The 144,179-nt window shown below is 43.0% G+C and overlaps 2 protein-coding genes across 2 annotated transcripts; both read left to right on the top strand.

Moving 5' to 3' along the window:
* Window positions 1–35,699: 35,699 nt before the first annotated feature.
* Window positions 35,700–111,791, top strand: LOC121865078 (tektin-3-like). The gene is made up of 9 exons (XM_042364412.1): window positions 35,700–36,910; window positions 37,227–37,366; window positions 53,893–53,974; window positions 54,109–54,341; window positions 55,049–55,158; window positions 60,245–60,393; window positions 61,467–61,689; window positions 100,519–100,673; window positions 111,209–111,791. Exons 1-9 carry the CDS (start codon window positions 36,816–36,818, stop codon window positions 111,432–111,434), a joined length of 1,413 nt encoding a protein of 470 aa, XP_042220346.1. The 5' UTR covers window positions 35,700–36,815; the 3' UTR covers window positions 111,435–111,791.
* Window positions 111,792–115,289: 3,498 nt separating this feature from the next.
* Window positions 115,290–116,868, top strand: LOC121865133 (merozoite surface protein CMZ-8-like). Its single transcript, XM_042364458.1, has 2 exons — window positions 115,290–115,315; window positions 116,391–116,868. Exons 1-2 carry the CDS (start codon window positions 115,290–115,292, stop codon window positions 116,866–116,868), a joined length of 504 nt encoding a protein of 167 aa, XP_042220392.1.
* Window positions 116,869–144,179: the final 27,311 nt, after the last annotated feature.

The following is a 144,179-nucleotide window of genomic DNA, read 5'->3' as shown; positions in this document are numbered from 1 at the left end:
CATGGAGCTGGCGGATGCTCGCCCACAAGGGTCACAGCTCAAGATTGAGCCACAAGTCCAGAAAACTGTGATGCAAACTTTTTCGGAGTGTGAGTTATGAACTCTTGGACCAATCTACCAGAAAGTGTTGTGACGGCACCGTGTGTAGCTCTTTCAAGACCAGACACTGGAGCAGGTTCAGGTACATTCAGGAGCCAGTGCATGCCCAATGCTTGCCAACAGTCATAACAAGACATGACCGATCCCTCAAGCGGCTAACTACCATACTGTACTGAACTGTGCTGCACTCCTATTGTACTGTTCTGAACTGTGCTGTACTATGCTGTACTGTACTGCTGTTCTGCTATACTGAACTCTTCTGTACTGTACTGTACTGTACTCGTGGCGACCTCTTGTGTAATGGTCAGCATGCTCGCCTTGCAAGCAGGTGGACCGCAGGGTTCAATCCCCAGGCAGGGTCGAAACTATAGCAAATTTCTTTTACATTTGCCTCTGTCTACATAGCAGTGGGAACCTGGATGTTTATCGATTTGCAGGTTGTGTTCCGGTGATAGTTAGCCAGTGCAGTTGGCAGTTGTCGGTCTTCATGGACTATTCCTTGACACTGGGTCACGCAATTCGTTATCTTAGAGATTGTGGTTGTTGTTGGCAACAACTACTATAAACGCTAGGTCATGCAGCTTGTTAACCAAGGGTGTGGTTGTTGTGTTGGCGACAGGTTCTACACCTTAAACACGGTCATGCAGCTCGTTAACTTAGGGTGTGGCTGCTGTGTTGGTGACAGTTTCTACGCCTTAAACACTGGGTCATGCAGCTCGTTAACTTAGGGTGTGGTTGATGTGTTGGCGACTGCTTTACATAAACACTGGGTCATGCAACTCGTTAACTTAGGGTGTGGTTGTTGTGTTGGTGACAGCCTCTACACTTAAACACTAGGTCATGCAGCTCGTTAACTAAAAGGTGTGGTTGTTGTATTGACGACAGCTTCTACCCTTAAACACTGGGTCATGCAGCTCGTTAACTAGGGTTTGGCTGTTGTGTTGTGTCTAGGTGGCCCTTGGGCGACCACCCTCTACGAGGGTTTACATTACTGCACTGTGTACTGTACTGTACTATACCCATACACCTCGGCCAACAGATTTTCGTTTAACGGACATGAAAAAATATTAATTTGACAAATAGTGTATAATAGTGTATAATGGTGTATAATAGTGTATAATGGTGTATAATAGTGTATAATAGTGTATAATAGTGTATAATGGTGTATAATAGTGTATAATAGTGTATAATAGTAAGTATAGTACAGTGGTGTATAATGGTGTATAATAGTGTATAATAGTAAGTATAATATAGTGTATAATAATTATTATGATAGTAAGAGTATAGTATAGTGTATAATAGTGTATAATCGTAAGTATAGTATAGTGTATAATAGTAAGTATAGTATAGTGTATAATACTGTAGAATAATAAGTATAGTATAGTGTATAATAGTGTATGATAGTGTATAAAAGTGTAAAATAGTGGAGAATAGGAAGTATAGTATAGTGTATAATAGTGTATAATAGTGTATAATGGTGTATAATAGTTCGTATAGTATAGTGTAGAATAGTGTATAAGAGGATGCACCTGGGGCGTACCAACGGTAGGGAGGCGTTTCGTATGTCCCAACAGGATGAAAAACTGCCCTATTGACTTAAGATGAGAAGGACCTAGGTGTGTATGTTGACAATGAGCTGAAGTTCTCGGGCCATTGCGAGAGAGGTAAATCAGGCAAAATAAATTATTGGGTCTTATAAAAAGGTCGTTCAGATATCTAGACGGTCCGCCCTCGTAACGATCTGCAGAGTGAAGTGCTTCCCCATATGGATACTATCACCCCGTCTGGTCCCGGGTATGCTAGGGACTGCCAGTTGGTTGAAAATGTTCAAGGAGGCCACAGACTGGTGCCTGCACTTCAGCACCTCAGCTACCCTGAGAGATTGGAGCGCCTGAACTTGTCTAGCTTATACTACAGACGGGCAGGGGTGACCTAATTGAGGTGTATAAGCATCTCAAGGGGCACTACTAAATCGAGTGTCCTTACTTGGAGCTGGCGGATGCTCGCCCCACAAGGGGTCACAGCTCAAGATTGGAAAAGCCGCAAGTCCAAGCTGTGATGGCAAATTTTTTCAGGTGTGAGTTGTGAACTCTTGGACCAATCTACCAGAAAGTGTTGTGACGGCACCAAATGTGAGCTCTTTCAAGACCAGACTTGACCAACACTGGAGCAGGTTCAGGTACATTCAGGGAGCCGGTGCATACCCAGTACTTGCTAACAGTGCGTAACAGGGCAGTGACCGATCGCCTAAGCGGCTAACGAGCCGATCAGTGGAAGAGGATAAAACACAAAAAACAAAAAACACAAAAGTGTAGTATAGTGTATAATAGTGTATAATAATGTATAATAGTTTATAATAGAGTAAAATAGTGTATAATAATGCATAATAGTGTATAATAGTGTGTAATAGTGTATATTAGTATATAATAGGGTATAATAGTTTATAATAGTGTATAATAGTGTATAATTGTGTATAACAGTTTATAAAAGTTATAATAGTGTATAATAAGTTAAATAGTGTATAATAGTTTTTAATAGTCTATAATAGCGTATAATATTGTATAATAGTTTATAAGAGTGTATAATAGTGTATAATAGTAAGCATAGTGTATAATAGTGTATAATGGTGCATAATGGTGTGTAATAGTGCATAACAGTGTATAATGGTGTATAATAGTGCATAATAGTGTATAATAGTGCATAATAATGTATAATAGTTTATAATAGTGTATAATAGTGTATAATAGTGCATAATAGTAAGCATAGTGTATAATAGTATATAATAGTGTATAATACTGTTTAATGGTGTATAATAGTTTATAATAGTTTATAACAGTGTATAATGGTTTTACAATGGTGTATAATTGTGTATGATAGTGTATAATTGTGTATAGCAGTGTATAATAGTGTATAATTGTGTATAACAGTGTATAATTGTGTTTAATGGTGTATAGTAGTTTATATTAGTGTATAATGGTGTATAATGGTGTATAATAGTGTAAATAATTGTACAATAGTAAGTGTAATTGTATAATAGTGTATAATGGTGTATGATAGTTTATAATAGTGCATAATAGTGTATTAATATAAATGGCGTGATGCCTCACAAAAATATCGGTGCATACTGTAGTGTGAACATTTTGAGACCAGTAGTAAGTATTGGGAAAGTGGGAAGGCGAGTTGTTCCAGCCGTATGTTGCAGCCCTGGTCAAGTGAAACAAACCGTTATAAATAAGGTCAGGAAGTGATAAATAGACAGTATGAAATATGAGAGCTCCCCGTTAACAAAATTATTTGTGATACTTGTGAATATTGCCACATAAATTTATGCTACCAAATAAACCACTCAACCTGGTCGTCCTGAGGGGTGGTGCAGTGTGGACGGCCGCTCGAGATCTGTTGTCTGTAGCACCAGTTTCGAGGTATCGCCGAATCCATCGTGCAGCGGTGTTCCTGTGGACACCAACCCGCCGGCTAATATCTGTGACGCCGAACCCTTCGTTATGAAGGGAAATAGAGCTCCTCGTGTTCCTTTGAGGGTTTCCATGTCGTCTGGCATGTGGAGATCTACTGCTTCATATTGCCTCTGTTTTAAACCCACGTTCACCGAGACCGAACCGTCGCTCATCATTCAGTCGACACCAACAATCCGAAAGCAAACACATTGATTGTCAGCCATATGGCAACACCCTAGTGGAGGGAGCTTATGAGGATCACTTACAACCTTCGACATATCACGGTGTATCGTATCGTTTCGGAAGTCGTCGATCTCCCCTGCACTGATACTTTTTTGGTGCGAGTAGTACATTGGTGCGATCGTTGTGCATATTGAAATATTTTAGGCATGTTACCACAAGTTATGTAAATATAATTTCATTGAATGATGTGTGAGCAGGGCTGGTATTTGATACCTAAAATATTTTTCTGTATGTATGTAGGTATTTTTGAAGCTAATGTGGGAGTTTCTTAATATTAGTTATAGGTTGGTAGTTACCTGGAGTATGGACTCTATGTAGTGATCTCAGTTACTGGCTGGCCTTGGAACAGGAGGAAGTCTCAGTTTGTCAGTGGTGGATACCTTTTTAAATAGAGTTTAGTTGAGTATTATCTATTCAGAGCTGCTCTATAATTATTTATTTAGTGTAAAGTGTAATCAATGGTTATTACAAAGTAGTTCATGGTTATTTACTGTGCATATATTAGTGGTTTATTAAGGATTATGTTTATTCTTTAGTCTCTTGAATTAATTTATCCTATGGAACCTACACACTTATTATAGTAATTTTTTTATTAAATTTTATTTAAATCTTTTGTAATGTGTATAATTCAAACCTTCCTCCTGAACTGTTAGGGTATAGAAGGGCTGTGATTGAACCTTGGACTAAGTTGTGCTGAGTTGCCAACTTGTTTTGTTTTGTTTTTGTTGTGCCATATTTGCCCTCATTTGTATATTAATCCATAACGTAATTCAAGTTGATAAGTAATGGCATAACAAAATGGGACCTGTGTCTGGAAACTTTGGTTAAAATTAAGTGAAATTAAGTTAAACAGTTAATATCATCACGAGTGAAGTTTGCGAATTAATTTTTTGGTACAAGTTTTCTCCGCTAGTAGGTAAGTTGCCATATAATATTTAAAATGAAGCCTTTTGTCTTAGCTAAGTTCATTGCTGAACCCTCAATGTTAAGTTTGGAGCGTAGTACCATTCGTAAAGATGATTGGGTTAAGTCAAACTGGAAAAAAGGCAACTGTCAAAATGCTGTAATTAGAAGTTTGGTGGAAAAAGTCAATTTTGGAGGAGTCTGCAGTCCAACTGGGTGAGATGGAGGAAGATCCGTCAGTAAAGTTAATAGAGTTGAAGTTAGAAAAAGAAGCTGGAGTGGAAATGAAGTTAAGGTTATAGGAAAAAGATAGGGAGGACAGAGAACGGGTATTCAGTTAGAGTTGTATAATGATGTGTGAGCAGGGCTGGTATTTGATACATAAAATATTTTTGTATATATGTAAGTATTTTTGCAACGAAATGTGGGAGTTCATTAATATTAGTTAAAATTGGTAGTTCCTGGGTATGGAGCACAGTGGCGTCAATGTATACCATTTTCGTCTGCCAGGTGAACTAAAAAAGCATGCGAAGTTCGAAGGGGCAACTTCGAATTCACAGTTCTTAGCGAGTGCAAAAAAAGTTCACACATGTTTAAAGAGGAAAATACAAAATAAATGAAGAATAGAAGATGTATTTATTAATGTTTAAATAAAATTGTAACTTCTATGTTCGAAAATGACGTACAAAGTCTCTTCATTGATATACAGTATATAGCATACATTCGTAATATTCCTTATCACATGGCAGGTTGCGAGGCTGATAGGGCAATGGGTACCTTTTGAGGTTATGTATCTAAGCTACTGTGCCGACCCAGGTAGCATCTATGTATGTGATGCAGCAACAATGCACGTGATATGTGGCAACATTGCCCCAAGGCACATAACAGCAATACAGCCTCAGTCTGGCTCCATGGATGATGCATAGCACGTTAGTCACTACTTGTATTTCTCCTATCCGTTAATAAATGGATGGTATTCCCCGGTGCTTCCCTACCATCTTTCTGCACCCCTTCTTCAGAACTTGCTTGAACCTTCCATGGAGCAAGTGGAGCCAAGAAGTTTGTGCACTTACAAGTGTCATCAAACAGCTCACCGACAGTTACGTCACGCCAGTGATGTGCGTCATTTCCTGAGAATCGTGTTGTCTTGTGTTTCTCCGCGCGACGTGCGGTGATTGCGCGCCGTCGAAGTCGTTTAGTGACAGTGGCAGTGTTGGAGTCGGTGTATTAGTGTGTCTAGGCTGAGAGTTGAGCATTGGCTGTTTTTGTGTGGTACCCTCACGAACGCGCCCAGGCGTACGCCCTTCTGAGTGTGACATCCGGGGAACGCAGCAGTTCTCACCTCCGCGACGGCTCCTGGCTACCGCGGTAAGGCCACTACGATTTGCTCTCTCCAGACACACACACACACTACCGCCGCGCACGCCACGCACTCACAGACCAAGAACGAGGTGGATTCTATGCGTTATTTCTGCGCTCTTCGTCATATATATGGTTCGAGCTGATGAGGAGCCACTGTATACTAAACAGCGCAGTTCAAGCATACTAAATTGGGCGGTAGAAGGGACAACGCGTCAAGATGGGAGACACGACTCCCCCACCTTCTACCCGGGCGCCAGATGGGCTTCTAAGCCTGCCTCATCCTCCACCTCCAGCATTGTGGGTTACAATTCACAAGGGTGGATGGACGACAGGACAGACGCAGAGATGGAATTCCAGAGGGAGGAGAATACGAAGAGGAAGGAGGAAAAGGCTGTGCTTTGATGCAATGCATCTGGCGACCACAGCGCTAACCCCTAACTCACTCTGCCAGTGGCCGGTAATAAGGCGCCAGCCCTCCTTCTCCCACCACACAGCATCCTCAGGCACTCCTTTCCTCAACAGTTCCCAAGGCATCTATTTCAACCCCCCACCGCCCTCTCACCAGACGTCCATTTCCAGCTTTTCGTGAGTGGAGGAGGCGGTGGACAGTTACCGATGGTGGATGTGATAGCATGCCTCCCTAAACGACAAGCGCTCCATCCAAATGCGGATGTATTTTGTCGCTAAGAACCCAGAAGGTTTTGGACCACATGTTGCAAGTGCCTCGCGATTCTCGTCTTCAGTGGCGGATGTGCTCGACCTTTTACAGGAACAGGTCGGAATAACGAGAACTTGCTAATGCCCAGCGCCTTCACCAGCTGCAAGCAGGCGGAGAATGGGTCCCTTGACGAGCTTTTTTGCGTTTAAAGAAGTTTGTCAGGAGATCGACGTCTGCAAAGGCTTTAACCAGGAATGTGAGGAAGGCCTGGATCAAGCACAAGATCTTGACAGAGTGTCAGGCAAGAAGGGGGATTGGTGCAGCCGGCTCTGTCCCCTCGGGCAGCTTCATCCACACACTCCAGGTGGTACAGTGACTGAATGTCGGTCATCACGAGGCCACCAAGCCCGCCACCTCTGCCTTACGGGCCCACACTGTGAGAGCTATCTCACAGTACAACAAAGATAAGAAGGCGGCCAACAACTGACAGAAGACTGCCGCACGTTCTTCCGCGCCTCCGCCCTAGTGCTTCCTGTGGCAGCGAAAACATGGCCCCAAGACATATGACCGCCGACGCACTGTGTCGTGGATGTGACCGTAAGGGCCACTGGTCTAACGAAGCGAATTTGCCCTGCACGAGGTCACAGTGTCAGGCCGGCGGTCGCTATGGACACTACGACAAGTGCTGCATGGCAACACACTTACAAGCGAGGGCGAGGGAGAAGCGAGCACTTTTCTCGGGGTGCTTCGCCGCGCCAGCCCCTTCAGATGGCCCACGCCCCAGCCCAAAGCAGCAGCTGAATTCGCATCCAGGAGGGGTGAAATCGACCACCGCCCCAGGGGCTACCCCTTCTCTTGCCATCTGCGTCGCCGTCACACCGTTATGTCCGAGGTCTGTCGAGGGTGATACCTGACACGGGCTGATGCTACATTGATAGGCCTGGGCCTCAGGGAAACTGGCCTCTGAAACGCGACCTGGGACCACCGCGCAGCTGCTGTAATACAATGCGAGACTGACTCCCCAGATGCGGATGCTGTGGCTCCTTTTCAAGCGAGGAGATCACCCTCACGGCGACAGGTCATGTCACGGATGGATGGGCGTGCAGCCTACTCTCCACTACACCCTTGTTGTCGTGGGAGCACTGCAGGGATTGGGCGTGGTGCCCAGAGACTTTCCTGAGCAGATCCCAGCTGCCGGTACACCGCCAGCAGGATCGTTAGTCAACGAAGCGACGTGCCTGGCGCTGCTACCTGAAACTGGCCAGAGCCGCATCACTCCCGCCCGCTTTCACCAAGTCAATGCTGGCTTCCACTCTTCACAGCGAGACGTCTCCTTCAGCAACCGCAAAGAGCCTACTTCTGAAGAGTACTCCGGTACTGGTGAAAATGGAGGCCCTACGGACAGCCCATTACGCGCCACTGAAGGCCATGGCGGGTCCGCCTATGAGGATACCTGCGGGGAAGATAACGACCGTTTTGCCATATACATTCCCCGGTTGATCCCTCGCCTTCAGGGATTCAGTCAAGAAGGAACTGGGATACCGCGGTGGCCAGGGGTGTCATCGTACCCGTTGAGCGACCCGTCCCCTTGGTGCCACCCTCTAGTCGCTGTGGCTAAGACTAACGGTGGTGTGCAGATTACTTCCGACTTATCTAAAGCTTAACAGCCAGGTGTCCCGTCCGCCCACCCTTCACCCACACCTTTTGCAGCTATACGGAGTGTGGACCCGAAGGTACAGCACTTTTCGACAATGGACGCCTCTGTGGTTACTGGCGAATCCACTGAAGAAGGAGGATCAGCCACTGACCTCTTTCATAAAGCGGACGCACCGCTACTGCAGAAATGGCCTTGCTGGGATTACGCTGCTAAGAGGGGCGCCTTCTGTCTCCGTGGTGACGCGGCGCTTCAAGGCGCTGACCAACTGCATGAAGAGTGATGGATTAGCGCGTCCTCCTCTGACGAGACTACCTGACGCATCTTCGCCGCAGCATCAGCGAAATTTTGACTGGGTATGGGACACACAGCATCACCTCTGAATGCCGAGAAGTTCGTCTTATCCGCACCTGCAGTGTCTTTCTCTGACTGCCGACTCTCAGGGATGGCATTGCTCGCGGACCCAGAAAGTTAGCGCTCGCCAGCGGACTTTACCACAAAACCTGCCAACCTTACACTGATCTCAGGTCTTTCATGGGCCTGGTGAACCAGCTGGCAGAATTTCTCCTGACGTCTCCAAGCTGCAGGCCCTCTCCGCCCCCTGATGAGCCCCAGAGGACTTTCACGTGGACCCCTGACACGACCTCGCCTTTCATAAGATGAAGGAGGCCCTGTCAGTCCACCTATCCTCGCTACTTTCGGCCCAGCGTTCCCCACCGTCCTCCAGACAGACGCCTCCCTTTACCTGTACAGGGTTAGTTACGCCCTTCTCCCAGGATCACGGTGGAGAAAGTACCAGCTCGTACAGTGTGGCTCTCGTTTCCTCACCGATGCTGAGTCTCACCACGCTACCATCAGCTGGAAGCTGCTGGCAGTGGTATGGGCGCTTATCGAAGTGCAAGTTTTACTTGATTGGCCTGCAGCACTTCGACCTCATCACAGACCACAGGCCCATGGTCCCCATTCTTAACCACTATTCGCTGGGCGCCAGCGAGAATCCGCCACCTCCAGCGCCTGAAGGAGAAGATTTTGGCCTTTGTCTTCACGCGGCAGCGCGCCGGTGGGGAGTTGTGCATCAGATGCCTCTCCGCCTGATCAGCGCCCAACACCTGAAGACAAGATGCTCAGCACCGGGCCGGTTTCTCCGTCGCAACATCGTCTTGCAGGCCCGCGCAGTCCCTCTCGCCAGCACCTGGGGCCTCCAGTGTCGCCACCCGACGTGATCGCGCCGAGACTACGGACCCGTGGCGACAGCCCCAACTACACTCTCAGCTCGCGAGTGTGAGGACTGGGTTCCCTCGCGACCGTTTTGACCTCCACAACGCCCTACGCGTGTTAGGAAGAAACATGAGGACCTCTCGCCAGATGGGGACCTCGTCCTCGGTGCCCATGTGGTTGTCCTGCAGCTCTCCGTCGTCGCGTTCGCCCTTGCGACAATATCGTGGATCAGAGGCCACCAAGCGCCGCGCAAGGCAGGCTGTGTACTTGCCCGGCATTGACGGCGGATATCGTCAATACGGTCCGTGCCTCTGGGCAAATGCCAGATCATGCAGCCCAGTCAACAGCAGGGAGCCCCTCTTGTGCGAAGACGAACCCACCAGGGCCGTCGAGGTCCGTGTCAGCTGATTTCTTCAGCAAAGCTGGGAGACATTTCCTGGTTGTCGCCGACCGACTCAAGGCTGGCCCTGTGGTGGTAATATGTAGCTCGGACGCGTCCGTGGCCACCATTCGCCACTTCGGCACCTTTTTCGTGACCTGGGGAGTCCCCGTACGTCTGCCCGGACGGACGGTGAGCCACAGTTCACCAGCCGGGACCTCACAGGATTCCTGGAGCGTTGGGGAGTCACGCCACATCGTGTCAACACCCCAATACCCACAGTCAAACGGCCACGCTGGGGCTGCGATCAAGACAGTCAAGCACCTCATCCTCAAAGTGGCCTTCGAGCAGCATAGACTGTGAGGATTTCGACCAAAGGACTCCTGGGTTACGTAATACTCTCACCCACACAGGACGCTCCCCTGCCCAGATCCTGTATGGTCACCCTCTCGCCTTGCCGTTCCTGCACCACGCCAAGGCCTTTGCGGAAAGGAGTGGCAGACCAGAGCGAGCTGCGACCGCCGTGCCGCTACACATACCCAGGACGCCAGGCTCCGGTGGCGACCGTGCCGCCCTCTTCAACCGCTGGAGATTGGTGCGCAGCCACGTCCAGGACCGACGACGACACGTTGGAACAAGGTGGGCATAGTGATGGGCGTTGGCCGGTCGCTTGAGACTACAAGGTCAGGATGCCGAGCGACCACGTCTGATAGAGGAACCACCGCTTCCTCCGGCAGTCCACCCCCTCTTTCTTTGGCCCCCTGACCGAGGGCGAGTCCCTACACCTCGCGAGGATCCACCCCGGTGCACCTCGACACCGGGCAACTTAGGACTTAGAAGTCTGCTCAAGACAAAGACTATGAGCGTGAGGGAGGAGGGAGATCGGGAGTTATGTATCTAAGCTACTGTGCCGAGTAGCATCTATGTATGTAATTACGTGGCAATAATGCACGTGTTATGTGGCAACATTGCCCCGAGGCTGCCATATGGCAATGCAGCCTCAGTCTGCCTCCGTGGGTCGTGCATGGCACTTCATAAGCACGCTGCTCACTACTTGTATCTCTCCTATCCGTTAATAAATGGACTTCAATGCTACCCGGTGTTTCCCTACCCATCACTGCCTTCTTCAGGGAACACCAGCATAAGTATGGAGGAAAAATTTCACACAATTTTATCTATTCTAGAAAGCTTAAATGATCCATCCATATGCCTATACTTCCATTTTCTCAACTATATTTTGCCAAAGTTTAATAACTTAAACCTTCTTTTCCAACGTCAAGAACCTTCAATACAAGTATTGCATAAAAGATGCAGTGATCTTTACCATGATGTATTGTGGAGTTACATGAAGAGAGATGGAGTGAACAGGATCTCAAATACAGCAAATATAGATCCTGAAGACAACACAGAATTCCTCCCCCTTAATCAGATATATCTTGGGATAGAAGTTCCTGGTCTCCTCCAGTCTGAAGAGTATAGGGACAGGAAAGACATGATAGAAGATGTGATGAATAGGTGCAGGCAATTTATGATTATATCTTGCAAAGAAATAAAAAAAAAGGTTTCCACTTGTTTACGAACCAATACAGATGTGTTCTGTATTTTCAGTAGAAAATTTTTTAAATAAGCAGTCGAGAGTGACAATGCCTTCAATGTTACCTTTAATGAACGCTTTCCCTAGAATATCTCCACTATTTACCGCCACAGTAAGATAAGCTAGAAGAGAGAGAAAGAGAGGGATAACCATAATAAGATAAACTAGGCGAGAGAGAGAGAGAGAGGGGATGAGATAAGAGATATGGTGTTGACAACGAATTTGCTGACCAATCTGCTGAGGTGTTTCAATACGAAAACATATGGCCCTCGCCTCCGGGCTGAGATTGCTCTCAAGGGTAGTCTACTGATTTCTACAGGACAGACAACACGTTGGTTCAGACCACTAGACCCTAAAACGTGAGTGATCGTGAAGTATTAGAATCTGCTAAGAAACTCTAAATAACTTTAATAAGTATATTTGTGTACTGCAATTTGATCATATTATACCAATTGTCTCCTGTATCAATAGTTATAACATGCGAGTTATATTTAAGATGTTAACAGGCTATGTACTGTATATTGATTGTATTTCATAATATGTGTCCTGAGATAACAGCATTTGTTATATGAGAAATGTTCTTTAACAGGTTTTGACCGAATTATATGGTACGCGTCAACGTTGAGGGTTTATTTCTCCAGCAACAAACCAATAACGCTCCTATGAGCGTTAACAGTCAAAACGTATACGGGAGGACTGTCGAAGGACCAACGCCGGAGTTCAGCGTGGGAGAGCATAGGCTCGTCGATCGCCCACCCACCCATAGTGGGTGGATCACCCACCCACCCACAGTGGGTGGATCACGTGCGTCGTCAGCAGCGAGGCAGTGATAGCGAGTGCTCTGTGTTTGAGTGAAGTGTCTTAAATACCTGGACAGTGTCGTAAAGCTTCGGTCTGCGCGTACGGGGCTGTGAGCGTTCATTTCCGAACAGGGAGGCCGGCACCTAGTGAGCTAAGGTTTCAGAACACCCGGACAGTGTCGTAATGTTTGGTCTGGGCGGACTGGTAGTTAGCGTTCGCTCGGACACGCACGCAAGTGATTATAACTAACAGCTGATCTTCCTATACCAGTGACACCATAGTATATCAAACAATGATGATAAGGAACCATGAAGAAATACATAAATGAAAGGGATTTGTGGGTTAAGTGTGTTCAACATTCAGGTTATATGTACATGTATGTATATATGTATATATAAGTATGTGTGTGTGTAATTAAGAAATAACAACGAAGGTTGTGACAAGCCGTAACGTTGTACAAGTAAGGGCGCCGCAGTAGTGTTTGTGACATCAGTTGTGTAACGAGTCCCTACATTGATTGTGGATCTCTGTGGTTGTGTTAGTGTGACATCGTAGCTGGTGTGTGACATCGCTGTAGTCGTGTTTGTGTGACATCACTCGTGCGTATTGCACATCACGTGTTTGAGGGACATCGCTCGTGTGTGACATCACTGTGGCCATGTTAGTGTGACATCGTCGCTCGTGCGTGACATCACTGTGGTCGTGTTTGTGTGACATCACTCGTGCGTATTGCACGTCACGTGTTTGAGGGACCGTGTGACATCACTGTGGTCGTGTTTGTGTGACATCACTCGTGCGTATTGCACATCACGTGTTTGAGGGACATCGCTCGTGTGTGACATCACTGTGGCCATGTTAGTGTGACATCGTCGCTCGTGCGTGACATCACTGTGGTCTTGTTTGTGTGACATCACTCGTGCGTATTGCACGTCACGTGTTTGAGGAACCGTGTGACATCACTGTGGTCGTGTTTGTGTGACATCACTCGTGCGTATTGCACGTCACGTGCTTGAGGGACCGTGTGACATCACTGTGGTCGTGTTTGTGTGACATCACTCGTGCGCATTGCTCGTCACGTGTTTAGAGGGACTTCGCTCGTGTGTGACATCACTCGTGCGCATGGCACGCGTCTGTGTGACATCAACTCCAATTGTGTGATATCTGCGATCGTGGGCACCTGATACTAAGCGTTACTGCATACACTTATCGAGCAAGACAGATTACGCTTGCTGTTCGGGCAGTCATGGACGGGAAAGAGAATAAGTCAGAAGTGGGGAGCGTGTCCGGCGTAGAACAAGGAGACACTGTGGACATAGAGACCGATGTCTCACCCACCTCGCCAAGGCAGCGTGAGATGAACCCGTCTACCGTAAACCTGTCTCCCGAGAAGAGAAAGGAACCACCTGTCAAAGGAATCGAAGGACAATTATGTGAGCAATTCCAACAAATGCAGCAAATGTTCGCTCACATGACAGCGATGATGCAAAACGTCACCGAAGGTATGAATCAACTACAAGGCAAGGGCAGCACAGAAGATCGCGGAAAGGTGTTATCACCACCAGAGACTAAACTTTCCTCTGTGATTGAAACTAACGAAGAAACGTTATATACTCCAAGAGGACTCCCGGCGCTCACCTTAACCGCAGAGCCGGGAACATCTCACCAGGGGGAGCGCGGAAGTACTTCCGAACATCAAGCTAGTTCGCCGAAACCACTACTTTTGATGAAAGACAAAAGGGACGACCCACCGAGGTCCGAGGTTTGGGTGAGAGAACTGCTAGAGAATATGAGGTTCTCCCAAAGGCCAACGCCGAAGTTCAGCGGAGGAACTTGTAGTGAATACTGGGAGTTCAAGCGAGTCTTTCAGCGACACGTTGGGATGGCGCAGATACCTGATACCTTGAAATTAGAGACACTTCTCGCTGCCTATGCTGGGGCCGCTAAGGATGCTTTGCGGGGATGTCTGCAAATGCAAGATCCCAAAGCCGGGTACAAGGAAGCTTTGGACATATTAGAGAAACGTCACGGCAATAAGCACACTTACGTTTGCCAGCTAATAAAGAAGGCCCTGCGAGGTCCAACTGTGAGACTAAGTGATGCAAAGGGCCTCCAACAGTTCTCAGACGAACTGGGGAATTGCGTGAGGAACTTGAAGGTCTTGGGAGAACTAAGTCAGATTGACACGTATGAATCAATAAGCACGTTAGCTGAGAGGTTCAAGGGAAAGATGAGGGACGACTACGTGAATAAGGCGCATAAATACAAAAGGAATGGGGAAAGCTTCCTGGGATCGAGTGGATGTTGGAATTCACAATGGATATGGTCGACAAGGCGGAGGAGGCCACAAAGGGACGAGGACAGGAAGAACCAAGCAGAATTTATGCAGACTCACGTCAATCCTCGTCGAGGAAGAGACTTGTGGGTCTGGTGACATCAGGAATAAAGACAACCAGAGAAATGGACGATGAACGCTGCTCGCTATGCCGTTGAGATCACCTTCTTCAGATGTGCCGGACATTCCTCAGCATGTCCACAGGAAAGCGAACTTCCCTTGTAAGGGAACAACGTCGCTGCTATGCCTGCCTGGGTCATAATCACCGGATAACAGAGTGCAGCCAGAAGATGGTATGTGGTATAGATGGCTGCTCTGGAGTACACTAGAGGCTCCTGCACTTCACGGGAGCTCTGACGAGCAATGACAAGGTGCAACGGGGCGAAGTTGAGAAGGGAGAACACCAGACTAGCCTCCAAAGGGTGAAGAGAGCTAACACAGGGGGCGCCTACCAAATAGACATAGCACCTGACCACAAGCGACCTAGAATGGGTCAACGTAAGGCTATTATGCCACCACCGGAATCGGCATTTAGTAGAGCTAAATCATGGAAGGTCGAAGCCGGTACAAGCACCATGGGGAAAAGAAATCCGCATAAATAGGTCAGGGAACCCATAACCAACAATGGAATTGATGATCGGCGTGAAGAACCCAACGATTGCGAGTTGTGACTACAAAGTTCCAGCAGAGTCGCACTTCCAATAGTGAAAGTCAGGGTGGAAGAAAAGAACCGAGAGGCGAAAGAAGCAGCAGTCACCGGAGCTCTCTTGGATTCAGGCAGCAACCGATCATATTGCACGCGTAGTCTAGCTTACCGGCTGCAGGCAGAGGGAAGGCCAGTTTCCCTCTCCATTGGCACAATCATGAAAGAAAGTAATAGTGTAAACACCGAAGAAATCAGTGTGAGAGTGGCTAGCGTAGGAGTCGGAAAGAGCAGATCCATCATTATCCCCAAGGTCATCATTGTTGAGAATCTACCGTCTTCCTTCAAATCGTCGGTCGCAGACACCCAAGATGTCATCATGTGGGAACACCTACGAGGTACTGCGCTACGCTAAGCACCGAAAAGAGTGGATCTCCTGATAGGTCCAGACGTACCACAAGCACTAGCACCATTAGAAGTAAGAACCGGGAAAGACGGAGAGCCGTTTGCAATACGCACCTTGCTAGGTTGGACTATAAATGGACCGCTTGGAGTGGCGAGCCGTGATTATGCCGTGATCAACCACTTTGTCAGAATGGCAACACTAAATTCGGAGACAAATCTGGAAAAACAAGTCAGGCGCTTCTGGGAATGCGACTCAGCCTACAGTAATGATGATCCCGTCTCTGTCGAAGACAAGAAAGTCCTGACGCAGTGGTCAACGTCAATTACTCAAGTGGACGGACACTACCAACTTCCCATCCCGTTTCGCCATGAAGAACCGGGACTCCCAGACAATAAGAAACTTGCCGAGCAGCGATTGGCAGGACTGAGAAAACGCCTCCTGAAGAACCCAGGGCTCTCTCAGAAGTATAAAGAAGAGATGAGACGTCTAATCGACGAGGGACTTGCTGAGCGAGTCCCACGTCAAGAACTCAGTGTTGCACCCGGGAAGACCTGGTATCTCCCACACCGCCCTGTGTTGAATCCCAACAAGCCAGAAAACGTGAGAATAGTGTTTGATTGTGCAGCCGAATATGAGTCGATGTCGTTGAACAGCCAGGTGATGCAAGGGCCAGACCTTAACAACAAATTGATGGGAGTCCTCATCAGATTCAGACAAGGAAAGGTGGCACTCATGGCTGATATCGAGGCAATGTTCCACCAAGTGCGAGTAGTACCCGAACATCGAAATGTCTTACGATTCTTATGGTGGACGGACGACAAGCTGTCAGGGGCCCCCACCACTTACCGAATGACGGTACATCTCTTTGGAGGAGTGTGGAGTCCTTCATGCACCGGGTATGCGCTGCAACGAACATTCCAAGACTACGGGGAAAGTCTTCATGACGACATCAAGAAAGCGAATCGTAACTTCTACGTCGACGATTTGCTTCTCTCAGTAGATTCGCCGGGAAAGGCAACGATAATTACCCATCGGCTGAGACAGCTGATGAAAAGGGGCGGATTCAGACTTACGAAGTGGATCTCTAATCACAAGGAGGTCCTCAAGGCAATTCCACAGACAGAGAAAGCTATGGGAGTAAAGGAAGTAATTTTGAAAGATGACAGGCTCCCCACTGAACGAGCGTTGGGAATCTTGTGGGACCTGGAAAAGGACGAACTAGCGGTCCGGGTCCGGGTCCAGATCCCTAAGAAACCGGAAACGAAAAGAGGCCTTCTGAGTATTGGTCAGCTCCATATATGACCCACTGGGACTCATCGCTCCGAGTGTCATAAGAGCCAAAATCATATTCCAAGATGAGTGTAGACGAGGTGTTGGATGGGATGAACAAATCACTGAACAAAACAGGGTCGCATGGCAAAGATGGCTGGGTGAACTACCTCACCTATCACGAGTTCACGTTCCACGGTGCTACCGACCAGAGGATATGAATCCAGTGACTACCGTGCAACTACATCTTTTCTGCGACGCCTCCCAACGAGCGTATGGAGCTGTATCGTATCTGAGAACCACGTGTAAAGATGGAACTCACCATATCTCCTTCGTGTGTGACAAAGCCAAGCTAGCCCCTCTGAAACAGCAGACCATACCTCGACTTGAGCTCTGCACGGCAGTACTGGCTGCTAAGGCAGACAAACAACTACGGCAAGAGCTTGAATTACATATAGACAGATCAGTGTTCTGGACAGACAGTACGGCAGTCCTTCAATACATACGAAACACCGAAAGACGCTTCCAGTCCTTCATGGCCAATCGAGTGGCAACGATACACGAGGACTCCAATGTAGAACAATGGCGCCACGTGACGTCGGCACTGAACCCGGCCGATGACGCTAGTCGTGGATTACATGGAGCAGAGCTCAACGAGGAGGGCAGGTGGATTCGGGGACCTGCTTTCCTCTTTTTGGAAGAAGATAGTTGGCCAAAGAGTCCATTGAGGATTCCAGCCCTCACAGACGGAGACTCAGAGGTGAAGAAGGAAACCACGGTGCTGACGGCGAACGTTGACCAGGGGGAGGGTATCCTCGATAAGCTATGGGCCAGGTACTCATCGTGGCATCGACTTCTGAAGAGCGTAGCGTGGATTAGAAGGTTTATAGAATGGCGGCTTGGGAAGCGAAAGAACAAATATCACCGGAAAAATCGGCTCCAGGTCAGCGAATTGGAAGAGGCGAAATTAGCTGTCTTAAGATTTATGCAAAGGAAAGGATTCCCTCGAGAACTAGGAATGTTACTACAGGGACAACCCGTGAGAGGTAGCGACATAAGGCGGCTGGAACCTCATCTAGACACAGACGGTCTGATCAGAGTAGGTGGCCGACTGAAGCACGCCGCTCTCCACCCAGACCAGGAGAATCCCATACTATTACCAAGGGACAACATGATCACGGGGCTCATCGTGAGAGAGGTACACTCAACTAGAGCTGGGCACTCACGACAAGAACACACTCTTGCCATAATACGTGAGACGTACTGGATACCTAAGTGCCGAAAATTACTCGACTGCACAATACAGACGTGTGTGACTTGTCGAAGAAGCAACTGGAGGCCTACCCATCAACGCCAAGCCGACCTGCCAGAAGATCGAGTGCGCCCAGGAGGCCGGCCGTTCACCTACACTGGAATTGATTGCTTCGGCCCTTTTTTGGTTAAACAAGGACGAGCCCGGGCGAAGAGATGGGGATGCTTATTCACCTGCCTGACCACCAGAGCCATACACCTAGAAGTCCTCACCTCACTAGACACCGACTCATTCCTCAATGCCCTAACAAGATTCACCTGCCGCAGGGGACCTCCCAAGCGTGTTCGGTCTGACAGGGGAACCAATATGATTGGAGCTAACCGAGAGTTACGAAAGGCGGTGAACGGCTGGAACAACAGTGACAAGTTCGGGAATGCCCTTCTACAGAAACAGATAGAATGGCAGTTCAACCCCCCGACAGCCTCTCACATGGGAGGAGTGTGGGAGCGACAAATCCGCACTGTAAGGAAGGTCCTCCAGGGAGTGGTGAGCACCCAGACACTAGAGGATGAACGCCTCAGCGCTGTGTTCTGTGCCGTAGAAGAGATCATCAACGGAAGGCCCATCACCCCAGTGTCTGACGACCCAAAGGATCTAGAAGCACTAACGCCGCTCCACATACTACGGATGAACCCGGAGACACTGTCCACCGGAGGCGATCGGTCCATGACAGAAGGGTACCGACGAAGATGGAAGCATGCCCAATTCATTGCGGACCAATTTTGGAAAAGGTGGGTAAAAGAATATCTCCCAACATTACGTCAGCGACAAAGGTTCTTCAAAACTCGCCGTAATCTCCACGCTGGGGATATCGCGATCATCTCTGGACAACCCCTTCCCAGGAGTCAGTGGATGCTTGGGAGAGTACTGGAAGCTCTACAGAGCAAAGATGGCCTGGTGCGAAGTGTTAAAGTGAAGACAAAGGACTCAGTGTTAATACGCCCAGTTGGAAGGGGTGGGAGAGTGAATCTAATAATATGCTGTGATTTCGTGCGAAGCTCGACAGGGGGAGTGTTACCGCCACAGTAAGATAAGCTAGACGAGAGAGAAAGAGAGGGATAACCATAATAAGATAAACTAGGCGAGAGAGAGAGAGAGAGAGGGGATGAGATAAGAGATATGGTGTTGACAACGAATTTGCTGACCAATCTGCTGAGGTGTTTCAATACGAAAACATATGGCCCTCGCCTCCGGGCTGAGATTGCTCTCAAGGGTAGTCTACTGATTTCTACAGGACAGACAACACGTTGGTTCAGACCACTAGACCCTAAAACGTGAGTGATCGTGAAGTATTAGAATCTGCTAAGAAACTCTAAATAACTTTAATAAGTATATTTGTGAACTGCAATTTGATCATATTATACCAATTGTCTCCTGTATCAATAGTTATAACATGCGAGTTATATTTAAGATGTTAACAGGCTATGTACTGTATATTGATTGTATTTCATAATATGTGTCCTGAGATAACAGCATTTGTTATATGAGAAATGTTCTTTAACAGGTTTTGACCGAATTATATGGTATGCGTCAACGTTGAGGGTTTATTTCTCCAGCAACAAACCAATAACGCTCCTATGAGCGTTAACACCCACGAACAAACAGCAGTTGGATAATGAGTGTAGAACCATTGACAAAATAAAATTTCCAGACTATATGAAAAATCAAAGAAATGCAGAGCTATTCTACAAGGAAATGTCAAGTATGAAAGATGATTTTGGTGAACCATATTTCCGTGAGCTGCCATACTTTGCTCTGAAGATATTGCCTTTGCCCACATCAAATGTTGATGTAGAAAGAATCTTTTCCAAAGTGAATCTGACCAAAACTAAGCAAAGAAATATTCTTTCTACGCAGAATTTAACATCTCTAATCATTCCATCTGAAATGGTTCACAAATGTGGAGGATGTGTCTCATACGAGCCATGTGAAAATTTGATTCGGATTTTAAAAATCCTAATGATTAATTGTAAATACCATGTATATGTATTATTACCTTTGTATTTCATTACAAATGGGGAAATATATGAACATTTTGTTAAAATAAATTTTTTTCTAATCCGTAATACTTCTTTTTTATTCCACACCAAAATAAAACGTATTTCTATATCAATAAATATCGTCTTTGTATATTTTCTATTTATTTCCTGTTTAATTCAGTTACTCAAAAATTTTACACGTTTTCTCTTATGTGACGTATGGCAACTGGCCGGTGTGAACTAAGAGGTAACACTGATGGAGCATTATTGGAGCGGTGTCATTCACTGGCTGGCCTTGGTAGTGGGAGGAAGTCTCAGTTTGTCAGTGGTGGATACCTTTTCAAATAGAGTTTAGTTGAGTATTATCGATTCAGTGCTGCTCTATTATTATTTATTTAGTGTAAAGTGCAATCAATGGTTATTACAAAGTAGTTCACGGCTATTCACTGTGCATATATTAGTGGTTTATTAAGGATTATTTTTATTCTTTATTCTCTTGATTTAATTTATCTTATGGAACCTACACACTTATCATGGTCAATTTTTTTTTATTGAATTTTATTTAAATCTTTTGTAATGTGTATTCCAAACCTTCACTCCTGAACTGTTGGGATAAAGAGAGGGCTGTGATTGAACCTTGGACTAAGTTGTGCTCAGTTACCAATTTGTTTATTGTTTATGTTTTTGTTGTGCCATATTTGCCCTCATTAGTATATTAATCTTTAACGTAATTCAAGTTGATAAGTTATGGCATAACAGTATAATGGTGTATAACAGTGTATAATAGTAAGTATAGTATAGCGTATAATAGTGTATAATTGTCACCGCCACGCACAATTGTGTGCGCCGGCCACATGTTAAGTGAAGAAACTGTTTACAACTCAGAATAGCTTACTAAGCGAGATGGAGTTGGTAGCAGCTGTGTGACTGCCTGAGAGACAGACTATCTCTTTCTACTGTAGAGGCAACTTCTTGATTCTCGTAAGCCAACATTTTCCTGCAGGACGTTATATTTGTTCTCGTTGGTCTAACCCTATATCCCAGAACGTGAGTGTGATTGTGAACTGTTGAATCCTCTGAGAACTCTAAATAACTCTAATAAGTGTAATTATGTGCTGTATATTGATTGTATTACTCAAACTGCTGGTACATCAAGACATGTACCAACAGTTGTTATATGTGAATTGTATTCAACAGGTTTTGACAGAATTATACCCATCGCATCAACGACAAGGGTATTATTGTCCTGCACAAACCAAAATAGCTCCTATGAGCGATTACAGTCAAAACGTGGGATAGGACCACCGTGGAGCTGCCGCTGGATCACGCCATCGCAGGGAGGAAGAGGAACCTAAGTCAGAAAGACTGGACTTCGTGTCAATATTGTTCGAAAGATCGCGCGAGAGTGTTAGTGTTCATTGCGAATAGCCGCACGGGCAACCGCGAGAACTGGTGTCAGAAGAGACTGGTCTCGGTGCCAAAATTGTTTGGACAAGCGCTCAGGAGTGTTACCGTTCATTACGCACAGGCCACGAGGACCCGTGTCAGATAGGAGCAGCCTCAGTGTCAATAATATTCATGCGAACACGCGAGAGAGATAGTGATCAAAGCGTACAGCCAGACTAGATCGCCAAGTCTAAAAAGGCTGGTGTGTGTGTGTAAATAAGAAATAAGAACGAGTGAGGTGCGCTTTCTGTTAGAAAATAAAGGGTTGTGACAGCTAGGTAATGTTGTGTAAGTAGGCAAGGGCGCCGCAGTAGTGTTTGTGACACCAGTTGTGTAATGAGTCCCTATATTAATTGTGGAGTCTCTGTGGTTGTGTTAAGTGTGATATCACTCGTGCGTATGGCACGCCACGTATTTGAGGGACATCGCTCGCGTGTATGACACGTGTTTGTGTAATATCACTCGTGCGTATGGCACGCGCTTGTGTGACGTCACTCGTGCATATAACACTATTTGTGTAACGTCACTCGTGCGTATGGCACTGTTTGTGTAAAGTCATTCATGTGTATGGCACTGTGTGACGTCACTTGTGCATATGGCACGCGTGAGTGTGTCACTCGTGTGTATGGCACTGTTTGCGTGACGTCACTCGTGCGTATTGCACTGTGTGACGTCACTCATGCTTATGAAACGCGTCAGTGTGACATCTCCAATTGTGTGATGTAGCCATCGTGGGGCATCACCATGAGTAGTAGCTGGTACTAAGCGTTACTGCATACATTTATCGAGCAAAACAGATCACGCTCATTGTTCTGGCAGTCATGGACATGGAAGGGAATAAGTAAAAAATGAGACACTGTTGCGTCACACCCACCCTGCCAAGGCAGCGTGAGATAAACCTGTGTCCCGAGAAGAGAAGGAACCACCAGACGGAGGGATTGAGGGACAATTATGTGAGCATTACCAACAGACACAGCAGATGTTCGCTCACATGACAGCGATAATGCAGAACGTCACCGAAGGTATGAATTGACTACAAAGTAAGGGCAGCACAAAACTAGGTGATAGCAAAGCCAACCTCCAGAAGGAGGACCTCAAAAGAATAATTCAGGAAACCATAGCCACTGAGACATCGGCTGATGCAGCATCATATTTTACAGACGGCCCGGTGGACCCAAAACATCATAGATTTGGAGTGGCCTTCTACACCCAAGGTCAAAGCCTCTTATGGAGACTTTCTAATGACTGCTCCACCATACAAACAGAGTTGGTAGTAATCTCAAAGGCCCAAACAAACAACATTCACCACCTTCTCCGGGTCATCACACGATACCCACCACCTAGATAGCTTAGGAAGTATCCTCCCCAGCAGGTGCGGACCCCAGTTCGGGGGGTGCGCCACTCCGAAACTGACCACGTCCAAGAGTGGGGGTTAGTGGTAAGCGTTCACTGACCGAGGGTCCGCTTACACTTGCAAACCTGCAGTAGCCTTTCATATCTGCAGGTAGGATAAACTCCATCCCCAATCCCAAATCCGGCCTGGCTGCTCCAAGAGCTCCAGCCGGAACCACCAAACGGGCCACCTACAGGCAAGGCCCGTGTCCGACTACGGTCCGACAATCTCAACAACAACAGAAGATCGCGGAAAGGTGTCATCACTACCAGACACAACCTTCCTTAAACCGAAACTGACGAAGAAACGCTATATACTCCAAGAGGACTCCCGGCGCTCAACTTAACAGCGGAGCCGGGAACATTTCACTAGTGGGAGAGCGGAAGTACTTCCGAGCATCAAGCTCGCTCACCGAAACCACTAACGTTGATGAAGGATCAAAATAATGACCCGCCGAGGTCCGAATGCTGGTTGCGAGAACTGTTAGAAAATATGAGGTTCCCCCAAAGGCTGACGCCAAAGTTCAGCGGAGGAACTTGTGGTGAATACTGGGAGGTCAAGGGCCCTTCCAGTGACACATTGGGATGCCACAGATACTTGATGCTTTGAAATTAGAGACACCTTTCGTCGCCTACGCCAGCTCCACTAAGGACGCTTTGCGAGGATGCCTGCAGATACAAGACTCCAAAGCATGGTACAAGGAAGCTTTGGACACATCAGAGAAACGTCATGGCAACACGCACACTTGCGTCTGTCAGCTAATAAAGTCCAACTGTGAGACTAAATGCCACGAAAGGCCCCCAACAGTTCTCAGACGAATTGGGGAATTGCATGAGGACCTTGAAGGTTCTGGGAGAACTACATCTGATTGACAAGTATGAATCAATACATACGTTAGCTGAGAGATTCAAGGGAAAGATAAGGGACAATATGTGGATAAGATGCATAAATACAAAATGAAGCAAGGGAAGCCTCCTGGGATCGAGTGAATGTTGGAATTGACTATGGATATTTGGTCGACAAGGCGGGGGAGGCCCCAAATGGACAGGGACTGAAGGAACCAAGCAGAATATATGCAGACTCACCCTCACGCCAATCATAGTCGAGGAAGAAACTTGTGGGTCTGGTGACATCAGGAATAAACACAACCAGAAAAACGGACGATGAACGCTGCTCGTTATGCCGCGGAGATCACCTTCTTCAGATGTGCCGGACATTCCTCAGCATATCCACTGGGAAGCAAACTTCCCTCGTAAGGGAAGAACGTCGCTGCTTCGCCTGCCTGTGTCGTAATCACCGGATAACGGAGTGCAGCCAGAAGATAGTATGTGGTATAGATGGCTGCTCTGGAGTACACCCGAGGCTTCTGCACTTCACGGGAGTTCTGACGAGCAGTGGCAAGGCGCAACAAGGCGAAGTTGAAAGAGGAGAACACCAGACCAGTTTCCAAAGGGTGAAGAGAGCAATCACTGGGGGCACTTACCAAATATACATATTACCTGACCACAAGCGACCATTATGCCACCACCGGAATCGGCAACTAGTGGAGCTAAATCATGGAAGACCGAAGCCGGTGCAAGCACCATGGGGAAAAGGACTGGGAGTACACAAAGCGTGCTGGTGACCACGAATAGAGGAAATCCGCATAGATGGGTCAGGGAAACCATAACCAACAACGGAATTGATGATCGGCGTGAAGAACCCAATGATTGCGAGTTGTGATTACAAAAGTCCAGCAGAGTCGCACTTCCAATAGTGAAAGTCAGGATGGCGGAGAAGAACCAAGAGGCGAAGGAGCAGTGGTCACCGGAGCTCTCTTGGTTAGGTTAGTCTAGCTAACCGGCTGCAGGCAGAGGGAAGGCCAGTTTTTTCCCTCTCCATTGGCACGATCATGACGGAAAGAAGGAGTGTAAACACCGAAGAGATCAGTGTAAAGGTGGTTAGCGTAGGAGAAAGAAAGAGCCGATCCCTCACTATCCCTAAGGACATTGTTGTTGAGAATCTACCGTCTTCTCTGAGAGTTTTCGGTCGAAGACACCCAAGACGTCACCATGTGGGAACACCTCCGAGGTACTACACCACGCCAAGCAATGAAAAGAGTGGATCTCCTGATAGGTCTGGGTGTACCACAAGTATTAGTGGCGTTAGAAGTAAGGCCCGGGAAGGACGGAGAGCCGTTTGCAACATGCACCCTTCTGGGCTGGACTATAAATGGACCGCTTGAAGTGGTGAGCCGTGATTATGCCGTGATCAACCACCTTGTCAGAAGGGCAACATTAAATTCGGAAACAAATCTGGAAAAATAAGTCAGAAACTTCTGGGAATGCGACTCAGCCTACAGTAACGATGATCCCGTCCCTGTCGAAGACAAGAGAGTCTTGATACAGTGGTCAACGTCAATTACTCAAGTGGACGGACACTACAAACTTCTCATCCTGTTTCACCAGAAAGAACCGGAACTCCCAGACAATAAGAAGCTTGCCGAACAGCGATTGGCGGGACTGAGAAAATGCCTCCTAAGGAACCTAGGGCTCTCTCAGAGGTATCAAGAAGAGATAAGACGTCCAGTCGACGAAGGACATGCTGAGCGAGTCCCACGTCAAGAACTCAGTGTTCCACCCCGTGTTGAATCCCAACAAGCCAGAAAGGGTGAGAATAATTTTTGATTGTGCAGCCGAATATGACTCGATTTCATTGAACAGCCAGGTGATGCAAGGGCCAGACCTTAACAACAATTTGATGGGATTCCTCATTAGATTCAGACAAGGAAACGTGGCACTCATGGCTGATATCGAAGCAATGTTCCACTAAGTACGAGTAGCACCCGAGTCTTATGGTGGATGGGCGACCAGCTGCCAGAGGCCCCCACCACTTGCCGAATTACAGTACATCTCTTTGTAGGTATTGCAGCCCTTCATTGTCCGGGTATGTGCTACAACGAACATTCCAAGATTACAGGGAAAGTCTCCATGACGACATCAAGAAAGCGAATCGTAACTTCTACATTGACGATCTGCTTCTCTCAGCAGATTCGCCGGGGAAGGCAACGATAATTACCCATTGACTGAGACAGCTGAGGAAGAAGGGTGGATTCAGACTTACGAAGAAGGTCTGTAATCACAAGGAAGTCCACAAGGCAATTACAGAGACAGAGAAAGCCGTGGGAGTGAAGGAAGTCATTTTGAAAGACGACAGGCTCCCCACTGAACGAGTGCTGGGAATCTTGTGGGACCTGAAAAGGACGAACTAGCGGTCCGGGTCCAGATCCCTAAGAAACCGGAGACGAAACGAGGCTTTCTGAGTATGGTCAGCTCCAAATATGACCCACTGGGACTCATCGCTCTGAGCGTCATAAGAGCCAAAATTATATTCCAAGATGAGTGTAGGCGAGGTGTTGGGTGGAATGAACGAATGGCTGAACAGAACAGGGTGGCTTGGCGAAGATGGCTGGATGAACTTCCTCACCTATCAAAGGTACTCGTTCCACGGTGCTACCCACCCGAGGATGCAAATCCAGTGGCTGCTGTGCAAATACACCACTTCTACGACGCCTCCCAATGAGCGTATGGAGCTGTATCGTATCTTAGGACCACGTGTGAAAATGGAACCCACCATATCTCCTTCGTGTGTGGCAAGGCCAAGCTAGCCCCTCTGAAATAGCAGATCATACCTTGACTCGAGCTCTGCGCGGCAGTACTGGCTGCCAAGGCAGGCAAACAACTACGACGAGAACTTGAATACAAATAGACAAATCAGTGTTCTGGCCAGACAGTACGACAGTCCTTCAGTACAACAAAACACCGAAAGACGCTTCCATTCCTTTGTGGCCAATCGAGTGGCAACGATACACGAGGACTCCAATGCAGAACAATGGCGCCACGTGAAGTCGGCACTGAACCGAGCCGACGACGCTAGTCATGGACTACATGGAGCAGAGCTCAACGAGGAGGGCAGGTGGATTCGGAGACATACTTTCCTATTGATGGAAGAAGACTGTTGGCCACAGAGTCCAATGAGGATTCCAGACCTCACAGACGGAGACCTAGAGGTGAAGAAGGAAACCTCGGTGCTGACGACGAACGCTGACCAGGGGGAGGGTATCCTCGATAAGCTATGGGCCAGGTACTCCTCGTGGCATTGACTTTTGAATAGCGTAGTGTGGATTAGAAGGTTTATAGAATGGCGGCTAGGGAAGCGAAAGAACAAACATCACCGAAAACATTAACTCAAGGTCAGCGAATTGGAAGATGCGAAATTAGTCGTCTTAAGATTTATGTAAAGGAAAAGGTTCCCTCGAGAACTCGGAATGATACAACAGGGACAACCAGTGGGAGGTAGAGACGTGAGTCGACTGGAACCTCAGCTAGACACTCACAGTTTGATCAGAGTAGGCGGCTGACTGAAACATACCGCTCTCCACCCAGACCAGAAGAAGCCCATACTGTTGCCGAGGGACAACAGGATCTCCTGTGGCTTATTGTGAGAGAGGTACACTCAACTAGAGCTGGACACTCAGGACGAGAACACACTCTTGCCATAATTCGTGAGACATACTGGATACCTAAGTGCTACAAATTACTCGACTGCACAATACAGACGTGTGTGACTTGTCGGAGAAGCAACTTGAGGCCCACCCACCAACTCCAAGCCGACCTGCCAGAAGATGGAAGCATGCCTAATTCATCGCGGACCAATTTTAGAAGAGGTGGGTAAAGGAATATCTCCCAACACTACATCAGCGACAAAGATTCTTCAAAACTCGCCGTAATCTCCACGCTGGGGATATCGTGATCATCTCTGAACAACCCTTCCCCAGGAGTCAGTGAATGCTAGAGAGAGTACTGGAGACATTACCGAGGGCAGATGGCCTGTTGCGAAGTGTTAAAGTGAAGACAAAGGACTCAGTGTTAATACGCCCAGTGACGAGACTGCCTGTTGGAAAGGGTAGGAGAGTGAATCTATTGGTAGGCCGTAATTTCGTGGGAAGCCCGACAGGGGGAGTGTAACACCTTGTTTGGTACGGCAACCGCCGAAGATGTGGCCAAACTAGGAAATAAAATGAGTGCAGTTTCAGACGCAGTTAGGAAACAAAATAGGGCCATTGCACAGTTGTTGCCGGTTCATCAACTAATTGCCGCGTTACATATATCTGAAACTAATTATCATCTAACTCCTATCTTTTAGGAGCATGAAGTGGAATATTTTTATCCCTTATTAGAAGCAACATGAACACACAGGGAAATACTAATACACATTCCACTAAAATCACAAAAAAAAATTTAATGCATGGCATTTGGAACCAGTTCCACTAAAAGCGAATGAGGGAATATTAATTCTGAACAAACAAACTGAACTAATAGTAGTATCAGAGGATTTTTCATTAGTTACTGTGGCTAAGCATGAAGTCCTAAATCATTGTAAATCAACATATTTGCATCTGCATGTGAATTAGCTCTGTTACAAACTAATGCCTCTATAGCTCTACAACATTGTGTATACACTCCAATACCACATAGGTTAGTGTTTCACCCACATGTCAATAATGTGCAATGTTTCTTTTTCCCGAATCAAACCAGTGTGATACTTATATGTCAGGATGTAGGCAAACATTTAATGGTAGAAGGTTTCATATAGCACCAGACTATTGTGAAATTAGCAGTAATGCTATCATAACCTTGCCTACTCGCCATCATCTTGCATTTCCCTAAAATATAAGTTTCAGAAATCTCCATATTGTTTCTGATAAGCTTAACCGCCTGTCTTATATTGATGAGACACAGTTTCCTGACTTACAGGATTCTCTTCCTTTATACTTATCTTCTTGTATAATCCTACCCGGTTTTATTATACCTACCATCATATTTATCAGTTCCTTGATTGTTATGATAATTTGTTATAGAAAGGTTTCTTCTAGGTACACAATAGTTTCTAAGAAAACTTTTCAGAAGGAATTGCAAAAGCATTTAAACGACGAAAAAGTTTAGCTAAGCACACCTTTTTGTAACAAGGTGAGGCACACCTAGGTATTAATCCGTGAGGTCATCGGTTGGGGATGATCGAGCGGTGTAACAGCACAATTCGTATTATATAAATATATACCCAATGTATTCACCAAGTCATTCATCCATGAGTATGAATCAATTGGTGAGTTGACATCTCCGCCATGGAGCGAGCGAGGTCAGCGCCTCTCAACAACAACAACCTGACTCATATCCTGTAAGGCGCCCGCCTGACAGGATGTGCGTGAGAGAGAGACTTTGATATCACCTGTTACCCAGTGAACAACTCAATTAAGTGTTCTCCCATATTAGTGCACTAAGACACTTCCCTTAGTGTAGAAGAGAAGGTACAATATACTCTCAACTAAATTCAGTACCTGTGAAACTATATTTTTCTACAATAAAATAAAACCAATAAAGTGTTTACTTCAGCCCTGCCACTTATCAAATCAAGAACTAATGTATATACAATTATATATATTGTGTGACCAACACACTCTTTGCCACCTTCATCTTCTTTAATTCTGAAGTTACCATCAGATGAACGGAGAGGGGGCTGCGCCACGAATGATTGACCCATAAAATGTTTTAATGGAATTGAAAAATTCATGCATCATGTGCTGATCTGTAATTTGTTTGTATTTCACATGCTTTACTTTTAAGCCAGTCGTTCTTTAGGTTGCCAAGTTCCCACTGGGCCGTCGCTATCTTCTTACGGAAGGTATCAGCTTTGGTTCGAGACTGAGTGTTGTTTTGTCCGTGAGTATTTTGATTGCCTGGTCATTTTCATGAAAACAGTCCTGGTGTATTCTTTTGATCTGGCTAAGGGTCTCTCTGCAGGTTTTGCCATAGCAGTGTCGAGAATGTCCCATTTGGGACTGAGATTCGCATTGTTTGCTGTTGGGTTGTTTATAAGCCCATGTTCGAGCTGCTCTTTGAAATCATTTGCCACAGCTGGATCCTCCAGACTCTCAGAGGCTTGCTGCTTTAACCGTCTTAGGGCGACGTGAAGTGAGGGCTTGGATCTGACAAGCCGATGATCAGTGTCACAGTGGTCTGAGCTACACATAGCAAGGGTGATGAGGACATCTCAGCGATCTCTTTCTCTGACAATGAGGTAGTCAATGAGATGCCAGTGTTTGGACCGTTGGTGTAGCCACGAACCCTTGAAATTGTCGGCCTGCCGAAACAAGGTATTGGTGATAGTGAGGTTGTGAGCAGCAAACTTGCTGACGAGGAGTAGGCCGTTGGGATTACACTTCCCTCGTCCGTTTCTCCCTTTGGTTCCATGCCAAATGTTAATGTCTCTGCCAACTATGGCATTGAAGTCACCAAGGAGAACAACCTTGTGTTCTCTGGGGATAGAGGTTAGCACTCTGTTGAGGTCGTCATAAAAAGCCTCCTTGATGTCATCCTCTGCATCCAGTGTTGGGGCGTATGCACTGATGAAAAAGGCATGACGTGAGTGATTTAGTGGCACTCGAAGTGTCATGAGGCACTCATTGATCCCAATAGGCATTTCAGTTAGCCTGTGGAGGATTCGTTGGTGAATGGCAAAGCCAACTCTATAAATGCTATTTCTCTCCGGAGCAGGCTTACTTTTCCAGAAGAAGGTATAGCCAGACCCCCGTTCTGCGAATTGGCCCTCATCTGGGAGCCAGGACTCACTAATGGCTGCTATGTTGATGTTATACCTAGCCAGCTCTTTTACCACAAGGGCAGTTATTATTTCAAGGACGATCATTTGTGCCAGTATCCAGTAGGGTCCTGACATTTCACGCAGCGACCATAAGAGGTTTTATGGTTTGTTTTTGTCTGGACCTGTGATTTTGATTGTGTTTTCGACAGCATAAGGATGGCCTTACAGGGTGCGGCTGCCCAGTCAGGTTGGGATTTTAGGCAAGCTCTGTTTAGCGCACCTTTTCTAGCTCCCTCCCCATGTGGGGTGAGCAGAGTCACTCCTCGAAAAGGGCTGCTCAGTCACACAAACAGGACCGGATTGCACTGCTGCCTTGATCCTAGAGCATAAACGACTATCTTACCTGTGCCGCCCATGTGCAGAGTTCTGACTTGAGACTCCCGGCAGTCATCTCTGCCTGTCCCCTTCGCCACTCGTCCATCGCCATAGGACTTTTGGGGGTATAGGCGATTTGATGATGATGAGAGGTATGATGAATTTGATGATGGCTAACCATGAGTTAATATATGTGGAGAGGCAGGAGCGCAGGCTGCAACCACACATCTTGGCTCTCCCTTTTCCTGATCCAGTGGTGCAAGTGTTGTGACGACTGGGGAGAAGGAGAGTTGTAATGGACTGCCGATAGCCCAGTTTGTTGGGCTTCGCCTTAGTTGCCTGTCCAACAGGCATTGCCTTCGTCCACCGGTGTAGTCATTGGGTTATCCATGGTGGTCACCTCTTCTGCTTACACCGCCGTTAGGTTCTTGTTGGAGCTCTGTAAGCATGTCTACCTGATGCGGGGCTCCACCGTAGATATTTCGTTTGGGGTTTACTCCCGTAGCCTTATACCTACCAAGGTTAATCCGCAAGGCAGCGGGACAATGGTTGGTAGGCGCCAGAACCTGTTCACATGCTAGTGGGCCTATGCGCCGTCCTTCTGGGGCCCATTGCTTCTCTGAGATCCATGCTGATCTAGCCTGGGCCCAGGAGGCCATCAAGCAGGAGTCTTGATAGTGAAGAGGCTGTGTACTGGCAGGGGAAGATTTATGCAAGTTGCTTCCCTGTTCACCACGAGGGCTAGCCAGCGGCGGCAGCTGAAAGAGAGAGGGAACAAGCATTTTTTGCATCTTAACACAATCATAATGCTATCTCTCTACACGCATTTCACCATCCTGTGTGCAACACACACACACACACACACACACAGCTATGTTACACTAACCGAACCATAATGAATCTCAACCTAACCTAACCTAATCTGTCCTGACCTAACCTAACCTAATCTAATCTAACCTTACTTTACTTTACTGTAACCTAATCTAAGATGGCCTTACTTAATCTAAACATAATCATTATCTAACGTAACCTCACCTAACCTAACCGTAACCATAATCTAACCTAACCAGGGTGTCCTACATAACATCTTGATTCAACAAATTACCAAAAATATGAGTTAAGCCTTTGGACAATTTGACCTAATTGTCTCCAGAACAAAAGGATCAATTATAACAAGGGTGATAATGATAATATAATAAAACTTAACATAAGTATTAGAGTAATAACAATTAATGATTATATTAACACAGAATAATAGAGTAATTGTTAAAATATTATATGTGATAATTTATAATAATTTCGTACTTTCTTTCTTTCCAGGTGTATGGAACAAGGTCCTGGAAACTGGTGTACACATGCTGCGCCATCAACAATGTACACCTCCTCCATACTATACCATCAACACTGTACATCTCCCCCATACCATACCACCATCAACATTGTACACCTCCCCGATACCATGCCATCAACACTGAACACCTCCCCCATACCATACCATCAACACTGTACACCTCTCCCATTACCACACCATCTACACTGTACACCTCCCCATATCATCAACGCTGTACACCTCCACCATACCATACCATCAACACTGTATACCTCCCGCAAACCATACCATCAACACTGTATACCTCCCCCATACCATACCATCAACACTGTATACCTCCCCCATACCATACCATCAACACTGTACACCTCCCCCAAACCATACCATCAACACTGTACACCTCCCCCATTATCAAGTCATCTAAACTGTACACCTCCCCATACCATCAACACTGTACACCTCCCCATACCATCATCACTGTACACCTCCCCATACCATCAACACTGTACACCTCCCCCATAACAAACCTTTTTCCACTGGCTGCACGTGCACTGTCCTTCCTCATTATGGCAGGATTCACTGTTTGGTATAGCAAGTTGTATCATGATGCATACATGTGGATCAGGCATTTACTTCGTATTAGGATGTATAAGTGTGGATCAGGCATTTACCTGGTATCAGGACTATTTCGGCCATGATAGGTGAATATTTGGGCGAAATAGATTTGCGATGGGAATATCGTTGACGAATATCTGTGTTGCCAGAAACCAAATAACTCCGAGAGGATCTCATGTGTGACCAAGGACAGTTCTGTTATAAAGGCATTCTTCCTTCACGAGTTTGCCAAAAAGTCACCTTTACAGAGTATCCCAGCAAGCGTCGCCAAGTCGAAGGAGAATGTTCACCTTCAACTTCCCGATTGTGCTCACTTCGCACTTGATGTCGGTCACTTCCTCAAAAGATCGCCCTGGCCTGCTGATATCGACTAATAGTCCACTACATCCTTTCTACTCGATCACTATGGGCTGCTAGAAGCTTGTCGGGTATGGCAACGCTTCATCGGCAAAACCCACAGAACAGCAACGACGAGCACAACAAAACGTATCTGCTGACAGTGTATTCGAGTTGGGAATGAAAACCCTTACACCACAGAAAGAACTTATGGAGCATGTACAAAGTAAGGGTCGATTAACACATTGGTGGAAACACATGGGGGCAAGGGTGTGGCTGTCAACTATTCTTGATTCTACAGCTTGACTAACTAGACTGTTCCATAGGTCTACCACTATGTGTGAAGAAATATTTCCTTATGCTCGTTGTGCATTATAACTTGACGAGCTTATTAGTTATGTCGGCTCGTGTTGGTGGTACGCGACATCACAAAATGTCCCAGGTTCACGTTTTACATCCAGGAGTTTGAATGGCAATGAGATTGTCCTATTGTGTCTTGTCTGAAGAGTTGTTAGTCCTAAGGCAACCAGTCTACTTGGTTAATCGAGCTGATAGTTCCGTGATCATCTGTGTTGTTCCCTTTCTACGGATGTTAGGTCTTTCTAGAAGTTGCTTTTCCATCCCTGTATATAGTAATCCAGAGTGAGACGCCCTTGTTATTTATGAAGGCGAAGGTATTATTTGTAATTCCTAAATCTCGGTTTGGCTTTTGTCATTGCTGCCCCCACTTGTTATACCGCCTTCAGTGACTGATCTATCACAACGCCTAGATTTTTTCCTTGTCAGTAGTATCCAGGAAACTGTTATTGACGGAATAGTTGTGATTAGGGTTGTATCTTATGAGTAAAATCTTATTTTTTTAATGTTAAAGAGCATTTGCCTGTCTTGAGATCTTTTTCCATCGTTGTTACATCGTCTCGACTTGATACTTTGTCAAATATCTTCGTGTCGTCCGCAAACTTGATAATGTGGCTCGATATATTTTCATCTTTGTCATTTATGTAGATCGCAAACAAGGTGGGTCCAAGGATAGAGCCATGAAGTACTCCATTTAGAACTTTTTCGTTCTATATGTACTACGCTTATGACCACCGTTTGTTACCTGTCTTTTACCTGCCTTCAAGCCAGTTGTTAATCCACTTCAAAATCATGTCTGTGATGCCATGTGCCTGGCTGGATCTTAAGAGGCTAGCCGTGCAAGTGGGACTTTGTCAAATGTCGTAGAAATATCCACTGGTAGACCTTGGTGCACGTAGTCTGTTATGGTTTCAAGGAAAGTCAGTGTGTCGAGCAGGTTTTTCGTCCCATGAATCCATATGATGCGTTGATAAGTCTGTGATCTGTCAGGTGTTGGTTGATGGTTTCCCTCAAAATTTTCTAAGAGTTTGCATGTTTGTGATGTTAGGCTGACCGGCCTGTAGTTTTCTGTTGCACTTTTACCACCCTTCTTGTATAGTGGGGTGACGTTCGTTGATTTCCAGTAGCAAAGCGTTTTAGCTTGATCCAAGGATTTCTTAGTGAGACGCAAAGCAGTTTTACCACCTCCTTCATCACCTTGGTCTGTGCTTTGTCCACTCCTGGGGGTTTTGATTTCTTTCAAGCTGGCTACTTTCCTTTTGATGTATTTCTTCTGTAATTGGTATCTCTCTTAATTCATTTTCCACCTGAGGTATACATTGTGCATACTGATACCAAATAATCACATACGGCTTTTGTCTGTCTGTCTGTCATCCTTCACTTCCAGATTGTTTCGTCCTTTAGAGGGCCAACAGTATCCTTGGTTTTATTTTGCTTCTGGCATCTTTCTTAATATTTTGAGCTTGCTTCGTCTGGAAGTGTCGTTAGGCAGATCTGATTTCCTGATTGGCCACATTTAGGAGCCTTTTGCACAATGTATATTCCACATGGTGACCTATGTTCTGGTATATCTCTAACAGCATTGTAAGAAAAAATTTTTGTTTTATTATTTATTTCTATTTATTTAATTTTACTCTTTCTTTATTCTCTAATTCTCTTTTCTTATTCTTAATCTTTCCTTCTTTGTTCTTTACTCTCTGATGGGAGGTGAGGGGTTCGCCTGTGATCACTCCTCCCACCTGAGGGTAATCTCATATGAGGGGAGAGGGAGAGAGGATATCTGAGGTGATAAGTTATGATATTTCTAATGACTCACTGGATCACTGCATAACACCAAAGACATGTATGGCAATGTTTTACTCAACACCAAACGGGGGGGGGCGGGGGGGAGGGATTTTAACACTTCTTACCGGTTACTTTGCTTATTGAACACCTACATTTCGAACGGATAAAACCTATATATTGAAATTAGTTAATTTTACCGCCACATCACCCCGTTAAGTACTGGACTGCGGTGTCCCTCAGGACCCATTTAGTTTAAAACTCGGGTTGAAACACGACGACCCTCTTCAAGGGAAGATATTGTTTAATAATACAGGCGAAAGGCTCTTGCACTGTTCGATGGTGCTGACAATTGGATTGTTTGAGTGTTTTCTCTCAACCCCACAGCAGACATGATGATATAGGAAGAGTGGGAAGAGTGCTTCTGCTCAAACTGTAAGGACGTGTTCGACCCCAAGTAACTGGACACTCTTCGCTATGTAATGTATTTCCGATATACCTGTAGAGCATCCTTATCCTCGCCTGGTTCAGTTTCAGTCACTCCCTCCAGCCAAGTTTATCAGTAGCCGAGTGGGCTGGCAGCGCAAGGATGGAGAGTTGGTTACCTGACAGGCCATTTGCTCCCGACATAAGTGCTGAAAATTATATCTTGTGCATGCAAGTGAGGGTTTGAAGACTGGTGTAGCTGTTGCAAGACAGGGCTGGAATGTACACATCCACAGACCTTCCCATGCCCTTGATTTACAGAATGATGTTAATGACTGACTAGACTTATCACAGACGTAATGGTATGCTGACTCCACCAGATTAGTGACTACAGTGTATGGTAGTCCTTATTGTTAGTTGAGGATTATTATTTGGACCTTAAAATTTTACATTGAAAATATATTTTTTTTTTGGAAATTTTTGATATGTTTGTATTGGAAAAAGAGTTACATCATCGTCACGTCGCCCTTGCCCAAAATCCTAGTCAGATGTAAAGATCATCATTTTATTACGTATATCTAAACTTATGCTAATTAGTTCAACGCACAATTAATTTTTTCGCTTCATTATATTCAGCACACCTCAAAATCAGGAAGTACACACGAAAATTCTTGTTCTTAGGCTCTGTCTGTCAGTCTGTCTGTCTGTCTGTCTGTCTTATTCAATATATTCAATATGCATAACGTATGTAAAACCCATTAAAAATCAGGTGTATAAACGAGGCGTGAGTAAGAAGCTCAGCATATCATTATGTCCGGGGTACCAGCGCTCTATCATCAGCCCCCAGCGGCGCTCAATAGCACTGTAGCCATGAAGACAGTTGATACCAAACCCTTCGAGCAGAGGTAAGAATTCACTCTTCATTAAATAAATAAAATACTTTTAGCACAAGTTATTCAGAGGCTAACAGTTAAACTTTACTCATTAAATTATCATAATTAGTAATTATTATAATTTTATCGTGTCTTCTTTCTATCCCATCTGAATATTGATATTTTTTTCTACATGATAATTACTGTGACGTTAATCTTTTTATATTGCTGTTTAGACCATATTATTATAACTATCGCTATTAATTCTATGCACCCCTGAGGTGTTAGTATTGCTATTTAGACTATATTATTATTACTATTGCTATTAATATTACGTAATACTCTTCAGCCTGTCGTTAGTGCCGCCGACTCTCAGCCGGTCTTACCCTACGGAGAGCCGAGTTTTGGATTCAGTGAGGTTCCCCAACATCTTTACATCGGCCACTGCTACCATGAAGACCCGATACACGCCTGCGGATTGGTCACAGAGTACCTTCATTTACTGTCTTGAGCACATATTGTAGAAGCGTTTACACCTCACTCTTATTGATTTAGGCCTACCACTACTACTGTTGGCCCACCACTGCTACTGTTGGCCCACCACTCATGCTGTAGTACCACCAATTATCTGTAAGATAGGATGGAATCAAAGGCATTTCGTCTTATTAACTCTCCTCCGTTAGTTGTTAATCTTTCTTCCCTTTCTATTCACCACAATTTTGCTTCACTCTCGCTCTTTTACAGGTACTTTAACGGGCAATATTTTGCATCCTGTATACCGTGGGCTGGTGTCTTGCCCACAGTTTGACTGTGGATGTCGGTCACACTATAATAACCCGTTATAGTACATCCTTCTTTCCTCACACAGCCAAGCTGTGTAATGCTCTGCCTTCTTCTGTGTTTCCATACTCATGCAATCTGTCTCACTTTAAAAAAATTATTTCCGGCATCCTCGCGCTGTAGATTAATATAACCTTTTTATTTTATATTTTTAATTACTTTTTACTCCTTCCCCCCCCACTCTCACCTAGGTCCCGTTGTGAGTCCATGACCAGTGCCCGGGTGGGCTATTTTTCGTAAAAACAAAAACAAAAACACTGTTGGCCCACCACTGTTACTATTGGTCAACCTCTCACACTGTTGGCCCACCACTGCTACTCGTGGTCAACCTCTCACACTGTTGGCCCACCACTCATACTGGTGGCTCACCACTCACACTGCTACTCTTGGCCTACTACTTACACTGTTGGTCATCCACTCACTCTATTGACACACCACTCATACTGTTGGCCTACCACTCACACTGTTGACCCACCACTCACACTGTTGATCCACCACTCACACTGTTGACCCACCACTTACACAGTTGGCCCACCATTCCCACTGCTACTGTTGGCCCACCACTTACACTGTTGGCCAACTACTCTCACTGCTACTGTTGGCCAACCACTCACACTGTTGGCCCACCACTCACACTGTTGGCCCACCACTCACACTGTTGACCCACCACTTACACTGTGGGCAAGTTTCTTTACGCCATTTGCCTAAGTCTACCCAGCAGTAATTGGGAACCTGAACTCCTTCAGGTAGGTGTCCTGCCTAGTAGGACACTTGCGAGGGAGGAACAGGTGTGGAGAGTGGTTGCTTCCAAGGGGAGTAGGGTCAGACTCAGGAAAGCTGACCAGGGTGTGGAGTGCAGTAACCCCTACCAAGTGCTGGAGGAAGCTGGCGAGAAAGAGAGGAGGCAGAACGAGGAAGAGAAGAGGCAGGACGATGTGGTGCCAGGGGTGAAAAGGGCAGTTATTCAGACCCAGCCTCGTGGTAAGGTCGTGGTAGTTGGGGACAGCCAGGTGAGGTTCTTAGATAGGACTTTTTGTGCAAGAGATAGGAAACGTAGGACTAGGGTGTGTTTTCCTGGGGCTGGGATAGGGCATGTAGCTGAGAAGATAGATAGGGCTTTGTAAGGGGAGGGTACCAATCCAGTACTGTGTCTTAGTCTTGGAGGTAACGACATAGGAAAGGTTAGGAGTGAGGAACTTTTCAAGAGGTATAGGGAGGCGCTTGGGAAGGTTAGAGATAGGGGAGGGATCCCAATAGTATGTGGCGTCTTGCCTAGAAGAGGAGTTGGTCGTGAGTGGCTGTCCAGGGCAATTGCTATAAATTGCCGATTGGAAAAATATTGTGCAAGCAATGGTTGGGCATTCATTGATAACTGGCAACCATTCTATGGCAACGACTACCTGTACAGTCGGGACGGAGTACACTTGTCTCGCGCGGGGGTAAAGACGTTGTCTGCATCCCTGGAGCGTGAAATTGTCACTCCAAAGGAGGGGGGGGGGTCACCAGTAGAGAGAGGTCGGGTAAAGTGGGAGTCAAAAAACAAGTGGGAGTAAAAAAACAAGCAGGTCCAGGGAAGTAAAATTGGTTACTCAGGATAAGGGGTAAAAAAGGACCAGGGAAGGGTATGTTTAAATATATAATATACAAACAGTAGAAATAAAATAGACTTGCTGAGAGCGGTTGTATGTACCGAGAATGCAGACGTCATAACAATCACCGAAACTTGGATAAATCTGGCGAGCAAGAACTTTTTATCAGAGTACCACATAGAAGGGTACAACCTTTTTCACAATGACAGGGAAGGTAGGAAGGGGGGAGGGGTCGCACTCTTCGTCAGGGATACATTAAAATTCTGTATTAATAATTCAATAAAGGGTGAAATTGGAACCGAGTCTGTATGGATAGAAATTGCGGAAGGAAGAGAAAAACTAATTATGGGAGTGATTTACAGGCCCCCACGTCTTGGGAAAATAGCAGCTCAGCCCATATGGCAGGAAATGCGAAGGGCAGCAAAATAAAACAACCTGTGCATTATGGGGGATTTCAACTTCAGAAATATTGACTGGGACAACATTGCAGGTGACTATGAATCTGAAGACTAATTACAGAACCTACTAGAGGTAACAATATATTAGACCTAGTATTAACAAATAAAGAAAATATTATCAGAGATATCATAATAGGGGAAGAACTAGGGAACAGTGATTTCAGAGAAATCAGGTTCACCCTAAATTGGGAAACGAAAAACAATGACAATATGGCCAGAGTCCCAAACTTTCGATTGGCGGATTATCAGGGGTTAAGAAGATACCTAGGTGAGGTCGATTGGGAACAGTCAGGTCAGTCCCCAGTAGGAATGGTTGAGGTCACAGATTACACAACAATTGATCAAGACTATAATATATTCACTAGTATACTACGTAAAGCACAAGGACAAAATATACCATACATAAAAATTAGGTCAAATAAGAATGAGCTAAGGTGGATGACCAGAACACTTAAACATGACATAGGAATAAAGAGAGGAATTCATAAGAAAATAAAGGGAGGGGAGGAGCAGCTCAGAAATAGGTATAATGAACTATCTAGGAATGTTAAGAAAGATGTAAGGAAAACGAAGTGGGACTACGAAATCAGGATAGCAAGAGAATCCAAGGCGAATCCCAAGGGATTTTTCCAGGTATATAGGACAAAGGTCAAGGACAAAGTTGGTGCCTTTAAAGTCAGGGAGGGGGGAAGTGATCGATGACAGTGAGGAAATAAGCAAAGCGTTAAATAGCTACTTTTTATCAGTTTTTACAGAAGAAATTCACCAGGAAATTCCAGAGGTGGAACTGAAATTTAGGGGAAATGAAGAAGAGAAACTAAAGGATATCACTATCAGAAAAAAGGATGTTCTTATGAAGATAAATAAATTAAAGAAGACAAAATCCCCAGGGACAGATGAAATTTTCCCTCGAGTTTTGAAAGAGTGTAAGAAATAGATTAGCGGACCCCTCGTAAATTTATTTACAAAATCGTTAGACACTGGAGTTGTACCAGACTTGTGGAAACAGGCAAATCTAGTACCCATATTCAAAAAGGGAGACAGAGCATCAGCGTCAAATTACCGGTCGATTAGTTTGATGTCAGTAATGGGGAAATTTCTTGAATCAATTATATTATAGCAAATAGCATCCGATCGCATTTAGAGAAAAGCAAATTAATCTACAACTCTCAACATGGGTTTACAAAGGGAAAATCTTGTCTAACAAAACTGCTGACGTTTTTTAGGAAAGTCTTCGAGGTAGTAGATAATGAAAAAAATTACGATGTTATTTATCTAGATTTTAGCAAAGCGTTTAACAGAGCACCGCATCAGAAGCTTCTGAGAAAAGTTAAGGCTCATGGTATCGAGGGGAAAGTTATTGGAAAAAATCATGGCTCACCGATAGAACAAAGAGGGTCAGCGTAGATGGTGTTAAATCTGAGTGGGGTTGTGTAACCAGTGGGGTTACCCAGGGGTCAGTACTGGGCTCACTCTTGTTCATAATCTACATAAACGATCTAGATACTGGGATCAGCAGTGACATAAGCAAGTTTGTGGATGACACCAAAATAGGGCGGCAGATTAATTCAGGGCAGGATGCAAATGCACTACAGGAGGATTTAAATAAACTGCAGGAGTGGTCAGAAAAATGGCAAATGAAATTCAACACCAGCAAGTGCAGCGAACTTAATATTGTGAAAGAGACTTAGGGGTACTTGTAATCCCGGACCTACGGCCTAGAAAACAGTGCGTTAATGTTCGAAATAAGGCAAACAGAGTATTAGGTTTAATATCTAGAAGTGCAGAGGTCTTATTGCAACTATATCTTGCGCTAGTCAGGCCGCACCTCGATTATGCCGTTCAGTTCTGGTGCCCTTATCACACTCCTACTGTTGGTCTACCAATCACTCTGTTAGCCTACCACTCACTGTTGTCCCAACACTCACATCTCCTACTGCTGGCCCATCAATCACGATGTTAGCCCACCACTCACACTTTTGGCCCATCACTCACAGTGTTGGCCCACCACTCAAACTTTTGGCCCACCACTTACACTGTTGGCCCACCACTCACACTGTTGGCACCACCACTCACACTGTTGGCCCACTACTCATACTCTTGGCCCACCACTCATATTCTTGGCCCACCACTCATACTACTAGTGTTAACCCACCACTCATAATGTGTGCCCACCATTCATACTTTTTGCCCGCCACTCACACTGTTGGCCCACCACTCATACTGTTGGCCCACCACTCACATTGTTGGCCAACCACTCATGCTGTTGGCCCACCACATACACTGTCGGAACGCCACTCACACTGTTGACCTACTACTCACACTTTTGACCCACCACTTACACTGTTGATCTACTACGCAAACTTTTGACCCACCACTCACACTTTTGACCCACCACTCACACTGTTGTCCCACACACTGTTGACCCACTACTCACACTTTTGACCCACCACTCACATTGTTGTCCCACCACTTATACAGTAACCTCGTAAAAGAATGTTGTTCCGAAATCAATTCAATGAAATTATTGTAACATGAGTCCAGGGAAATTTAGAAGCATAATAAGCATAATAAATTGTTAAAAATTCGTGTACACATTAATTATTAAAGTAATCTAATAGTTTAGTAATGCAACAGGTAACTTACTCCTGCAGCTGTCTTGTATAGTGAAAAAGTAGTGCTACAGTTCTTTAGATGAAGTACCCAGCGCATGACACCTAACTCTGGATGCTATTTCAATTAATTGGCGTTTTTTAAGCTATTTCAGTTAAATGTTTTTTTAAGCTATTTTTCTTAATTGGATTTTCTTTACTCTATTTCCATTAATTGGTTTCTCGTAAGTACGAAATTCGACAAAGGGAACATACAGGGGGTGAAACTCTTTCTTTTTCTCCCTCAAAATAAGGACAAGTGAGGAAGAAAAAATAGAGGTGAACTACAAGATAAAAGCTGTTGTGTTCGTATGATCACCCTTTTACTTTCTAAACCAATGGCTAAGACACTGTCCCAACTTAATAATTGTCCTTAAAGTCAGGTTTTGAGAGCCTAAAAAAAACCCAAGATGTCAGTTGGAGAAATCATTTGGACATGCGGGTATCCAATGGATTACGTTAGGATGATTGTTAAGTTTTGTTAATGTATTTAATAGTTGAGTTCATGTATTTATTAGTTGTTAGATACCATAACATCAGTGGTCTGGTGACCTTTTCACCTGAGGTTAGCTGCGTTTGCCGTCTGGTCAATATGTGAATTCGCAGCGAATTATCCCAGTCCTAGTATTAATTGTCTTATAAACTATAAATTATAATTTATTTTTATTTGGTAAACTTATTATTAAATTATGTAGTGAGTTTTCATTAAATATGGTATTTATATAAAGCAGTGGTTCTTAACCTTTTTTGAGTCACGGACCCCTTTGGGAATCTGGTGAAAGCTATGGACCCCCTCCCTAGAAAAATGCACATAAGCACATAAACACAACTTTGCCTGCAATGAATATACTTTATCATATTGAAAATTCATTGCCTCATAGAGTGTATGACATACACAAAGTATGAATAAAGTAAACAATCTTAACAAAGAATTATGTTTCAAATTTTTTTATGCAAACATTAATGGCCACTCCATACAAAAATGAAATACAATCATCTTGTGCAAATTAAACAAAACAAAACTTTAATTCTGCTCAAAAGTTCATTACAATGAGAAGGTTGTTGTTGTTTGGTTTGAAGATAAATGTTAAATTTTTATCTGACCTTCACGGTCCCCTGAAGCCCATCCATGGACCCCAGGTTAAGAACCCCTGATATAAAGAGTAGTTTTGAAAATATAAATTTCCACCTCCTTACAAAGTTCTCTATATATCATAGTTATTTCATAGTGAATGTATACAATCACTTTTTTGCCCGTCGGGGTAAATAGATTCATAGTATTTATATTACACTACTTAATATTTAAATACTTAATATAGACGATTATTTATAATTATATGTACACTCGCAAACCACAATTTCTAGCTTACCATTATACATAGCAAGATAAGTATAACATGACAGACTGATAGCAAAGCCTCAAGGGGTTCATAACTTGTGTGTGAACTGGCCCTTTAACCGTTGATTCTTGCTGGGTTAATGGGGCTGGAACATGTCAAACTATATAGGGTTTTAGTAGCGAAACCCAACTATCCTTTCTGTATTTATTAAGAAAATATATTAAATACTGTTCCAAGTGTATATCACCGTAACTTAATCACTGTAGCTATGAGTGTTAGAATGAGGACGGAGGCTATATTAATTAGCTCTTCTAAATATGTTCTCCTTGTGTGAGAGATTGAGTAAGAATGCTCAAGCAGCTGGCTTCTATATGCTGACCTAACACTGTTAGGGCCGCACCTCAAGGAACTTACCCATCACGTGATGTGACCATGTCACCTCATAGCCAGTGGAAAGTTACGGGGGGTGATATTATTATATAAACCCAATGTACTGCCCTGACATTTATATAAGAACTAAGGGGCTAATACATCGCTTGGTCACCACCTTCCGAGCTCCCACGGGGAATTAACTAGTCTTGTAGCATACATCCTATACAGAAACCTAACCTTGTTAAAAACAAATGTGTAGACACTAAGCTGGGCACTCTGGGACCATTGGTTCATTAACTACTGGGGTCCTAGACTTAAGTGTTTTATGGGAGAGTGTATTATGCACAATGTTCAACTTGGAAGATATTGACTTATAATAACAAAACAAAAATATCACTGCCAGAATTAGCACAATATTGGGATTAGTTAAACTCGGTATTGCAAATCCCTGTGCAAAATATAATTGCAAATGATCTTCTAAATTAGCAAACTGTGACTCTTTCAAGTAAGAAATAACTTTAAACTTTTCTGAGACAATATTGAGTTCACTAATAGTTAAATTAAGGACATGAAACAAAGGAATTTAATCTGAAGTAAGATTTAAATTCAATGCACTATGCTGATGAGAAGGCAAGGTCTTCAATGAACTACAAGTTATTTCACAGTAATCCGGAGCCTTATAATAATCTTTCACAACTAACTGTTTACCACCATCTTGGCACTTTAAAGTGACATTAGTTTCATCAGGAAAGAAAAAATATTGCACATTATGCAGATGCGCATGAAAAACAGTTTTCATAGAAATTGGCCTATAACTACATTGTGTTAGCGCTGTGCGTACGTTAGTTTGTATGACTACCAATTCACATACCCCTTCTGCAGCAGGAATAAATGCGAATACATAGGCTGGACATACGTGTAAATGTAAATATGACGATTTACACCGTGATAATACCCTAGGATCATTCAATCCTAGCAAGGTATATTCTTCATTAATTAGCAGAAGTTCTTTTGGTCTATCCAGAGTATACAGTGTGTCATTAACACACAAAGGGAAGGGTTCCAAATGTCATGCATTAAATTTATGTTGCCCTAGCATAGGTATGTGGACGAGAATAGCATTGTGCGTGAGAGTTGACTCCAACAGAGGGTAATTATATTCTACCTCATGATCAGGTAAAATTAGAGTTAAATGATAAGTCAACTTGGCTATTTGTAATGCTTCAAGAAAAGTCTTCACAGGCACAAGCTTTGCATCCACTTGTCCTAACCCTGCATCCACGATGCTTGCAATTAGTTCATTCTTGTTAGTAATTATATCTTGAACAAAACTTTTCGCAGCATACAAAAACTCAGAAAAATAAAGGAGCCACTCCAACGTAGGGACTGAATTCATTAACTTATAAACAACCCTAGATAAATGGTTAGACTCAGAAGTAATCTCATTAACTTTTGATTCTAAGGCACTAATTGCATGAAAAATTTGAGTAATAACACGATTTTGCTTAGAAACAGCTTGATCGACAATGTTCATGTGGTCTCCTAGTTTAGCTATAGAACATCCTCGGCAGTTGCTGTGCCAAATACAGTGCTCTGTATAAGACCAACAAAATTAAACAATCCTCGCTTTCTTCGTGTTTGGGAACGAACTTTCTTTGCAAGATCATTCTGAGACGCTGGAACAGTCTTTCCGACAGCAACGAGAATCTTGTGAAGGGTTCCAAGACGAAGTGGCTGAAGCTCAACAGTTTGTGAAACCATTGCCGAAGTGCTTGGAGTCGTACGGAGATCATCAAGGACAGTCAAAACTGTAGTTGAGCATTAATGGGTTCCATCTGGCGTGGAAGCTGGAGCAGTCCGTGCAATTCATATTTTATATTCACCACGTCTTCAACAATGAGAACGCGTCCAAGGTGTGCAACAAGCTTAAGGACATCTGTGGATATATCCGTCAACATAACGGTGCCACAAAGCAGTAGGAGCAGCACAATGATGATCCAAGCCATTCTGTAAGAGTTTCAATGAATTTTAATATATCTTTGCAGAACGAAGTTCAAACAATAATCATTAGGTACACTTTGTTTGTGTACTGTTTGAAAAGATGTGTCCGTGACATCATTAACATTCGTCTGAAAAGATGTGTCTATGACATCATTACCATTCTTGGGTAATAAATCTTTATAGCCCTTTTTAAGACGGTCCGCATGCACTACATCTGCGGTTTGTGCGTTCGGCTTCCAAATTTTAAACCTGTTGCCCGCTTCTTTGGCCATAATGCGGAATGGACCAGAAAATTTGGCTGAAAACTTAGAGTTCCTTTCAGGTTCTCTCACCATAACAGCATCGCCTGTTTCTAACATCACAGGCTTAGCTTGTTTATGTTGCTTAAAAATCATTTCAGCGCGTGACGCTGCTAAATGTTTCCGTACTTGGCCATGAATATCTGTAAAAACGCTGATCTGTTTTGTCTCGAAATCATCCATATTGTAAAGAGAGCATGGCTTGTCCGTAAGTACGTCATACGGCAGACGCTTGTCTATGCCATAAACAATATAGTAGGATGATTTGCCGCCAGAGCTATTAATCGAACCATGAATAGATGCTGCAACTTGCGGGCAAAGTATCTCTAGGATCTTGCGCTTGGCTCTCTCGACAAAGCCATTAGCCTATGGATGGTAGGCTGCAATTAAACTTTGTTGTATTCCATATTGTACAAAAATTTGTGCTACAAACTGATTTTTGAACTCTAATCCATTGTCGGAGAGAAGAACCTTGGGCGTAGTAAAAGGACATATAAGATTCATCACTAAGGCATAGGCCACAATCCATTGTCTGAGAGAAGAACCTTGGGCGTAGTAAAAGGACATATAAGATTCATAACTAAGGCATAGGCCACAGATTCGGATGATTTATCATTCAGTAGGACTAAAATCACAAATCTAGAAAAATGATCCACACACACTAGGACGTATGAGGATCCCTGATGACTCCTCGGAAGTTGTAACAAGTCTATTGCGAACTGTGTCAAATGGACGTTCTGGTGTAGGATATTGTAGAATTGGAGCTGGTGACTTTGTAGTAACCGTATGTTGAGCACATGACAAACACTTAGCAATATGCAATTCTGTCTTTCTTCATAGTTTTCCAAAAATATTTTTTTCTAATACCCGCAAGGCATTTGTCACGTTCTTAGTGAGCTATTTGATGAACATCGTGGAACAATTTTATAATCGTTTCACACAACGTGTCAGGTACGACGATTTGTGTAGCTGTACCGTGAGACGTCTTCTTGGATTGATGGAGTATGTTATGTCGTAATTCAAACTGACTGAGCGGAAGAAATAATTTTGGAGGCTTAACTTCCTCTCCCGACTCTACTGTAAAGCAAAAATGACTGCAGACCATAATGGATCGCCCCATTGTTCATCCTCTAATTGTGAAAGAGTGAATGTAGATACAGGCATCACTGGTGCAATATTTCTAGACAAAGCGTCGGCGACCACATTCGCTCTTCCCGGTAAATACCTAAACTCTGGGTTGAATTCTTGAATGGTCAAATACCAGCGTGCTAATCTGTCTGATAGATTTCTGTCATAGAACAGTTCTGTTACTGCCGCATGATCCGTACGGTTATTTTATAACCAAAAATGATATCTTTAAATTTTTTCAGTACCCAAACAACAGGTAACGTCTTTAAACGCATTACTGAATAACGTGTTTCGGCATCATTAAGATTACGATTTGCAAAAGCAATCACTCTAAATTTTCCTCTTGAGTCCAACTGCATGAGTACAGCTCCAAGTATTTGTCCTGAGGCGTCGGTACACAGAGTGAAATCTTGAGAGTAATCAGGAAATGCTAAAACATGGGCATTGGTAAGCGGTGTCTTCAATGCAACAAAACTATCTTCGTGTTAAGCATTCCATTCTATAATTGCATCTTTCTTCAGTAACTTAGTTAAGGGTGACGCTAATGTTGCATAGTTGTTAATATAAGAACGATAATATCCAGATAAACCAAGAAAACTACACACCTTATCAACAGATGTAGGACTTGGGAGCTGAGCTACAGCCTTAACTTTATCATCAACTGTATGAATGCCGTCAACTACATGACCAAGGAAATGGATTCTGGATTTTAAAAACTCACATTTAGAAAGCTTAATTTTAAGACCTGCTGTAGAAAGTTTTTGTAACACTTCACGCAGTTTTACAAGATGGATATCGACATCCTTACTGACTACTATGAGATCATCCAAGTAAGCACAGACTGTGGTACCTATCAATCTGGCAAACTGGGTGCTGATCATCCTTTGAAAAGCCAGTAGGGCATTTCTGAGACCAAAAGGCATCCTCAGAAATTCAAAATGGCCCAAAGGAGTACTAAAAGCACTAACCTTTCGGGATTTTTCATCGAGCGGTATTTGCCAATACCCGCTAAGCAAATCTAAATTGCTAAAAACAGAGCTATCCTTGCCTAAGGACTGTAAAATATCACCCAAGACAGGCATAGGGTAACTATCTGGGATAGTATTTTCATTTACACGCCTAAAATCAATAACTGGGCGCAAACCCAGAATGTGTGATAACCTTCTCATTCAACATAACCTGAACCATGTCCTGAACTACAGCGCGCTGGCTATGTGGGAGTAGGTAAGCTGGTATGTATATTGGATTCGTGTCCTCTTTTAAGGATATGTGATGTGAGTTTAAATCTGTGTGCTCCAACTGTTCCCCTGGTAAAGCTACAATGTTTCTGTAGTTGGCAAGCAGCTCTTAAGAGTCTAGTCTTGCCTTGAGGATGATCAATCACTCTAACATGTGGTGATATTTGATCTATCCTCTCCTGCCTAGTTTGTTCAGGTGGAGAAAAAGTACTACCAATTGGGAATTGCGTAGGCTGTGGTACAACATTGTTATGATAAACTAGAAAATCACACAAAAAACATCCCTCTTTCAATATTCTAAGAGCGCCTGTTCTGTTAAGAACTAGAACATCTGTTAAGCCACCAGGTCTAATCGTGCTCAGTGTCGATTCACACGATAAACCTTTAACCTCGCACGTTTCCGGTAAACATGCTACATCAGTTCCCGTGTACAGGTCAGGTAAAACAACAGTGGCTATGGTGATTTCCTCATTCTGATAGTGGAGAGTACCCGTTAACACTGCAGGTACAATCTTCCAACTTTTGCTGCTATAATCACGCTGGGAAAGTGAGTCTGTGAGGTCTTGATCTCGCTTTGACTCGTTATCCACCTTCCTCCTAATGGACATGATTGATAACACTTTCAACCTTACGGATGGCAACGGTGAAGAATTACGCATAGCATTGTAGGAAACACCATTAAATATAATAGAACTATTACGTGGACGAACATCTATAAAAAAATTCTAAGTGTCAGTAGACCTATCAACCCTTCAGCTGGACTACATAAAAATCTGTACACAGGGAAATACCACATCTAGAAAAGCGTAGCAGTAAAGTTACCATCCCTGCAATGTTCAGCTGCGTCCCGGAAACTCCTTCAAGATCGGTGTCAGTAGGTCGAAATGAAAAATCTCCGTGAGGGAATCTACGTTATAATTCTTGATATGAGGCCAAACCTAATACATTTGCGCACGCACCCGTATCAATATCCAGAGCCAACATGATAAACCCAACTCTCGCCGGAATCGACAACACTTCCGCTTTGTTGAGCGCCGCTATTAAAGAGGCTGCCACAGAAGTGCGGTCGGGCTTTGGTACTGATGTACCTATTCTTCTTCGTTCTGGCACCGGCGCTGGTCTTCCCCCGACTACTTGTAATGATAACGACGCGCTATATGCTGCTGTGTTACCTGGGGTCACCCTACGTCTACGCTCCTAGCTCTTTGCATCACGGCACAGTCATCTGTGTTGTGAGAGTCAAACTGATGGTACACACACCACATATCAGCTTTGTGGCCTGTCACAGACGTAGTCTTTGTAGACGCTGCATCTGTTTTGGGTGGTCCATGTCTTTGCCGTTGGGCCGGTGGTTGGATGTCTCTTTTCTTTCTTCTTGACACCACCACTCTGGAGTTGGTAATAAAAGTCCACTTTATGACCTTTCTTCTTACAATGGGTACATACTAAAGTTTGTCTAGGTTTGTTACCTGGATTGTTAGGAACTCGTTATTGCATTGGTGCTACAGGTGTAGTTGTCCTAGATGGTGTGAGTACGAGCTGACTTAGAAGCAAGTTTATTTGCGTAGTCTATGATCAAATCAGTTTGTACATACTCATTATCCTGTGCACGACAATATATAGGGTCGCGAACTGCCACAAGAAAACTAATATGTTCAATCAATTTTTCAACATTTTCTTTAGACATTTTGCCATCATCATCAAACCAGGGCGATCCACCAAAATTAGCACGAATGTCCTGACAGACATCACCAGCAATGGCGACACTCTTCATCGGAGTTTCTGCCCGAACCACACCTGTCAAACGGTCAAGCCACCTTAACAACCAATGTAAATGTCCTTGCTGTGTACCTGATTCAAAAATACCAATTAGAGCCTTTTTAAAATATTCATACCTCGGGTCAGCAAGAACACTGGCGTCTAAATGTTCACTTGCAAAACTACCTTGCGGGATATGAGAGCGAACAAATGACTTCTTCGCATCATCTCCTGTAATCTGAACATTTGTCATGGTATCCTCACATGCTCTTAGAAATGTAGTTACCCAGTATCCATCTTCCCCTATGAAATCGCAGACCAGATCGCCAAGCGGTAACACTTGAATAACGTTAGAGGAGTTAGTAGACATGCCGGCGTAGGAGTTAGTAGACATGCTATTTAACTTACTCCTAACTGAGGGATCTTTTGATGGAGGAGGTAATAAAAGGTTTTCTGACACACTATCTTTCTGTGGAGGAGAAAGGAGAACCTGCCCGGAATCAGGCAATGTATTATACTTATTACCTGACCTAAGGGTTCGACGGTTTATATCGTCAATGATTGGTCTATAAAATCTTCACTACTCCTGACAGAAGGGTCTAGCTTTGATTGCGCCTGTGTTTCGTGCGCATATACTGAATCAATTTTTTCAGTGGTAACCTTAACCTTATGAGCAATATCTGAATCGCTAGTATAATGCTCCGCCAATTTAGTAATGTCCCAAGACGATGACTTAGAAAGACGGTCCATTAATATGCAAATGAATCACATCAAAATTTATAAAAAAAAAATACTCTTGCCTTTCATTTACAGTAAAGAACTTTACTAGTAAAAATGAAGAAATTATCAATAAGTGAATAAGAGATAATTAATACTGGACTATACGTTCTTCTGTATCTATATATATTCATATAAAAAGTAAGCAAGACACTTATTAAATTAACATACCCTACACGATGTCTATTTATGTAGAGATATGCCGTCGAATATATTACTGTAGGTATATATATAATGTTCCTAAAAATACCTATGAATGTAGTCTTGAGTCGACGTACAAAACGGGAGCCGTAAGACGCAGTCCACTGTCACAGCTGACTCAAGGTCACGGTGAGTGGGTCGGTGAGTAGGTCAATGTCCTCCATGTTGATAGTAGAACAAGTGATGTCTCCGTTGCGTAGCAACTGATTGATGCTTCAAGATGGCGACGGTTGAGTCCACTTCAACGACAGGGAGTCCACTATCCACCAAAATGCTGACCAAGGGTTGTGGGTTCGCTGGGTTCGCTGGGCAGGTCCACCACGAATGAGAGTCAGGGGTTCTTCTGTGTGACAAACCTCTTGTAGCCCTGTATGTATCGGACTCGCTGGGGACACACACCTGCAGTCACGAACAGCCAAAACACTCTGTTTAAACAACTTGTGACGTCTAAATGATGTAAGGTCCACGTGTTGCCACGTAGGTATGTGGCATCACTGCAAGATCCAATGGTCTGTCACTGGGGGGTATCCGTGCACAGGATGTTGAAAGTTGACGCCACAAATTCTTCTCCACCATACCTTGTTGCCAGAAAGGGGTGTTCCCAACCTTCCACATTAGGTAAAAGTTATCAATAACTCATAAATAGTTATTGAGAAAAAGAAATTTGTACATCACTTTGGATGACAAAATAAAAATCACTCAACGTATAACGTCTCGCTACGGGATATTATAATACACTTTGAAAAAATATAACACGTCACTGCTTTATGTTTTTCCGGTTGTCGTAAAACACTTATGACTTGTTATGTAGAATGTATATATATAAACTGGAATGTTGTTATGCATTACCACTTTCGTGCCACCTATGAACTGGCCCTTTAACCGTTGATTCTTGCTGGGTTAATGGGGCTGGAACATGTCAAACTATATAGGGTTTTAGTAGCGAAGCCCAACTGTCCATTCTGTATTTATTAAGAAAATATATTATATACTATTGCAAGTGTATATCACCGTAAGTTAATCACTGTAGCTATGAGTGTTAAAATGAGGACGGAGGCTATATTAAATAGGTCTTCTAAATACGTTCTCCTTGTGTGAGAGAGTGAGTAAGAATGCTCAAGCAGCTGGCTTCTATATGCTGACCTAACACTGTTAGGGCCGTGCCTCAAGGAACTTACCCATCACGTGATGTGACCATGTCACCTCATAGCCAGTGGAAAGTTACAGGGGGTGATATGATTATATAAACCCAATGTACTGCCCTGACATTTATATAAGAATTAAGGGGCTAATACATGTTTTCATGCGCGTGTTGTCCCGTGATAGTTAGTGTGGCCAGCCGTTCAGAAAGGACTCGGTCCTCAACTTCGGCCCGACCTAGGTGGGCTAGAAATTGTGGTGCGTGTACATACTACGTACGTACAGGCAGTACATTTCAAGACAGATTGCATGTACTCATAGTTCCGTGTGGTGTCTTTTTTAAGTCGCTGTTTACCGAAAAAAAAAAATAATCAAGCGGATACATTTATCTCCTGAAATATTAAGCTATATCCTTTATATTTAATAATTTTATAAATCTACTATTAGGTAGTTGTTGATAACTTTTGGTAAATAAACAAATTATACTTTGAGAGACAGATTTTCTCACAAGGCGCCCAAATCAGGTTCTAAATAGACTAGTAACTCGAGTGCCTTGTTCAAATACATTTCTTTTGTCAACTCCTCGGACCTATTATGTACACATACACATTTAAGCTACTTAACAATCTAATACTTTGTAGAGTGTCTGTGTTTGTGAGTGTAGTGTATCCTCGGGCAGTGTGAAACAACGGGCAAGTTTCTTTACTCCATTTGCCCCTGTCTACCCAGCAGTAATTGGGAACCTGGATGTTAATCGATTTGCGGATCGTATTCCAGGGTAATGGTTAACCACTGCAGTTGGCGAATTGCCCGGTCTTCTCGGACTATTCCTTGACATGGGTTATGCAACTCGTTAACTTAGGGTGTGGTTGTAATGTTGCCGACAGCTTCTACACCTTCAACAAATTTACGCCTAGGTGGCCATAGGGCCGGCCATCCTTGTTACACGAGGGGCAACCATTATCCGTGTTTGAGTGAAGGGTTTGTGAGTGTAGTGTACTGTATCCGTGGATGTGAGTCTAGTTTATCTTTGCTTGTGAATGTAGTGTAACCGTGTTTATGAGTGTATTGAATCCATGTTTGTGAGTGTAGTGTAACCGTGTATATGGGTGTAGTGTATCCGTGTTTGTCTAGTGTATCCGTGTTTGTGTAGTGTAGTGAATCCGTGTTTGTGAGTATAGTGTAGTGTATATGTGTTTGTGAGTGTAATCTATCTTTCTCAGGCAACTTGGATCACTACAGTCATGCTGACAACACGCGCGGAATATCAGAACGAGTCAGAGATGATGCCGTCCGACTTGTAGGGTAAGTTTACTTATGACTGAGTGTTAACGTATGCCAAGTAATTTGTCTCTCTTTTAGTTCACGGTCTGCTAGTTCATATCTTAGTTATTTATGTATGATGTCTTAAATGATGTAATGTATGATGCTCCTCGCAGTTACACGTATGATAGGACGAACATCGCCCAGAGGGAAAGTTCTCAGCGTCTGGGGGAACGAGTAAGCGACATAACCTTCTGGAGGAGCGAATTGATGCAGGAACTTGACCGAATGTTGGCCGAGACGAACCGACTCAATGATTCCCGTCGCGCTCTAGAACACGCTTACAGGGACACGGAAAACCCCTTGCATGTCACCAAGGAATGTCTCTACTTTAGGGAGAATCGACAAGGTAGGAAGTCGTGTCCTATCTCACTTTAACATGCTCTCAGAGACACTTAACCACTCCCATGTCACCAAAGAGTGTCTCGCTTATCGTTTCCTATGTTACTTTAACACGCTCTCAGGGACACAAAACCATTCGCATGTCATTCAAAGAGTGTCTCTTTGTGTCATGGGTTGTCTTGTGAGTTTTACATTTCCATATTTGGGTCAGTTACATCGATATTACAAGAGTTTTGTCATTAAATACACGACCACTCAGTGTATGACGCAATAGTAACTTAGGGTTAAAATTACCACAATAGCTTTAGTGATCGTTATTAATTGTTCAGTAATTGTAGTGAAGGTAAGAGAAGCCTTATTTTATAATAAAAAAATAATAATTAACCCCTATTTCTTATATAAATTACCATTTAATAAGAAAAGGAATTTGTCACCAGTTAAAATTTCCTGTTTTTCATTTAATGCGAACGAAAGAACAAACCGTATAATTTCTTTGCTTTTGCTATTAAAAAGTACCGGAAGTTGAAAAAATTACCTACTTCTCGCCTGTGAGGAACACTGCACTTCTCCCATTCTTTAATAAAACGAGAAAACATTTTAAAACTCTGTAAATTGTTCCTTATTTACATACTTCAACAAAATTAAAGAAAGGGAAATAAAATAAAAACATAAGAGAAATAAAATGATGAATAAAACATTATCTTACTTGTTGAGGGATCGACTTGGTGAGGGATCATCCAGAAGAGAGTATGCTGAGGGAAGTGGATACCATCAAGGACTGCCAAGCGCGTATGAAGAACCTCCTCGATCGTGTCAACCTTCAGGTAAGTAAAGTTCTAATCTAACCTAGCCTAAACTACATTATTATGCTGTCATTCGAAATGGAGTATGACGATCATCCAGCTATGATACAATGACATGAGTTATTAAGGATGTCACCGAAGTTGGTAAGTTATGAGGAGACTAAAGAGGCCGATACAGGACCGGCAGGGTCATTCACAAATGTTGCACATGTGCGTTGCTACATCTAGTGCGGCAGGGGTGGCGGTAGCGTCTTTCCGGCGTTTGCGCTTATCTGCCTCGGTATGCAGTCAGGCTAACTCGAAAGTATTTACACCTTCTCGTGTGGTGCTCCTCCAAGCGTTACGGTGTGGAGTAATCGTCTCCCAGGTGACGGGGTCGATTTGGCACTTTTTCATGTTTGTCTTAAGACTAATCTTATACCTTTTCAGTTGCCCGCCAGTATTACGTTTAAAATACATTAGGTGACTATAAAGTAGCTACCTTGGCAATCTAATGTCGTCCATGCCGGTAACATGGATAGTCCAGCGTAGTTGTTCATGGATAATGGTAGCCTCGATGCTCCACAGTTGGTGTCAGCGAGAATACTGGCATTTGTTTTTTTGTCTTCTCAGCGAATTCGGAGGATGGAGCGTAAACTACGTTGGTGAAAGTTTTCGAGTGCCTTGAGGTGCCTCCTGTATATGACCCATCTGATCCGATGTTAAATCTCTTCATTGATGTCTACAGTAGTGGAGAGGTGGGAGCCAAGATACTGAAAGTGGGTAATATTAGAGAGGGTAGTACCATTAAGCTAGATGGATGGTGGAAGTGTGGCTGAACCAGGGGCAGGCTGAAAGAGGATCTGAGTCTTACTTACATTCACTTCTAGGCCGAGGTGTGCATACGCATCTGTAGAGGTGTTCAGGATCTCCTGTAGGTTGCATTCAGTGTGGGCAACAAAGGTAAGGTCGTAATGAAAGCCACTTTGTTCCTGCTTGGAGTCATCTTATGTTGAAAAAACCCTTCATCCGATACTCGATATCCATCCCCCGCCCCCGGCTAAATTGACACTGGCATGAGTAAGGAAGGCAGCCAAGAAAATGGAAAAGAGAGTTGGTGACAGTACACATCCTTGTTCTACCCCCTTTAGGATGGAAAATAACTCAGATTGGGTGCCAATATGCAGTACACTGCCCTTCTGTCGTTCATACAATCGCGCAGTTGCCTCATGATGACGATGAATTTTTGTAGGCAGCCAAAAAGGCTGAGCGTCTGCAAAAGGGCTTTCCTGTTGACTGAGTGGAAGGCATTGGTTAGGTCGACGAAAGCCATGTACATGTCATGTCACTGTTCTCTGCACTTTTCCTGTATCTGGCGGGCAGTAAAGTTCATGTCAGTGGTGCCTTTTGATGGTTTAATGCCACATTAAGATTCTGGGAGGAAGTTTTCTGCCTCAGGAAAAAGTCTGTTCAGGAGAACTTGGGCAATAATCTTGTCAGCTATAGACAGCAGCGAGATCCTTCTGTAGTTGCCACAGTCTGACCGGTCTCCCTTGTTCTTATAAATTTTGACGATGGAGGCATCTTTAAAAGCTTGGGGGAATTCCTCCTGCTTTATACACCTCGGCTGGGATTCCATCAGGCCCTGAGGCTTTGCTATTTTTCATCTATTTGATGGCAGTAGCGACCTCATCCAGGGATGGAGGATAGCTGAGGTGGGCGAGCTCTGGATGCTTAGGGACCATTGGGTGCTTCGGTTGAGGAGTGAATGGTAATGGTCTTTCCAGCACTGGAGGATGCCTTCTTCATTTTTAATTAGGGAGTTACCGTCAGTTGAGAGGAGAGGGGCTGCACCACGAGTGATTGGCCCATAAAATGTTTTAGTGGAATTGAAAAATTCGCGCATATTGTGCCGATCTGCAAGTTTACTTTTGTTTCACATGCTTTATTTTTAAACTAGCGAAGTTCACGCTAGGCAGCCACTTTCTTCTTGGGAAGGTATCAGCTTTGGTCCAAGACGGAGGGTTATTCTGCCAGTCAGTTAGAGCAGTATGTAAAGTATATCATTGACGAGTATATTGATTTCCTGGAAATTTTCATCAAACCAGTCCTGGTGCATTCTTACGATCTGGCCAAGGGTCTTTCTGCAGGATTTTGGCATGACAGTGTCGAAAATATCCTAATTGGCACTGGGATTTGGGTTATTTGTTGTTGGGTTCTTTATCAGCCCATGTTTGAGCTGTTCTCTGAAAGCATGTGCTACCGCTGGATCCTCCAGACTCTTAGTGTTAAGACCTCTTCTGGAGGCTTGCTGCCTTCACCGTTTTGGGGTGATGTGAACTGAGAGCTTGGCTCTGACGAGCCGATGATCAGCGTCGCAGTGGTCTAAGCCACGCATGGCACGGGTGATGAGGATATCTCAGCGATCTCTTTCTCTGACAATGATTCAGTCAATGAGATGCCAGTGTTTGTATTGTGGGTGTTGCTACAAACCCTTGAATTTGTCGGCCTGCCTAAACAAGGTATTGGTGATAGCGAGGTTGTGTGCAACACACTTGCTGGGGAGGAACAGACCATTGGGATTACACTTGCAGAGTCCATTTCTCCCTATGGTTCCCTGCCAAATGTCAGCATCCCTGCCAACTATGGCATTGAAGTCACACGGAAGCACAACTTTATTTTCTATGAGGATGGAGGTATGCACTGATGAAAAGGGCATTACGTAAGTGATTCAGTGGGACTCTTCGCGTCATAAGGCGCTCGTTGATCCGAACAGTCATTTCAGTTAGCTTGTTTAGGATATGTTAATGGGTGGCAAAGCCAAATCCATAAATGCTTTTTCTCTCTGCAGCAGGCTTACGCTTCCAGAAGAAGGTATAGCCAGACCCCCTTTTGTGAGTCCACCCTTGTCTGGGAGCTGGGAGTCACTATGACGATGTTAGACCTTGCCAGCTCTTTTGCCACAAGGGCGGTTCTTCTTTCGGGATGCTCATTTGAGCCAGTATCCACAAGGGTCCTGACATTCCATGCAGCAACCGTAAGATGTTGTATAGTTTGTTTTTGTTCTGATCTGTCATTATAATTGTTTTTTCGACAGCATAAGGATGACCTTCCTGGGTGTGGTTGCCCAGTCAGGTTAGTTCTTTAGGCAGACTATGTGTAGGGCACCTTTTGTAGCCCCCTCCCCATGTGGGGTGAGCAGAGCGGTTTCTTCAACGGGCTGCCCAGTCGCACAGACAAGACAGGATTGCACTGCTGCCTCTATCCCAGTGTATAATCAACCGTCATCTCTGGCTGTCCCCGTCGCCACTCGTCCATCGCCAAAGGACTTTTGAGGGTATAGGGGTTTTGATGATGATGAGGAGTATGATGACCTGGATAATGGCTGCTTGTGAGTTGATTTATGTGGTGAGGCAGGAGCTCAGGTTGCAACCACACATCTTTGTTCCCACTTTTCTTGATCCAGTGGTGCAAGAGTTGCAACGGCTGGAGAAAGGGTGAATTGCCATGAACTTCTGATAGCCCAGTTTTGTTGGGTTTCGCCTTAGTAGCCTGTCCATCATGCATTGCCTTCGTCCGCCAGTGTAGTCATTTGATTCCCATAGTGGTCACCTCTTCCGCCCATACTGCCGTTGGGGTCTTGTTAGAGCTCTGTAAGCATGTCTGCTTGATGCAGGGCTCCACCACAGATTTTATGTTCGGGGTTTACTCCCGTAGCCTTATACCTACCAAGGGTAATCCGCAAGTTAGCGGGGCGAGGGTTGGTAGGTGCCAGGACGTTTCCACATGCCAGTGGACCTATGCGTCGTCCCGCTATGTCCCACTGCTACTCCAAGATCCCCTGCTTGTCTAGCCTGGGCCCACGAGGAGGCACAGCAGGCGTATTGATGGTGAAGAGGCTGTGTACAGGTAGGGGACGACTTATGCAAGTTTCTTTCCTGTTCACCACGAGCTATCCAGCGGCGGCAGCTGAAAGCGAGAGGGAGCAAGTAATGCTTGCACCTTAACAATAACATAATGCTGCCACACTAGACGCACACACACACACACAGACACACACACCTCGGCGCAGAATACTCCGGCTACACCAACGCTCTCTCCACCCTGGAAATGCCATCCCTCAGTGACCTCCACCACCAAGCACTGGAAAGGTTTGGCCGTGGACTACTGCACCACCCTCGCCATCGCCACCTCCTGCCACCGGCAGTCCCCCACCCACCTCACGCAGTCCGCCACTACAACAAAATTCAGCCCATAAGAGCCCGCACCGATAGATATAAGAATAGCACCATCCCATCTATTGTTAAAATAATAAACAACTCCTGATTTATGTACTGTACTGCCCTGTAAATGTATTCAACGCATATCATTATGTCTAACTCAAATGTAAGTTTGTATATTTTCAACTACTGGCTGCAACTCTATTAATAAACCGTTTATTATTATTATTATTACCTAACCTAACCTAAAATTAATTAAGTCTTACTTGAGATCAACCATGGGTGAAGAGTGCTTATCTGGTTTTGCCCTGACGTAATGTAACGTAACGTAACCTAACCGAAAACCCTTGATTACACGAAAGTTATCAGCAGGTTTAAGTGAATTTAAAAAAAAATGAAAATTTCACTGTAAACTGTAATTTCGTCATTCCAATCTTGATTTACATTATGGTAGCATTATTTCATGAAGTCTAAAGGTAAACTGCTTAAAACAGTAATAGAATTTACTCATAATTTACTCATAAGGAATTAAATCTAAGCCTCTAAGTTGTTTGATAGGGTTTCATGCAGCTTATAACTGCTTTTGTGACTTAACCACAGTTCACTACCTACTCTAATCTTCTCTTGGTGTCTAGGTGCTTCCTCAGTCACACAAACTGGGGAAATTTCTGAGCTTTTGTCACCAGAAAAAAAAACCCCTAGAATTGCCACTGCCTCTTACTACTTCCCCTACCTCTTCCACTCACCGTATCTTCCAACCACATCTCCCTCTCCTTACTTCCCCCACGTGGTCTTCCCCCACACACTCTGTCTTCCCTGTGTCCCCCTCTCACTATGCCCCCACTCACCTGACCTAACATAACCTAGCTACAACCTCCTCTCATTGGCGTGTCTATGTGTTCCCTCAGCTGAGTCGTAATAGGGCAGCCCGGCAAGACCTGGAACACGATACGATGAACAAGAATCACTCATTAACCATCGACCACACCCAGCACTCGCTCCATAACCACTCCGCTGCTATCACGTATTATCCTGCCGTCGAGAGGATTGATAACACGTAAGATAACGCCTCTATGACCTGGTTTGGTCAAAGATAGCACCCACCTGACCTAGTTAGACCTAAGATCTACTCTCCACTCTATTACCCAGCTTCGAGGGCAACCAGATGCAGGTTTTGAAAAGAGTATTTTTAAGTACTATATTTTAACCTAACCTAACCTAACCACATGTTTAGTACTATAATAATATTATATAATTATAACAAAACTGACATTATATACTTATTATAACTTCAATACAACATGTTCGCTACAACACTAATAAAATAGAATTTTTACAACACATTAGGCTTTAGCTGACCTACAATAACATCAGTCTGGCTTTAACTGACTTACAATAACATCAGTCTGGCTTTAACTGACTACAATAACATCAGTCTGGCTTATCTGACCTACAATAACATCGGTCTGGCATTAACTGACCTACAATAACATCAGTCTGTCTTCTGACCTACAATAACATCGGTCTGGCATTAAATGACCTACAATAATATCAGTCTGGCTTCAACTGACCTACAATAACATCTGTCTGGCTTATCTGACCTACAATAACATCAGCCTGGCTTTAACTGACCTACAATAACATCAGTCTGGCTTATCTGACCTAAAATAGCATATGTCTGGCTTATATGACCTAAAATAACACCTGCCTGGTCTTATCTGACCTAAAATATCATCTGCCTGGCTTTATCTGTCCTAAAATAACATCTGTCTGGCTTATCTGTCCTGGTATAACATGTCTGGCTTATCTGACCAAAAAAGCATTTGTCTGGCTTTATCTGACCTAATATAACATCGGTCTGGCTTATCTAACCTACAATAACATCTGTCTGGTTTTATCAGACCTAAAAACCATCTGTCTGGCTTATCTGAAATAAAAGAGCATATATGTAATTATGATAAGATATTCCTATAAGAGCGAGACTTAATGATAAATTTAAACCTAACCTAACCTAAAACACTTCAATAAGTTCCTCCATTTACGATACATGTTCAATTGTATCATCAGGAGAGAGAGAGAGAGAGAGCTCCCACAACTACACCATTTCCTCTATTTTTATCTTACTCCCAGTGTCAGTGTGCCGGAAACTTGGGCAGAATTCAGCAACCGGAACATACAGCAAAGCCAGACCGAGAGGACCAGCTCACAGCGGTTACGTCAGGAGGTAGACGCCCTCATAGCTGCCACCCACCAGGATATGTGGACCGCTTGGGCATCCTCCAATACTTCCCTCACTCATCGTGCCGGGGAGACGAACGACACAAGGAGCAAGTTGCTAGCTCACAGAGACAGGGTGAGTGTGACTCTTTGAGGAATGAAGGAAGAGGGAAGGAACATGTCTAGGAATGAAGGAATAGGGAAGGAACATGTCTAGGAATGAAGGAAGAAGGAAGGGACATGTCTAGGAATGAAGTAAAAGGGTAGGAACATGTCTCGGAATGAGGGAAGAGGGAAGGAACATGTCTAGGAATGAAGGAAGAGGGAAGGAACATGTCTAGGAATGAAGGAAGAAGGAAGGAACATGTCTAGGAATGAAGGAAGAAGGAATGGACATGTCTAGGAATGAAGTAAAAGGGAATGAACATGTCTAGGAATGAAGGAATAGGGAAGAAACATGTCTAGGAATGAAGGAAGAAGGAAGGGACATGTCTAGGAATGAAGTAAAAGGGTAGGAACATGTCTTGGAATGAGGGAAGAAGGAAGGAACATGTCTAGGAATGAAGTAAAAGGGTAGGAACATGTCTAGGAATGAGGGAAGAAGGAAGGAACATGTCTAGGAATGAAGGAAGAGGGAAGGAACATGTCTAGGAATGAAAGGAGAAGGAAGGAACATGTCCATGAATGAATGAAGATGGAAGGAACATGTCTAGGAATGAAGGAAGAGGGAAGGAACATGTCTAGGAATGAAGGAAGAGGGAAGGAACATGACTAGGAATGAAGGAAAAATGGGTGACGAAGAAGTAACATGTTTAGGAATGAAGGAAGAGGGAAGGAACAAGTCTAGGAATGAAGAAAGAGAGGAGGAACATATCTAGGAATGAAGGAAGAAGGAAGGAACATACATAGGAATGAAGGAAGAGGGAAGGAACATATCTAGGAATGAAGGAAGAATGGGTCATAAAGAAGACGATGTATTTATAAGGTTGTTATCGCCGCTGGCTTGCGCCAGTACGGGCGTTTGCTGCCTTACCCGAACAAACATTACATCTCTCAGCCTGTGACCACGTGCCCCTCCCACGCTTCCTGTGACCTCCTAGATGTGGCGGCTGGGGGTGGTGTTTAGCCGGCAGTGTTATCGCCGCTGGCGTCAGTGCGGCGTGTGCTGACGCAGATCGCCCTCTCGCCCCCCGCGACCTGTAACCTCGCCAGATGTGGCGGCTGCGGGGAGGAGTGGGTTTGCAGGCGAGAGGTCCTGATTCTGCTGAGTGTATAGTTTAGACTTTTAGAGGGTGGCGTGGCCGCCTGGCCTCCACGCCAGATCGCCCTCTCGAGTGATGCTGTGAGGACCAGCCCTCTGCTAGCAATGATGAACACCGACTCCCAATCCTGGCCGAGTTTTGTGCTGGAACAATTTACACAGTACTATTCGGAACATCTTGGAGCACCATACTGGTTCGCATTGACCCGCACTTGTAAGTACAGCCAAAGTGATGACTACCCCTAAGTACTGAAATATTGTGGACTAATTATGCCTACTCGTTCTTGCCTTATCTGGAGCAATAAGACAGCGCGGAATGAAGTGTAACTAAGATTAATAGAGTTATGAACTTTGTATCATGACACTATGATCAATAATCAATTATAATTAAGGTAAATTGTGTGAGACTAACTAATTATGTATCAGAAAGATCACCATGTAATACTAATGAACGCCTTGTTCTCTGCAGGTTTTCACCACATCAATAAATATTGAATGCGTCAAAAGGCGGGTTTCAATCATTTCCTTCGACTTGCCCGTCACCTGAACGTCCTTAACCGAGGCGTTTACAGTCAAAACAAGTACAGGAGTGCGTCGAAGGGAATTCCCGACCGCCAGGACTACGTGACGCCACCACCGCCGGGAGTGCAATGTGGGACGTCGGCCAGCCTCCCACAGTGGGTGCAGCATGAAGTCCACCCATAGTGGGTGCAGCGTGGAATCCACCCACAGTGGGTGCGACGTGGAAACGGATACATAGTGCGAGTGTTGTGTGCTTGAGTGACGTGTTTAAATTACCCGGACAGTGCACGTACGGGGCTGTGAGCGTTCTTTTCGGACAGCGAGCCCGCGCACCTAGTGAGCAAAGGTTTCAGAACACCCGGACAGTGTCGTAATGTTTCGGTCTGGGCAGATGGGCTGTTAGCGTTCGCTCGGACACACACGTCCGCACCACTTGTGAATACAAATGTCTGTCTCCACGCCAGTGATTATAACGAACAGCTGATTAGCCTACACCAGTGACATACCATGGTTGTACTTATCAGGCGTGCAGAACACCTACATAGTATATAAAATATCAAGTAGAATATGGAGATGTTCGGGGTACTTGGTTCTAACTACAGGAGTGAACATAAACACCTGTAGAGTTCTGTAGGTTCTATTTAACGGAAATATACAAGGGCGCTTACAAGCGCGGGTAGTCCTTACACTCCTATATCGGTCAACTGACCTCTCTCTGACCTCTCAGGCGACATGTGGTAAGTGGTACATTAGCAGCTTCCAGATGTCGCCAGGCACATTTATCTAAGCGTGTGGAGACATGAAACAGTGGCATTGCCACACGCTACTGACTAGGGAAGTAATGTATATAAATAGAGTACATACATGGTATACATACAACATACATAATATACATACACCTCCCCCCCCCTATACACTCATAGCAAAGTCTTGAGCGGACCTTTTCCTGTGGATCCGTTTTGAGCGTCGAGGGGCTTGATCACTGGGGGGGATATGGGACTCAGGACTGGTGATAGGGTGTGCGGAAGGTGTTACGGGGCGGAGAAAACGGCGGTTCCTCCACCACACACGACCACTGGGTAACCGCACCTGGTAGTCCCGTGACCTGCCGAGACCCATGACTATGCCCACTTTGTCCCCAAGTAGGGAGGTTGGGTCCCGAACACGGACTTGGGTGCCGACACTCAACCTGGGGAGAGGACGGGCGTGGTCGTTGCATTGGGCGACGGCTCGGCGATCACATTCCACGGTCTTGGCCTGCCACTCCTTGGATAAGGACTGAGAGTGAGCAGGGACACAAGAACGGAGGGGGCGTCCATACAATACCAGGGCAGGGGAGCTTCCGGTGTAATTGGGTGTGTTGCGGAGCTCAAGGAGACCCAGGTCGAAGGCCTCGCAGTCAATATTCCCAGAAGGGGCCACTTTGAGGATGAGGTGCTTCATGGATTTCACAGCAGCCTCAGCGTGGCCGTTGGACTGCGGGTAATGAGGCGATGACAACACATGCCGGACTCCCCATCGGTCGAGGAACACAGCAAAGTCCCGGCTTATGAACTGGGGCTCTCCGTTGGTTCGCAGGCGCACAGGAACGCCCATGTAACGGAAGTAGTGGCGGAACTTGCTGATGGTGGCGGCAGATGTCGTATCATTACCACACTTGATGACAACCGACCAACTAGAGAGACGGTCGATGATAACCAGTAAGGACTCTCCTGACACACAGGAAATGTCGGTGGACACAGACACAAAGGGGCGGGTGGGGATGTCGTCACTCGTGAAGGGTTCCTGCTGCTGGCTGGGTTGTAGAACTTGGCAGGGCTCACACTCATGGACAACATGGGAGATGTCGGAGTCGATGCCAGGCCGGAACACAGTCTGTCTTGCACGCCGTTTGGTGGCCTCGGCTCCATGGTGACTGTCGTGGAGGCGAGCCAAGGTGTGAGGACGTGAAGCAGCAGGGACAACTACCGAAGGAGAGGTGTCACTGGCCAGAGGTAGGGGTAGGGCGGCAGCAGCGTAGTTGCTGCTCCCTTCGTGCACCCTGTTGGTGTATTTTACCTCGAGAATCGGTTTTGGGAAGTCCTGGGAGATGATGGCTAACTCTTGGCAATGTTTGTAGGACAGCAAAGGAGTCGGGACACCATAATGCACGTCAATCCAGGCTTGACACGACCTGTTGCCAAAGGTGACACGTGCATAGAGTGAACCTAGGGCTGGGGCCATCTGTGAACCATCTGCCGTGACGTGGAGGTCCTTGGGAGGCGGTCCTAGATCACTTGGAGAGAGCCCCAAGCATTGCAAATGCTGGGGACCGATGACCGTAGCCTCAGCGCTGGTGTCGGGCAGCATCTCAAGACAGGATGACACACTGCCATAGGTCACGATGACGCTGACGTGCTGGGGGACTTTGGTCCTGGGACGCGATGAGGAGTACACCCTCCTAATATGGGTCGGGCTTTGTCCGGGGTCGTCGTGCCTCTGATTTGGCGACTGTGGGAGGCCCTCACTGGTGGAAGGGCGCTGCTGCTTCTGCCGACGCTGTCCCTTGGGTATGTTTGTCGGGCAACACTTGTCGTATTGTCCAGACGGCCACACACATTGCACTGGATGCATTTGGCTGGGCACCGTACTGTAAGTGACCAGTGGCCCTTGAGGTCACAACTGTTGTAGGTAGACTCAGCACCTGGACATACCTGCGTTCCGTGCTGCCTACCACAGCTGTTGCAAAGGGAGCTGGGCGTCGGCGTGGTGGGCGTAGGCGTTAGGGTAGACTTCTTGTCTTTCTTGTATTGGGACATAGCCCGTACGGCTGTGGGGGGAGCTCGGATGGCAGAGTTAGCACACCTGGCAGCCTCATAGGAGCGACATACTGTCAATACATCCTTAAGAGAGGAGGAAGAGTCGAGGGAGGTGAGGCGTTGGACAAGTTCCTCGTCCTTAACACCCATCAGGATCACCTGCTTCAACTGGGTCTCCTCGCACTGCTGGTGATTACCGAGACATATGTCCATCTCTTCCGAGGCTCTCTTGAGTCGTACGTAGAAATCGTCAAAAGTCTCGCCCTACATCTTTTTTTTTTTTTTTTTTTATTGGGCACTCCTACATCATTGTGTAAGGTGAAGCGCAGAAGCGTTTACAGGGCCCAACAGGGAAGCATGCTAAGTTCACGCTTGCCTTTATGTCTTATGAGTTAAGGGCGTAGAAGCCTGAAGAGTCAATGGTTCATGTCCTCAAGTTATTGAAAGCTCCAACAACTTGTCCCTGAATACGAATTCGCAACTTTCGACTTACAACAGGTACCTACTTTACTGCTAGGTGAACAGGGACTAATGGGGGCTAGGAAGTAAGTCCAAACAACTTCCACTGGCCTGGGAATCGAACCTGGGACATCTCGCTTGCGAGGCAAGAACGGTACCGCTTCTACCACCGATCCCCCCGCCCTCCATCTGTCTACAGCTAAACACTTCCCTCCTGCGGAGAGCTTCATTCCGCTGACCTTTGATGTGCTGTTCTAGAACATCCAGTACCTCCTCTATAGACAACAAAGACGTCGGGGGCACTTGCAACGTGTGTTCCAACACATGCTGCATTCCCAAAGACAGGCACATACGTAACTGAACGAGTTGTTTAGGCTGTGGCAAGCTCTGGAGATCTACCATTGTAGCATAATCAGTCCACCATCGCCGCCACTCACGAAAAGTCTGGAAAGTCTCATCAGGCGTCAAGGTGGGTGGGGGTTGGACAACCACTTTGGTAGAGGGCGTTGACGAGGTATCTGAGCCAGTCGGTACCTGAGCAGTGGAAGGGCCAAGAGCTTGATTAGCAGTGAGGCTAGATATCAAAGCTGCAAACCGTTCGTTATCTTCCAATCTCCTTTGGTGGTCCTCAGCACGTCTTCTCGCTTCATCTTCACGCCTTTCCTCCCTCATAAGCTTCATCAGAGCAATTATCTCTGAGGACGAGGCTGAGGGTCGAGGGGTGTGGCTGGGAGATGTGTTGGGAGAGGGTGGGGCGTCGCTCTGACTGGTCATCCATCTCTGTAGAGCTGTCATCCGTCTGATTCATCCGGGCGCTAGGGACACCCCTGCGTGAGGCCCGGGGCATAATTACTTTATCTGTATATTGTATCTCGAATCAGTGTTGACCGGTCAGCCCGTCGTATCAACCAGATCTGAGACAACAAAATTAATTGAATACACAGATAAGTAACTTATATATATATATATATATATATATATATATATATATATATATATATATATATATATATATATATATATATATATATATATATATATATATATATATGAAGAAATGACTGCAGTCAGTGTGTTCGTGTATGGGTTGGTGTGTGTAGGCGCGGTGGGGGGTGAGCGGTGGTGGGGCGCGGAGCAACTGATGAGTTACCCTTGAGACACAGCCGGGGAAGGACGCGCGCTGACGTCGTTCTTCACCAATGCCCTGAAAAAGCCTTCCACCTGGGGAATCCTTTAAAACAAGGACACACACTTTAGCACTCCACACACGAGGGGCACTTAAGACACTTCACGGGAACTTGCCGTCACTGCACACTGCTCAAAACTCGTTGGTCATTCAAACGAATTTTGTGGGAGACAATGAGAGATTAGGAGAGCGATGGGTGATGGAGTGAGTTGACGGAGCGGGGTCTACCGGTCTTGTTTTTACACGAACGCACTTATTTCCACTTAATCGATCACTTGATACTCACTGCGCCATGGCGATGTTCGGGGTACTTGGTTCTAACTACTGGAGCGAACATAAACACCTGTAGAATTCTGTAGGTTCTATTCAACGGAAATATACAAGGCGCGGGTAGTCTTTACACTCCTATATGGGTCAACTGACCTCTCAGGCGACATGTGGTAAGTGGTACATTAGCAGCTTCCACATGTCGCCAGGCACATTTATCTAAGCGTGTGGTGAATGAAACAGGGGCATTGCCACACACTACTGACTAGAGAAGTAATGTATATAAATAGAGTACATATATGGTATACATACAACATACATAATATACATACAGAATATGTCCTTTCTCTAAATAAGGTGTTGTTAAACCTTATAAACACCTAAAAAACTATGCTAAAATTAAATATCTTACCTCAGATAATTTACAGTCAAGAAATATTTACTTATATTGAAATTTGGCTCTCCGAGAATTTGTAGAAATCTTATTGACATTGATAGTGATATTGAAAGTTTATTTAGCCAGAAGAACGCAGATAAAAATAATAATAATAATAATAATAATAATAATAATAATAACAACAACACAAATATTAATAATAATAATAATAACACAAATAATAATAATAATAATAATAATAATAATAATAATAATAATAATAATAATAATAATAATAATAATAATAATAATAATAATAATAATAATAATAATAATAATAAAGAACCATGAAAAATTACATAATTAAAAAAGGACTCTCCTTTGAACATTTTCAACCAACTGACAGTCCCTAGCATATCTCGGGGACCAGACGGGGTGACAGTTCTCCAGTTGGGGAAGCACTTCACTTTTGTTGATCTTTACGAGGGACGGACCGTCTAGAAATCTGAACGACCTTCTTATAAGACCTAATAATTTAGTTGCCTGATTTGCCTTTGTCTCGCAATAGCCCGAGGGCTTCAGCTCATTGTCAACATACACACTTAGGTCCTTCTCACATTGTCTTAAATAGTGCAGATTCTTCATCCCGTTGGGACATATGATACACTACACACTGCTTGCGGTCTTATAGAAAGTCTTCTATCCACTCTAGGACATTTCCCGAATTCCGTACCCTTCCAGTTTTAATTGTAGCCTTTCGTGGGGTACACTGTCGAAAACCTTGGTACATATTGTCGAGATTACCACCCCGTTCCAGAGTATAGCTGCCTACTACCTACTACCTAACAACAACTCTTAGGAAACATAATATCACCGTTTAACATAAGACTTCAAGCTTATTAGAAGAAAGGGACTGCTAACGACTGTAGCACCATCACATAATGGGAACACCACAGCCGATTAGAATGCCAACACGTGGTAACAATACGTTATATCTACAATAATATTATATTACTACATTCGCTCAAAGGTTATTGAGGATTTACAGTTTGTATACGAAGACTATTTCTCTGTTTCCCTAATTAAATTCACCTTAGAAAAGGACGCTTTGCATCAACAGTGGACGTCAGAAGTGACAACACTTCCATTGTTTATGTCCAAAACATGTATATTTTGCATTTCCCTCTTCATTTAAAACGCTAATAACAGGTTTATAAAATTGCTGACTCTTTTTGGGGTGTAAATATACCGCTAGTCTCCACAACTTACTGTTTAGTTCGAATCTTTTCTTTATTTCCCTACACACTACTACTAGAAATCTCCGCACCACATCTTCGTCAGTGTTCATGCTTATCTAATAATGGTCTGACGTTTGGAAGGTGGCATGTAATTGCGATCCCGAATATATCTGATTGACTGGTACATATAGAGAATCATCGGTTGGATCAATACCATGCATTTGGAGTTTGACACACTATGTAAATGGCAAAAGGAGTTTATCAATAACAGATGCAGTTGACATATGCTATACGGATTAAATGCAAAGTTGGGGCTTTACTCTGGAAAATCAAGTTTATTGTGTTGAGTTGGGGCAATATGTAATTCAAGATTCAAGTAGCAGAACACAAATCTCTCCTCAATTACCTTGATGTGGAAATACAGTTTGAAGGAGTTGCCACTCTTCGAGCATTCATGTAACAGCTTCATGGAGTGACAACCACCTCGTGGAACAGGCATGAAAAATTTGTGTGGTTGAGTTGACAAAACCCTGGAATTCCTAAACTCGCATTTCCTTTTGGCACTATGGGAAAGGTAAATGTACACATTTCTCAACACATCTTCACGAGTACGTGGCCATGTCTCTGCTGCTTCACTGGCACAGAGATGTATACTATGTGCAACACGTTTAAATGTGGTAATGCCAAGCATTTGAGCTTTCACTCTGCTAGTTACACAGTTATATTCGCCAGTAATGTTTGATGCCCCCAACTGCAGCAGACCCAATGAAGTTGTTCAATGGTATATCATGTGTAGTGAGGGACTGTAACAGCATGTTATATATTTTCACCAGTCGAACCCTGATTACCGTCAAATACGTTAATCAAATCCAGCATCGCAATTTTGTCATTATCTCTCCGGATCAAAATACTTCACTATCATTGCACGTGATTTACTTAATGAACAATAGGCACTTTCGTCAAGAATTACACTAAATTTATTTGTAGTTTCCTAACCAAGTTTTGAGTTGCACATTCCCCTAAAGCTTTCACGACGACCTTGCTCCTGGTTTGTTTCGTTGCCGTTTGAGCGGCTGTCTTGGAATCGGGAAAATTCGCTTATTGAGGTCGTCAAGATGGTCACATAAGCTAAAAGGAATATTAAATCTATTTGGTTATACTTGCAACTGAAGATTGTGAGATAACATGCTGCTAAATGAGTAAGGTTTCTGCTACCCTTACTTGGGACAGATTATTACGACCACTTATTGAGCAGTGCCATTACATTTTGGGCTAAAATACAAGAGGAAACAAGCACTAAGTCACCTGAATGGCATCATGTTCTGCCAAAAACGCTGCGAATAGAGAATAGAACAGTTGCTTTCGCCGCGGCGCTCAGTGTGGCCCCAGCAGGGGAAGACGTGTCAGGTTGATCAAAGGCACCGCCACCAAGCTGACCCTCAATGAGCAAACGTGCCACCCGGAGCAGAGGTGCTAGCTTTGAGGAGTTCTTCCATACCCGTATGCTGTCTTGAGGTGCGTTGACGTTTCAACGATGATGTCTCGGCACCTAAGTATTTATGGCAAACCTTATGATATGCCTTGGTCGGAGTTCCTGGTACTCAAGCTAGTCAAGTACAAAACGTCCTCCGCTAACCAATCTTCTTCGAAATGGGGAAGAGGAGGCATAACCTGGAGATGTCAGTTTTTGAGAATATGTTAGACGATGACTCTCACAAGCATTAAATGATCTCCGTGCACCCATGTGGTATGCATAGGATTTCACCAAATATAGTGGTATTGCAGAGAACCTCTAGTTGAACATAAGTTTACTTGCACATACAAGTAATCCACATAAAAGATATTAGTTATGTTTATTGAGTGTGTAATAACGACAGTAAATATACCAAATACCAAGGCAGACTGATGACCACATGAATCAGAGCCTCTTAATTCATAAGCAACTCCAAAGATATTAGTGAACAGTGATCCTAAAAGAAGATTGCACTATGAGATTCAATACACAGACAATTTAGTCGGAGTTATTTTGTTACAGTTTGACATAACCGTGATCCAAGGTAGTAAATATAGGTGTGTATTAAGAAATATTAAGTAGACCTCTTGAACGATACCAGTTTCCGTTTTCTATGTAAGAAAAGGCACGAAACTGATTCATGGAACACTTATCCAAAGGCAGTAAATAAAATAATTCATCATAATAAATACAATTAAACCAAATGTGAGACGATACTCGCTGCTGATATAAGGAGCCTTACACAGTGGTTGCGAGACGAAAACCTCAGAAGTACTAATCAGTGTACAATCCTTCTGCTATCACTACACGATGGTGCCAGAATGACCATATTCGTTGACCTGTCAACCTCATCGCCTATTCTACTGCATCAGCAACGAATTATTATGTAACTATCCTTACTTAAAATAAGGAAATCATCGAATGATATCTGAATTTCATGTCCTACTTTCGTATTGCATACTTGTACCCTTAAATTGGAAAACATACATTACATCAGCACTGGTCGGGACACTGCCATATGGGTGTGGGCCACAGGTTGCGAGTGTTCCTTTTCGTACAGGCAGAGCTGCGCCCGCTACTGAGGTTACGAAGGAAAGGAAAATTGATTCATTACCACGTGTTTTAAGGTAACAAATAACCAATTCAACAAAGTACACAGTAAGCATGATTAAATGCCACCTGTAGCGCCGTAAACAACCGGCAGTGAAATGCCACTTATAACACCTGAAGCAACCGGCAGTGAAATGCCACTTGTAACACCATAAGCAACCAACAGTGAAGTGCCACTTGTAACCACAAGCAGCCAGCTGTGACCTACTATCATCAAACATAAATACAAGCAGCGAGTTGCACCACCAAATACAGGCGGTGAGCAGTGGTTCATCGAACAAACTTTGAGACCTAACCGGAGCTGTAAATTACTATCAATGAAAGGACAAGAGGTTGTGGAAATGGATCCAGAGCAACGAAAAGAAAGGGTGAACATGGACGAAGGTGACCGAGACCCAGAGGTAGAAGATGTCCCTCCAGAGCTGAACGACCATGACTTTATGGCAACAGAAGCTGAAGGGGGCCACCCTCTGCCTGATATGAGCCTGAATGCTCAGCACCTGACCAAAATCCCGGGTCCAACATGATGGCAGAAGTGCGACGAACTGTGACTGAAATGCTGGAGGCGTATTTCACAAAAGGGGAAGAAAGGGAAGCAGCACAACGTTTGGAGTTTGGGAATGGCAAATTTGAACAGTCAGAAGTTCTCAGAACAGTTCTGGGGGCACAAGTCCTGAATGAATACCGACTGCAGATGCTGTTTGTGAAGTGCAACAATAATAAATAATTGAACCATCACACCTGCGTCAGCGACATGAGAGACCTGGAAGACACTTTCAGAAGAAAGATGTAGGATGGGTATTCAATCCTCCAGCGGCTTCGCACATGGGAGGAGTCTGGGAACGGCAAATCCGAACAGCAAAAAGGTTCTCAGAGCAATTGTGGGGACACAAGTCCTGGATGAATATCGACTGCAGACTCTATTTTGTGAAGTGGAAGCGATCATAAATAGTCGACCCATCACACCTGCCTCGAGCGATGTGAGAGACTTGGAAGCGCTTACACCAGCCCACGTCCTCCACAGTGGCCCACACGCTGATCTGTCACTGGGAGGATGTCGTCTGAAGGACTCATATCAACGACGGTGGCGGCACGTGCAGTTCCTAGTAGACCGCTTCTGGAAACGCTGGGTGAGGGAGTACCTCCCACTACTCCGCCATTGGGCAGGGTCACGGCAGTGGTCCCAGGAGCTGAAGATCTGGTGCACCAGGTGCGTGTGCAAGCCGTATCTGGGGAGTTCTGAAGGCCAGTGACCTGTGTATGCCTTCTTGAACATGCCAACCCGGAATTTCCAGGAAGGCGATCTTGTCTTCGTCACTGGAGAAAATATTCCTCACAACAAATGGCCATTGGGCAGGGTCACGGCAGCGGTCCCAGGAGCCGATGGTCTGGTGCACCAGGTGCGTGTGCAAACCGTATCTGGGGAGTTCCAAAGGCCAGTGACCCGTGTATGCGTTCTTGAAAATGACACACCGTAAATCTTGGGCGATTACCCAACGCCGGGAGTGTTATCGCCACTGGCTTGCGTCAGTACTGACGTTTGCTGCCTTACCCGAACAAACATTACATCTCTCAGCCTGCGACCAAGTGCCCCTCCCACGCGTCCTGTGACCTCACCAGATGTGGCGGTTGGGGGAGTCGGTGTTTACCGCCAGGAGTGTTATCGCCGGTGGTGTCAGTGCTGGCGTCAAGTGCTGACGCAGATCGCCCTTTCGTATGTTGCCCCCCCCCCCCGCGACCTGTGACCTTTCAAGATGAGGCGGCAGGGGGTCAGTGTTTACAGGCGAGAGGTCCTGATTCTGCTGAGTGTATGGTTTAGAGGGTGGCGTGGCCGCCCGGCCTCCACGCCAGATCGCCCTCTCGAGTGATGCTGTGATGACCAGCCCTCTGCTAGCAATGGTGAATACCGACTCCCAATCCTGGCCGAGTTTTGTGCTGGAACAATTTACACAGTACTATTTTCCCTTGGAACACCATACTGGTCGCATTGATCCGCACTTGTACTGTAAGTACAGCCAAAGTGATGACATAGCCCTCAGTGCTGAAATATTGTGGACTAATTATGCGTACTTGTTCTTGCCTTATCTGGAGCAATAAGACAACGCATAATGAAGTGTAACTATGATTAATAGAGTTATGAACTTTGTATCATGTCACTATGCTCAACAATCAATTATAATTAATATAAATTGTGTGAGACTAACTAATTATGTATCAGATAGATCACCATGTAATACTAATGAACGCCTTGTTCTCGCAGGTTTTGACCACATCAATAAATATTGAATGAGTCAAAATGTGGGTTTCAATCATTCCCTTAGACTTGCCCGTCACCTGAACGTCCTTAACCAAGGCGTTTACAAGGTAAATATATGGGAGAAGTAGGCTCATTTGGGTTAGGGTAGGTTACGTTAGGTAAGGTTAGCGTAGGTTAGGTTAGGTAAGGTTAGGGCAGGTTAGGTTAGGTTATGGTTGGTTAGGTTATGCTAGGTTAGGGTATTTTTTTTTAGCTGTGAATGGCGTTCCAGTTAGACTGGTATCCATTTCCGACTGGACTTACAAGGAATATGCCATATGTTACAACCTTCACACCCTCTTCTAGGACTTACTAGAGGATGCATAATCAGCCCATAGGCCCATTATATCAGAGGAGACTCTGAAATAACTGCTTCTGTTAACAGAGAGGTTAAATGATAAACACACACTCTTACCTTATTTCTGGCTAACAACCTCCTGACAGCTGACAGGTGTTTATATCAATATCACTGTTCCCATTAAAACTGGTTTAATCAAAACACAGCTTTAAAATCACAACAAAATATATTTAACAACGAAATATAATAAATATGTGCTCTCCGTCCATGTGCATACAAAAAGCCACAAATCAATTCACTCAGAATAATGTTATCTCCACCAAATGAGGTGTTCTCTCACTACTACAATATTCTTTAAACTATAATGAACATATTACACTTACTTCACACCAAAATTATCCATGATTGCCCAGATAATAATAGATAAATGTGCACTACACAACCTTGGCCCTCCTATCCTCCTCAAGCTAGCTACCAAGAGAGAGCCCCAAAACCAAAACAATGTTCCAATAGTTTCTTGTTTCATCAACATATAATTTCTAATTAGTTTTATACCTCCCACATGCTTCTTACAGTCTTTCATAACTGTATAAAAAAATGCATTCTACAAAGTTTACATAATGAAACAAATAGTAGTATACATACTTATATAAAATAATCAAGACATTTTTTAAAGTCCTTACCATAAGCTTGGAAATTCGATTCTAAGGAAAACTAAATGGTAAATTGTAAATTGTAAATTGTAAATTGTAAATGGTTACAATGGGTAACTGAAACAAAATATGGAGGGAAAGGGGAGACGACCGTAACATCCTCCTCCCAAAAGAAGAATGCGTCAGCCCCAAGATGACTCATGACTAACTGAAATACGGGACAGTGAATCTTCCACGACATTCAACTTTCCTTTCACATGTTTAATAATCAAATCATAATCTTGTAACAATAGATTCCACCTTGTCAAACGTTGGTTTACATATTTCATCTTGTGCAAAAATACAAGGGGATTGTGATCCGTGAACACTTGGATCTGTATGCCTGACCCCCTCAAATAATCATCAAAATGATTCAAACTTAAAATCAATGCCAGTGTTTCTTTATCAATTGTACTTTAGTTTTTCTAATACAAAAGAAACTTCTTTGAAAAATAACAAATAGGATACTCAACATCATCTTTCTCTTGCATTAAAACTCCACCAGCTCCGTAATCACTAGCATCTACATACAATTTAAATGGTTTATCATAATTTGGAGTAGAAAGTATGGGTGCACTTATAAGTATCTGTTTCAACTTTTTAAAAGTTTCATCACAATGAACACTCCACACAAATTTGACTTTCCTTGACAACAGATTGATTAACGGTAAAGCAGTGGTTGAAAAGTTCTTACAAAACCTACGATAATATCCACTCATACCCAGAAATCTTAATAATTCTCTTCTATTTGTAGGTGCAAGAAATTTCACAATACTTCCACCTTAGCATTAATTGGTTTGACACTTCCCTGACCAACAACATAACCTAGATATTCTACAGTTGCTTCAGCAAATTCACTCTTCACAAAGTTTACAGTCAAGTTTGCTTGATTCAATTTGTTAAATACTTCTCTGATTAAATACAAATATTCTTCCCAAGTTTTTTAATACAGTGCAATATCAACTATAAACACAGAACAACCATTAACATCATACAATACTTGATTAACTAATCTTTGGAAAGTACTACCGCTGTTTTCATACCAAAGGGTAACACTTTATACTAATATAAACCATCCATAGTCACAAATGCAGAAATTTCTTTTGCTCTTTCAGTCAGTGGTACTTCCCAATATCCTTTCAACAAATCCATCTTAGTTACAAATTTAGCATCTCCTATCTGGTCAATACAATCATCCACTCTTGGAATAGGATATGAGTCAGTTTTGGTTACATTATTTACTTTTCTGTAATCAGTACAAAATCTATCTGAAATACCATCATGTTTGGTCACCAATGCACACGGTGAACTCCAAGGACTGTTACTTCTTTCAATCATATCATTATACTGTACTACTTTTCTCATTATCTCTCTCATGTTAGGATTCACTCTGTATGGGTGTTGCTTAATGGGTATTACATCATGCTGTAATACCTCAGTTCTCCTAGGAACATCAGAAAACAAAGGCCTAAACTCATGTACAATTTGTATGATTTGATTTCTCTTCTCAGTTCCTAAATGATCTAGTTTCTTTTCTAAATTATTCAACACACCTGAATAATTTAACAGCTTATTTTCACATCTCCTCAACTTCATATCTTCACTTTCATCTATCATCTTTTCATCATCAGACCTGATACATAAACAATTCACCTTGTTATTCACATCATTTTCTGTAGAGTTTCTATCATGATGTGGTTTTATCATGTTTACATGACACAATTGGTTTAACTTGCGTCTTCCTGGAATATTTACAATACAGTTCAATTCGCCCACTCTTTTTTCAATCACCCAGGGACCATAAAATCTTGCTTTCAATGGATTGCCTGCTTGTGGCAATAATACCAACACTTGGTCACCAGGTTTGAGCTCTCTGCTCCTAGACTTTTTGTCATAGCACCTCTCTTTCAAATTTTCTGCAGCAATCTCTCTCGCCCTCAACAATTTGTTTTTGAAATCTGATATACATACTTCAATAACCCATGAGAATCACTTTCCTAATCCACTTCTCCTTCAGCATATTTAATGGACCTTTCACTTCATGTCCATATACCAACTCAAATGGGCTAAAGCCTGTAGACTCCTGAACAGCATCTCTAATGGCAAACAACGCTAAAGGCACACCTTCATCCCAATCTACAGACAATTCTTCACAATAGATTCTTAAAGTATTTTTTAAAGCCTGGCAGAATATCTCCAAACTCCTTTGCTTTGCGGGTGATAAGCACTTGACAAATTTTGCGTTATATCTAATCCCTTTAATATTTTTTTTAAACATTCCTGAAGTGAAATTACTTCCCTGGTCTGACTGAATAATTTCAGGCAGGGCTACCCAGCAGCAATATCTCACTAACTCTCTTACAATATTTTTAGAATGTATGCTACGTGATGGTACAGTTTCTGGAAATCTGGTAGACACACACATTATTGTCAACAGATAATTGTTTCCCTTCCTTGTTTTAGGCAAAGGACCTGCACAATCAATTTCAAAATTCAGGAATTGGCTACAGTGGTGCCGGTTGTATAATCTGGTAGGGCTTGCGCACTTTCTGACATATCTCACAAGTTTTACAGTACTCAGACACATTTTTTTTTTAATATTAGGCCAATAAAATGAGTTAGTAGCCTGTCAGTTGTCTTCCTGACTCCCAAATGTCCAGACAACAAGAATCATGGGATAAAGCAATAACATGTCCCCTATATTCTTTTGAAATAACAATCTGCTCCCTAACCTCACAGTGATCCGATGCTGGAACATCAGCAGGCCTCCACTTTCTCATTAACACACCACTTTGTACACAAAATCAAATTGATACATCACTCTCACCCCCATTTCTCTTAGCTTCACTCCAACAATCCCTCAAACTCTCGTCGCTGTTTTGTAACCTTACTAATTCCTCCTTGTCCACAACAAAATCTGGTAGTACATCAATTTTTGCTTCTACAGTACATTCCTTATTATTTTCCAACTCTATTGTATTATCTCTGGTCATAACATCCTCTTTACCAAATATATCACCTATTCCCAAAATCATCATCAAACTTTTCTCTTCTCTTTGACATTGACCTGGTCACAACACAAGCTGGGTACACAATTTCATTATACTGTATTTCACCATCAGGTTTACACTTCTTTGAATCATATAACACATCTTCATTTTTCACAGCATGGTTCACCTCTACAGTAACCTCTTCATCAAATGGATTTTCACACATAATAGGCTCTGGGACCACCTTATCGCCAGCCAAATCATTACCCAATAACATCTGTACTACAGGTACGGGAAGTTCAACACTTACCCCAACTTTTACAATGTCACTCACAAATCCACTCTCAAGATTTACATTATGTAATGGGACAGTCATCTCTGACCCTAATCCTCTTAAATTTACTTCTTCACCAGAATAAGACTACTCTGTCCACTCTAATACATTTTTAAATTACACTCTGATTTGCTCCAGTATCTCTCAATATTATAATTTTCTTCTCAGGACTACCTTTAATCCCAACCTTTCCTTCAGTAATAAATGGCTCAAAATTCACAGATTTTGGCTTACTCACACAGTACTCGTTACCTCTTACATTACAAATATTCCGCGGCCTTCCCGCAACAGTTAATGCCGCAGACTTTGGGCCACTCTGACACTGATATTTAGCATGGCCAATTTCTCCACATGCAAAACATTTTATTGGTGGTTTCTCCTGTCTACTAACATAAGGGTTATAATTGGACTGAGGTCTTGGATGTTTATATTGTGTTTGTCCTTGTGATGTATTCCTTACAGTATTTTGCAACACCTGGTTAGGTGGACCTCCTTTAGAATAATTTTGACTAGGCTGCTTAACATTTGGATAGTTCTGATACTTATGATTTCTGTCATAATTCTGGCTTTTATTATGCCTTACTCCACCTTGTTTATGTGACACCTCCTCCTTATACATTTTGTGTGCCACTGCTAACTGGTCAGCCAACCTAGCTGCATTCATCAAATTCTTCTCTCTATTCTTACTTATTTCATACTTAATCTCAGGGTGCACAAGACTTTTAAAATGTTCCAACAGGACTAACTGTCTTATGTCATCCACAGTCTTTACTTCCTCAGACTTACACCATCTATCAAATATCATCCTAAATTATCTAGCCACTTCAAGATGAGTTTGCCCACTCATTTTCTTAATGTCCCTAAACTTGTACACTTCTGGATCCATTTCCACCGTCTTAAACAAAGCTTCTTTAACAGTCTCATAATCCACAGACTATGACATACTCAGACACGCATACGCCTCTCTGGCCTTACCCTTAAATTTACTCTACACCAATATTGCCCAGTCACTTTTGTCCCATTTCTTAATAGTTGCAACTTTTTCAAACTGAATAAAGACGTCCTCAGCTTCTTCTTCCACAAACTCAGGTAAATTACATCCTTTATTATCTTTATCTCCATTTCCTCTCCTTATACCTGTCCTCTCCTCTACTTCTAATTTCCTCAGCTCTACCTCTTTATCTGCCTGTATCTTCTCCCTTTCTGCCTCTAATTGCATTTTCTTAAATTCAAATTCTAATTTTAACTTTTCCATTGCCACTTGTTCACTTATCTGTTTATAATCACCACTAAAATTACCAACACCTCCAACTTCCGCCAATATTGACAAAGACACCAATTCATCAATTAACTCTCTCTGTATATCACTTTTGATATATGACCTCAGAGAAATTTCATACATAGATGCCACTTCAATTAGTTCCTCCTTATTACACTGGTACAAAAAGTGAACATCATTGGTCTCCTGAAATTAATCAACTTTTCCTACCAGGTTTCCAAATTTTTCACAGTTATCACCTAACCTCACAATTTTTATACAAGTATAACACTTATTTGTTTACAAAAATCTTCACCATCACACCACACGAGAGCACAATAACTACCCTTTAAACACTTCGGTACATAAGAACATAAGAACCTAAGAAAATAAGGAGTCTGCAATAGGCCGGTTGACCTGTTCATGGCAGCTCCTATCGAGAGTTACTTCCACTCTCTATCACCCATGAATCTAGCTAGCCTCCTTTTGAAACTTTCCAGAGTTCCAGCACTTACTACAAAGTTGCTAAGCTTGTTCCACTCGTCCACCACCCTATTTGTGAACCAGTTTCTTCCTATCTCCCTCCTAAACCTAAACTTATCCAACTTAAAATCCGTTGCTCCGAGTCCTATCCTGCTCGGATATTATATGAACTTTATCTATATCCCCTTTATTGATTCCTTTCACCCACTTAAATACTTCTATCATATCTTCCCGCACTCTTCGTCTTTCTAGGAAATGCAAGTTAAGTTTCTTTAACCTATCCTGATATGGAAGGTTTCTAAGTCCCGGAATCATTTTCGTCATTCTTCGCTGCACCGACTCTAGTGAATTGATATCCATTCTATAATAAGGGCACCAGAACTGAACCGCATAATCATCAACCCACAACGGGGCTTAGGAGGCGAAAAAATAAGAGTAAAAAGAAATTTAAAATAGAAGAATAAAAAGATTATATTAATCTACACCACGAAGATGCCGGAAAATCATCTTTTTAAAGTAAGACAGATTGTATGAGTATGGAAATACAGAAGAAGGCAGAACATTCCACAGTTTGGCTGTTTCAGGAAAGAAGGATGCACTATAACTGGTTATTTTAGTGTGACCGACATCCACACACAAATTGTGGGCACCGCAGGCAAGATGTGTGTTACGAGCCCACGGCCTTGCCGGCGGTCCACAGGATGCCAAATCCACCGAACATTACCCGCTTAAGTACCTGTAAAAGAGAGAGAGTGAAGCAACATTGCGGTGAAGAGAAAAGGAAGAAAGATTATCAACTAATGGAGGAGAGTTAATAAGACGAATTTAATGCCTTTGATTCCACCCTATCTAACAGTTGGACAGAAGAAGAGCCACCCCAGATATGAGAATAATAATGAATTACTTAATGAACAAAACCCCAGAATATTCCGTACTGTAAAAAAGCGAAGATCAAATAACAATGACCCAAAATGTAGGAAAATTTTTTTAAAGACTAATAGTGGGCAGAAAAGAGTTTTATATAATGAACCAGAATGTCAGGTGAGATATAGAGATAGTGAGTAAAACTGGTGAGAGAGGCCGTGACAAGCCCTAACTAGTTCTTCCAAATGAACCAAACTTAAACACGCGGCAAGATTCGACCAATACAGTCAGATTCAAGCCAGCAAACTGATAGCGAGGGGTAAATGAGCAATATTCTGAATCAATATTTTTCATCAGTTTTGACAACCCAAAACTTATACTTTATACTCGAAGTACCTACAGTTTACAGAAATAGTGAAGAAAATAGCTAAAGAGAGTTAGTAATAGATAAACTAAAAACTAATAAGTCACCAGGCTCGGGCGAGATATTTACCAGAGTATTAAAGGAATGTACGGAACATAAGAACATATGAATGAAGGAAACTGCAGCAGGTCTATTGACCCATACTAGGCAACCCCCTTTAAAACCAACCCCTATCACTCATATATCCGTCCAACTGAAGTGAACCCAGTCTCACATTTCTTGGTTTTATTCAACAGAGAACATAACCATCTGTAATAAAACAAACAAAAACGCATAAAAAACACAATTATCATCTATGGGCAAACTATAACACAACCTAAGCATGAGCATCAGGACAGAGATTATGACAAACATTTCAGGGGATGACGGTGAGGCTCTGTTCTTCCTAGTTATGTCATACTCTCGGGAGAATGCGTGACAGGTTGCTGGATAAACTGTGGCTTATTCGCAAATTTGCCATCGTATCTTGTTGAATCAATGTCCTTGTCACTGTTAATGTGGGTGTCTAGGGTATCGGTGCTCCCAACAACGGAGGAAGAAGAACGCTCGGTTTCATTCGTGACAGTTGGAGTATCCCCCAATTGGAGTCAGATTTCGACCTGATACTGTCGTCTCCCTGCCGTTCGGCAGCATGGGCATACTGAGGGTTCACTTCAAGGAGTTGTGCCTCTTCAACAATAGGGTCATATTTGGTGTCTCTGACACGGGGTTTCAGAAGTGCAGGGCCGGGTGTAGAGAGAGCCAGGTTGAAATTGAGAGCCCAGTGGCTGGTCAAAGCTGATAGTTGAATAAACGTTCAAGGGGCGTTGTGTTTGTTGCAGTTGAAAGTAGAGTACGAATTGAATGTATTGCATCTTGCAGAACAAGTTCCCTGTGAGTGATAGCAAGTGTTTAGTATTCACTGGAAGAGTTATAGCTTTCTAGATAACCTAAACCCCTATCCTCCAACCCAACAACAAGCAATAGCCCTCCATCCTTATCTACAGACATTAAGTCAATTCAGGACACTGGCCATTGCCTTGGGGATTATAATTTGGAGTAATTTGACTTGTGGATATCCCTCGACCGCATAGAAAATGACGCACTTCAGATGGCATAAACGAGGCACCTCTGTCTGAATTTATTAATGCAGGCATACCGAAAATAACAAACAAATGATTAAGGCAATTGATGACAATCTATATGGTCGTATCATTACATGGGAACGCGAATGGGAAGCGTGAAAACTCATATGTAATTGTGAGAAAATATCAGTTTCATGACGGTGATGACAGCGGTTCTCTGAAATCAACGGCAGCGTTGCTTTGATTTTGTCGTCTCTGGTCGACAAAATCTTGGCTTATACTGAACACAAGTAGGACACGAGAAAGACATTCTCTTCACATCTTCAGCTGGAATATTGTCTTTACCAAATAGATATTGAATGTCGAAGCTGTAGCTGTGTTTTATCATACCTTGCACCATTACACCGTGAGTCATGAAACACACACCATGAATCACCTGTCGGTTCAGCAGCAGATTTTGTCTTAGCACCTGCCATAAGGGATCAAGGTTGTTCTTGTTGAAGTCTTGAATTAAGTTTAGGGGTTGGGTGGTGTTTAGTTTTGTTACCACCTTGTTGGAGCTGGTAACAATATTTAATAGTATGTCCTTTCTTGGTGAAATGTTTGCATACAAACTCTTTGTAAATTCGTTGCTGAGTCGGAGTGACAGGCGCAACTGATTTGGCAATTAGTGTATGTTCAACCGGAAGTACAAGTTTGCAGGTGAAGTCTGTAATTCTTAGTAAACTTCATGTTTTTTTTTTTTTTGCGTCACTATACCCAGGGAACTCAGGTTGACGTAAAAAATGCACAAATTCAAAGAGAAACCCAACATGCTCCACTTCCATTTTACCGTCATGGTCAAGCCAATCTGAGGGATTGACTCATGAACACGTTTTGTTCGACTAAATGATGAGGCTCTGTCAGCCCATCTCAAAATCTAATTGAGATCCCTACCAAGTGAACCGTGATAAAAAAGCTAATAATGTTTCTCCTAAATTCATCATAATCCGTGTGAACGAGGCCACTAGCCTTCATCAAATGACTTGCGTTACTATCATGCTTGATGTGAGATCACACAAAAGATTTACGATCGGCACTTTCCTTTATACTATTATTCTGCATAGCATCTTCACCTACTCGTCCAAAAAGTAACCACATGATAATTAGGATCATCCCCAGTGAATAAAGTATTGGGATCCTGTTGTGGCAAAGTTTTGATAACTTAAGAGTCATGGGTGACGTGTCTTGGGGCAGTGTTAATCATGGTTACTGGAAGCCTGAAGCATTAATGAAATGGTATTAGGTGAAGTAGCACTGTGAGGAACAGTAGGACATGGAACAGGCGTAGTATCATAAGAACAACCAGATCGCAGCTCTGCATGGTTTAAATCATCAAAAACAGTGTCAATGTATTCTTCAGCATGCTCAATTGAAGAGACTACATGTAAATCAGTATGTGTTCCACGCATATCCTCAAATATACCATAACTACCACAAATGTCTCAGAATGTGTCGAGTTGTCAGAATCAGTGCAGGAAGGCAAGTCCTCCACCATTTGTTCAATATTGTGATCACTTAACTTGATGTAGTAAATTAAAAAAGAACCTTGTGAACAATAAGTGAATGAAAGTATATGTGAACCATTAAATTGAAAAAACGAAAACAAATATTATTTAAGAAATAAACAAAACATGGCACTTGTATTTGAAAACTAACCTATCATGATACCTAACATATGACTGTATGTCGTCGAATATGTTAACTGTCTGGGTGTAACAAACTAATGAGGGTCTGTGAAATGCCTAAGTTGGTCGTCTTGTTAGAAGATTACCGAAAATCTGGAGTTTACTCAGTGAACTTTCACTGGGACGTCTCCTTGATCAGTAACTACACAGTGGGTCACGATCACTCCTTGTTGGTTGTAGAAAAGTTCAAAATGGCGTCTTGATATGACGTTGTAGTGACGTATCCAAGTTGGCGTTGAAGATGTGTCCAAGATGGCATCGATGCCGGGGAAGTTGCAAGGGTGTGTCTCGCCAAAATGCACGTACACACTCAGAGCTCATATGTAACCCGGGCCCACTGGGTCACACGGTGGGCGTTACCTCTGTTTACCTGTTGTAGTCACTGATGAATGGTCCTGGAGATACAGCGCTGTTGGTAATTTATAAGTAACAACAATAAATGTTTTTGGACAAAGGTTGCAAGATCCAAATGATCTTTTCTCCTTTTATTCAGCTTAGTATAGTCTATGGACATTTAACGTATAATATCAACATAACTAAGACTATAAGCACTGAGCAGTGAGTGCTTGAATACTTGAAGTGAGTTATAGTGAGCTTCTTTAACACACATGTCTGAGATACCTGGGATGACTGAAGTTAACCGGCGGATAAATTACTGACCCGGTTGGACAGTGGTGTGCAGAGGACATTTGAAAGACAATGAAGTTAAGTGACAATCTGTATCAGAAAGTATTTAATGGACACTTACTCATAGTATAATTACCGATGATGTAGTAATTATATAAGCATAATTTATGAAGCCCATATTTATATAACTATTAATAATAATCATGGTTGCCCCACATGTAACAAGGATGGCTGGCCCAGGAGTCACCTAGGCGTGAATTTGCATAGTGTGTACATAAGAACATAACATAATAACATAAGGAGTCTGCAATAGGCCGGTTGGCCTGTGCGTGGCAGCTCCTGTCGAGAGTTACTACCACTCTATCATCCATGAATCTATCTATCTAGTCTCCTTTTAAGACATTCCAGCGTTCCAGCACTTACTACAAAGTTGCTAAGCCTGTTCCATTCGTCCACCACCCTATTTGTAAACCAGTTTCTTCCTATCTCCCTCCTAAACCTAAACTTATCCGATGAACGAGTCCTATCCTGCTCAGATATTATAAGAACTTTATCTATATCTCTTTTATTGATTCCTTTCACCCACTTAAATACTTCTATCATATCTCCCCACACTCTTCGTCTTTCTAGGGAATGCAAGTTTAGTTTCTTGAACCTATCTTGATATGGAAGGTTTCTTAGTCCCGGAATCATTTTCGTCACTCTTCGCTGCACCGACTTCAGTGAATTGATATCCACTCTATAATAAGGGCACCAGAACTGACCCGCATAATCGAGGTGCGGCCTGACTAACGCAAGATATACTTGCAATATGACCTCTGCACTCTTATTACCTAATACCCTGTTTGCCTTATTTCGAACATTAACGCACTGTTTTCTAGGCCATAGGTCCGGGCTTACAAGTACCCCTAAGTCTCTTTCACAAGTCGACTTCCCTAGGTTGATGTTGTTAAGGCTGTATACATCGACAGTAGTTGTTATTCCAATATTAAGTACGCTACACTTACTGGTGTTGAATTTCATTTGCCATTTTTCTGACCACTCCTGCAGTTTATTTAAATCCTCTTGTAGTGCATTTGCATTCTGCCCTGAATTAATCTGCCGCCCTATTTTGGTGTCATCCGCAATCTTGCTTATGTTACTGCTGATCCCAGTATCTAGATCGTTTATGAAGAAGCTGTCGTCAATATAACAACCATACCCTAAGTTAACGAGCTGCATGACCCAGTGTCAAGGAATAGTTTGAGAATACCGGACAACTCGCCAACTGCACTGGCTAATGTAATAACTTAAATTAATACATATATATATATATCTTGATAAAATCACACGGGAAAATGGAAACAACGGAGTACCTTAGCTTTCGTCTTTATTCAAGACATCTTCAGTTGCCTCATGTGTTTTTCATTGTGGATTTACATGATATATATATATATATATATATATATATATATATATATATATATATATATATATATATATATATATATATATATATATATATATATATATATATATAGACGTTACTAGCGTGGCCGATTCGTTACTTTCAACTTGGTATTATATTATTAAGGGGAATCTTTTTAAACACCACTTCTAGTTCAACTATTTATTATTCACTCAATGGCATGGACACATTAATAGATCAATATATCGAAGTTACTAGACACAAACATGAAATGGATACACTTCCCACCGTAAGTAACTCACCCTTGGATCGCTCTGACAAAGACTCACGTTTGACCTGAGGGAGGCCCAGCAGCTGCTGTTGAAGGGAGTGCTGGACTACTGTATATTTCCTGTGGGAGACTGCTAGCTGGAGACGCGGTGATGGGGAGGGACGTCTCCCTCTGGGGAGGAGCTGTCGGCTCCTTCCCTATTACAATAATAATCCGAATGTGACTGTCTTTGAGAGGGAGCTGCAGGGCCCTTATATTGGAGTGAGCCGGAAGATGTCACTAATCTGGGTGTGTCTAGTCAGGTGACAGGTGTGCTCGCTGGAGGGTAGCTTTTGAGTAACACGGTCAGGTCTCTGGGTTAAGCTAATCATGTGGCGGTGAGAACTCTGGGTCAATGAGACTAACCTCTCTTGGGTCAGGTCTGGACAGCTTGTCCAGATGTAGTTTCTTGACTAACACGGTCATAACGCCAGGTTAACTCATGTACCTTGTCCGTGACCTCTCCTGTGGTCAGGTCTTACTGTCACTGTAGGGTGTGTCAACCTATGTTGGTTACCACGTGGGCATCTACTTACTGTTATATGTGTTGAATTTCTCTGGGCTGCAAGCTGTGGTCTGATAAACAATCATTGCAGTAACCATTACCCCAGAACACGATCCGCAAATCTCTTAACATCCAGGTACCCAACTACTGCTGGGTAGACAGAGGCAAATGGCATAAAGAAACTTGAACATAGTTTTCACCCTGCCCAGGGATCAAACCCAGGTCTGCTTGCTTGCAAGGCGAGCATGCTGACCAGTACACCACAGGTCGCCACACACACACACACACACGCACTACTACTACTACCTACTTTGCTGTCACTCGGAATCGAGTATGACGATCATCCGGGTATGGGACAATGATATGAGTTATTATGGATGTCACCTTCGTTGGTGAGTTTTAAGGCGACTAAGGAGGCCAATACGGGACCGGCAGGGTCGTTTACAGATGTTGCACATGTGGATGGCTCCATCTAGTGCGGTGGCAGCGTCTTTTCAGCGTTGGTGCTGGTCTGCTTCAGTTTGCAGTCGGGCTAATTCGAAAGTATTGACACCTTCTTGTGTGGTGCTCCTCCAAACGTTACGTGTGGAGTAATCGTCTCCCAGGCGAGGGGGTCGATTTGGCCCTATTTCAGGTTTGTCTTAAGACTATCCTTATACCTTTTCAGTTGCCCGCCAGCGTTACGTTACTATTCATTAGGTGACTGCTTTGGCAGTCTACTGTCGTCCATGAGAGTAACATGGTAGCCTCGATGCTCCTACAGTTGGTGTCAGCAAGAATACTGGCATTTGTTCTCTTGTCTTTCCAGTGAACTCGGAGGATAGAACGCAGACTACGTTTGTGAAAGTTTTCAAGTGCCTTGAGGTGCCAACAGTACGTGACCCATGTCTCACTGCGATATAGCAGGGTGGGGAGGACCACTGCTCGATATACTTATACATGCAACTTTGTACAGTAGATAATTTCAGCTCCCTACATCTGAGGACACAGATACGGAGTCTGCCAAAGGCTTGAGATGCACACCTGATCCGATGTGGAATCTCTTCATCGATGTCCGCAGTGGTGGACAACATAAGAACATATTTAAGAAAATAAGGAGTCTGCAATAGGCCGGTTGGCATGTGTATGGCAGCTCCTGTCGAGAGTTACTACCACTCTCTATAATCCATGAATCTATCTATCTAGCCTCCTTTTAAGACATTCCAGCGTTCCAGCACTTACTACAAAGTTGCTAAGCCTGTTCCACTCGTCCACCACCCTATTTGTAAACCAGTTCCTTCCTATCTCCCTCCTAAACCTAAACTTATCCCACTTAAAATCCGTTGCTCCGAGTCCTATCCTGCTCGGATATTATAAGAACTTTATCTATATCCCCTTTATTGATTCCATTCACCCACTTAAATACTTCTATCATATCTTCCCGCACTCTTCGTCTTTCTAGGAAATGCAAGTTAAGTTTCTTTAACCTATCCTGATATGGAAGGTTTCTAAGTCCCGGAATCATTTTCGACATTCTTCGCTGCACCGACTCTAGTGAATTGATATCCATTCTATAATATGGGCACCAGAACTGGACCGCATAATCGAGGTGCGGCTTGACGAGCGCAAGATATAGTTGCAATAAGACCTCTGCACTCTTATTACTTACACTTCTAGATATAAAACCCAATACTCTGTTTGCCTTATTTCGAACATTAACGCACTGTTTTCTTGGCCGTAGGTTCGGGCTTACAAATGCCCCTAGGTCTCTTTCACAAGTCGACTTCTCTAGGTTGATGTTGTTAAGGCTGTATACATTGTCAGTATTTGTTCTTTCAATATTAAGTACGCTGCACTTGCTGGTGTTGAATTTCATTTGCCATTTCTTATACCACCTCTGCAGTTTCTTTAGATCCTCCTGTAATGCATTTGCATCATGCCCTGAATTAATCTGCCGCCCTATTTTGGTGTCATCCGCAAACTTGCTATGTCACTGCTGATCCCAGTATCCAGATCGCTTATGTAGATTATAAACAAGAGTGGGCCTAGTACTGACCCCTGGGGAGCCCCACTGGTTACACAGGTGGGAGCCGAGCTACCGAAAGTGGGCAACATTAGATAGGGTAGTACCATAAAGCCGGATGGATGATGGAGGTGTGTCTGAACCAGGGGCAGGCTGAAAGAGAATCTGAGTCTTATTTACATTAACCTCAAGGCCGAAGTGTGCATATGCACCTGCATGGGTGTTTAGGATCTCCTGTAGGTCGTGTTCAGTGTGAGCGACAAGGGTGAGGTTGTCTGCTACTTAAGTTCAGTAATGGAAGCTGCCGACACCTTTGTTCCTGCCTAGAGTCGTCTTATATTGAAAAGATCTTTCATCCGGTATTGGATGTCTACCCCTCCCGCCACTCCCCGGCTAAATAGGCATTGGCACGAGTAAGGAAGGCAGCCAAGAAAATGGAAAAGGGAATTGGCGCCAGTACCCCCATTTGGATGGAGAAGAACTCAGACTGGGTGCCATTGTGCAGGACACTGCCGTTCATGCCACCGTGGAGTTGCCTCACGATGGCAATGAATTTTGGTGGGCAGCCAAAACCGAGTCGAAGGCCTTGGTTAGGTCGATAAAGGCCATGTACAGGTCACGACTCTGTTCTCTGCACCTTTCCCGTTTCTGGCGGGCAGCAAAGATCATATCAGTGGTACCACGTGATGGTCTAAATCCACATTGAGATTCTGAGAGGAAGTTTTCTTCCTCAGGGAGTAGTCTGTTTAAGTGGACTCGGGCAAAAATCTTGCCAGCTATGGAGAGCAGCGAGGTACTGCAGTAGTTGCCACAGTCTGACCGGTCTCCCTTTTTCTTATAAATATTGACAATGGAGGCGACTTTAAGAGATTGGGGGATTTCCTACTTTTCCTATATATTCTCCAGGAGGGAGTGGAGACCGCTAGTAAGCAGAGGTCCTCCTGCTTTATATGCCTCGACTGAGATTCCATCAGGTCCTGAGGCTTTATTATTTTTCATCTGTTTGATGGCAGTAGCTACCTCATCCAGGGATGAAGGATAGCTGAGGTGGGTCTGCTCTGGATGCTGAGGGACCTGCTGGGTAGTCAGGACATCCACATCAGTGTTTCGGTTGAGCAATGAATGATAGTGCTCTTTCCAGTGCTGAAGGAGGCTTTCTTCGTCTTCAATTAGGGAGTTACCATTGGATGAGTGGAGGGGGGCTGTGCCACGATTGATTGGTCCATAAAATGTTTTGGTGGAATTGAAAAATTCATGCATCTTGTGCTTTTCTGCTTGTTTTTGTGTTTCACATGCTTTATTTTTAAACCATTCGTTCTTTAGTTTGCGAAGTTCGCGCTGTGAAGGTATCAGAGTTGGTCAGAGACTGAGGGTTGTTCTGCCAGTCTGTTAAAGCAGCACGTTTATCATCGACGAGTATATTGATTTCCGGGTTATTTTCATCAAACCAGTCCTGGTGTATTCTTTCAATATGACCGAGGGTCTCTGCAGGTTTTTGTCATGACAGTGTCGAGAATATACCATTTTACACAAGGATTTGGGTTTTTCTTTGCTGGGTTGTTTATCAGCCCATGTTCGCCCTACTCTCTGAAAGCATGTGCTACCGCTGGGTCCTCCAGAGGCTTAGTGTTAAAACCTCTTCTGGAGGCTTGTCGCCTTCACCGTTTTGGGGCGATCTGAAGTGAGAGCTTAGCTCTGACGAGCCGGTGATCAGTGTTGCAGTGGTTGGGTGATGAGGACACCTCGGTGATCTCTTTATCTGACAATGATGTAGTCGATGAGATGCCAGTGTTTGGATCGAGGGTGGGACCACGAACCCTTGAACTTGTCGGCCTGCTTAAATAGTTTTTTTTTTTTACAGGGATAGTGAGGATGTGTGCAACACACTTTCTGACGAGGAGTAGGCCGCTGGAATTACAATTACCTAGTCCATTTCTCCCTCTATTTCTCTGTTAAATTTTAGCATCTCTGCCAACACTGGTATTGAAGTCACGAAGGAAGCACAACCTAATCTTCTCTGGGGATAAAGGTTAGCACTCTCTTAAGGTTGGCGTAAAAGGCCTCCTTGATGTCATCCTCTACATCCAGTGTTGGGGCGTATGCACTGGTGAAAAAGGCATGACATGAGTGATTCAGTAGGACTCTAAGCGTCATGAGGTGTTCGTTGATCCCAACAGGCATTTCAGTTAGCCTGTGTTGGGTGCGTTAGCGGATGGCAAAGCCAACTCCATAAATGTGGTTTCTCTCCGCAGCAGGCTTACCCTACCAGAAGAAGATATAGGAAGGTCTGGGAGCCGGGACTCACTAATGGCTGCAGTGTAGATGTTATACCTGGCCACTTCTTTTGCCGCAAGGGCGGTTCTTCTTTTGTTTTTCAGAATGCTCATATGTGCCAGTTTCCAGAACGGTCCTGACTTTCATGCAGCGACCATATGAGGTTGTATAGTTTGTTTTTGTTTTGATCTGTGATTATAATTGTGTTTTCGACCGCATAAGGATGACCTTACTGGGTGCGGTTGCCCAGTCAGGTTGGTATTTTAGGCAGGCTATGTTTAGGGCACCTTTTTTTAGCCCCCTCCCCATGTGGGATGAGCAGAGTGGCTCCACGAAAGGGCCGCCGCTCAGTCGCAAAGACAGGACTGGATTGCACTGCTGCCAAGATCCCAGTGCATAAACGACCATCTTATCTGTGCCGCCCATGTGCAAAGTTGTGTCTAGAGACTCCCGGCAGTTACTTCTGCCCGTCCCTGTCGCCACTCGTCCATCGCCATAGGACTTTTAGGGTATAAGGGTTGATGAAGATGAGACATGATGAGGTGGATGATGGCTGTGCGTGAGTTGATTTATATGGTGAGGCAGGAGTGCAGGCAGCAACCACACATCTTGGCTCTCCCTTTTCCTGATCCAGTGGTGCGAGTGTTGCACGACTGAGGAAAGGGAAAGTTGCAATGGACTGCCGACACACACACACACACACACACACTCACACACACACATACACACACACACACACACACACACACACACACACACACACACACACACATATATATATATATATATATATATATATATATATATATATATATATATATATATATATATATATATATATATATATATATATATATAAATAACCATAATTGTCTGTTAGACGGGCTAAACATGGCATTATTTACGCCTTGCAAATGCTTACCAGACCTCCGAAGCCACCCTAAGTTACGAAGAAAACTCAGCCAATTAAAATCAACTTGTGGACTTTATAACTCTTTAGTGCATCACCGCCGCAGGTGATATGAACTCCTTAAGCATGTACAAAATTTGTAATCTGTTAGTGCATCTAGGTTTTGATGCCAGCAGCTCCTGCACGTTTTCTATGACGGGGTAATATGTCATATTTAGTAGACTTGCTAGGGGAGTGTCCACTTCATTTCATAGTGCAAAGGCATAAGTGTTCCTTGGGACAAGAGGAAAAAAAATATCCAAATATACACTTTGTCTCTATGCATTGAACCCAATGAGCATAATTTATGTTAATTAGCACCCGAAAGAATTAGGCAAATTCTAACTTTTGAAACATTTCGCCTAGAAACATGTGTGATTAGTTAAACCTGGCTAATTTTAGGGTCAGGAATCCATTTTGGGGGTTATTTTGACAATTGGCGGTCTATTTTGACCCTCAAATCCAAGATGGCCACTAGCCGCCATCTTGAATGTAGGCATACTTTACACCTTTTAAACCGTTTGAGCTACAAACTTGTTTGATATATTAATTTCTACTAATTTGGGTTGAAAGAATCATTTCTGGTATTATTTTTGTGACAGGAGGTTATTTAAAAGGATATTTAAAGGTGAATTCCAAGATAGCTGTTATTGGTTATATCAGAAAAGCATCTTGGAGTACATCTTAACATTTGATTGCATTGAGAAAAAACTTTATAATGCACGATTTTTTTTATGTTTCATTATTGGTTCAAAATGACCAGTATGGATACACGTGACTGGAACTTCTGTTTTATATGTCAGTTAGATACAAATGAAGCAGTTGCAGATCCTGCATCATCTATAAAATTACGCGGCCAACCCAAAAAACTAGAAGCATGTTATCAAGAACTTCTGGACAATATCTCAGAGCTCTATAAGTTCTGTGAGTTACCCAGCTTCGTAGTACTAGATGACATTGGTGGCGGGGATGGTGGTGCAAGCAGTATATTAGAACTTATGAAAACTAACCATGCTGCGTGGCAGAAAAAATGAAGAAGTGCCGTCAACACACAGAAGGTGGAGCGGGCCAAGAGTAAGGTAGAGAGGAAGAGTAAGCATCAAAGAAGCCCAATGAAAACACGGCGGATGAGCTCTGGCAGAGTTTGTGTCACACAGGCGTCACAGGTTACATCAACTGAAGGCAAGGACTCTTCTGCAACAAAATGCTTCTTTTGTGAAGAGTCTGGAGACAAGACGGACTTGATGAAAACTCACTTTTGGCCTAAACCAAAGAGTCAATGATGCTGCAATGAAAATTGGTGATGTGAAACTTCAGGGCAAACTGAGTTGACTTATAGAAAGGCAGATGCAGTTGATCTTGATTCAGATGAAAGCTTTGCTGCCAAAGTAATAAAAGCTCAAGCTTTCAATGAGCTTCTTGATTACATTGAGGACCACGGTGGATCTGGTACTCTTCTGAGTATGGCTAAATTGACAGCACTTGATGATAAGCGCCTCGTATCTCGTATCTCTTGGTTGTCCCCGTAGTCGTGGTCATACAACTCGACTTCGCCAAGATATTGTCACATGCTCCCTGACGTTAAGTAGATAGAAAGTCATCTGGCTGCTGGTGTTTAATGAAGATCTCAGTCAAGTAGTTGGGGAGATGAAGGACACCACCTCAACAGACATGAGAATTTTGGCACAGGCAGCCAAGATTCTGCGACGAGATATCCTAAAGAAAAAGCAGGTGTTTTTCAGGCTCTTTCTCAAGCACCTCAGAAGCTGACTCCACTGTTCCCACTCTCAGATCTTTCCTACATATACTGTTATATGGCCCTGGTATTCATGTCGATATCCCACCTGCTTCCTCAAAGAAGATCGTATTATCACTGGCCCAGACCATCATGCACAACTCTGTGGGGAAAAGATCACCGAATCACCAGAGTGTGCCTCGTCATCGGCATGAGCGAGAGACTTCACTGTCTCTGTTGCTGGCGATGAAGGTGCATATGAAGACTGGCAAGAAGAGTTTTGTTGACATGCTTGCTGAACGAGGCATCTGTGTATCGTATCACCAGCTGCGTCAGCTGAGCACTGATATTGCCAACTCGGTCATCGCTCATTGGGAACAGGAGGGTGTTGTAGTTCTTTCACAGGCCACCAAAGGAGTCTTCACTACAAGGGGGATTGACAACATTGGTTATAACCCCTCATCTACCACTGCCTCATCTCAGTCCGTGTTGTATGGAATTAGCATCAGCATCTTGCAGCACTTGTCATCGGTTCAGGAGGAGAAATACCAGGAAGACATCGTAAAGGCAACAGAAAAGGGCCAAAAGTCTGTGCGACCACTTTCAATGTCACCCACAACGACGGAGGATGTCTCCTTACCTAAGGATGATATTGCTCATGTTCCACTACTGCATGACATCAACAGTTACCCAGTCCCTGCATCCAGATCACTGCAGCAGATCCTCCAAGATGGCTATCAGTGTTTGGATTATGTGGGTGACCGTTTGGAGAACCGACTGACAAGGGACGACTGGATTTCTTGGGCTGCTTACCACGTTCAGGTCCTCCCCCATTTACGACAAAGTCCTATATGTTTCCGCTGTTGACCGAGTCGGCAAACAGTCCAATTACTATGCTACACAGCATGAAGACCACCAGAAGTGCCACTGAGTACCTGAACCCAGGACAGACGCTCGTCATGGTGACTGATCGGCTCCTGTTCACATTTGCAAAGCTCCTGCAGTGGAAATTTGCAGATACAGATATTGCTGAAGACAAGTACCTTTTATGCTTGGGGCCATACACAAAGAAAAGATGTGGGCAGTCTCGGGTGACTGGCTGGAGTGCAGTGGGTGGACCACAGCTATAACGAACAGTGGTGTGGCCACTCGTGGGACAGCACAATCCTTCCTTGGTGTGTCTCAAATCTACAGGGCACGATATGTGCACCAGGTGTCAGTCACAACTCTCTACACTCTGATGTAGAAGGCCTATTTCAAATATGTTGAGTCGACGCAAGTTGCTGCTACTGCCCCTCCTAATGCTCTAGTTGCTGCTGCTCCTCAATCCTTCAAAGAGTGGATCAAGCTGAAGTGTCTCTCCTAGCCCCAGGCAGACGTGTGGGGAAATTATCTTAAGAAAGATCCTCAACCAGCACTTCCCACAGGATGGGGATGGAAACAGGAGACCGTGGAAACTGCCCCAGTACCAAGTTATATCACAATACCTACCATATCGAAGAAGTTACAGGAGCTTGCCATCTGTGGCTGCTACAGTGAATGTAAACCCCCATGTACAGCAGCTAAAGAAAGTATCTGTGCATACTCTGTGTAAAACAATATGAGACCATGGGCGATAGGTATTGGGGTATGCGTGTTGTCTACTTATGAGATGTGATAATAATCGCTTCACCGTTTATTTTATTCCTATATGCCAACTCACCCCCTGTGTTGGATACTGAATGGCGGTGGGTCAAGACACGCATACCAACCCTCCCGAGACATCACGAATTGTACGTATAATTTCGGAAGTCATCGGACCCACCCTGTCAGATACTTTTTTAGCTACTGTTCATGCTGCATGAATGAGCAGCCCTGTACAACACTCTGGATGTAAGGCTGGCTGTTCACACACAGTGAACGTGTGAGGTCAGAACAGTAAAAACTGTATGTAATTATGACTGTTTTGAAATCTGCATTGTGTGCGTACTCAAATGAAAGTTACCGATGATTCTTGTTAAGTTGGTGTTTTTATCTCAGCCGTGACCTCAGAAAACGCGCATTACATGAGCTCAAATGCCATCAGCATATGTTTAATGCATCAAGTTTTTCTTTAATATAGTTAATGGCAACTATCCTATAATTCACCTATAAATGACCTTATATCACACGTGCAGTTTTTTTTTTTTTTTTGGGCACACCCCTACAGCCTTGTGTAAGGTGAAGCGCAGAAGCGTTTATTGCGCCCAAAAGGGAAGCATGCTAAGTTCATGCTTGCCTTTATGTCTCACGATTTAAGGGCATAGAAGCCTGAAGAGTCAAGGGCGTAGAAGCCTGATGAGTCAGTGGTTTATGTCATGAAGTTATTGGAAGCTCCAACAACTTTCCCTGAATACGAATTCGCAACTTTCGACTTACAACAGGTACCTACTTTACTGCTAGGTGAACAGGGACTAATGGGGGGCTAGGAAGTAACTCCACACGTGCAGTGACCTAAATTATTTTTTCAACCCCAAATTAGTAGAAATTAATATATCACACAAGTTTGTAGCTCAAACGGTTCAAAAGTTGTAAAGTATGCCTATATTCAAGATGGCGGCCAGTGGACATCTGGGATTTGAGGGTCAATATGGCTGCCAATTGTCAAAATAAACCACAAAATGGATTCCTGACCCTAAAATTAGCCAGGTTCAACTACTCAGACCTGTTTCTAGGCGAAATGGTTTAAAAGTTACAAATTGCTTTTGGGTGCCAATTAACATAATTTATACTAATTAGTGAGTTCTATGCATGGAGACAAAGTGTCTCTTTGGATATTTTTTTCCTCTTCCACCAAGGAGCACTTATGCCAAGTGGGACCTTTGTACTATGAAATGCACAGATCAACCCCTTTTTTTTTTTAGCCTTACCACAATCTACTAATTTGGTGCAGTACCTGTGACGGTTAAGTGCCACACACTTCAGTAACACCATAAATTTGAGTTTGGCTGGAGAGCTTTTCTCTCCATGGACATTTAAACCGACCGCTTCAGGTCTGCAATTATCCATGTGTGGATAATAGAGCATGCTCGCTATTTTGTAGATGTGCTGAAACGATTGAATGATGTAAAGAGTATTGTGGAATGTCATAAAGAGTGATATTTGTGAAATGTGGCCGCTACTCGAGTGAAGATGTTGTGTACATTGTGCACAACCCATGACCTTAATAAACTATATATGACGTATGTGAGACCTCATCAACTTTTTTTTATATATACCGTTCAGTTTTGATACCTTACGGAAAATTAGGAAAAAAGTTGAACTAATTCATAATGAAATGATACTTGATAGAAATAGTGAGAATACGTTTATAAACAACATAATAAGCATCCTGGCCGAGCCGAGATGAGCATTTGTCGCCATCTTGAAAAAATGGCGGTCATTCGCAGTTTTTCATGTTTTACTCATTAACACTTGATTTTTGAGAGATGAAGATTTATAATAGAAAAGAGCATAACACTCTGCACATTTTAGTATATTCAGATTTTGTGTAAGAATAATAATTTCCGAGAAAATAAAAATACAATCTTCACTACTGGCCTCACCCCTCCTTATTTTTACATCTGGCCGTTTTCCACACCGCCCATGAGGTACATACTTTGCGCGTTTTTGTTTTTTTAATGTGGTATCCCCTGTAGGCCTATTTAACGATAAGTGTTTTTATGAGTTACGTTCTCTTTGCAACGTGTTCAGTAAATTTGTGAGTCAAATTCAGTGCCGTTGTGATAATTAAGGTCAGTATCAAATGTGCATTCATTCTCAGGAGTATCATTTACATTATAATCTTCCACAGCAAAACTGTAATGGGTCTCATCATTATCCATGTCACCACTGTTAGTATCTATGTCATATTCATCATAATCATCGTCTTGGAAAGTAGGACATACTGTTGGTACATGCTGTTCCTTGACTACATATATTCGAGCATCTTATAGTATGCCGGCTTTTTTGCAGCTGCATAGTCCATCACAACTCTTTTTGCATGTGCAGAATATTAGATTCAGAAGTGACTCTACAGCTGCTGTCTGAAGGGTGAATTTTCCATCCCCAAAAGTCAGGTGGTAATAGATTACCTCGCCACAACTGAATTTGATGGTGAACACGCAGAAAATGCATGCGTGCAGTTGCTGTTGTAGGCGGCAGTCTTGCAAGTTTAACTGCACTATTACTGAGGCCAATTGCTTTGTCAACGTTCTTGATGCGATACTGATTTAAGGAGGTTTCACTGTTAGGTGCTCGATATAGTACAAGAAGGAAAAGTTCTCCAACTCAAGCAATTTCATCTGGGTAGGCATTCCTGTTATTAAAAACGTGCAGGATAGAACGTAAGTCATTATGTTTTTGTAACAAGTTCAGAATTTTCCTTTTGTCCTTTTGAAACACAGACGATGTTGTGTCACAGCCACATGCAGCGTGCAAAAAGAGAATGTGGTCTTTAATATCTTTATGGGTAGCCTGCAGTTATGTACAACTGATTCCTAGTGTTACCTTTGCCTGGCTTAAAGATAAATATGTTCCTGTCTCCTGGAGTCAATGCAGTGAGCAGAACTAGGAGATCTACATATTCGCCCACAACTGCAACATATGCAGAGGAAGCAGATAACTGGATTGCAGTGTTAATGGTGTGTATGTCAGCATCATCAGGAGCTTGGTGAACATGTTTTCTCCTTTTTTTCCGATAACTGAGAAATAAATCTTGACTTATTTTTATCATTTCACTGAAAATTTTCTTGATTGATATTGGTGATAGTCACTGATGCATAAAAAATTGTTTGGACAGATTTCCTCTTTAAACTATGTCGTTGTCTTTCAACATTTATTTTGTCCATTGCACTTTCATCATACCCATGCCTTTTTACATTTGGCACATAAACTTTATAAATATCATCATAAGTGCCTTGTTTTGGTCACAAAACACGGTGTAACAGGAAGCCACCGTCTATAACAAAAATGCATTTGCCAGTGTCCAGGCTGCTTTCTTCGGTAGAAGTGAAAGCATCATAAAGTGTTGACTTATTTGATTTCCACATTCCCATTTCATCAAAGAGAGATGGCGGCATTGGCGACAACTGATAATTGGCAGCAGTTAGAAAGATCTTCGTCACCTTTTGCACAACGGATAATCCTTTGGTAAAGTAAAGTGGTGTCAACATGATTGAGTGTCTCATGAATTTAGTAACTAAAAAATAGAAAAGAAAAGCAGACATTATGTTTTTTCCCCCCACTGGAACATTAAACTGTCAAAATTAGAAGGGGATTGTAGCTATTGTGGAAACAAAATTTGTATTTTCTCGGAAAGTATTTATTCTTCACAAAAGCTGAATAATAATGTGCAAAAGTTACGCTCTTTTATTTTGTTATTAAGTGTCATCTCCCTAAAATCAACAGTAAAACATGAAAAACCGCGAACGGCTCCCATTTTTTCAAGATAGCGGCATAAAAATTGTCTAATTTCCCTGGACTAGGATATCAATTCCCTAAACAGCATTCGGAGTAAGGTGTCAAGAAAATTAGGAAACTTGAGTATACAGTAGAAACCTTAACCAAGCTTGAATTTGCCTTTTCTTGAGAGACGTAGAGTGAAGCGCATAAATGGAAGTCAGGGTTAAACAAAGGTGGTGTAATAAAAGGTACTTTAGCTATCAAACCAAGAGGAACCACGCAGCAATGATTTTGAATTAGACAAATTTAGATTTAGGAAATAAAGAGTTGTAGAGGCCAGCATGAGTAGTAATGACAGAGTAAAGGATATAGGCTGGGTGTAAGCAGGGCTGCCTAGTAATGACAAACTGAGAGAAATAGGCTGGGTGTAAGCAAGGCTGCCTAGTAACGACAAACTGTGAATGGATAAAAGAACGATGAAAGATTTATTAGGAAAATGAGATCCGTTTTGGAAGTACAAAACGATGATTTAACCGGCAAGAGGTTGGTAGCACTTACAAGTAACATGTTCGTTTTCCTTGTTTCTCCTTCACAGGTACAGAGGGAGATGAACGACTTGGAACGTCATATAGATATGCTGAAGAAGGCCATCTTGGACAAGTCTGCACCGCTTAAGGTAGTACAGACGAGGCTGGAGGGTCGTACCCACCGGCCAGAGATGGAGTTGTGCAGGGATCCACCGCAACACAGGTACGTCTTATTTCTGTAAAACAGCACAAGAAGAATTTAATAGCTGGTTGCATTTATGGGACGAAATGTAATAAATAATGTAGAGTATATTCACCTTCCAGCAATCTTGACTTATTATTGTCTAACAATACCTAGTTTAGCTTGTCTTAACCTAACTCATTCTTAGATGTGTTATGCCATAACTTATCAACTTGAATTACGTTAAAGACTAATATACTAATGAGGGCACATATGGCACAACAAAAAAACAACAGAAAAAGAAATTGGCAACTCAGCACATCTTGGTCATGGATTCAATCACAGCCCTCTCTTAATCCCAACAGTTCAGGAGAGAAGGTTTGGAAATATACGAATTACAAAAGATTTAAATAAGATGATCCTGAATAAACAACTACTATTGGCACCGTGTATAAACAATAATGGACCTTACAACACAATAAATGATTGCACCTTACACACCATGAAAAATAATATAGCAGCATTGAAAATAATACTCAACTAAACCCTATTTGAAAAGGTATCCACCACTGACAAGCTGAGACGTCCTAATACTGCCAAGGCCTGCCAGCGTCTGACGACTGACAAAGCTAAATATTGCAGGGGACAACATACCAAACACAAATATTAAACAACCCTCACATTAAGCTGCAAAATACTTACATAGACACAGAAAATTTTGAGTGCATCAAGTACCAGCCCTGATCACATATAATTATACAAAAATTTTCTATTTACATAGGTTGAGGGTAACATGCCAAAAATATTTCAATATGCCAAACAAAATGCACCATTGTACATACGCCATGGATAACGCTTCTTACTACTACTTCTTACTACTCTTTTTTTAGAACGTGGCCTCCATCCTCCCCTAACAGCTACACCTTTACGCCATTTCATTACCTTAAAATTAAATATCGTAATACATAAGCAGCTATCCTGGCTGTGTTGCATTAATTGAGCCGCATATCAATGAGGCAATCAGTGACTGTTGCCTCATAGTCAATATCTGCAACTGTGGTCGGCTTTGGAGCCGATGCTCTCGTTCCCCTGAGGCAGAGCAAATCCGACCTAAAGAGAGAGAAGGACTGTCGACATCTCATTCAGGCTGCAACATAATTTCTGGGCTGCTGCTTCTGTTCGGATACCACCCCTACGAGTCTAACGTAAAAGCATCTTGCACTTGGTCCCATCCCACCAGAGGTTGTGAACACCAGAGTAGTAGGGTGTGTCATACGGAGGCGAATTTTTTTTTTTTAGTTTGAAAAATCGGCCCATGGTATTAATGATGTAGTTCTATGTGCAGAATCATGTGATATCTTCAGATTTGAAAAGTTTTCATTTTTTGCTAGGGAAATTTTAACTTGAAATCTTATGAAAATTCAGTATTCCCACCCTTTTACCAACACCACTAAATAGCTTATTTAAAGTAAAGTAAATGTATCAGGTTAATTTATTAGGATGAAAATGATCCAGAATAGTGAAACGAATGATCTTGACACATTTATTAAATATAATATTCCTTTAGAAAACAAAATCATCAAATACAAAAACCGGTTTTACTACTACGACCCGGTGTTGCTGCACACCATAGAGAACATGCCTTTCTTGCTTCTGTTTCTACTCATCACCTCCCTGCTGACCACCTGAGCTCGGATGTAGCTCGGTGTTTTGCTTTCCGTCACCTGTAAATTTTAGTCTCTCCTGCAGTGTTCTTGCTTCACATAGGAGATCCTCAAGAGTCCCATTCTGTTTCTTATTACTACTTCTTACTAATACTTTTTTTATTATTAGATGACCTCCAGCCTCCCCCAATAGCCACACCTTCGCCGCCATTTTATTACCTTAATATTAAATATCCTAATACATAAGTAGCTATCCTAGCTGTGTTGGGTTAGTTAAGCCGCAGATCTATGCGGAATTCAGTGACTGTAGCCTCTTAGTCAAAATCGGCTTTGGGGCCGATGCTCTCATTCCCATGAGGCAGAGCAAAGCTAACCGAAGGAGAGAGAAGGACAATCGACATCTCATCCAGGCTGTAACATAAATTCTGGGCTGCTGCTTCTGTTCGGATCTCACCTTCGCGAGTCTGGCGTAGCAGCATCTTGCATTTGGTACCATCCCACCAGAGGTTGTGAACACTAGAGGAGTGAAGCTACCTTCATCAACGTTCTGAATTCTCTCCCCAATGCCCTTATCTTGTCGTTCTCGTTCCTCCTGTGTGCAGCATCGAGAGCTAAATTACGGTGACATGCGGCCATTGGACAAACAATCCTCATGTCGAAGAAGGCTCGCTGTCCCGGCGTCCATAATGCTCGAGCACTGAAGTCAACATGGGCTTCGTTGGATGTGTTTGAAGTCCTATGTTGGAAATTCTCACTGTCCAATGGAAGGAAGGTCGGTTCCACCATTACGTCGTGGCAGATTTCCCTCAGTAGATTTGCTGTTAGATCCCATACCTCGTCATGCCTCATACATATGAAGACCCCTTTCTTGCACACCATGGCGTGATCGACGTCATAGGAAGAGCCACACCTGCATTGGGAGGGCAAACCTTCTACTAGCATACCGTACCTTAGAGCAATGGCATCTGTGAATTCTTGTTTATTGAGACTGAAACCACTTGCCCTTATCGGTAACGTAGTGAACCAGTTCGCGGCGCCCACCACCTGCGCTATAGCTACTATTTTTTCAAATTCTCTGGTACTTGCAGCAACAGTTGCTGCAACTTATCACTTCGGCTGTGCTGTCGTTCTGTCGTAATGGACCTACGAATCTTGTTTACTTCAATGGTATCCACCTCCCCTGTTGTGTTCTGAGCTACTGTATTATGTGGTCCGTGAGGGCTGCAGTGAGCTTAACTGAGTTTTGATGTTCTTTGGCAGCAATCTCCTCTGGATTGGTCAGTCCAATTCCTCCCAGTCTCGGTGGTTGTGCATCTTTCTGCTGGGGATAATTGAGGGAGTTTCACTGATTTGGGAATGAAATTGACGCTGATAGCTTCTTCCAGAGAGCTGAGGAGGGGTCCGATATCAAAGATAGTGCGCATCAGGTAGTTCCAGCGATCCTTGACTCCATGGGTAAATGCCGCAAAAGCCGCATGTGGCTCTGTGTTAGCAATCTCAGACAGAGCATGGATTTCCCTAACCCACTCATTCTCCTTTCCCGTTACTTACTCAGTCTTGAAGTCCGTCGTGCCGATTACTGCGCCTAGGTGTCTTTACCCATCCTTTGTTATTTTGACCTCACTTCCACCGAACACCTCCATTGCCCGTTCATAATGTTCTGGCTTCACAATGAGGAAGGACTTGCTGGCGTTTGGGTGGTACCCTATTTGTGGGCCTCGTTATGTTACCAGGTCCCACCACTTTTTGATGTCCTCTACTTTTCCTGCTTCTGAAAGGTCATCAGCGTATGCCACTTGTTTGACTTCAGTTGTTTCAAACGTTATTGTGTGTTGCAGCACGGATAGGCCTATTGCGTACATTGCCATTGCAACAGGGTCCCCCTGCGTTTCTTCCTCGGTTGAATGTATGATGGTATCACCTCTTAGAGTCTTGTTTTCCTATATAATGCTCTGATGGATTCCTATGTGAGTTTTCAACATACATTGCAAAGCTTGGACACTTGATCTTGATGTTGTGCAGTGCGGCCTTGCGGTTAAATATGTTGAATGCGTTTGAAGCGTCCACCAGGAGAACGGCCTCACCATCCCGCTGCTCATATATCATTCTTATGACGTGAATGGCAGCTTCCCCTCCAGCCTGGTGGCCAGCACCAACTTGCAGGTTCCCTGCTTCTGCCCTGACATCATCCTTCACCACCTCCATTATGCATTTTCCGATGATCCGCCTCAGCACTTACCCCACCCCTAGAAGCCTACATTATGGATTCTCACTACTACTTCCCACAAAAAAAAAAAATGGCCTCCATCCTCACCCCAATAGCCACAACTTCGCCGCCATTTAAAAACCTTAATGTCAAATATTCTAATATATAAGTAGCTATCCTTGCTGTGTTGAGTTAGTTGAGCAGCAGATCTATGCGGCATTCAGTGACTGTTGCCTCATAGTCAATATCTGCTACTGTTGTTGGCTTTGGGCCGATGCTCTCGTTTCCCTCAGGCAGAGAAAAGCAGACCTAAGGAGAGAAAAGGATAGTCGACATCTCATCCAGGTTGTAACATAACTTCTGGGCTGCTGCTTCTGTTCGGATAGCGCCTCCGCGAGTCTGGCGTAAAAGCATCTCGCACTTGGTCCTATCCCACCAGAGGTTGTGAACACCAGAGGAGTGAAGCTGCCTTGATCAACGTTCTGAATTCTCTCCCCATATTCTCTAATCTTGTCGTTCTCGTTCCTCCTGGGTACAGCATCGAGGGCTAGGTTGCGGTGACATGCGGCCATGGGATCAATAATCCTTATATCAAAAAAAGCTCGCTGTCCCCTCGTCCAGAATCCTCGACCACTGACGTCCACACGGGCTTCGTTGGATGTGTTTGAAGTCCTGTGACGGAGATTCTCACCGTCCAATGGAAGGAGGGGCGGTTCCACCATTACGTCGTGGCAGATTTCCCTCAGTGGATTTGCTGTTAGATCCCATACCTCGTCATACACCATGGCGTAATTGATGTCGCAAGATGAGCCGCACCCGCATTGGGAGGACAAACCTTCTACTGCCCTTCCGTACCTTAGAGCAATGGCATCTGTGAATTCTTGTTTATGAACGATGAAGCCTTTTGCCCTCATCGGTAACTTTGTTAACCAATTTGAGGCGCCTACTTCCTGCGCTATAGCTACTTTTCTTTTCACGTTTTCTGGCAATTGTTGCAACAGTTGTTGCAGTTTATCACTTTGGGTGTGCTGCCGCTCTGTCTTAATAAACCATCGAATCTTGTTTAGTTCGTTGGTATCCACCTGACTTGCTGCATTCTGATCTATGTGTTCATTGAGAGCTGCCGTCAGCTTGACAGTTCTGATGCTTTGTACGGGCAAGCTCCACTGGATTAGTCAATTCCATTACTCCTAGTCTCGGTAGGAGTGCAAGGAGTGACCTTTCTGCTATGGTTAAATAAGGGTTTTTCACTAATGGTGGGATAAATGCGACATTGATGGTTTCTTCCAGAGGGCGGAGGGGGGGACCCGATATCAGGGATAGTGCGCATCAGGTAGTTCCAGCGATGCTTGACTCCATGGGTGAATGCCGCAAAAGCCGCATGTGGCTCTGTGTTAGCAATATCAGACAGAGCTTAGATTTCGCTAACTCACTCATTCACCTTTCCCGTTACGAACTCGGTCTTGAAGTCCGTCGTGCCGATTACTGCGCCTAGGTGTCTTTACCCATCCTTTGTTATTTTGACCTCACTTCCACCGAACACCTCCATTGCCCGTTCATAATGTTCTGGCTTCACAATGAGGAAGGACTTGCTGGCGTTTGGGTGGTACCCTATTTGTGGGCCTCGTGATGTTACCAGGTCCCACTACTTTTTGGTGTCCTCCACTTTTCCTGCTCTTGTAAGGTCGTCAGCAAACGCCAGTTTCTTGACCTCAGTTGTTTCAAATGTTATTTTGTCTTGGAGCACGGATAGGCCTATTGCGCACATTGCCATTGCAACAGGTAACTCCCTGCGTTATTCCCTCGGTTGACTGTATAATGGTATCACCTCTTAGAGTCTTGTTGTTTTCCTATATAATGGTCTGATGGATTCCTATGTGAGTTTTCAACATACTAAGCTTGCACACTTGATCTTGATGTTGTGCAGTGCGGCCTTGCGGTTAAATATGTTGAATGCGTTTGAAGCGTCCACCAGGAGAACGGCCTCACAATCCCGCTGCTCATATATCATTCTTATGGCGTGAATGGCAGCTTCCCCTCCAGCCTGGTGGCCAGCACCAACTTGCAGGTTCCCTGCTTCTGCCCTGACATCATCCTTTACCATCTCCATTATGCATTTTCAGATGATCCGCCTCAGCACTTCCCCCACCCCTATAGGCCTACATCATGGATTCTTACTACTACTTCTTACAAAAAAAAATGGCCTCCATCCTCCCCCAATAGCCACACCTTCGCCGCCATTTTATAACCTTAATGTCAAATATTCTAATACATAAGTAGCTATCCTTGCTGTGTTGAATTAGTTGAGCAGCAGATCTAGGCGGCATTCAGTGACTGTTGCCTCATAGTCAATATCTGCAACTGTTGTCGGCTTTGGGGCCGATGCTCTCGTTCCCCTCAGGCAGAGAAAAGCAGACCTAAGGAGAGAAAAGGACAGTCGACATCTCATCCAGGTTGTAACATAACTTCTGGGCTGCTGCTTCTGTTCGGATAGCACCTCCGCGAGTCTGGCGTAAAAGCATCTTGCACTTGATCCTATCCCACCAGAGGTTGTGAACACCAGAGGAGTGAAGCTGCCTTGATCAACGTTCTGAATTCTCTCCCCATATTCTCTAATCTTGTCGTTCTCGTTTCTCCTATGTACAGCATCGAGAGCTAGGTTGCGGTGACATGTGGCCATGGGATCAATAGTCCTTATATCAAAAAAAGCTCGCTGTCCCCGCGTCCAGAATCCTCGACCACTGACGTCCACACGGGCTTCTTTGGATGTGTTTTTAGTCATGTGACGGAGATTCTCACCGTCCAATGGAAGGAGGGGTGGTTCCACCATTACGTCGTGGCAGATTTCCCTCAGTAGATTTGCTGTTAGATCCCATACCTCGTCATGCCTCATGCATATGAAACCCCCTTCCTTGCACACCATGGCGTGATTGATGTCACAAGATGAGCCGCACACGCATTGGGAGGGCAAACCTTCTACTGCCCTACCGTACCTTAGAGCAATGGCATCTGTGAATTTTTGTTCATGAAGGATGAAGCGTTTTGCCCTCACCGGTAACTTTGTTAACCAATTTGAGGCGCCCACTTCCTGCGCTATAGCTACTTTTCTTTTCACGTTCTTTGGCAATTGTTGCAACAGTTGTTGCAGTTTATCACTTTGGGTGTGCTGCCACTCTGTCTTAATAGACCATCGAATCTTGTTTAGTTCGTTGGTATCCACCTGACTTGCTGCATTCTGATCTATGTGCTCATTGAGAGCTGCCGTCAGCTTGACAGTTCTGATGCTTTGTACGGGCAAGCTCCACTGGATTAGTCAATTCCATTCCTCCTAGTCTCGGTGGGAGTGCAAGGAGTGACCTTTCTGCTATGGGTAAATAAGGGTTTTCACTAATGTTGGGATAAATGCGACATTGATGGCTTCTTCCAGAGGGCGGAGGGGAGGGTCCGACATCAGGGATAGTGCGCATCAGGTAGTTCCAGCGATGCTTGACTCCATGGGTGAATGCCGCAAAAGCCGCATGTGACTCTGTTTTAGCAATATCAGACAGAGCTTGGCTTTCCCTAACTCACTCATTCACCTTTCCCGTTACGAACTCGGATCTTGAAGTCCATCGTGCCGATTATTGCTCCTAGGTATCTTTGGCCATCCTTTGTTATTTTGCCCTAATTTCCACAGAGCACCTCCACTGCCCGGTCATCGTGTTCTGGCTTCATAATGAGGAAGGACTTGCTGGTATTTGGGTGGTACCCTATTTATGGACCACGTGATGACATCACTTTTCTTGCACCTGTAAGGGCGTCATCGTAAGCCACAAAAAACTTGCAAGTTCCCTTCAGCTGCCTTGACATCAATCTTTACCACCTCCATTATGCATTTTCCAATGAGCCGCCTCAGCACTTATCCCACTCCTATAGGCCTACATCCTGGATTTTTATCCAGGGGAATGAGGCGGCAGACCGTCAGAGCATGAAGGTGATGGCCGCACGAGGTTGTTAGCTTTCTTACAAGGGCGGCGACGGCATTGCAGAGATCACTTGCTATGGCGCCAAACTTGTTAGTGCTTCTGAGTGATTATCTCCTAATTACCACTAGGACTCTAGTAATAGCACCAATAGTACACCTCCAATAGCACCGGAACTAATAGCATCCTTGCACTACTTGGTTCCAGTCGCCAGTAAATAAAGTTGCGACCCTCAATCAGCACATGTGATCAGCTCAGGACACATATACAACTGAGTAGGTTACAGTTACAGGAATCCTTACCATTGCTGACCACACCTCACAAAATACAATGGATTTAGCAAACGCTGCAGCTGTTGAAAATGGAGTGGGACCTGAGTTACTACCAAGATCAGAGACATTACCGAAAACAAATTCCGGCTTGAAAATCACGTACTGTACACTAATATTGACAGGTTCCTTGATAAGAAAGCGGAGTTTGAAACACTACTGATGGTACATCAACCCGATAGAGTAGGTGTTGTAAAGCTGTTGTACAAGAACAGAAGAACAGGAAAATCGACCTGGAGGAACGTGAGTTCAGTATTACTGGATATGCCTCATTTACGAACCTTTCTCAAGAAACTTACAAGAGAGGTTTGGTTATTTATGCTACGCAAGACCTGAGAGCCAGCCAAGTGAGGGTACAGGAAGAGGATCTTTTTGAAGAATCCAAGTGGTGTAAAATTAAAATAAAGGTGAGAGAATAACTTATTGTCGGGTGCATCTACAGATCCCCAAACTGTAGCATAATAATTCAGAGGAACTTAAGAGCCTGAATTGACAACGTAACGGCGCTCAACACCTAGTCACCTCCTTGTCATGGTGGACTTTAACTATGGCGATATCGACTAGAGAAATGAAACCACGCCAACGTAACATTGTCTTTCAGATTTAACTGTTATTTGGTTAAGTGACAAAACCAGGCCAAGGTGTAAATATTACAAGGGAATTTACGGCGAGATGAGGGAGGAGATGAGGGGTATCCACTGGCCTGACTCACTAAGGTATAAGAACGCAGACACTACACTGAATATTATAGCCAGTAAAGAGAACCATTTGGTCGAGAAATATATACCCAAGGCCAAATCCAGTGCCTCCGGGAACACAAGGACACCGCTGCATGTGAACCATGCAGCGGTCGACAAAGTTAAGAAGAAAACTCAGAAATTCGAGATGTGGGTTCGGTTAAATGACGAACAAGACAGGAGGAAGTATGTCAGATCCAAGAACCAGGCCACGACAAGGCGGAGGCGTTGAACAAATTATTTTCCTCGTTGTTCACAAGAGAGGATGCGAACAATCTCCCTGCGTTTGAGGACAGACGGTTTGACACAGCACTGACCCACATTGTGTAATAAATTGTTAACGCTAAAGGTTCATAAGAGTCCCGGCATACCTGAGTGTTAAGAGAGTTGTGCAACGAGCTTTCTGAGCCCCTGAAGATCCTGTTCTGCAAATGCCTGGATGAGCAAAATGTCCCCAGTGATTGGAAAATGGGTTATGTGAGTCCTATCTTCAAGAAGGGCGATCGTCACTCCACGAATAATTATAGACCAGTGATCCTGACCAGCATAATATGTACAGTACTTGAGAGCATCATAAGAGATGCCATGATGGAACATCTAGTACAAAACAACCTTGTAAAAGCCTGCCAACACGGTTTTATGCCGGGACGCTCCCGCTTAACACAATTACTCAAGGTACTGGATGTTTAGACCCAAATCCTGGAACAGGGTGGCAATATCGACAATATATACCAACATTACGCCAAGGCTTTCGACAGCGTACCCCATGAAAGGCTGGAGCCAGTTGCTGCATAATGGGAAATCAACCTAGCTATCATTTTTCTGTGCACACTTCACGGTTGCCGAGACGATCATTTGGAGAGCCATGATGGCACCTCCGATTTCCTTGCCTACTTCAGTCCTGCTTGTGTTTTCCATATGAATTGTTACTGGAGACAAAACTCTGCGGCTACACTTATCTACCACGTCAGTTGCAAATAACTCGGTTCCACATACAGGTAGAATTACATACACCAACTTCCTCATGCATAAATCAAGAAAGGTAAAGGAGGTTTTGTAAGGATATTCACTGCATAAGGATAGAGATTTTAGATATTAAACCACCAAACTGTGGCGGGGAATTCCAACATATTCTCAAATTATTTCAGTTAGTCTTCTATAAAACAGTTTCATTCAATCATTTCCTATTTATCTATAAATCAAATATTACAGAGAAATCGGCCGTTAATTTTTAAAGAGAAGGCTATATACATCACACAATATTATAAGAGAATACCTTATATAATAGACTTTTGTGTGATGAAGGATAGTAGTGGCATACTGTAGGGAGGGGGATATATATTTTTATCACTCTTTTCTTTCTAAGTGTTTTTTTTTTATTAAATTCCTCCAAGTAATTATTTCTTTCAGTTTCTAAGTGTCGCCTACTTTAGTTATCTGTTAAGTTTCTCTTACTAATCTCTTTATCCTTCCTATATTTTACTTTCCCTTCTTCCTCCTCGTCTACTTCCTTTTCTTCTTGTTCCTCTCCCTACTCCTCCTGTACGTCCCTTCATTTTTTCTCTTCCTTCTTCTCCTCCTACTACCAGTACTGCTACTATAACTAAATACTTCTAGAGGTATAAATGAATACTAAATTACTACCACTTATTATGCTACTAATATTTTTTTTCTTTAAGGATGGTCCGTGAAGTACAGGAACTGAGCGAGAGTGTAGAGTCACTGCGCCACAAGCTGTCAGAGGCAGAAAACTCGTTACATCGCCTGGCGCAAATCCGTGCCCGGCTTGACCATGACCTGGGCGTTAAGACCAATTCCATTTACATTGACCGTGATAAATGTCTGGCGATCAGAAAGAGCTTCCCACTCTCCCAGCCTCACATGGTGGACTTTACTCTCTACTAATACTGAACAGTTGATGACCTCTTGAAGCTATGTTCTGAGAAAAACTTGGTTCCTAACACAACAAACTGTCTACTAACACACCTAACTGTCTACTAACACAACAAACTGTCTACTAAACACAACAAACTGCCTACTAACAACAACAAATTGTCTACTAACACAACAAACTGTCTACTAACAACAAACTGACTACTAGCACAACAAACTGTCTACTAACACAACAAACTGTTTACTAACACAACAAACTGTCTACTAACACAACAAACTGACTACTAGCACAACAAACTGTCTACTAACACAACAAACTGTCTACTAACACAACAAACTGACTACTAGCACAACAAACTGTCTACTAACACAACAAACTGACTACTAGCACAACAAACTGTCTACTAAACATAACAAACTGTCTACTAACACAACAAACTGACTACTAGCACAACAAACTGTCTACTAACACAACAAACTGACTACTAGCACAACAAACTGTCTACTAACACAACAAACTGTCTACTAACACAACAAACTGACTACTAGCACAACAAACTGTCTACTAACACAACAAACTGACTACTAGCACAACAAACTGTCTACTAACACAACAAACTGTCTACTAACACAACAAACTGTCTATTAACACAACAAACTGTCTACTAACACAACAAACTGACTACTAGCACAACAAACTGTCTACTAACACAATAAACTGTCTACTACACAACAAACTGTCTACTAACACAACAAACTGTCTACTAACACAACAAACTGACTACTAGCACAACAAACTGTCTACTAACACAACAAACTGACTACTAGCACAACAAACTGTCTACTAACACAACAAACTGTCTACTAACACAACAAACTGACTACAACAAACTGTCTACTAACACAACAAACTGTCTACTAACACAACAAACTGACTACTAGCACAACAAACTGTCTACTAACACAACAAACTGACTACTAGCACAACAAACTGTCTACTAACATAACAAACTGTCTACTGACACAACAAACTGTCTATTAACACAACAAACTGTCTACTAACACAACAAACTGACTACTAGCACAACAAACTGTCTACTAACACAATAAACTGTCTACTACACAACAAACTGTTTACTAACACAACAAACTATCTACTAACACAACAAACTGTCTACTAACACATCTAACAGTCTACTAACAAAACTAACTGTCTACTAGCACATCTAACTATCTACTAACACAACAAACTGTTTACTAACACAACAAACTGTCTGCTATCACAAATAACTGTCTAATAACACATCAAACTGTCTACTAACACAACAAACTGCCTAGTAACATAACAAACTGTCTACTAACACAAAAAACTGTCTACTAACACATCTGACTACTAACACAACAAACTGTCAACTAACACAACTAACTGTCTAATAATACAACAAACTGACTACTAACACATCTAACTGTCTATTAACACAACAAACTGACTACTAACACATCTAACTGTCTACTAACATAATAAACTGTATACTAACATAACTAACTGTCTACTAACAGAACTAGCTGTCTAATAACACATCTAACTGTCTACTAACACAACAAACTGTCTACTAACACAACTGTCTACTAGCACAACAACCTGACTACTAACACAACAAACTGTCTACTAACACAACTAACTGTCTACTAACACAACAAACTGCCTACTACACAACAAACTGTCTACTAAAACAACAGACTGTTTACTTATCTCACAAAGTTTACTAACTAACGGTGAATTACCTAATATAACAGTTAACTGGGATTACGGCTCTTTAGTAACTGAGGATATCGTAGAGTATTTACTTAACTCTTGGTAATACAAGAGTGAAGCGTAGCCGAGACTATAATAATCGACTGCTCTTACTTCCCTAATTCATAAAGTTACGTTAGGTTGTGTGACCATTAACAGCAGAGTGAATGGGAAGAGAGTGTTGTGGGATCAAAACAGCGACCTATAAGGCAAAAGGCGAGTGCTGTATCCGCTCCGCCACTGAAAAAAATAATAAAGAAACTTTGGAAAGTGAAATGCATTAAAGTGTACAGTAGTGCTGTCCTCTCTGTTCTGTGTACTCATTCCTTCTCCCAGTCTGTCCCCCTAACACTCATTTGGCCAACATTCTGTCCCCCTGACAGTCATTTGGCCAACACTCTATCTATCTATCTATTTGTAAAGTTCTGATACGGTCAGTGTGTTGTATACAAAGATGGAGGCGACACCTGAGGCGAAAGGGCTAGCAAAACTAAGAGATACATTTGAGGAGCTTTTGCCGTAACTTATATTTAAATTATTTGTATAAAGAGCCTAGGTGACTTTATTATCGAAGACAGTTTCAATAGAGCGCCGTAAAGAGTAAAGGCAATAAAAGGTGCTGGTGAGGGTGGGGCTTAACCTAATAGTGTGTGTGTGTGTGACACCCATAAACTAGTTAGTGTGTGACACCTACACACTGGTTAGTGTGTGACACCCACACGCTGGTTAGTGTGTGACACCGACACACTAGATAGTGTGTGATACCCACACAATGGATAGTGTGTGACAGCTACAAAATGGTTAGTGTGACACACACATACACTGGATAGTGTGTGACGCCCACACACTGGTTAGTGTGTGACGCCCACACACTGATTAGTGTGTGACGCCCACACACTGGTTAGTGTGTGATCCCCACACACTAGATAGTATGACAACCACACACTGGTTAGTGTGTGACACCTACAAAATGATTAGTGTGTGACACCCACACACTGGTTAGTGTGTGACACCCACACACTGGATAGTGTGTGACACCCACACACTGGTTAGTGTGTGACACCCACACACTGGTTAGTGTGTGACACCCACACACTGGTTAGTGTGTGACACCCACACACTGGTTAGTGTGTGACGCCCCCACACTGGTTAGTGTGTGACACCCACACACTGGTTAGTGTGTGACACCCACACACTGGTTAGTGTGTGACGCCCCCACACTGGTTAGTGTGTGACACCCACACACTAGTCAGTGTGTGACACCTACAAAATGATAAGAGTATGACACCCACACACTGGTTAGTGTGTGACACGCACACACTGGTTAGTGTGTGACACCCACACACTGGTTAGTGTGTGACGCCCCCACACTGGTTAGTGTGTGACACCCACACACTGGTTAGCGTGTGACACCCACACACTGGTTAGTGTGTGACACCCACACACTGGTTAGTGTGTGACACCCACACACTGGTTAGTGTGTGACACCCACACACTAGATAGTGTGTGACACCCACACACTGGTTAGTGTGTGACACCCACACACTGGTTAGTGTGTGACACCCACACACTGGTTAGTGTGTGACGCCCCCACACTGGTTAGTGTGTGACACCCACACACTAGTTAGTGTGTGATACCTACAAAATGATAAGAGTATGACACCCACACACTGGATAGTGTGTGACACCTACACACTAGTTAGGGTGTGATACCAACACACTGGCTATTCTGTGACACCTACACATTGGCTAGTGTGTGACACCTACACACTGGTTAGTGTGTGACGCCCACACACTGGTTAATGTATGACACTCACACTGGATAGTGTGTGACGCTCCCACACTGGTTAGTGTGTGACGCCCACACACTAGTTAGTGTGTGACGTCCACACATTGGCTAGTGTGTGACACCTACACACTGGTTAGTGTGTGACACCTACACACTGGTTAGTTTGTGATACCTACACACTAATTAATGTGTGACTTCCATATACTGGTTAGTGTCTAAGTAACACCTGCACACTTGTTAGTATGTGACACGCACACACTGATTCGTGTGTGACACCTACACAATGGTTATTGTGATACCCATAGACTGGTTAGTATGTGACACTACACACTGGTTAGCGCAGTACAGTAGAACATTCCAACAGGACAAGTTTGGTTAGGCCTAGTATGGGATTAATTTTTAGTTTAAAACACAAAGCTCTCCTGAACCTTGTTTAATTGATGCTGAATCACCTTGGACAGATTTAACTTAATCTATTTCGCTTAATGAAAATATATCCATTATCTTAAGATTGAAAACAGGGCTGAAAATTGGCACATTCATGAGCGAGTGTGGTCAAGCTATTTCTGTATTGTTCTACACGTGTCAACTGGCAGCGAAAAATAAATTGTGGCATCAGATCCGTTCACTGATAATTACGACACAGGCTAAGAAGTTAGGACTTCCTGTGACACCACTCATTAGATGTTATATATATATATATATATATATATATATATATATATATATATACAGTATATTATAAAATCACACGGGGAGGCAACTGAAGTTGCCTCTGAAGATGTCTTGAATAAAGACGAAAGCTAAGGTGCTCCATCGTTTCCTGTTTCCCTGGGTGATTTTATCAAGATTTATCTAATCCACGTTTTCATTGTGGATCTACATGATATATATATATATATATATATATATATATATATATATATATATATATATATATATATATATATATATATATATATATATATATATATATATATATATTGAGAAGACAATAGCCTCTTCATCTCTTTCTTATATGGAAGACTCGTAGATGGCTGCTACTAAAACTAGAGGAACTGTCCAACCATTGATATCATTAAGTAGATCTTTAAACTTTTGGAGATGTCACTTGTTAACGTGTTACGATCAGTATAGAGTATATTATTATTTGTGGTAGTACTATTATTAGTAGTATTAATATTATCATTATTATCATTAATTTTATTATTACTACTATTATTTTTATTTTTATATAGTTATATAGACGTTGACCACACTTATGAACTTGTTAACATCAGTATATAGTATATTAAATACAATTTATATGTTGGCTATAATATTAAATAGTTGGGTGTAATAAAGTTTACAACATATGACCTCTTCTTTTGGCCTAATGTTTAAGTGTTATTACACCTGGTGCCCCAACAACCCCACCTTGTACTCCAACAACCCCACCTGGTGCCCCAACAACTCCACCTTGTACCCCAACGACCCCACCTGGTGACCCAACAACCACACTTTGTGCTCCAACAACCCCACCTGGTGCTCTAACAACCCCACCTGGTGCTCCAACAACCCCACCTGGTGCTCCAACAACCCCACCTTGTACTCCAACAACCCCACCTGGTGCCCCAACAACTCCACCTTGTACCCCAACGACCCCACCTGGTGACCCAACAACCACACTTTGTGCTCCAACAACCCCACCTGGTGCTCTAACAACCCCACCTGGTGCTCCAACAACCCCACCTGGTGCTCCAACAACCCCACCTGGTGTTCCAACAACCCCACCTGGTGCTCCAGCAACCCCACCTGGTGCTCCAACATCCCCACCTGGTGCTCCAACAACCCCACCTGGCTCACTTAAACACCCCACCTAGCTCTCATATACACCCACCTGGCCCTCTTATACTCCCACCTGGCCCTCTTTTACACCCACCTGGCCCTCTCAAACACCCACTTGCCACTCTAATACCCCACCTGGCTCTCATATACACTCAGAATTTCGAGACATGGGTTAGGTCAAATAATAAGCAGGACAGGAGGATGTATGCTAGACCTAGGAACCAAGCAAAGTCAGAGTTCCAGAGACAGATTGCAAGCTAGCTAAAGTCAAATCCTAAGGCTTTTTACCACGATGCAAAGTCGAAAATAAAAACGCAAGTAGGCGTATCGGACCTGAGGTGTGAAGATTGTAGTTACGCAACTTATGACCAGGACAAAGAGGAAGCGTTGAACAGATTATCTTCCTCGGTGTTCACAAGAAAGGATGCAAACAATCTTCTTGCGTTTGAGGAAAGACGGTTTGACACAGTGCTGACCCACATTGTGTTCTCAGAAGAGGGCATAAGAAATAAATTGTCGAAGCTAAAGGTTCATAAGAATCTCGGCCCAGATATGGTGCAGCCCAGAGTAATAAGAGAGTTGTGCACTGTTGGCAAGTACTGGGCATGAACTGACTCCTGAATGTATTTGAACCTGCTCCAGTTTTGGTCAAGTCTGGCCTTGAAAGAGCTCACATTCTGTGCTGTAGGTAGTAGGTAGTAGGCAGCTATCAAACAGGGAGGTACTACCGCTTGGGAAGATATTGGAAGCATAATGTGTTGTCTAATGATAGACCCTGCTGCCATATGGCATCACGAAAATTGTGACCAAGTCTCAGGTTGCTGATCTGACTTTCTGCTTCATTTACACAAGATTGCAGGGTTTCAATTGTTTCTCTTACTTTGGCAATACAACATACATAATGTTTATCATTTCTCATTCTTGATTTATTTTTTTCGATTTTGTATTTATTTATGATTATGTTTAATATTTTTTTTTTTTTAGTATTTTGTTATTAATATTTATTAATTATTATTATAATAATAATAATAGTTATTATTATTATTATTATTATTATTATTATTATTATTATTATTATTATTATTATTATTATTATTATTATTATTATTATTATTATTATTATTATTATTATTATATTATTATATTTTCGCCCCCAGGCCCTGATGTGGGTCAGTAACCTGTGCCCGGGTGGGCTAATCCCGAAAAAAAAAAACTCTCTGGCAGATTGTTCCAAGAGTTCACAATTTGCACTCCGAAAAAGTTTGCCTTCACTGTTTTCTGAACTTGTGGCTTCGTCAACTTTGCGCTGTGACTCCATGTGGGGCGGGCATCCGCCAGCTCCAGGTAGTTGAGGTGCCAGAGTGCAGGTACCAGTGGCACCCCTATCGACATTTTCAATTAATCGAAAGTCTCTAGTATATCTCAGGGACCAAACGGGGTGACAGTACTCCAGACGGGAAGCACCTCGCTTTTAAAGATCGTGACGAGCGACGGACCAATTCAGATGTCTAAGCGACCCTCTTACAAGACCTAGTTTCGTTGCTTGATTCACCCTTTTCTCACAGTGGCCCGAGAACTTAAGTTCTTTGTCGACATACGCATCCAGGTCCTGTTGGGACATGTGATACGCCTCCTTACTGTTGGTACACCCCAGGTGCATCCTCTTGCTCTTCGTGACATTGAATCTTAGCAGCCATTTCTTCGACCATTCATGAATCTCATAGAGATCTTTCGCAGTTCTTCTTCACAGTCTGTTTGGTTCTTAATTTCCAAGTTTAACTTGGCATCGTCACCAAACATTTGTATAGAGGAGTCATTTACGAAGGACCCTGCTTGTCATTGGTACACATGGCGATTTCGTGCCATTAATCACCACACACACTGCTTGCAGTCATGGATAAAGTCTCCGATCGACGCTAGGACATTTCTCTGAATCCCGTACCCTTACAGTTTAATTCTTAGCCATTCATGGAGTACAATGTCGAAAGCCTTGGCAAAATCTAGGTATATATTGTCGATTTTTCCGCCATGTTCTAGAATTTGAGTCCAAACATCCAGGACCCTGAGTAATTGTGCTAAGCTAGAGCGTCCCGGCTGAAACCGTGTTGGCAGTCCTTTACAAGGTTGTTTCGTAGTAGATGTTCCATCATGGCATCTCTTATGATACTCTCAAGTACTTTACACACTATGCTGGTAAGGCTCACTGGTCTATAATCATTCGTGGAGTGAAGATCGCCGTTCTTGAATATATGACTCACATAAGCCATTTTCCATCATCCAGGCATTTACAGAACAGGACCTTCAGGGGCTCCACGTGCTTGTTACACAGTTCTCTTATCACTCTGGGGTGCACCATATCATGGCCGGGACTTGTAAATCTTTAGCTTTGACAATTCATTTCTTATAACCTTATGCGAGAACCTAATGTGGGGCTGCACTGTGTCAAACCGTTTTTCCTCAAACGCAGGAATATTGTTCGCATCCTCTCTTGTGAACACCAAGGAAAATAATTTGCTCAACGCCTCTTCCTTGGCATGGTCAGACTCTGCATAAGTACCATCTTCAAGCGTCAGGTCTGATAAGCCTAATTTAGGTGTATGTGTGCATGTGTGCATTTGTGAGTGTATGTATGTGTGCATGTTAGTGTGGGTGTATGTGTGTATGTATGCGTTTGTGTGTTAGTGTGCGTGTATGAGGGTATGTATGCATTTGTGAATGTGTTGGTGTATGTGTGTATGTATGCGTTTGTGTGTAAGTGTGCGTGTATGAGTGCATGTATGCGTTTGTGAGTGTGTTAGTGTGAGTGTATGTGAGTATGTATGCGTTTGTGAGTGTGTTAGGGAATCATAGGAGGAAATGGACTAGGCAAGTGTAATCTCAACAGCCCATTCCTCCTCACCAAGTGTGCTGAACACAACCTTACTATCACCAATACCTTGCTTAGGCAGGCCGACAAGTTCAAGGGTTCGTGGCAACACCTATGATCTAAACACTGGTAGCTCATTGACTACATCATTGTCAGAGAAAGAGATCGCCGATGTGTCCTCATCACCCGAGCCAAGCGTCGCTCGGACCACTGCGACACTGATCATCAGCTCGCCAGAGCCAAGCTCTCACTTCACTTCGCCCCAAAGCGGCGAAGGCAACAAGCCTCCAGAAGAGGTTTATCACTAAGAGTCTGGAGGATCCAGCGGTAGCACATGCTTTCAAAGAGCTCGAACATGGGCTGATAAACAACCCAACAACAGAAAACCCAAATCCCAGTGCCGAATGGTGTATTCTCGACGCTGTCATGTCAAAAACCTGTAGATACCAGGAGTGGTTTGATGAAAATGACCCGGAAATCTATGCGCTCATCGATAATAAACGTGCTGCTTTAACTGATTGGCAGAACAATCCTCAGTCTAGGACTAAAGAAGAAAGCGGAGGCCCAGCGCGAACTTCGAAAATTAAAGAACGACTGTTTTAAAAATAAAGCATTTCAAACGCAAAAACTTACAGATCAACACAATATGCGGGAATTTTTCAATTCAACTAAAAAAATTTATGGCCAAATCACTGATGGCACAGCCCCCTCTGCTCATCCGATGGTAACTCCCTAATTAAAGACGAAGGAGGCATCCGTCAGCACTAGAAAGAGCACTACCATTTGCTGCTCAACCGAAACACCGATGTGGATGTCCTGACTACCTAGTAGGTCCCTCTGCAGGCAGAGCTGACCCATCTCAGCTATCCTCCATCACTGGATGAGGTAGCCACTGCCATCAAACAGATGAAAAATAACAAAGCCTCGGGGCCTGATGGAATCCCAGCCGAGGTGTATAAAGTAGGAGGATCTCTGCTTACTAGCCGTCTCCACGCCTCCATCGTCAATATTTATAAGAACAAGGGAGACCAGTCAGACTGTGGTAACTAACGCGGGATCTCGCTACTGTCCGTAGTTGGCAAGATTATCTCCCGAGTCTTCTTAAACAGACTTCTTCCTGAGGCGGAAAATTTCCTCCCAGTAATCTCATTGTGGCTTTCGACCATCATGCGGCACCACTGACATGATCTTTGTTGCCCGGCAGATACAGGAAAAGTGCAGAGAACGGCGTCGTGACCTGTACATGGCTTTCATCGACCTAACCAAGGCCTTTTTACTCGATCAACAGGGAAGCCCTCTGGCGGACCCTTAACCGGTTTAGGGGCCCACCAAAATTCATCCCCATTGTGAGGCAACTGCACGATGGCATGAACGGCAGTGTCCTGCACAATGGCACCCTGTCTGAGTGCTTCCCTATCCAAACGGGAGTAAAACAAGGATGTGTACTGACACCAACTTTCTTTTCCATTTTCTTGGCTGCCTTCCTTATTTGTGCGAGTGCCAATTTAGCTGGCAGGGTGGACTTCAGTACCGGATGAAGGGTCTTTTCAACATAAGACGACTCCGGGCAGGAACAAAGGTGTCAGCAGCAGATGCACACTTCGGCCTTGAGGTGAGTGTACGTAAGACTCAGATACTCTTTCAGTCTGCCACTGGTTCAGCCACACCTCCACCATCCATCCAGCTTAATGATACTACCCACTTTCAGTATCTCAGCTCTCACCAGTCCACCACAGCGGACATTGATGAAGAGATTCAACATCGGATCAGATGTGCATCTCAAGCCTTTGACAGACTCCATACCTTTGTCTTCAGCTGTAGGGAGCTGAAATTATCTACAAAGTTGCAAGTATAACGAGCAGTGGTCCTCCCCACCTTTCTATATGGCAGCAAGACATGCGTCACGTACAGGAGGCACCTCAAGGCACTTGAAAACTTTCACCAAAGTATCCTATGTTTCATTGTTCGAGTTCGCTGGGAAGAGAAGAGAACAAATGCCAGTTTTCTCAATGACACCAACTGTAGGAGCATCGAGGCTACAATTATCCATGAACAATTACACTGGACTGGCCATGTTACCCACATGGACGACAGTAGACTGCCAAAGCAGCTACTTTACAGTCACCTAACGAATAGCAAACGTAACGCCGGCGGTCAACTGAAAAGGTATAATAAGGATAGTCTTAGGACAAACCTGAAAAAGTGCCAAATCGACCCCCTCACCTGGGAGACGATTACTCCATACCATGACGCTTGGAGAAGCACCATACGAGAAGGTGTCAATACTTTCGAGTTAGCCCTGCTGCAAACCGAGGCAGACAAGCGCCAACAACTGAAAGACGCTGCCGCCGCCCATCCCGCACTAAATGTACCCCTCCACACGTGTAGCATCTGTGACCGACCCTGCCGGTCCCATATCTGCCTCTGTAGTCACCTCAGAGCTCACCAACGAAGGCGATATCCTAAATAACTCATCATTTTATCAAAGCTGGATGATTGTCATACTTGATTCCGAGTGACAGCAAAGTAGTAATAGTAGTAGTAGTAATATGTGTGAGTGTGTGCGTTTGTGAGTATGTCGGTGTTGGTGTATGTATGTATGTCTGTTTGAGTATGTATGCGTTTGTGAGTGTGTTAGTGTGGGTGTATATGTGTGTGTATGTATGTCTGAGTCTGTATGCATTTGTGAGTGTATTAGTGTGTGTGTATATGTGTGTGTATGTATGTCTGAGTATATAAGTGTCTGTGAGTATGTTATTGTCGGTGTAATGGTCAGCATGCTCGCCTCCCAAGCGAGCAGACCCGGGTTAGATCCTCGGTCAGGGTGAAACTATGGTCAAGTTTCTTTATGCCATTTGCCTCTGGCTACCCAGCAGTAATTGGGAACCAGGATGTTAATCGATTTGCGGATCGTATTCTGGAATAATGGTAAGGCAGTGCAGTTGGCAAGTTGTCCGGTCTTCTCAGATATACAGCTCGTTAACTTAGGGTATGGTTGTTGTGTTGGCGACACCTACACATTAAACCAATTCACGCCTAGGTGGCCCTTGGGCAGACCGTCCTCGTTACATGAGGGGTAACCATTAATATTATATTATGTGTGTATGTTTGTATGTGTGTGTGTGTGTGTGTAAATAATAATAATAATAATAATGATAATAATATTAATAATATTATTATTATTAATAATAATAATAATAATAATAATAATAATAATAATAATAATAATAATAATAATAATAATAATAATAATAATAATAATAATAATAATAATAATAATAATAATAATAATAATAATAAACGGTATATTGAAAAAGTTTGCAGCCCGAAGGCTGAAAATATTCATTGCATATAAATGACTTATTACATACATTGGTGGTTTAACAAAAGCCTTCATTAGAGAAAGGTGAAGGAACATACAGTGAACATACAGATTAATGTTTACACACGTAGATCATGTGTGTGTGTAATAATAATAATAATAATATTAAACGGTTTATTAATAGAGTTGCAGCCGGTGGCTGAAAATATACAGACTTACATTAGATTTAGACATAATGATATAATATGCATTGAATACATTTACAGGGCTATACAGTAAATAAATCAGGAGTTGTTCATTATTTTAACAATAGATGGGATGGTGCTGTTCTTATATCTATCGGTGCGGACTCTTATGGGCTGAATTTTGTTGTAGTGGCGGACTGCGCCAGGTGGGTGGGGGACTGCAGGTGGCAGGAGGTGGCGATGGAGAGGGTGGTGCAGTAGTCCACGGCCAAACCTTTCCAGTGCTTGGTGGTGGAGGTCACCGAGGGATGGCATTTCCAGGGTGGAGAGAGCGTTGGTGTAGCCGGAGTATTCTGCGCCGAGCATGATTCTGCAGGCCCTTTTCTGTACCTTCTCTAGCTGACGTTGTTGGGTTGAGTTGAGAGAAGAAGACCAGGCTGGTGACGCATACGTTAGTTTGGGGAGAATAAAGGCGTTGTAGATGGTCCTCAGCTCTGGCGTGGGTGTCCCAAGTGACCTAAGTCTTCGTAGCATGTAGAGACGGTACGAGGCTGCCTTGACTGTGTTATTTACATGGGCCTTCCAGTCAAGTTTGTTGTCTGTAGTTACACCCAGGAGTTTGGCAGACTGCACCAGCTGGAGAGGATGGGCACCCACTGTGACTGCTGGGGCTTGCACTGGAGTGGTGGCGGTATTGATGTGTATGACTACAGTTTTGGTGTGGTTGATGGTGACCTTGTTCTCCGTAGTCCATGCCTGTAGCCTGTCCAGGGTGCCTTGGAGCGATGAGTAGTCTGGTGCGGTGTTGTCAACTGAAACCCCCACAGTGCAGTGTGTGTGTGTGTGTATGTCTGAGTATGAATGTATGTATTTGCAATCTAAACTTCCAGGATATTTTACTAATTAATAATGATGATGGTGAGCATTTATCATAAAACATCACAAGTTAAGCAGACAAGTCAGCCTTCACTTTCCATGGAGAATATTTTTACTATATGATAAGTTTTTTGTTATTAGAAAATACATTAAACCATCCCAATGTACCCTCCTTTAATGAGCCGGAGAAAATAGACATATTATCTAGTCAAACGAGAGTGGACGGTTTCTATAAGCTCTCATTTGACTTTTTTTTTGGAGGGGGAGGGGGTTTATATCTGTTAGGGCCTTTGTTATTTTTCTTTGTAAGTTATTGTGTTATAGGGAAACACTGCCATCACTTTTAATGTATACATTACATTCATAACAATAGCGGCAAAAGTATAAATTAAAGTAAGTATGAGTAATGTGATGATAATATCAATATAAAACCGATTATTAATGATAATGATGATTTTTTAAATATTATATTCAAAAGAAGAGAAACCTGAGAGCATGAATATACTAACATACTAATAGTAAATATTACTAATTGAAAGAGAGAGAGAGAGAGAGAGATATTCGGGTAAGTGTCCAAGTATGGGTTGGAGACTTTCTTCGTAATCGCAAGCAGTGTTTGGTGGCACGAAATCGTCATGTGCACCCGTAACAAGTGAGGTACCACAGGGCAGTGTACTGAGCCCGTTGTTGTGTGTTTGTTTCATAAATGACATGTAAGAAGCTGTACACTCCTTCATACAAATTTTTGCGGACGATGCCAAGTCATTCAGGGAAACTAAGAACCAAATAGATTGTGAAGAGCTACCTACAGAAATATCTGTCAGCTTCAAGAGTGGTTAAAAGAATGGCTGTTAAGATTCAATGTCACGAAGTGTAAGAGGATGCACCTGGGTCCTACCAACAGCAAGGGGACGTATCAAATGTCCCAACGGGACGAAGAAACAATAATAAGAGACCCAATGTGAAAAGGACCTGGGTGTGTATCTCCTATGTTCTGGGTTACAAATCCTGGTAACCACTTTTGGACATTTGAAAGATTTAAAGCATTAACAGAATCATTGACACGGATCTCTCGAGACACTGAATACTGATCATAATAATCTTTTTGCTTAACCAGTCTATCCTCAACTTTACCTCTGAGATTGGGATGCACTAGTGACAAAGCAGTTTTAAGTTCACTATTCATGAGTAATTATGCTATCACAGTGTAGGATCTAGCACGATAACTTAGCTGGAAACGAGACAGCTTTGTCTGAAAGGAGCCCTTTGTCACTGTCCTCAGCCCATTTTTCACAACCTGTACTGCACGCTCTGCCTGTCCATTTGATGCAGGTTTGACTGGAGCACACCGAACATGTTTAATACCATTAAGTCTGTGGAAGTTTTGAAAGTCTGAACTCGTAAAGGAATTACCATTGTCACTAACAATAGTATCTGGCAAACCATGTTGATCAAAGATTGCTCGGAGAGAGACTCATATTTTCAGATGTATTTGAAGTCATTCGTTTATATTCAATCCTCTTTGAGCAAGCATCTATCATAATCAAGAACATTTTACCCAGGAAAGGACCAGGAAAATCTGTATGGAGTCTCGACCAAGGTCTCGAGGGCCATGACCACGGGTGAATAGGAGATTTGGGTGGTTCAAGGTCGGGTTGGGTCGTGTTGCGTTTCTCTAACAAAGCGTGTTCGGCATTCGGGCCTTCGCTGTTCAGTGGCAGAAATTGGACAGTGATGACATAAGAACATCAAGATCGTCTTAGTGATATGAAAGTGTAAATCGATATAGTATTTTTAATGCTAGATGCGATTGTATTTTTGAAAACTCAATCTCCACCTAGTTGGAGGTAAAGCCCAGGTCAGAACGCCTACAACCACAAAATCATTGCTATATGACAAAACTTTTATTTTATTTTTTTACGGAGTTGTGGTCACGGCTGTGATAAAGGCCAACCAGGGAGTGTAGTGCTTTTAGTTAAATCAGATCATAGTGTCATCAGTGACCACGGAAGAGGTTCTAAATAACTTAAAGTGAATACAAACTGGCAAGCAAGTTGGAAAGGCACCACCGCCAGCAGAGACCAAGTCGTGTTATAAATGCCACAGAAACTTTTAAATTTATTTTGGTTGAGTGCTTTCTCAAGGACTGAAACTGTGCCTATAATACACCATTCACAAGGAGATACAGTTACACAGTGCTAGCACAAAGATATATAGTTGTTGATGAGACCTGGAAAAGAAAGTATAAGGTAATAATAGTTAAAAAAAAATTAAACAAGCTTTTCTCTACTAAAAGGCATTCTATTACCGCCCCAAAGAAATTTTTTTTTTATTTTCTGTGTTTCTAAAGGACTGAGTTGGCGTATAAAATCCGTTATTCATAGCAAAATGCAGTGTACATAGAGATAGCACATAGATACCGACAAATCGCCGAAGTGATCTGAAAAAAAGAGAAGAAAACAGAAGACAGCTCTAAAGACAACAGAGGAGGTTAAAACCAGCACAGGGCAGCTAAGACTGTTTTTTTTCTTTAATTTTAAATTGGTGTAGATCTATACACAGTCTGCAGGCCTGAGCAACGCAATGTTTAGGACGATGCAAGTTGCTGTAAAGCATCAAGGCTGCTGCTGGTATTGCCCTGACTGCATAGTCAAGGTGAAAGAGGAGATTGCAAGCAATAGGGGGAACGAGTTCCCTGAGGACGAAAATTGATGAAGCTGGAGCCTTTCTGGTTGCCAAACTAGAACAAGTTGGGAAAGAGATCCTTGCTAAGACTGAGGAAGTAGCAGATAGACTGGAGATGGTTGCTAAGAGGAGTTATGCTGAGGGCTTAGCAGGGCCACTGGAGGTGGCGGAGAGTAATGCAAGATCAGAACAGGTTCTACAGCAGCTACGGACTCTGAAGAAGTGTGTCAAAGAAATGAAAATTATCGGACCTACTGTTAGGGGACAGGAGGAACAACGGGAACGTTTCTAGCGTAATAACAATGTAATAGTTTTTGGAGTCCCAGAGATCCAGGCGCAGGGAACTGAGAGTAGGATAACACACGATAAAATGCAGTTTAAAATATGTTTACAGAGGTTCTGAAGATGCCATCAACCCCTTAGGATGTGAGGAGGCTGAGGCAAAAGCAGGGGGATAAGCCTCGCCCCCTCAGGATCACATTAGTGAGTGAGGAGGAGAAATGGGAAGTTATTCGGCAGGCAAAAAACTTAGCAAGGAGCGAGGCATTTCGGAGTGTATTCAATCACCCAGATCGCACGGTAATGCAGAGGGAACAGCACAAGAAGCTCCTCCAGGGCTTGAAGGAGATGAGGGAGGAGTCGAGGAGGAACGGGGATGGGTGTACATGGGTTATATTCAGAGGGAAGGTAGTGGAAGCGAGTATGCCGACACAGAGCCAGGGGGCAGCAGCGCACCCTCCACCCGCTCTACCCCCCACCAGAGAGGTGGCACCAGCTCCGCCTATCAGCCGGGAGGAGGCGAGCGCCGTGTAAGCAGTGACATTTCTAACCACACCCTACAAAATACAGTGTACCAAGCAAATGTTGCAGATTCTGAAAATAGAGGGGGGCCGGAGTTGCTACTAAGAGCAGAGATGTTACCGAGAAGAAATTCTGGCTTGAATGTCATGTACACTAATACTGACACGTTCCTTGATAAGAGAGAGGAGTTTGAAACACTTCTGAAGGTACACCAACCAAATATTGTAGGAGCTGTAGAACTGTTGTACAAGAACAGGAGAATCGACTCAGAGGAATGTGAGTTCAGTATTGTTGGATATGACTCATTTACGAACCTTTCTCAAGAAACTTACAAGAGGGGTGTGGTTATCTATGCGAGGCAAAACCTTAGAGCCAGCCAGGTGAGGGTACAGGGAGAGGATATTTTTGAAGAGTCCAAGTGGTGCAAAATTAAATTAAAGGGAGGGGACTTACTTAGTGTCGGGTGCATCTACAGATCCCAAAACTGTGGCCCACTAAATCAAAGGAACTTAAGAGCCTTAATAGACAATGCAGCAATGCTCAACCCTAGCCACCTCCTTATCATGGGGGACTTTAACTTTGGAGACATCGACTGGAGAAACGAGTTCACCCCAAATGACTTGAATAACCCTGCTACTCTTTTTGTAGAAACTCGGAGAGATAATTTTCTGTTCCAACATGTTAGAGACCTGACACATTACAGAGGGGTGAAAACATCTAAGCCACTAGACCTCATCACAACAAATGAGGAGGGTATCGTGGCCAAACTGGAACATCTTGCCCCAGCTGACACCAGTCACCATATAGATAAGGCCAGGCCAAGGTGCAAATATTATAAGGGAAATTACAACGGGATGAGGGAAGAGATGAAGGGTGTCCACTGGCCTGACTCATTAAGGCACAAGAACACAGACACTACGCTGAATATCATAACTAGTAAAGTGACCCATTTGATCGATAAATACATACCCAAGACCAAACCCAGTGCCTTTAGGAATACGAGGGAATCCCTACACCTAAACCATGCGGCGGTCGACAAAGTTAAGAAGAAAACCCAGAAATTAAAGACGTGGGTTGGGTCAAACGATAAGCAGGACAGGAGAATGTGTGCAAGAGCCAGAAACCAAGCAAAGGCAGAGTGTAGAAGGGCGGAGAAGAGTTCCAGAGGCTGGTTGCAAGCGAGGTCAAGTCAAACCCAAAGGCGTTTTACCGCTATGCAAAGTCGAAATTAAAAACGTGAGTAGGAGTAAGAGACCTGAGGCTTGAAGATGGTAGTTACGCAGAATCTGACCAGGATAAAGCTGAGGTAATAAACAGCTTCTTTTCCTCAGTGTTCACAAGAGAGGATGAGATTAACCTTCCCGCGTTTGAGGACAGGCGATTCGACACAGCACTGACCCACATTGTGTTCACAGAAGAGGCTATTAGATAAAAACTAGCAAAGCTAAAGGTTCATAAGAGTCCCGGCCCTGACATGGTGCATCCCAGAGTGATAAGAAAGTTGTGCAACGAGCTTGCTGAGCCCAGTGATTGGAAAATGGCACATGTGAGTCCTTTCTTCAAGAAGGGCGATCGTCACTCCAAGAACAACTATAGACCAGTGAGCCTGACCAGCATAATATGTAAAGTACTTGAGAGTATTATCTGAGACGCCGCGATGGAACATCTACTACAAAACAACCTTGTAAAAGATTGCCAACACGGTTTTATTCTGGGGCGCTCCTGCTTAACACAATTGCTCAAGGTATTGGATAATTGGATCCATATTCGGGAACGGGGTGGTAATATCGACAATATATACCGAGATTTTGCCAAGGCTTTCGACACGAATGGCTGAAAATCAAACTAGAAAGTGTATGGAATTCAGGGAAATGTCCTAGCATGGATAGAAGACTTTCTACATGACCGCAAGCAGTGTGGGGTGATTAATGGCACGAAATCATCATCTGCACCTGTCACAAGAAGGGGCACCACAGGGCAGTGTATTGGGCCCGCTGTTGTTTGTTTGTTTCGTAAATGACATGCCTGACGCTGTACACTCCTCCATACAAATATTTGCAGATGAAGCCAAGTTATTTCGGGAATCAAGAACCAGGCGGACTGTGAAGAGCTGCAGAAGGATCTCTGTGAGCTCCAAGAATAGTCGAAGAAATGGCTGTTGAGAATCAATGTCACGAAGTGTAAGAGGATGCACCTGGGGCGTACCAACAGTAAGGGGGAGTATCATATTCCCCAACGGGATGAAGAAACTGCACTATTTGAGACTGAATGTGAGAGAGACCTAGGTGCGTATGTTGATAATGAGCTGCAGTTCACGGGCCATTGCGTGAAGAAGGTAAATCAGGCAAATAATTATTGGGTCTTATAAGAAGCTCGTTCAGATATCTAGACCGTCCTTCGCAACGATCTTCAAGTGTGAAATGCTTCCCCACCTGGAGTACTGTCACCCCGTCTGGTCCCCGAGATATGCTAGGGATTGTCAGTTAGTTGAAAATGTTCAAAGGAGTGCCACCAGACTGGTGCCTGCACTTCGGCACCTCAACTACCCTGAGAGATTGGAGCGCTTGAACTTGCCTAGCTTATACTACAGAAAGCAAGGGGCGACCTAATTGAGGTGTATAAGCATCTCAAGGGGCATTACTTAGTCCAGTGTCCTTATTTGGAGCTGGTGGACCCTCGTCCCACAAGGGGTCACAGTTCAAGATTGAAGAAGCTGAAAGTCTAGAAAACTGTGATGGCAATCTTTTTCGGAGTGAGAGTTGTGAACTCTTGGAACAAACTACCAGAAATTGTTGTGACGGCACCGAGTGTGAGTTCTTTCAAGACCAGACTTGACCAACACTGGAGCAGGTTCAGGTACATTCTGGAGCCGGTGCATGCCCAGTATCTGCCAACATTGCGTAACAGGGAGCCAGTACTTGTACATGCCTCGTACTTGCTAACAGTGCTTGACAGAGACGTGACCGATCGCCCAAGTCGCTAACGAGCCGATCAGTGGTGAAGAGGATAAAAGTAAAAGTAAAAGTAAGTAGAAGCAATAACACCTATGAACACACATCTCAAGATCCCTATCCATATTTTCGCAACAGTACATGACACCTAACCATTTTATTTTTTATTTATTTTTTTTTTTTTTACAGGGATTAGCCCACCCGGGCAAAGGTTCACTGACCCACATCGGGGCCTGGGGGGCGAAAATGTAATAATGATAATAATAATAATAATAATAATAATAATAATAATAATAATAAAGAACCATAAAGAAGTACAAAATTAAAAAAAATATCAAGAGTGAGAAACAATATATTTATGTTGTGTTGCCAATGGTAAGAGAAACAATTGAGACCCTGCAATTGTGTGTAAATGAGGCAGAAACAGGTGTACCTAGTGGCAGCACTAGGATTTCGCTTCGTCTATGAAGGAATAAAATATTTAAATTGAATTGAATAAGGCAGAAAGTCAGATCAGCAACCTGGGACTTGGTTACAATTTTTGTGATGCCATATGGCAGCAGGGTCTACTACCATTAGACAACAAATAATGCTTCCAATATCTTCCCAGGCGATTGATTTAATTCCAACAATACCCGGGTGAAGTCATGTAATAGAGCGTCCCTTTGTCGGCACCACAATTCTCGACCCCCACACTAGACAGTCTGACTGAACTGACAGTTCGTTTTTCCTACTGACATATGGTTTGGTTTCTGATGACAAACTTTCTGGAATGTTCTCCCAATCACCAGTCACAACGCACCTCTTTACACACGAAAAGATTGGATCATTGCTGGTCCACAAACCTAATTGTTGGGTTGTCACTGGAGACACTTCGTCTTCCAAGCATTGCGTTACGAGCAACAACTCAGGAGACTGAGGAGTTACAACAGTCGAAGTAGGAAGGGGTAAGCGAATCAGTCCATGAGCGCTGGTATTAGTTTACCTGGTTTGTACTTTATGCTGTAGTCATAACCAGACATCACCAAAGCCCATCGCTGAATACGTCCAGAAGCATTAGGGCTAATTCCTTTATTTTCCCCAACAATGCTATCCGTGTCAAGCTCAAACTTATGACTATACAGGTACTGGTGCATCTTTTTACTCCAAAGACACAAGATAAAGCCTTTTTTCCACCATACAATAATTACTCTCAGCTGAAGACAAAGTGAGAGAGGCAAAAGCAACAGGTTGAAGTCTACCATTTTCGTTGTATTGTTGCAAAACAATACAGATCAAAACATGTTTTTACTGGGATCAAAGTGAACTTGGAGATGAGAACATATAAACTTTAATATTTCTAAAAGCAATTTCCTGATCAAAACACCATTTCCAAACTCTATCCTTCCTCAGCAATGTATGTAATGGCTCAAGTAAAGTGTTTAAATTTGGCAAAACAACACAGTAGTAATTCAACATCCCTAAAAATGCTCTCAATTCCGAAAGATTCTCAGGTTTGGGATCATTTCTGATAGCCATCGTTATTGACTGAGTCGGCATGACACCACTGGCCGTAACCTTACGACCCAGGAACTCTACCCCAGTTGCTATAAACACACATTTCTGAAGTTTTAGATTCAACCCAACTTCATCAAGGCGGCATAATACCTCCTCCAAGTTTCCCAAATGCTCTTTTTCTGACCTACCCGTCATTAGAACATCATCCTGAAATACTACAGTTTGAAGGACAGACTTCAAAAGACTTTCTATGTGTCTTTGAAACACAGCAGAAGCTGACCGGACTCCAAACGGGCACCTGTTGTAAACAAACAATCCTTTATGGGTGTTAGTACAAGTTTATTTCTGTGACTCCTCGTCAAGTTCCATTTGAGCATATACCAAGGTAAATTCAAGTTTGGTGAAGGAAGTTCCACTACCGAGAGTCGCAAATATATCATCTGCTTTAGGTAGTGGGTAGTGATCGAGTTTGGAAAACCTATTTATAGTAGGTTTATACTCCCCCACAAATGCACGCATTACAATCAGATTTATCACAGGGACTATTGGACCTGCCCAGTCACTGAATCCTTTTGGTTTTATGATACCCTCAGTCTGGAGTTAGTCTAGTTCTCCTTCAAATTTCTCATGCAACATATAAGGTACAGATTTGGATTTCAAAAAGATTGGTTTGGCATCATTATCCACATGTATTTTCATTTTATGTCCACTGAATAAACCAATGCCATCTTCAAACACAGACCCGTATTTCGTCAATACACTGTCACATGTTTTGCTTAAACCATAAACTGACAACAATTTAAGCTTACCCCAGTCCAAATCAATAATTTTGAGCTAGTCACGATCAAGCAGTGTTGGGACACATCCTCTCACAATCCACAAAGATAATTCACGAGACTTTCCTTCATAAGTTATGGTAACCATAGCACTACCAACCACAGGCACTAGCTGATCTGTATAAGTTTTAAGACTCTTAACAATTGGTTCCAATTGTGGTTCTACTTTTCTGTTCCCTTTCCATAACTTTTGATATGTCTCATGACTCATTACAGTTTTGCAGGTTCTGGTGACCAAGTTTACTCTAATTCCATCAATATCAACCGGTACAAGTATAGGAGAGTCTGAAGGATCATCACCATTGAACTTATACAATGACTAAGAGTTCCACTTCACTGTCACATGTCCCAGTTTCTAAAATGTTAATCGCACCAGGGTCGTAAATACTGGAAGGCTCCTGCAAGCCATCAGCTGGTGGCTGCAGTACATGATACACGAGTTTCTGCAAATTTATCAGCCCTGCGGCACATTTTCTGCAGATGGCCATTTTTCCCACACTTGTTACAAATATTTTGCTTGAAACGACACAGGTGTGGTTTGTGATTCTAACAACAACGCCAACACACAATAGATTTCTTGCTTTCAATGTTCGCCACCTCACCTCTGCTGCTACCCGTACTAACCATTCCAGAACTCGGAGAGGTAAACTAGGGAGCTGACAGCAGCTTGCATGTAGCGACGAATCCTCAAGGCTTGGCCAGATGACGTAAATCAGCAACATAAGCTTGATATATCCTGTCTTTCCTTCCTGACGTTTCTATAGAATTTGTACCTCGATGTGATCACACCTGCTTTCGGTTTGCAATGGTCCTCAATGAGTTTGGTAAGCTCCTCCTAAATCTTGCTTGTATGTTTGGCAGGTGCTACGAAATCCTTCATCAAACAGTAAGTCTTGCTCCCGCACACCGTCAGCAACACAGCACGCCGACGGTCAGCCTCAACAGTAGCGTCGAGCTTGTTAGCCACAAAATATTGCTCCAACCAATCTAATAAATCGGACCAGTCCTTCCCCACTTGGAATTCCTGCAACAATTCACACTAGGCCAGGGTTTTGGGGCGTCCGTGGAGCAACAGAACACTCAAAAGCCCCCTCGTCGCCGTTTGTTGTGTATATAATTAGCCATCGGACAGGGTAAGAGAAACAATTTCTTGCAATGTCCAACAAATGCACATACACAAAATCTATACAAATGCGCATACACATAATCTATTCAAATGCATATACACATAATCTATAAAAATGCATATACACATAATCTATAAAAATGCATATACACATAATCTATAAAAATGCATATACACATCAGCTATATAAATGCATATACACATCAGCTATATAAATGCATATACACATCATCTATATAAAGGCATATACACATCATCTATATAAATGCATATACACATCATCTATATAAATGCATGTACACATAATCTATATAAATGCATATACACATAATCTATATAAATGCATATACACATAATCTATATAAATGCATGTACACATAATCTATAAAAATGCATATACATATAATCTATATAAATGCATGTACACATAATCTATAAAAATGCATATACACATAATATATATAAATGCATATACACATCATCTATATAAATGCATATACACATCATCTATATAAATGCATATACACATCTATATAAATGCATATACACATAATCTATATAAATGCATATACATGTAATCTATATAAGTGCATATACACATAATCTATATAAATGCATATACACAAACTATATACAGGCAACCCCTGCTTTACGGAAGCCCGGGTTAAGGAACTTCGCTCTTAAGGAATTTGTAAATTATGACCAATGATTTTGCGTTACAGCCCGTAAATCCGCTCTTACGGAAATTGGGATAAATTTTAACAATTAAAAAAGAAAATCACTATATAAAATTAAAATTTTTTGTTAAAAATTATAATTTGTTTGGTGTGGATTTCTTGGTGTTTGCTACCGCTAAGCGTGGTATCGCCACGAAGAGTCAGTCCATTGTTTACATCCAGTGTGCACGCATGTTTCTAGCCCCAGCAGTTGGATTTAACTTTTACAAACAAACAGGAAGTAGAGTACAGTGAATTACCCTTATTCAAGATGACTGGAAAGAGGCCATCAAGTGGAAGTGACCGCAGTAGTGCAAAAAGAAGCCGCAACGGCATTACATAGGATATTAAACTTGATGTTTTAAGAAGGTGTATCATAAATTATTTAATATACTGTATTGTATGTGTTTATAAATGTTTATTTTCATTCATAAAGGTGCTTGAATTACTTTTGGGGGGCCGAAAAAAATTCCCTAGGAACGCTGTAAAGGCGGAAACGGTCTTCCTCCTCATTACCGCTGCTAACTCGCTCTCTTGCTGGTGCGACCCCCACTTTGGGGGGTTGGACGAAGGTGTGAACGTCGCTGCTACCTGTGTCAATGGGTCAGGTCCTACCCAGCCGTCAGTTCAGTCACTACCTCCCCCGCTGTTCGTCAAATTCTGGCTGTGATCTCATCAAAGGCTCAGGAGTCGTGGGCTGTGTCCCCAGACCTTCATCTATCGACTATCAATCCTCTGTACCCCATACCACGACCGTCAATTCATCTCCTCCGTCTGTGCCCCAGTGTTCTCCTACCATATCAAGACATCTGCCGCTGTCACTCGAGTGAGGACCATCCCCCTGAGAGTGGTTCACTGTGTTCCAGAACCTTTCCCAGGGCCGCTGCCATAGGAAATATCTGTTCATTGTTTGATTCTTTTGTTGCTTAATTCCTTTAATTGTTGACTCCCGTTCATTATTTGATTCTATCAGTTGTTGACTCCCATTAATTGTTTGATTCCATTAATTGTTTGATTCCATTAATTTCTGACTCCCATTAATTGTTTGCTTCCTTTAATTGTTTGCTTCCCTTAATTGATTGACTCCATTTACTGTTGACTTCATTAATTGTTTGACCCCCGTAATTGTTATTTGATGTTTGTTGAGTGGTGTCAGAGTTTTGTGCTATATTATTTTTAGTAAAGAGATGTCAATCTCAAACGGTTGTTTGTTATTCCTCAGAAAACCATGGTCCTTGACTTTCCTTTATTATGATCCTGATTAGTTTGGTAAGGGATTTCGTATCCCTAAGTCCTTGGCCTTTACAAACGCATCTCCAGTTTTATAATGGAAGTAAATGGGAAATAGGTTTCGCGATACGGAATTTCGCGATGCGGTAAATTTTCCAGGGACGGAACCCTTAAGTAATGCGGGGGATGCCTGTAAATGCATATACCCTGTACACATAATCTATATAAATTCTTATACACAATCTATATAAATGCATATACACGTAATCTATATAAATACATATACACAATCTATAAAAATGCATATACACATGATGTATATATATATATATATATATATATATATATATATATATATATATATATATATATATATATATATATATATATATATATATATATATATATATATAGTTACGAGTTGGGGATTTAGAATATAGTTATACGTCTACCCAGATCCCAACAGGTAACAACAATAAAAAAAACAAAGACAATCGGACTATAAAAGGGTAGACAAAGGATGCGAGTTTTCGTTGTGTATAATAGAGTACCATAAGTTCCTTAACAAAATATTCAGCTTATAAATTACCCTTAACCAAACTTAACCTAAACATTAACAGTATATACATATTAATAAAACATAAAACAATCTTGAAGCAAGTGGACGTGGGGTAGTTAATACAAAATACAAGTACTTAAGTGAGGAGCTGAGATGGCTGACGAGTAAGGCTGAGTATTGTAGAAGACGGTAGGTAGTCACTGCACGTAGGTTTAGAGGATAGATGATCCTGTGGTCACTTCCCAGAGCCAAGTGTTCTCTCCTCGAATTGGAGCTGACAAAGAAGACTTTGAGGAGGTGACGCAACAACCAGGATATGGAGAAGAGAAACCCCGGAGTGGTAACTAAGACGAGTCATACTCGTGTCTCGTCCCTAGATGGCGTTGCTCGTGGTGCTGGGTAGGTAGATCAGGACAATAGATGGCGTGGTTCGTAGTGCTGGGTGGAGGGGTTCGTAACAATATATATATATATATATATATATATATATATATATATATATATATATATATATATATATATATATATATATATATATATATACATATATATATATATATATATATATATATATATGTGTGTGTGTAACCGGTCGGAATTTACTGGACTTTATTTTCTCACTTGACTTGGGGTTTATTAAAGATTATTAGATGGTAATGGCAATGGAAGCGCCCCTTAGTGAGAAATCCCGAACCAGCACAAGAGCACTTAAATTTACTAACAAAATGAATTGTCCGTGACCCGTGGAAGGATAGCGTCTGGGACTGGGATGAATGAGACACACTGTAAATTTTAGACACTTATATTCCCTCCAACTACAAATACAATCAAATAATGGTGCACCAATATGCGCACCTCTTAACTTGAACTTAAAACACTACTCTGAGGAATAAAAGTTATACATGATATTGAAATTATTAAAAACTCAGGAAACAATAAATTTAAAGTATTAAGAAATGTTGCTTGCACACATGAAACAAGCCTTAAGGGTTTTCACAGAATAATATCCACCACTGCGGAAGTGGTATAAAAATAAGAAATTATTAATTCCACCATGAATAGGCCTAAAGGGCACACAATATAATTATGTTACACCAAAAGATGCAGGCCTTAAGGGTTTTCAACAAAATAATATCAGTCACTGAGGAAATGGTATTAAAAATTAAGAAATTAAATACTCTACAATGAATAGGCCTTAAGGGCACTCAATATAATTATGTTACACCAACAGATGCACACCTCCTAACCTAACTTAAACACTACTCTGGGGAACAAAGGTTATATCTGAGATTGAAACTATAAAGAAATTTTAAATGCACACAGCATACATTAGTAACTGAAAAAATAGTATTAACTACACACAAAAATATTGTCACTATTATAAAGACGTTACTGAGTCCAATACCCGTGAACCATGCTCCCTAACCTAACACACACACAGATTCCACCAGCACTCCGTAGTCGTTTAAGGCACAACCAACAGGCACCCGTAGTTGAAGGCCCAAATCAGCCTTTCTCCACCTTGGAAAGTGTACCTCTAAACTCCACTGACTCTTGGCCCCAGTGTGCGACCCTGTATCACTCAGCTAGCTTCACTTTACCCCCCGGTACATCCATAAAGCGGAAGGGAGTGAGCCAATCAGACCTTGTACAGTTGAGAGAAAGCTTTAGCTTCCCGTTAGCAAGAGGGTTTCACTAAGCTGCTTGAAACATGTGGTATTGTGAGCCGAGGTAGAGGAGAGCTGATGACCCCAACGATCGTCCCGTCGTCAGCTGGGCACCCAGACGGCTAGATTCCCTCAAGAGATCCTTTGATACCCCGCTAAACAGTGACAGGCCTACACTGATTGGTCCAATGGCGACAATCGCCACCCTCAATCATCAACGGCAGTCTCAAACGGCAGTCAATCTCTCGCAGTCAAGTGGGTTCTGGCGGAAACCCTGAAATGAACTCACTGTTAGCTCTAGTTAACTTTATCACTGCCCTATCTAAACCCTGTCTGAGATCGAATGAGACTTACTTGTTATACTGCAATAGTGCAACACAGGTGACTAGACCACGTGACTATTTCTGTGGACGGACGCGCAGGGATGTCCTGTAGGTCCAATCGCTTTCACGTGACTGAGGACCAGCCAGCGTCGCGTCTCTCCAAGGCGCTAGCTTAGGCCTACGTGACATATTTTCCGCCTAACTAATAACTCCTTGGGACACCCGTGACATTATTCAGACTGATAAACGATCTGTAATAATTTCAAATTCAATAATAGTCCCTTAACTTCATGAATCGCATCATTATTAATTCGGCAAATTACATTTAATATAACTTAGGCCTAGTTCCACAACCTCTCGCTATGTTCAGGGAGCGCTCTCTTCCCTCCGACGACCTTGAAAGCTCAGTATCGCCAATGGCACGGTGTTTGAAATTACTCTGAAATTTCTGAATATTACGTATATATATATATATATATATATATATATATATATATATATATATATATATATATATATATATATATATATATATATATATATATATATATATATATATATTTCATTAGCCCAATAAAGCAAGCGGAGTTCTACATACAATCAACACCTCAACCAGCCAGGATTCGAACCCACGGCCCACAAGCCTATGACTGTGACCGGGGAACGCTAACCGCTGGACCACCAGGATAAAAAAAGCAGTTCTAGACTTTGTTATATTTCACACAAAGCCTGTTCATATAATGATTAAACTCATATACACATATTGTATCTATAAATGCATATGCACATAATGTATATATAAATGCATATACATATAATGTGTGTATATATATATATATATATATATATATATATATATATATATATATATATATATATATATATATATATATATATATACATATATACATAATTTATGCATAATGTATAAAAATGCATATACACATAATGTATTTCAATGTATATACACATAATATATATAAATGCATACACACATAATCTATATAAAAGCATATACACATAAGCTATATAAATGCATATACACATAATCTCTATAAATGCATAACACACAACCTATATAAATGTATAAACACAATATATGTAAATGAATATACACAATATATACAAATGCATAAACAATCTATGTAAATGCATAAACACAATATATATAAATGAATATACACATAATCTATATAGATGCATATACACACAATCTATATAAATACAGATACTGTACACATAGTATATATGTAACCGGTCGGAATTTACTGGACTTGGGGTTTATTAAAATTTAATAGATGGTAATGGCAGTGGAAGCGCCCCTTTGAGAAAAATCCAGAACCAGCACAGGAACACTTAAATCTACTAAACAAAATGAATTGTCCGTGGCCCGTGGAAGGATAGCGTCTGTGACTGGGATGAATGAGACACACTGTAAAATTTAGACACTTATATTCCCTCCAACACTACAACCACAATCAAATAATGGTACACCAATATGCGCACCTCTTAACTTGAACTTAAAACACTACTCTGGGGAATAAAAGTTATACATGATATAGAAATTATTAGAAACTCAGGCAACAATAAATTTGAAGTAGTAAGAAATGTTGCTTGCACACATGAAACAGGCCTTAAGGGCTTTCACAAAATAATATCAGTCACTTAGGAAATGGTATTAAAAAATAAGAAATTAAATACTCTACCATGAATAGGCCTTAAGGACTTTCAACAAAATAATATCAGTCACTGAGGAAATGGTAATAAAAAATAAGAAATTAAATACTCTACAATGAATAGGCCTTAAGGGCTTTCAACAAAATAATATCAGTCACTGAGGAAATGGTAATAAAAAATAAGAAATTAAATACTCTACAATGAATAGGCCTTAAGGGATTCCAACAAAATAATGTCAGTCACTGAGGAAATGGTAATAAAAAATAAGAAATTAAATACCCTACAATGAATAGGCCTTAAGGGTACTCAACAAAATTATATCACCCCAACAGATGCACACTTCCTAACCTAACTTAACCACTACTCTGGGGAACAAAGGTTATACCTGAGATCAGAATTATGAAGAAAAATCAGATGCATTAAAAGAATCAAATCACAATATCACTCTGGTTCCACTTAATGACACAAACATTCAGAAAACAATACTATCAAAACTATTTAAGAAATATTAAACTACACACGTCAAGATAATATCAGTAACTGAGGAATGGTATTAACTACACCCAAATATATTCACTATTATTAATATGTTACTGGGTCCACCAATACTCGTGAACCATGCTCCACCCAACTCAACATACACCCGTAATAAGGGAGATAAAATGTTCCTCTAGGTATCTCCTAGAGTCCTAGACTCATGGTCTCAGTGTGTGACCATTAATTTACTCAGATAGCCTCAGTGTACTCCCAGTGCGTCCGTACAGAGGAAGGGAGTGAGCCAATCAGAACTTGCACAGTTGAGAGAAGCTTTAGCTTCCCGTTAGCAAGAGGGTTTCACTAAGCTGCTCGAGTCATGAGGTGTTGTGAGCCGAGGTAGAGGAGAGCTGCTGACCCAACGATCGTCCAGTCGTCAGCTGCGCACCCAGACGGCTAGATTCCCTCAAGAGATCCTTTGATACCCCGCTAAACAGTGACAGGCCTACACTGATCGGTCCAATGGCGACAATCGCCACCCTCAATCATCAACAGCAGTCTCAAACGGCAGTCAATCTCTCGCAGTCAAACTCCGGTCAACTCCGGTCAAGTGGGTTCTGACGGAAACTCTGAAATGAACTCACTGTTAGCTCTAGTTTACTTTACCACTGCCCTATCTAACCCTGTCTGAGATCGAATGAGACTTACTTGTTATACTGCAATAGTGCAACACAGGTGACTAGGCCACGTGACTATTTCTGTGACGGACGTGCAGGGACGTCTTGCTAGACCGAATGCCTCCACGTGACTGAGGGAGAGCCAGCGTCGCGTCCCCTCTCAAGGCGTTAGCTTAGGCCTACGTGACATATTTTCCGCTTAACTAATAACTCCTTGGGACACCCGTAACATTATTCAGACTGATAAACGATCTATAATAATTTTAAATTCAATAATAGTCCCTTAACTTCATGAATCGCATCATTATTAATTCGGCAAATTACATTTAATATCACTTAGGCCTAGTTCCACAATCTCTCGCTATGGGCGGGGAGCGCTCTCTTCCCTCAGACGACCTTGAACGCTCAGTATCGCTAATGGCGGGGCATTTGAAATTTCTGAATATTACATATATATATATATATATATATATATATATATATATATATATATATATATATATATATATATATATATATATATATATATATATATATATATATATATATATTGTTACGAACCCCTCCACCCAGCACTACGAACCACGCCATCTATTGTCTTGATCTACCTACCCAGCACCACGAGCAACGCCATCTAGGGACGAGACACGAGTATGACTCGTCTTAGTTAACACTCCGGGGTTTCCCTTCTCCATATCCTGGTTGTTGCGTCACTTCCTCCAAGTCTTCTTTGTGAGCTCCAATTCGAGGAGAGAGCACTTGGCTCTGGGAAGTGACCACAGGATCATCTATCCTCTAAACCTACGGTGCAGTGACTACCTACCGTCTTCTACAATACTCAGCCTTACTCGTCAGCCATCTCAGCTCCTCACTTAAGTATTTGTATCTTGTATTGCCTCCCCCACGTCCACTTGCTTCAAGATTGTTTTATGTTTTATTAATATGTATATACTGTTAATGTTTAGGTTAAGTTTGGTTAAGGGTAATTTATAAGCTGAATAGTTTGTTAAGGGATTTATGGTACTTTATTATACATAACGAAAACTCGCATCCTTTGTCTACCCTTTTATAGTCGGATTGTCTTTGTTTTGTTTTTTTGTTACCTGTTGGGATCTGGGTAGACGTATAACTATATTCTAAATCCCCAACTCGTAACAATATATATGCTGATGACAACAAGGAAAGAAGAAAACACGAAGACTTAAACAACATAAATATAGTGTTAGGACAGGCCAGGAATCCAATGCTCTGTTTGTTCATTTGAGGGACAACAAGCATTGCATTGACTGGGATAATGCCTCCTCAATATTACCTTGTAATTCAATTCATAGTAGGAACATCATAGAATCTAGTCTCATTAAACATACCGAAAAATTCAACATGAATTTGAGTAATGGCATGTACAAACTGGACAATTTTGTAATTAAGAAGATTTGTAACCAGGTGAGAAGGTTGGGTCACCTTACCCTCTGACCTGACTATCGACTGTTGCCGTGCTATTTAAAGATTAGTAGGGTCATTACCTAATAACTGATCATTGTGGACCTGGTCTCGCCCTCCTCTGTATATATACAGTACACCTTGTTTTGTACTCCTCTTTAGTCTGTACTCACCCCTGAAGATGTGAATTACACGAAAGCGCTTGGGAACTTCGTGTTTTCTTCTTTCCTTGTGGTTATCAGCTTATACTTAGATCACGCGCACCTTCAGTGATATACTTGCATATATATATATATATATATATATTATATATATATATATATATATATATATATATATATATATATATATATATATATATATATATATATATATATATATATAGTCTGTACTCACCCCTGAAGATGTGAATTACACGAAAGCGCTTGGGAACATCGTGTTTTCTTCTTTCCTTGTGGTTATCAGCATATACCTAGATCACGCGCACCTACAGTGATTTACTTGCGTATATATATATATATATATATATGTAACCGGTCGGAATTTGCTGGACTTTAATTTCTCACTTGACTTGGGGTTTATTAAAATTTAATAGATGGTAAAGGCAGTGGAAGCGCCCCTTTGAGAAAAATCCCGAACCAGCACAAGAACACTTAAATCTACTACACAAAATGAACTGTCCGTGACCCGTGGAAGGATAGCGTCTGTGACTGGGATGAATGAGACACACTGTAAAATTTAGACACTGATATTCCCTCCAACACTACAAACACAATCAAATAATGGTACACCAATATGCGCACCTCTTAACTTAAACTTAAAACACTACTCTGGGGAATAAAAGTTATAAATGACATAGAAATTATTAGAAACACAGGCAACAATAAATTTGAAGTATTAAGAAATGTTGCTTGCACACATGAAACAGGCCTCTTAAGGGCTTTCACAAAATAATATCAGTCACTTAAGAAATGGTATTAAAAAATAAGAAATTAACTACTCTACAATGAATAGGCCTTAAGGGCTTTCAACAAAATTATAGCACCCCAACAGATGTACACTTCCTAACCTAACCTAACCACTACTCTGGGGAACAAGGTTATACCTGAGATCAGAATTATGAAGAACAATTAGAGGCATTAAAAGAATCAAATCACAGTATCACTCTGGTTCCACTTAATGGCACAAACATTAAAAAAAACACTACTATCAAAATTATTTAAGAAATATTAAACTACACACGTCAAGATAATATCAGTCTGAGGAATGGTGTTAACTACACCCGTGATAAGGAAGATAAAATGTTGCTCTAGGTATCTCCTAGAGTCCTAGACTCACGGTCTCAGTGTGTGACCATTAATATACTCAGATAGCCTCAGTGTACTCCCAGTGCGTCCATGGGCAGGAAGAGAGTGAGCCAATCAGACCTTGTGCAGTT

This window comes from Homarus americanus, unplaced genomic scaffold, assembly GCF_018991925.1.
Source record: "Homarus americanus isolate GMGI-L3 unplaced genomic scaffold, GMGI_Hamer_2.0 scaffold2539, whole genome shotgun sequence".
Lineage (NCBI taxonomy): Eukaryota > Metazoa > Arthropoda > Malacostraca > Decapoda > Nephropidae > Homarus > Homarus americanus.
The sequence above is the reverse complement of the archived record's forward strand: the minus strand, read 5'-3'. Positions and strand labels throughout refer to the sequence as shown.

Bases quoted from the DNA above. Each gene is read 5' to 3' on its own strand.
- LOC121865078 (XM_042364412.1), top strand. From the start codon at position 36,816: ATGTCCGGGGTACCAGCGCTCTATCATCAGCCCCCAGCGGCGCTCAAT. The intron at 36,911-37,226 runs GTAAGAATTCAC...AATACTCTTCAG, and splicing joins ACCAAACCCTTCGAGCAGAG to CCTGTCGTTAGTGCCGCCGA. The intron at 37,367-53,892 runs GTACCTTCATTT...TATCTTTCTCAG, and splicing joins GCCTGCGGATTGGTCACAGA to GCAACTTGGATCACTACAGT.
- LOC121865133 (XM_042364458.1), top strand. From the start codon at position 115,290: ATGGTTATTGTGATACCCATAGACTG. The intron at 115,316-116,390 runs GTTAGTATGTGA...CTAATGTTTAAG, and splicing joins ATTGTGATACCCATAGACTG to TGTTATTACACCTGGTGCCC.